This window comes from Tursiops truncatus, chromosome 1 (assembly GCF_011762595.2).
Source record: "Tursiops truncatus isolate mTurTru1 chromosome 1, mTurTru1.mat.Y, whole genome shotgun sequence".
NCBI lineage: Eukaryota > Metazoa > Chordata > Mammalia > Artiodactyla > Delphinidae > Tursiops > Tursiops truncatus.
Window position 1 is genome coordinate 86423333 of NC_047034.1, and position 144179 is coordinate 86567511.

Consider the following 144179-nt stretch of genomic DNA (forward strand, 5'->3'; position numbering starts at 1 on the left):
TTTCTGCAGGAGCCAAAGGGAAGGAAAGGAGAGCAGTCTCTGAGACCCAAGTGGGCAGCCTTGGTTTTTAGGGAGATGACAGTCCTGCCCCCGGCCTCTCTACCCAGCCACCTTTCTCTCTTCCCTCCAGGTCCCTGCCCTCTGTGACCTTCCCCCTTTCTTCACATACTTGTCTTTCAAAACCTTTCATCATTTCCTTAGCTTCCACTACAGGATGGCCATGGTCAAGGCTGTTCAGCACAGCTCCTTTCTGAACTGGGCAGGCGTAAGGGGAGAGGAAGAGACCCATGGGGGTGTGGGGCTCATATATTCTTAGGCTCTGTTGTTAGGGTGAATGTGGACAGCTGGGGGTCAGTGTCATTAATCAGTCAATGAACAAGTATTTACTGATCTCTGTGTTCTAGGGCTGTGCGGAGTGCTCACTGCTTTCTGTGGTATTTGCTCATTAAGGGAAAAAGGGGGGAAAAATGAAGACAGTTATCCATCAGATCCCTTCACTGGGCTGAAGATAAGGGCTTGGACACAGCCTGTCCTTAGACAGCCACTAAATAGCTGTATGATGACAAGGCTACACACACACACACACACACACACACACACACACACGCACGCATGCGCGCACACACATGGCCCGGGAGGCCATGGACTGGCAGACTCTAAGTTCTCAAGGCAGGGATTTTCCTATTGCTGAGACTGTGCCCGCAGAGGTAGCAGCCCTTGACAGGGCCAGCCTGGGGCATAGGAATGCCCCTGATGCGGTTCCTTCTAACTGGACATTTTACAAGTCTAGTTTCTTTCTGTCAATAAATGCCCAGAATATGGTTAATGAGACAAATGAGATGTAGAGAAACAAAGAAGGTATGGAACAAAGAGATTTCACTGCAGGCAATAAAGGCATTTCATTGAAAACTAGACAAGGAGAAAAGAAGTTCAAATTAGTCAATCAAAATTCACATGGAAGATATCTCAGTAAAAGTGTTATAAAAGGTTACTGTTCAAAATATCAAAAAGGTGTTAGAAGATGCACTATATTGTAAGAAAATGTATAGGATTGAAAAGACTTAAGAAGAGTTCAGCCTATTTATGGCTCATCTAGCATGATCTTAGAATTACTGTGTAAGCCTTGTTTAGTTATCCAGAGTCTCAGACCAAACTCTGATTCTGAAATGTCAGTTACTGTAGTCATGGGACTGAGGGTTTCTAAGTTTCCCTTGGTTGGCTGAGAAAAAAATGTAGTTCTGGGAAAATGTACAGATAAGCAAGGAGGCAATAAATAGATGACAGTGGGATCAGTACTTTTGGTAAATTGTGTTCATTCAGGTAAAGTGACTTTGGTTATCTTCTGTCTGCTTGCCACATTTAGCAGGTCGATATGTTCGATTTGCAAGACTCATTTACATGTTTAGAAGATTTGCTTGTTGGATTAATATGTCTTCCCTGCCAGAAGTTTGAAGCGTTGGAGAACTCAGTCATTTAAAATTTCTAAATGCAGAATTTCTAAACTGCATTTAGAATTTCTAAATTGCATTTCTAAAATTTCTAAATGCAGAGAACTCAGTCATTTAAAATTTCTAAATGCATTTAAAATTTCTAAATGCAGAATTTCTAAATGCAGAAATTCCTCAATGAATTACAAAGCCATACATGATCTTCAGGGCCCCTTCTTTCCCCATACAATGGTGAATGGTGGGCTTATTTTCCTAGCATTTCACTAGAACTGTCTGCCTTATCTCTAGGGGATCATTCGCATCTCTGAGGACTTTTAGTAGCTGTGACACCGATAATGATGAGCCTCTGTCCCAAAAAAGAAAAAGCAACAACAACAACAATGAAACCCACATAGACTTTGGGGAATTCCTCAGTGTGGAAGGTAGGGCAGTTTAGGAGCACTGAGCAGACTGACCTGACTGTATTCACACAGGATATCTGTCTGAGGACATCAGGGAAGGCTTTGAGGGCCAGACCACTTGTCAGCTCCATAGAAGACTCCACAGCAACTGCTGGTGGACTCATTGGCAGTGGCTTAAGAACCTGGAGATAACGTTCTCATCTGAGTGTGAATGAAAGGTTCATTTTACCTTGCTGTGTGACCTTGCATCTCTGAACCTGTTTCTTCATCTATAAAGCAGAGATAGTAACACCTAGCTCAAAGGATTATTAGTAATGCTGATTTGAAATAATATTTGTAAAATGCTTAGCATCGTTCCTGGAACATATAAAGAGCTCAAACCATGAGAACTGTCTGTTCCTATTAAGTGAATGGCCAAGGAGAACCGGGAAGCTCCTAAGTTAAAATCACAGGTGTTAGGACTGTAGTTCCCCTCAACAGATATGTACTAACCATGTACTACTGTTGCAGTCATAGCACTGGGAACTTATTCATAGTTATTCAACAAATATTTATTAAGCAGATGCTTGTCGAGGACATTGGTTATGCCTATTGGTTGCTCAGAACCCTGAATAGTGATGAAAGATACTTTCAAATTCTTACTCTTCGTTCTTTTTCTTCTGAATGTATTCTGTATTCAGAGAGGTTTTTAAAATGTAAGTAGATATTGTTAAGTGAAAGAAGCCAATCTGAAAATGCTACTTGCTGTACGATTCCAATTCTATAACATTTTGGAAAAAGGCAAAACTATGGAGACAGTAAAAGGACCAGTGGTTGCCAGGGATTCCAGGGAAGGAAGGAGGCATGAATAGGTGGGAACACAGGGGATTTTAGGGCAGTGAAACTACTCCATATGATACTGTAACAGTGGAGACTTGTCATTATACCTTTGTCAAAATCCACAGAATTTACAAGACCTAGAGTGAACCCTAATATAAACTATGGAATTTAGTTAATAATAGTGTATCGATATTGGCTCATCGACTGTAACGAATGTACTACATATTGATAATAGGGAAAACTGTGTGTGAGGGTGGAAGTGAAGGATATATGTAGGAATTGTCCATACTTTCCATTCAATTTTTCTATAAACCTAAAATTGCTCTAAAAATTAGTCTTTTTTTTTTTTTTTTTTTGAGGTACGTGGGCCTCTCACTGTTGTGGCCTCTCCCGTTGCAGAGCACAGGCTCCAGACGCGCAGGCTCAGTGGCCCTGGCTCACGGGCCCAGCCACTCCATGGCACGTGGGATCTTCCCTGACCGGGGCACGAACCCAGGTCCCCTGCATTGGCAGGCGGACTCTCAACCACTGCGCCACCAGGGAAGCCCTATTTTTTTTTAAGTAAGTAGAATTTTCACAACTCATTTTATCTCCCAGTCCTACGTCCTGGAGATTAGATTCGATTCCACAGCTAGAATGCATGCTTCTCCTTCATGTTTCTGGACTGTTCTGTATTTCTCTTAATCTCAGCACCTCTACGTTATATCTTTCCCACAAGAATGTAAACTCCATGAGGACAGGGACTGTAGCTTATTCATCTTTGTGAGATCATGTCAGTCTTCTCTTCAGACCTCCCAATGCCTTCCCTTACCATGTGCTTTGGGGGTATTAACTCATTTATGCATCCTTAAAGCAACCCTATGAGGTAGGTCAGTCTTATCCCCATCAAATATGAGAAAATCGAATCACAGAGAGGTTAAGAAACTTGTCCAATGTAACAAAGCTAGTAATTGGCAGAGTTGGGATACCAACCCAGGTAGTCTGGCCCCAGAGTCTGGAGTTAAAAGCACCAGAAAACTCCAAAGTGTTTTGAACTGCAGGTTACACACATTTGGGGTGATGAAATCATTTTAGGGTGCCTTCAAAAAGCATATTTTTTAATGCAATAATAGAATGGAAGAAAAAAAAGCAGAAATACATTGCATATAGTAGGAGTGGAATTGTTTTGTGAAGCTTGTGTTTTTTGTATATTACCTGTGTGTGTATTGGGTCGGACGCCATGTAAAATGTACTTAGAAAGCTCACCACCTTAATCCGTAGGAAGAGTTGATACCTTGGGTAACAAGAATGCAGAGCTGAGGCAGCTCCAGGCTCCTGCCAGCCCGGCTGTAGCTGGCTCTGGTCCCCTTACTCTGAGAGCTGGTCTGCCCTGTTCTGCTGCATGTGCTGGCTCCGTCTCGGCAGTTCCTGTCATCATATCCAAACTCAGTGATGTCGAGAGGCAGAAAATACCATCCCTTCTAGAGAAACCTATACCAGAAGTCCCCAGCAGATTTCCCCTTGACTAGGACAGACACCTCCTTACCTTTTACTGGGCCAGAGCTGAGTCACCTGCCCACTACAAATCATTCTCAAGAAAGGAGACTGGGACCGCCATGATCAGATCCCACTGATCTGATACACGTCTGATCAAAGACTCATCCAGCAAAGAAAGAGTCAGAATGAGCGTTAAGCAATCTAAGTGTTAGTCCTGATAGAACTTGGAAGACCAAAAATGTTTCAAGTAATTTTCTGTCTCCTTAGAGGTGGACGCTAAGGGTAGACTACCCCCCTAGTCATTCACTTATTTATTCAATGGAGAAGTGTTTACTGATTATCTAATGTGTGCCCAGCACTGTGCTAGGCACTGGGGACACAGGGATGAGCCAAAGAGACACGATCCATGCCCCCTGGGGTGACTCTAGAAAGGCAGAGAATAGCTGAACAACTAATTTCAGAAATCCATGTTTAACTATAAATCATTAAGTGTTTTTAAGAAAACAAAGGAAAGAGTGTGATCTGAGGTTGCAACAGGAGGATCTAATTTAAATGGGGAGGAGGGGCGTCAAGGTTTGGTCAAAACTATCCAAATATAGAGCAGAGATCCTTGTCCAGGAGAGAGGTTTGAGAACTTTGGCTCCAGGATCTCTTTGTGGGAATGTAAAAGGTAGTCTTTGTGGGACTTCCCTGGTGGTCCAGTGGTTAAGACTGTGCGGTCCCAAGGCAGGGGGCCTGGTTCAATCCCTGGTCAGGGAACTAGATCCCGCATGCAAGCTGCAACTAAAGGAGGCACATGCCACAACTAAGACCCGGCACAGCCAAATAAATATTAAAAAAAAAAAAAAGGTAGTCTTTGTTCCTAGTACTCAGAGGTCCTTTGCTAATCCTGGCTATTGTTGATTATTCCTAGCAGAGGCGTGGGTTCCTGTTCAAGTTGTTGCTCACAGGAGATTAGAAACCAAGACTCCAAGGTGGCTTGAAGGACAGATAGTTGAGCTTCTGTGCACCTCAAGCTGTGAAGAAGAACTGTACAGGACTATGGACAGTGTTATTCTGTACTGAAGGACCCATTCTTTGGAGGTGTTTTGTGGAGTTTGTTGTTGTTGTTCTGATGCTTTGTGCCAAAGGACAGGATCGCGTTCAGGGGCAGGGCTCCCCGCAAATGTAATAAACCTTGACACCGTAGATCATTCTGGAATATGTGAATGCAGAGACAAGCCTAGACTCAAGGGCATTTCCACTGAGGTCAAGTCTGCTGGTCCCTGCAACATGGGGGCAGCCCTAAGGGCAGGCAGAGAAATGCCAGGACAGGACCCCTCTGTGGACCCCAAGAGCAGCGATACTTCGTTTTTAAGTTCTCTGTTTTGTAATATCCTTTCTTATCAAAGCCGTCAGCAAAATCCTGACAAATCTTATTTCCTGACCTCAGCTATCACCGTCCTGAGGTGGAGATAGGGCCAATGTCCAAATTGGGCAAAATGGCACAGGGGAGACAAACGCATAACTGAGGAAGGAGGAAGTAATAGCTTGGATCCCTACTATGGACTCTGATGACAAGCAACTACCAGAATTGGTTTGTGGAATGTGTAAACACTTCTTAAAGGTTGCCCAGAAATCCCGGGAAAGAGAAGCCTGGTAATAGACAGTACTTCTGCAATTAAAAGAGATGATTTGAGACTACAGTGTTTTGGGCATTAAAGAGATATGTGAAGTTTGGACATTTGGATTACAAATCTATTCTTTCTAGTTTTCACAAGCACCCTGAAAGTGATTTATTTATTTTAGGAGAGTAAGGTATAGGAAATGCCTAACCCAAGGCTGCTGGGCAAGTAAGCATCATCCTGGGGCTAAGTCCATGCACCCAAGGTCATTCTGTTGTGCCATGCTGCCTCCCTGAATAAAACTTACCTGTGGGCTTCCTTTCAAGACCTTCAAGAAAAGAAGGCTGGCTCATTTTCTCCCACTCCACAGTCAGACTCTGGGAGAACAGGCAGAGGGATAGAGAGGGAGGAAGCGCCAAATCTGACTACATGTTGGATCTGTTTCTTTTACTTTAACCTTTGCTTCCCGTTGCTTTTGTTCACTAAAAGGATACTGTCTATACATAATGGCCTGCCTTGGGGAACCCTGCCCCTCTGCCTGAATGTTAAACCAGAGTGCCTTTGTTCAGGGAAACATCCTGACCCTGTCCACCTGTGGATGGCTGCAAGAAAGAAGAAATGAACACATCCCCTTCCCGAGGTTGGCCATTCCGGGGGGACATTTGCAAATCTTATGGCCTTTTTACTTACTTCCTTATCTCCTCCCCATCTCTGTGCTATGAAAGAAACTGGAATCCAAAGCCAGATAAGACAGTTACTTTGAGACATTAGTCTGCCACCTTCTTGGTCTGCCGGCTTTCCGAATAAAGTCGTATTCCCTGCCTCAACACCTCGTCTCTGATTTATTGGCCTGTCGTGTGGCGAGCAGAGCGAGCTTGGACTCAGTAACACAGCTACAAGAAGAAAAGGAGGAAAAAACTTTTCTTCTAGTAGAAACTGAGGCCTCTTATTTTATCCTTTTAACTTCCCACTTCTTCATCTACAAATTAATCAACATCTATACCCATTTCCCACAAATAAAGCTCCTTTTCCCATTTAAAGCCAGTCTTCTGCCAAAGCCTCCAACTTCTACCTTCTCCCCGCTCTCAGATCTTGTTCAACCTGCCACTCTCTTGTACTCTTCATCTCCTCCCCGCTGGTTCCTGCCCCTACGCCCATAAATATGCTCTCATCTTTCCCATCTTAACCCACCACTTTAAAACCAAATCTCCCTCTAACTATGGACCAATTTTTCCTATTGTTATCCACACTTCTCAAAAATGTAGATTTATACTTGCTTACTTACATCCCAATAATTTCTCAATTCATTCTCAACTAGCTTATGCCTCCATTTATGTCATCCTAATGTCCTAATGGATACTTTTTTTAAAAAAAAGCTATTTAGTTTCACATACATAGAAAGAAGTACATGTAAGCATACAGTGCAAAGAATGACCACACCTATGTATCTGCCACCAGGTTAAGAAATAGGACATTGATGGCCCAATATTGTCCTTATATAAAAGGGTCATGGTGAGAGAGGAGAGACAATACTGATTATAAAAGTCCTATGAATTCCTAAGAGTCCTTACTACATCGTGGAGAACTCCTTTTTGACTTCCTCTTCTCTGGGAAATGTCTGTTGGCTACCATTTTGTTCTGAGGGCTCTAGTTACCAAAAAAGATAAACTAGAGAAATCAGTAACTTGACTGAACAGGACTCTACTCCCTGCCCCCAGATTCAGAAGTTAAGCTTTATTCACGAGAGAATTTCTCATAACACTACCTTGGTTGCCACAGACAGAAAAAGTTGGGTGGAGAAAAATTATTAAGCCCTTCGGCAGTGAAACAAATCGTGACGGGAGCAAGGTTTATATTTCCAACTGGCAAATAACTTCACTATCACAGTATCACCAACTGAAATGGTCGTGGTGAGGCAGAAAACATCAAATAAATGAAGAGAAGACAGGGATAAAAAGAAGCAAGGTAAGGCATGCGAAAGCCACAGCTTGTACCAACGTTGCCCAATTTTTCATTTTCATTGTAATAGTTCATAATCAAAGGTGGACAATAAGCCATCTAAAAGATGTATTGTATATATTTTTAAACACAAAGGCTCATTTTGATTCACACCTAAACTTTAGGAAACATACATCATCATGAAATCCTTTAAAAAAAAGTGACAGATAAATGAAAGTAAATGGCTTGATGTTAATTAAAGAAAAAAAAAAAAAAGAAATAGGACACTATTAGCACCCCAGAAGCCCTATGGTGTTCTCCCAATCACTACTTCCTCCCTCCTCCCTAACGTAGCATCATCCTGACTTCTCATTCCATATATTAGTTTTGCTTGTTTTTAACTTTACATAAATGGAAACTTACATTATGTCGTCTTTTGTGTCTGACTGTCTTGCTCAACATTATATTTGTATGGTGTAGCCATGCTATTGCATGCGGTCATGGTGTATTCATTCCTACTGCTGTATAGTACTCCATTGTAAGAATATGCTGCAACTCTTCCATGTCATTGTTTATGGACATTTGAGGTTATTACAGTTTGAGGCTATTTCAGATAAGATTCAACATGAACAGTCTTGTACATATCTTTTTGCTGTACCTATACACATATTTCTTCATCTGTTTTTACAGGAAGGAAGTAGATTGGTTAAGGCCGCCATAAAATAGGTTGGGAAAATTAAGGCACAATTATGTTCAACCAGTGGGACAAGTTTATCATGAACAACTACTATACTTACACGGAGATGCAGAAGACATGAATGCAGAGCCAAGAGAAGGTACTTGAGAAAGAGATGTGTCCTCGTGTGTGGAAATTCACAGAGAATAGGGAACAGAAACAGACTGTGTAATTAAGTACAAAATTGCATAGGCCCAGAGTAGAGGCAACTTTTAGAACCTCTGGGCTAAGACTAGACAGTTTAATACCAGGGCTAGATTCCTCACTGTTGCTCACCCATAGTCTGTGACACAAGAGTCACCTGGAGGCCATGCAGGGGAGAGGAAGGGGGTGTAGGTCCGGGGATCATTTCTATAGATCCTAGACATATTTCTGCCACAGTGTCTTCTTCCCTCTGCCACCCACATCTGAAACAGAGGCTAAAACCTCTGTGAATGGAGAAATTTCAGACAGGACTCTGCACTTCCTCTATCCTTTCCACCCTACAGGTCCTGGGAGGCAGAGGAGAGCCAGGGCGGATCCCCCAGGAGCAAGAGGGGCTTATCAAATGCAAATTTTCATTTCTGACAAAGGAAGCTTGAAATGTGGGAGTGTAAGGAAGCCATTGAAGGTGAGAAGGGCAGAAGAAAAGCTGAATGGCTCTATGGGGATTTGGGATTAGAAGAAGGGGAGTGTGGCTAGCTGCAACTGTCATCATCACTATTGTCATCATTATTATCATCATCCCTTACATTTATATCACATAAGAGTTTACAAAGAGCTTTCTAATCCTTGACTTCCATGTCTTTGCAGGGTGGCAGGGCAGGGATTACTCTCATTTTGCTGAACTGCCCAAGAGCCGGCTGGATGGAAGGCAGGATCAAGGCCCTCAACTGCATCTCCAGTCCCTCCTCAAGAGCTCACAGGGCCAGGTCCTTTCGTCGGGGGAGTGGAATAGGGAAAAGAGCAACGCAGGGGCACGGGCCCCACGGAGGAGAAGGACAAATATAGCAAGAGATCTGGAAATGGCCAGAGGCTAACGCAGTTGCAGGGGGCGAAGTGGAGAGGTTGGAAAGCTGTGCCGACTCTGAAAACTCTGTCTCCTTCTGGCATAAGTCCCTGAGCCACCTGGAAGGTGTAGGGATGCCCACCGGGAGGGCACAACCCGCGCTTGCCGCGGAGGCGGAGGGTGACTTCGTGGCGACCCCGAACATTTGCGGACCGCGGGGCTCGGAAAGTCAAACTTCCCGGGACGCCCCACAGAGTGTGGGAGCCAGGTGGCACCGCCCCTCCCGGACGCGCGTTGAGCGCCCTCTGTCACCCCACGCAGCCCTGCCCGGCGCCCAGGGAAGAGCGGGCCCGCCCAGGTGCGCCGGGGGTTGGGCCGGAGTCCGGAAGGTGTGCCGTCGCGTCCCGGCTCGTCCCCCTCTGCCTCTCCCCCGCGGAAAAGTGAAAGTGTCTGCCAGCCGAGGTCGCGCATTGGGGGGGCGGGGCCGGCGCGGACCTGGGAGCGGGCGCCGGGTGTTCCAGGGGCCATGGATGGGCTCGGCCGCCGCCTCCGAGCCAGCCTGAGACTGAAGCGCGGCCGTGGGGGTTAGTGCCGGGCCGGGGCGCGCCGGGACGAGGGCGCGGGCACAGCGGGGGGACCGCGGGCCAGGACAGGAGGTGACGGGGACAAGGGGCCAAGGCAGGGCGGTGCGGAGGGTCGCGACCGATCGAGGAGCAGTCTGAGGGGGCATTCCGGGGGTGCTGGGCAGGGGTCAGGTGAGCTGGAGAGAAAGGGCGCAGGTAGAGGTGGAAACGGGCTGGTGGGGAAGGGGTCGGAGGTCAGAGGAGAAGCCACGCCAGCAGGGGCAAAGGGGAGGTCGCCAGCCAAAGGAAACCGTTGTGGGGCCCCGGGGCCACGTGTCCTACCAGCCAGGAAGTTTGTGGGGCAACCGCAGGGTGCCTGCAACTCCCGGGCCGCGGCGCCCGCCCGGGAGACACAGCCTCAGCCCCCGGCCGCCCGCCTCCCCGCGCTGCCCCGCCTCCCCGCCCCCGGACTCCACTCGTGGGAGCCCGCGACTTTGCCCCGCACACAGCCGCCGGCCACAGCACTGCCCTTCCCCTGCGACGTCACCCCCCTCCCTCCCCTAGGGGCGGCGAGGAGCCCTGGAGAGTGTGGCCTCGAGCAGAGCTGGGATAGAGCCTGCTCAGCTGCTTCCTTAGAGTGTGCGAACCCGGCAAGGCAAGCCTCCCTTATCCCTTGGTCCCCCATTACAGAAGGAAGAATGATTCCTGCCATACAGGGTTGTACGGATTAAATTAGCCGTCAATATTCGCTTCCTTTCTTCTCAGCAGGGGCACTGGGCTTTGGAAGGGAGTTAGGAATTCATTCATTCTTTTTTTCATTCATTCAACACATATTTATTGCTGCTTACCACTGACCAGCCCGATGGCTAAGCAGCCACAACCCTTAGATACTTTGTCCAGAGGTCCCACCTTCTGAGAAGAAGGGAACCGATTGGAAAGTAAGCAGGGGTCATACCAAGACAGTCTACCCCTTCTAACATTGGTGGTCAAAAGATTGAATGAGACCCCCTCTTACTCCAAGCCCCAGAGCTGGGGAGACCTGGGAGGGGGGAATCAGTGCTCCTTCTGCCATTACCCCTGTCCCCCACCCCTAGCCCTTGCTGTTCTCCCTGAACACAGGTTTCCAGTATCTATCTGGTCATTCCACCTGTACTGAGGCGGAGAGGTCAGAGACCATGGGTTGGGACAGATGCCTGGGAGCGTGCCGTGGCAGGAGCAGATGCAGGGTGGGGCTGGTGGCCTCTTTTCTCTGGAGAGCACTGGCTTGGTCTTTCCTGGTCTCCCTCAACCCTCAGAAGCCTGTGTGAATGGCAGGGATCTGCTCCCTGCAGCCCAGAGGAAACATTCCAGTTGTTCCCAAAACAGGGCTGATGACTGTACCTGATGACAATGAGGGACTGTAAGATGTGCAGCCAGTATTACCTGTCCTGAGGTCTGGCACCTAGCGGGCAGGAGAGTGTGCCTTCTTCATCTTCCATACTATCCTCCACCTTTCCCGGAATTTCCCCCTCCCTCTTTTGCCCTTTTGGCCCCAAGGCAACTGTGTGGTAGGAGGGTGTGTGTGTGTGTGTGTGTGTGTGTGTGTGTGTGTGTGTGTATACACACACGCATGGGTGTAAATCATCCTGATGGGAGGGTTGGCAGTGGTGGTGGTCCTGGGTCGAGAGCAGCTGTGCTAGAAGAGGAAGGGCCAGCTTTCCAGATCAAGGTTCCAGAAAGTCCCTTCACCTATATTCCAGCTGGTTCTGGGACTTTTGTCAGAGGGCTGTGGGAGGCACTTCCTGGTGGAGGAACACGTGTAACCAGACTCCTGACTTCCCTAGAAAGGGCGTCTCCCTCCTAAACTGAAAATTCAGGATAATAATTCCTTTCTAGGGCACTGGGGATTAAATGAGAAGACCCATATTAAACGTGTGTGTGATGGAGGTTTTCCTTCTGTTGATAACCCCCTTTGAAAGGGGGAAGACTTTTTTCTGGATTTCTTGGTCCTCAGCCCCAAAGTCCAGTAACTTCTTTTGTTTGCGATTGTAAGTTTTGCTGTTCTCTTGGCTCTTCTGATAAAGCAGGAAGAAATGGGCTGAAAATGCAACCCGAAGGATTTAGGGAAAGAAATCATTTCCTGAGGTTCTGGAATGCCCAGGGAAAAGATTTTGCTTCTCAAGGTCTTTTGCAAACAGGAGGCATCCACATTTGTGGGATGTTCGGTGTGTACTGCACCCAGGAGGCAGGAGCGTGAACATGAAACGCTCATCATTCCCACCCCCGACAGATTCTGTTGTATTCCCCAAATAGTCCCTGAATTACTCTGTGCCTCGGTTTCCCCATCTGTGTCTGGAGATGATGCTTGTTTCTCAGATTGGTGGCGAGGATTGTGCAGCCAGTCTGTGCAGGTTGCAGATAAGGTGTGGTGACAGATCCGAGTGTTCCAGGTCACTGTTCTCACCACTGCAGTGAATGTAACGTTCCCTTTTTGTTTTTGGCTGCACTGGGTCTTTGTTGCTGCATGCAGGCTTTCTCTAGCTCCAGGCAAGCGAGTGGGGGCTACTCTTCATTGCGGAGCACAGGCTTCTTTCTCATTGCGGCGGCTTCGCTTGTTGTGGAGCATGGGCTGTAGGCGCACGGGCTTCAGTAGTTGTGGCGCACGGGCTTAGTTGCTCCGTGGCATGTGGGATCTTCCCAGACCAGGGCTTGAACCCATGTCCCCTGCATTGGCAAACGGATTCTTAACCACTGCACCACCAGGGAAGTCCCTACAGTGATTGAAACATTCTTATTTACTGTGATCCTTGATCTCCCCAGGAGTCATGGCTGGGCCACTGAGTACTGGCTTTTACTAGTCCACAGAAGCCAGGTCTGGAACTATTAAGAGCAAGCAGCTGTGTCCCCCATTTCAGCACCACACATTCTTCCAGAGGTCTATTAATTCTTTGCAGGAGTGGCAGACACTGGCACCAAACCCTTTTGCCTTCTAGCTCCTCTTAGGGGCAGCCTCCTGGCAAAAGTCTTTCTCTCTTACCACGTGCATTTACACACTCAAGGGTTTATGTGAGATTCCCAGGTGATTTACTGCTATTCTGTCTCTCTTCCCCAGCCTCCAGACACAGCACCACTGGAGCCCCAGGGCCCAGCTGCTCTGCTCTTAGCTTGTGCAGAACTGTTGACCTGGACAAACCAGGAAAAAAGACTGAGCAGGAGTGGGGGTGGGGTGGAGATCACCCAGATGCTTTCCACTCCACTGAGTGCCCCTCAGGCTACTGATGCAATCAGTCCCCTACTGTAGGCCAGGGAGACTGTCCTAAGTCAGTGCTTCCTATCTGGGAGGAGGGATTCTTTGCTGGAGCCCTGGAACAGGTCCCAGTGAGACAAGTTTGCCTTAGGACATATTGCAGGGGATGAAAGATGCACCATTGTAGACTGTGCTGAGATATCAGGAACTCTCCAACCCAGAGATGGACTTTGCTCTTTATTTCACCACCAGGAGAGGATTAGGTTCATTTTGATATCCAGGAATTCCTCTTGCTAGAACAATTTCTCCACTTAAATAATGAATGAGGTCAAGTCTATTGATTTTAATCAGGGGAGGCAGGGGCAACCTTGCTGTGAGGAGTTTTTGGTCCTGTGCTCTTGCTTGCAGCCTTGAAGTCCTGGAAGTCCCAGAGTGCAGCAGCAGGGGGCCATGCAGAGGTTATCTGCTGCCATTGACTGAGTTAGGAAGTGAAAGGTCGGGAATCAGTTATGGAGATATAAGATCCCTGTCCTGGGACTGGCAAGGCATTCTCCACTGTCAAGGGGTTGTAAATAAACCCATTGCTCAACCTTCAGCCCAGAATTAAAAGCCCTTAGCCCAGAAGCAGCTGGGCTCTGGAGGTGTTTGCCTATGACCTTTTCTCTCACCACACCCTGGGGCTCTTGGGAGGAGCTGAGGTCTGAGCTGCAGTGCCAGGATGCTGCCTCTGTCAGTGCAGGCGTTCTGCTGCCTTTCTGGGTCCTGTCACACGGGCTCCTTGCTCAACTATTGGGTGCATAGGATGGAAACTGCTCTCCCCTATTTGGAAGACAGCACGTGGCTTGGCTTCATAGAGTTGTGGCTGGAGACTGAAACGGCAGCCGCCTTCTCAGGTTTTCTGTAGCCAGTCTGTTAGAGGAAAGGCAAGCACTCCATGCCTTACAGGCCCAAGAAGATGGAAAGACAAGTGGTAGGCGGAATACTCAGGCGCTTCCGCAACTGGCTGCCTCGACACGGAGCAGGTCTGGACTGGATTAGCTACTTCTTTTTTCCAGGGTGACCCTCTTCGATGGGGCTGTTTCTTCCTTGAAATACTTCTTTTTCTTCTTCTTTTATATCTCATCCTTCCCCTGGTTCCCCATGTGACCTGGCCAGGAGGTTTCCCCTGTTGGTTTTTAGAGCCGGTCATGCCCTGTGGTCACAGTCACGTGGCCCTTGGCCTGTTCCGATTTCTTGAGTCCAAGTCAACTCGGGGTGTACTGTTTCACTTAGGCAGAGTTTCTGCTACCCTGGGGCCTCGGGCCTCCCAGGTGACCTCCCCAGTATATTTCCTTGGCTTCCGAATCAGTGACTTCTTTCCTCCTCTTGCCCCCCCACCCCCGGTGGTTCCAAATCTCCCAGGCAGGCACGGAAACTGCCCAGTTGGCTCTGATCCCGTGCCTGGACCTGAGGTGCTGGGCAGGCTCCAGGGACCTCGGTGTCGGTATGACGGCCTAGAAGTGCCAAAGATACTGGAGCCTCACATCCTCCACTCGGGGCCTGGATCAATGAGATACCAGTGGGCCCTGGTGTCTTGGTTTCAGGACCTCCCCAGGATAATCTGGGGGAAGTTGTAAAGGAACCAGAAAGGGCCCAGGAGCACTGTCTACCCAACTTTGCCGGAGGGCAGCACTTCTTTGAATACCTCCTCGTGGTTTCTCTCAAAAAAAAGCCTTCGGGGGATGATTATGAGCCCACAATCACCTACCAGTTCCCCAAGGTAAGGATTGAAGGAAGGGGCAATGGGGGACAGAGGGTTCGGGTGTTTGAGAGGCGATGGGTGTGGGGGGGTGCCGTCTCCCCATCCCCAGCCCCCCACCCTGCAGGGGGCTCGTCTAGAGCTGCCCTGAGCTCACTGCTCCTGTTTCCTTCAGGTCCAGCCCTGTTTTCTCTTATCACCCGCAGAATCTAGGTCTGTAACGAACTGACCTAGGCTCCCTAGCTGGGAAACTAGGCTAGTTCTTCTGCTGTTTGGGGGACCTCCTAATTCTTCCAAATTCTATGCTCAGCCACCCTTCTCTGTAGAGAATCTTACCTTCTGCCAGAGGTCCTCGCAGGAATCCCCTCCCTGGGGTGGGTGGGAGGGAAAGGGTGGGGCAGGCACGTAGCTGGTGGCCACAGCCCAAGCATCAGACTCCTTCTTGTCTGGTCCCGCAGCGGGTGAAGGGGTGGGGTTAGGGCATCTTTCTCATTAACCCTGACAGTGAGGCTACTGAGCTGGCCGCTTCTCTTCTCAGATGCGGTATCTCTCTGATGTGGTCCTCCCAGGAAGCCAGGAGGTCTCTGGGCCTTTCTGCACTCAGCATGGTCCTGGCCCCCTTCCTGACTATGTAGATCCTTAGGATACTGAAGTCCAACTCAGGTTCATGTAGACTTGGCCCGGGAGGGACTGTTTCAGCGTTGGGGTTCTTCCAGCCAGACCCAGGACGCAGTCTCTATGCAGTGATGGGCACAGAGTAGCCCGCCAGCCCCCAAGCCCTCTCCACCTGCTCCTACCTCCACACCCACCTGTCTCTTTTCCCATTCCTTGTAGCGAGAGAACTTGCTTCGGGGACAACAGGAGGAGGAGGAACGGCTGCTCGGAGCCATCCCCTTGTTTTGCTTCCCAGATGGGAATGAGTGGGCCCCACTCACTGAGTATCCCAGGTAATCGCTCGGCCCTGGGACGGGGGAATCTGGGATTGGAGGAGAAGGGCGAACCACGGGGTTCCTGCATCCCCCGTCAACTGGATTTCTCACCAGCTTCCTTCCTGATGGGGAGGGGCTGGAGTTGATTCATTTCTAAACATCTTGCCTGGGACACCTCGAGGCAAGAGAGCTCGGGTAACCAGGTTAAGCAGTCCCTTCTAACAGAAGGGCGAGGCTCTTTCACTTGTCCTAGGAGCTAGTCACTGTGTATTGACGGCCTCTGGCAGAAGATGGACTTAGAAGAAGTCCTTTGGCCTCTAAGGAGTCCCTTGTATGCCAGAGCCTTTTGCCGTGAGTCCTGGAATTTGACTGCCTGAGCTCAAGTTTTGGCTTTAGCACTTATGAGTTGAATGACCTTGGATGAGAAACACTCCCCCAGAGTCTCAGTTCCTTTATTTGTAAAGTGGGCATAGTGATTGAACCTACTTCAAAGGGTTGTTCTGAGAACTAAATGTGATGATACATTTAGAGCTTGACACCAATAAGCACTTTAAATAAATTACTGATGTTACGGTTACTCTCAGGATTAATCAGCAGCTCCCCTTTACCCTCCTCACCCCCCTCAGCCCTGCTCTGATGCTGACTGCCTTCCTGCTTTAGAATGTAGTGAGCAGGGACTTCCCTGGTGGTCCAGTGGTAAAGAATCCGCCTCACAATGAAGGGGACACGGGTTCGATCCCAGGGAACTAAGATCCCACATGTCGCAGGGCAGCTAAGCCCAAGACACAACTACTGAGCTCGCATGCCTGAACTAGAGCCCACGTGCTCTGGAACCTTCGCACCACAACTACGGAGAGCACTCACCCTGGAGCTTGCGTGCCACAGCTAGAGAGAGAAAACCCACATGCCACAACTAGAGAGAAGCCCTCTCGCCACAACGAAGAGGCTGCACGCAGCAACAAAGACCCGATGCAGCCAAAAATAAATAAATAAATCATAAATAAATCTTAAGGAATAAAAAGAACCCAGTGAGCAAATGTAAACCAGGTCTTGTCTGCTCTTCCTCAGGGAGACCTTCTCGTTTGTCCTGACCAACGTGGATGGCAGCAGGAAGATTGGATACTGCAGGCGCCTCTTGGTTTGTAGAGCTCAGAACGGGCCCCTCCTCTCTGCAGCCTGTTCTGCTCCACAGCTGGGTTTGCTCAAGCCTCAGCTGCAAAAGCCAAGGCTCCCTGGCAGAGGTGGTTGTAGAGAGAGCACAGCCCAGTACCTGCTGCCATGTTAGTGCCCTGTGCCACCTCACAAGAATGGGGACACACACCCCTCCTCACCCACCCAGGGCACCTTTGCTGCCATGCTTTGGTCTCTACTGTCCCCAGCTCGGGGGGAAGCTTCCTTCTAACCTGCTCCCCGCCCTCTCTATCCAGGCCTCATTGACTTGGCCCCTGCCTCCCACAGCCTGGCCTGGGATTTGGACAACGAAGCTCAGTCCTTGGGCTCTCAAGTCACTTTCATAGCGCTCTCCTGCCTAGCTGTTTCCTCGTCTCTACAACACACTTGCTCCCTCTTTGCTCACCCCTGATAGTGTTGGTGCCGATGCAGGCAGTGTTCGCCCTTGAGCCAACCAGCCCCCTCAAGGCCACTTTCTTTGGATTTCGGTGGCCGTTCTGGCCTCCCTGCTGCCTCTCCCATGAGTGGGACCTCTGCACAGCCAGGTCTCTCTCCCTCCAGCCCACCATTCACCATGGATCCCCCAGCCCCAGCCACCAGCCCTGTGCCCCATCAGCCCCAGTTGCATAGAGGCCCTGGGGAGGCTGCAGCACTGAAGGAGCCTGTCCGTCCCTCCCTAGCCCGCCGGCCGTGGTCCTCGCCTCCCCAGGGTGTACTGCATCATCAGCTGCATTGGCTGCTTCGGCTTGTTCTCCAAGGTAGGGGTGGAACGGGATTCCTCAGGGCCTGCTGGGCCTGTTGAGCCTCCAGGTCCACCTGGCTGCCTGCCCTGCCTGAGCCCCCTGTGCTCCTCCCCCACAGCCGGGGTCAGGCGAGGCACCCTGGGGAGATTCAGGCAGACAGGTGATTGGGCTGGACTTGGCTTTAGGGAAAAGTAGGAACTGAAGCTAGAGGACTGTCTCCCCTGCAGAAAGCCCACTGCTCCCCGTCTAGTCAGGTAAGAATGCAGCTGGAGAGGGACACGGGTAGAGCTCCAGGTTAGGAGTGGGGAGTTCCAGTTCCTCATCTGTCAAATGCATGGAATGATCCCTCCCCTTCCTATCTCATGGGTTGGTGTGAGGCTCAGATGACATGATACATGAAGAAGACAGAATACTAAACAGATATAAAGACAATTATACAGCGGGGCTTGGGGGACTCCCTCTGACTCCTTCCAGGGTAGAGGGGGAAGTTGAGGTCTCCAGGACTTCTGCTGGAGCTAATTTGAGTGCTAGTACACCTGAGTTGGGATCAGAGAGGAGTCCTTCCGAATGGACGCGGCATGTCTTAGTGGCCAGAAAAGGGCATCAGTGTGCTCTGCCCCAGGCAGGCCCCTTGAAGGGTGAAGGTAATATACTCCATCAGCCTTGGCTTGGGTGGATGGTTCATCTGTGCAGGGTTCTGTGGATGAAGGCCATCCCTCGACCTGGGGAGCCTCTGGTGGAAGTTGGAGGGCAGAGTGGCACCCAAGAGGCCCAGCTTCTAGTCTCCCACTCCATCTAGCACAAATGAACATGGTACCATCAGGGATGACGAGTTTACTCTAGAATGACTTCCTGGGGAAGGTAGCTCGTGCTGATGTCAGGAGAAGGAAGGAATACGGGTCGGTAGAGAGAAGATGAAAAGAAGAAGGCTAGGAGCAAAAGCAGGTCTTGCGCAGGAGGTAAACAGCAGACTGGTTTCTGCCAGGGAGGAAAGAATCAGTTAAGGATCGGCGGGACCAGCCTCACACATGAGATCTCAGCTACCAGCCTGGGAGCGTCCCTTTGAGTCACGTTTCCTGTGGTCCTCTTCCGTACAGATCCTGGATGAAGTGGAAAAGAGGCATCAGATCTCCATGGCAGTCATCTACCCATTCATGCAGGGCCTCCGAGAGGCAGCCTTCCCTGCTCCTGGGAAGACCGTCACCCTCAAGAGCTTCATCCCCGACTCAGGCACTGAGGTGGGTGAGCAAAATGGACAAGACCCTCCCTGACTGCAGGGGGCGTGTTCCTGGGGCACCTCTCGTCACAGTGCTCCCATTCACCAGAAACTGAGCCAGGCAGGCACTGGGGCTTGGCTCGAATTATTGGCGGCAGAGCTGAAAGTCAAACCCCAATGTTCTGATCCTCCCAACCTGATGCTCACAAGGACCTACTTACTGTTTAAGCCACCAAGACTTTTATTTATAATAAATAAATCAGGTAAGCTGAGGCTCCTGGTCCTAGAATGGCCTTTGCCCCCAGCCGCCAAACTGCCACTTTTCCCCATTACCTCACTTATCTTCCGGTGTCTGTCCTATATCTCTACCTTATGGCCTCCACCTGTCTTTTTCTTATCACACATCCCCACCCCTGAGTCCCCACCCATGCCACAGTGGGGATGCTATTGTTTTAAGACACTAAGCAGACAAAGCAGCAAGTAGAACGTTGTTTTAAGAATTCCAGTCCTGACCCCTGGTACTCTGGATAATCTGCTGTGTCCTCTGCTTCCCCAGATCGGAATAAGGGGAGGGGCTAGGCTTGTTCACTTATTCAAAAAATAAGTGTGGCAGGCTAGCTATGCACCAAGTTAGACTATTTTCTGGCTACGAAGCGGTAAATAAAATGAATGTGGTCCCTGACTTCATGGAGCTAAAAGCAAGACTTAAATAAGTAAACACACAAATAAATAATTAAAAATTGTATGATTGTGATGAAAAGAAAACAGGATGCTACATGGGAAAATGATGAGAAACACAGGTTGACACCTTGCATTAGGTGGCCAATGAAGGCCTCTGAGACATAAAGGAGGATAAGAATGAAGAGAGAAAATATTGTAAACCAACTATACTTCAATGAAAAACTAATAAGTTAGTTTTTTTGAAAAAGAGTGAAAGGTAACCCAGGGGAGGGAGGGAAGAACCTCCGGCAAGAAAGAGTGTGACATGCTCAAGGAACGGAAAGGCGTTGATGCGGGGAAGCGAGGTGAGGCAGGTGGTGAGAGAGGCGGGCCTTGTGGGCCACGTAGGGGATTACATCAGTGTCATCCTCAGAGCGTAGGGAAACCATGGGTGGGTTTTTAGCAGTGGGGAGGCACGGTCAGATGTACTCCTTTGGGGAAGATAGGGTGGAGGCTGGTAGAGACCCAGCTTTCGGGGGTTTGTGTGATTTTTTTCAGTGTGGTGACTCCCCCCCTCTCTCTGGTTTCCCCACAGTTCATTTCGCTGACGCGGCCCCTTGACTCCCACCTAGAGCACGTGGATTTTAGTTCTCTGTTGCGCTGTCTCAGTTTTGAGCAGATTCTTCAGATCTTTGCCTCTGCAGTGCTGGAGAGAAGAATCATCTTCCTGGCAGAAGGTCTCAGGTTGGTCCAGCCACCGAGTGGGGTCACCTGAACTGACTGGCATCCCTGGGTTCCAAGGAATAGACCGGAGGGTTCTCGAAGGAAATCAGGCTGTAGGACCTGTGTGCTCCCCACCCTCCTGCCACCCTGCCTTGATCTGCACTAAGCCTAGAAAATAGCTGTTATAATTCCCTGTTTCTGCCTCCAAACTTGATCACTGCCTAAGCCTGAAGGAGGTTTGTGATTTAGCACTGAGAAGTACAAGAAGTATTCCCGTGACAGCCCTGGAGGAGACCAGTTAGGGTGGATGCAGACATGATTCTGCTCTCGAGAAGCTGAGGGAGGACAGGGCAGGAAGTCATATAGTGGTAGGGAGGTCAAGCGCACTATCCTTAGTGGCAAACACATGTCATTTGTCCATTTATTCACTCATTCAACAAACACTTATTGTGTGTCAACTGTTTACCAGATGCCAAGCATCAGGAAAATACAGACAAATAAGACATGGTCCTAGACCTTAAGGGAATGTCGAATTATCCCCATTTGAAAAGAAAGCACAGGTATTGAAATCAGCAGAACAAAGTTCAAGTTCTTTTCCTCTACCTTTAGCTACATGGTGTTCCTTAGGTTAGGTTCTTAACTTCTTGAAGTCATGATCTCCTTATCTGTAAAATGGAGATCTGTAGCTACTTCATAAGAGTGTGGTAAGGATTAAATGAAGTAATGCACATTAGGTAACTAGCACTCTGCCAGGCACACACTGGTAAGTGCTAGCTGTTTTTCTTAATAATAAGTTCATAGTTGACTATATCCCTGTGTATAGTTGAAGCAGAATAATATCACGTCTTGGTCTCTACCTCTTAGGGGCTTCAAGTCTGAGAAAGACATGGGGAGATGTGTGACAGAATAGAGAAGGGAGAAAAATCGTAAGACAGTAGAAGGTTGACCTATTTATGTCTTGGGATGGAGAAAGCTGCTTATATTGGGCTGACAACCCTGGTTTTATCTTTTAGGGAAGAAGAAGAAAAGGATATTAGGGACCCAAATATTAGGCCAGAGGGCCAGGTGAATGTCATGGGTTTTAGAGGAAAGGAAGCTTGGGCAGGCAATGGGGGTCTGTGGGTTGAAAATTCTGTAAAAATCAGTGATAACCGAAAAGGCACCAGTCGTAGGCCAATCCTTGTGGAAAGTGGTGTAATCTTTTGCTTTGGAAGTAGCTCTTCTACTCTCCGCCCTGTAGGGGACTGAGAAGTTTCTGTCACAGCTGGAGCTGGGATTCTGGCCTTTTCCTCCTAAGATCAGTGTTTAGGAAGTGAAGGGGACTCTGGCCTGGACATGGGCAAAGGCCGGCAAGACTCATCTCTCAGGCGTTAACTTTCTTCAGGGAGACTCCACCACTCCCCACTTCCTTCCTACACTGAGTGTTTCAGATCTCTGCAACTCAGGCAGGAAGGGGACTTCCAGTCAGCCTAAGCCTTGGCGAGACTCTCAGAGACTCCATCTTTCTAACTCAGGAAGTGCTAGCTCCATACCAAGAGCTGAAACAAGGTTTCTGCATCTGTGTTTTGATTGGCTTTGGCTTTGGGGTAATTTGGAGAAATGAAGAGCCGTGAAAGCCAGTGGAGAATAGAGAAGACAGAAAGGGGGGTTGTGTGTGTGTGTTGGAGGGGCAAAGGGGGGAGGGATTGGGGGGAGCTGGGCCCGAGTTGTGACTTAGGCAATAATTACACAGGGAATGCTTCGTTGGGAAGGGTGGAGGAGCCACTTCTGTGGGACTTTCCAGGTAGGAATTGCTGGTCAGAGGTTCCTGGAATCCAGGAATTTCCCAAGCAAACTCAGGCACCAACCCGGTAACTTGAAATAACCACGAGTGGCCAGAGGGAGCTGTGAGAGTTAAAGACTCAGGATGAGACATAAGGAGGAAACAGGCTTGACCTCTCTGCTGCACCCCAATGTTTACACGTTTGTCTCCTTAACTACACTGAGTTCCTTAAAAGCAGAGCCAGTCTTATGCTTCCTGGTATCCACATCCTTAGCACAGTGGTAAGCACAGAGAAGGGACTCGAACAATGAAGACATTTCTTCTTCCCTCCCCTCTTTAGAGTCACTCCCCCGCCCCCTCCCCACCCCCGGAAGTGAGTTGAGAAGACTTAACTGGGAAAAGGATCAAATGGAGGCCCCATCCTTGATGAGAGGAGCCTCAGCCTCCCAGTTTCTGTACCTTTCCTCCCAGCTACAAGTAGTCACAAGCTCTGTGACTGGCATGGCTCCCAGACTTGCTTTTACAGGCAGCATGAGCAGCTGCTGTCAGTGGTGGGCTGTAGGGGTGGGTCCCTGGGGGTGGAGGCGCAGGGAGGCCCCTCTGACTCTCACTCTCTGTGCCCTGTCCCCAGCACACTGTCTCAGTGCATCCATGCTGCTGCGGCGCTGCTCTACCCCTTCAGCTGGGCCCACACCTACATCCCTGTTGTCCCCGAGAGCCTTCTGGCCACTGTCTGCTGCCCCACTCCCTTCATGGTTGGAGTCCAAATGCGCTTTCGGCAGGAGGTTATGGAGAGCCCCATGGAAGAGGTATGATGCCGCAAGAAGAGGGCATGACTTGGAGCCAGGCAGACCTGGATCCCGATCCCAGCTCTGCTACTAACAGCTGGGTGATTTTGCCGCAGGTTGTTTAACCTCTTTAAGCCTGAGCTCCCTCATCTGTAATATCGGAATGACAATGTTCAGTTCCTAGGGATCCTAGGGGGAAAAATTCTGCATAAAGCACCTAGCCTGGTGCCTGACATATAGCTGATACTCAATAAGGGTCTGCTCCCTCCTCCTGAATGATTTCCCTGGGCTTAAGGGGCAGCACGTGGCTTATTCAGGGCTCACCCGACTGTCCTAGGCCAGCTAGTCCTAATGAGCAGGCCCCAGGTGTCCCGTTTTTCTTCTGAACGGACGAGCACAGCTGGTCTGTACAACAGCTGGTCTATACAACACACACCCCACTGGGGGCTGTTCACGGTGCGGTGCTTAGAAGTGAACTGACATAGCCTTCCTGCAAACAACAAGCCTTGAAAATGCAGATTTTTTTTTTTGTAGCAAGGGTCATCTTTCTGATTAGCTCAGAGCTCAGTTGGCTAATGAGGATAGAGGTCCAAATTCCCTTTGATCTCTGTCAGCTTCTTATTTCTTGGCAGTGCCTCCAGATACACCAGAAAGATCAGTGGTGAAAATAGGCATTAATAACATAAATCTATCTCCAGTGTTGGAAGAACAACTCAAAACATGTGCTTTGCTTGAGTTGTCAATAGGAACTTTCAAGAGATAGCACATGATGATAATTTCAAGCCAGAAGAGCTACTTCGGTTTGTCTGCACGGGCTAACCACTGACTCCCTCTGTGTAGACAAAGGGCCTACCAAGGGGAGAGGCAGGGCCTAGAAGTAAGCTATTGAAGGCTTGCAACCCACCCTAGTGGGAGGACTTCCTCCATTTACATAAGAAGTATCTGCGGTCCAGATAACTCATTTGAGTTATCTGAAGCCAATAGGCAAGGATGGAATCCAGCAGATAGAACCAAAGCCTTTCTTCCACAGAGTGCTGCTGGGAGGTAAAGAAGCAGGCTCTGTTTCCCTTCCTTGCTTTGCTGGCCCGCTCAACCCTCCTCAGGACTGCTGAGTACACATGCCCTTTGAGCCAGTATTTGCCTTGTGACTAACTGGGACAGAGTATCAGCCCCATGTTTAGCAATGACTTAAAATGCCCCATACCCAGAAGTTATGAAACTTCCTGATGCTACAGCTCTATCTCCTCAGCTGTGGCTCTTCCTCCACTGGCCTGGCGGGAAGACACCGGAAGGCTACACAGACTCCAGCTCCTGCTCGCTAAGAGCCTTGGCCTATTTTATTCCTCTGCAGCTGCTCCGTGAAATGGGCAGGGGGTGAGGAAGGGAGAGGGCTAGGGGCCAGGGAAGGGGAGGGGGATTCCCTGACTCCCCACGTCCACTCTCTGGAAGGGAACGCTTGACAGACAGTCTTTCCAAGTACTGGAAAGACTTCTGGGAACAACTTCACAAAAAATTTCTTCACACACTCTTACCTCCCAGCCCCTGAAGTAAACAGCCTGCCCTGAGTGAAGGCATCTGAGCCTATGTATACAAGTGGTTTCAGGCCTGAACTAGTTCAACTTTTCTCCCTTGACGATGGATAATTACAGTGCTTGCTCTGTCTCTTGGCACACTTCCTAGTTCCTCTCTTTCTTTTTATTTGGGAGAAGGGTGCATGCAGGGATCACTCACCCACCTGTCGAGACCAAGGGTCACAAACTGAAAAGAGGGAGCCAGCAGGCATTTAAATGGCCAACACAGGCTTCGGGGGATTATGACAAACTGCTGAGCACAGGCCTTGACTAAAGGGGGCAGCTGTAACTCAGTTCCATCTGTATGTGGATCAGTGTTAGAGCTCCTGACTTTTCAGGAGAAGCCCCAAATCCAAATTTTATGTGAAATTTTCCAATTTAAATATTGGAAACTAAATTCAATTATTTAAAAATTCTCTGAGGCAAAAAGAAACAGATCTGTAGGTTGGAATCCAACCAGCAGGATGCCTATTTGTCATCTCTAGTCTGGACTGAAGGCCTCTCAGGCAATGATGGAGCTGATACTAGAGCTCAGGTCTCCCAAGTTCCAGCCCTGTGCTTGTCCTACCTGCAGCCTATAGACACAGGTTACTGCCTTTCCTTCCCTCTTCCTGCTGACCCTGGGCTCATTTCCTCCTCTCGCTGTTTCCTGCTGGAAGGCCCAGAGCTCTGTGGGAGTTTTATAAATGGAAATCCAGGCAATTGTACATAAAGTTGTTGTGAGCGTTAAAAAAATCAAAAGATGTCCATCCCTGTCCTAAAGCTGACCAGAAGGAAGGAAGTTGAAGGAGAGTTGTCGGGAGAAAGACGTAGTCCCAGGGACAGCACAACCTCGGCTTGGAAACTGTCCTATTTGTTAGCAGTATCACCTCAGGCAGCTTAGCTTCTTTGGGTCTGTTTCCTCATCATAGAGGCAGTACCTGCCTCTACGGGAGCACTGGGAAGATTAAATGAGATAAAATGTGCAAAGCACCATGTGTGCCATGTACTAAATGTTGCATATGTAGAAGCCATTACCATGATCAATGTTTTATTAAGGGAGTGACTGGCTACGGTTTACCCATATTGTCTGTCCCATTTTCCTCAGCTCCCTCCTGTTTCCTGCTTCCTACACCCTCACACCGTTTTCCCAGGAAAGAGGGGGTGGTGAGAAAAGAGACTATCAGACAGGAAATGAGAACTTAAGGTGCTGATTTTATTGCTACTTGGGCTGAAAGTTACAACCACAGGCAGAAATGGAGAAAGGGGAAGAGATCAAGCTGTTCTGTGTTTTTTTCAGGTCCTGTTGGTGAATCTTTGTGAAGGGACCTTCTTAATGTCAGTAAGTGTCTCGGTTCAGATCCCCAGCAGACCCACCACCAATTCAATTGCTCTAGTCTCACTGATGTTCCACTTACTTTAACAAACTTTAAGTACTTTTGTTGAGTGAGAATCCATGCTAACAAGATCTCTCCTCTCTCAAGGAGCCCATGACAAAGACAGATGACTTCACAAGGCAGTCGGTGTTAGTGCCTTTAGGGCAAGGATATAAACCAAGTACCAGAGGGATAGAGAAACTTACTAGTGTTTAGAGTCAAAGCTTCTGTTGCTTCTCTTCTATGTGGCCAATTATCTGGGGGTGGGGGGAAGAGTGGGGTGTAGAATTCATCCCCACCTCACACTCTCTGCCAACACTTCACTTCACACCTCCCCCCTGACTGCTTAACCTCTGAGCTGCCTCTGTCGTCTCCTAGGTTGGTGATGAAAAAGACATCCTACCACCCAAGCTTCAGGAGGACATCTTAGAATCTCTTGGTCAGGGGATCAAGGGGTCACAGAGTAAGTCCTAGGCTCCTCTTATTTTGGCTTTCTCCTAAGAGCTTGAGGGCATGATTCCCAATAATTCCCTTCCAGAACTAAAACAAATTCACTCAGCAGTCCTGGGCTAGTCCCAGAGGCCTTGATTCTAGGGCGAGTATGAGATTTTATTCTTCCTAAGCAATGGTGAACCCACATCTAGTCTCCCATTTTAATCAGTCAATCAGTAGTTATGAAGCCTACCTCACTCCTTCTCCGAGAGCTTTCAGCTTGCAAAGAAAGCCACTGGAGGTAAGAGTGGGTAGTTTCATCCTTCCACTATCCTGAGATGGTCTCTGTTCCCTGCAGCTTCTGAACAAATCAATGAGCATGTTTCAGGCCCTTTTGTGCAGTTCTTTGTCAAGACTGTGGGCCACTACGCTTCCTACATCAAGCGGGAAGCAAATGGGCAAGGCCACTTCCAAGAACGGGGCTTCTATAAGGCTCTGACCTCCAAGGCCAACCGCCGATTTGTGAAGAAGTTTGTGAAGACACAGCTCTTTTCCCTTTTCATCCAGGAAGCTGAGAAGAGCAAGAACCCTCCTGCAGGTATAGTGACAGGCCCCTATCAATCCAAGCCCAGAGGGTCACTGCCTCCAAGTCAGGTGTGGCCCTACGATGAAGAGGAGGGGAGGAAAGAGCATTTCTCTCTAGAGGCCCACAAAAATAGCTGTAATCTTACCAAGCGGGGCTGGAAGGAAAGAACCTGAAGCCTAAGAAAATGCCTCCTGAGCTGATACTTTGCAGAAGTTGCTCTGTTCATCAGCCAGCAGGAGGCCGTATGCTCTTTGTTTTAGTCTGGAGCTAATTCCTACTAATTATTATTTGTTTTAGGCCCCCTCTGGGGCCAAATCAAATACCTGTATCTCCAAAGACCTGTGAGGGCTTGGGCATCCTGGCAGGAATGTGGGTGTAGTCTGGGAGCGTGGGCAGCAGAGAGGATATTCCTGACCCTCACTCCTGAGCTTATCTTAAGTCTGCCTGGCCAGATTAGATGTCTCTTAACACATGTATCTGAACCCACAGGCTATTTCCAACAGAAAATACTTGAATACGAGGAACGGAAGAAACAGAAGAAACCAAAGGAAAAGACTTTGAAATAAGAGCTGTGGTGAACAGCAGTGACTAGACCTATAGGCCAGTTGTGGACTTTGGCCCCTGCCAGCATGGTAGGATGTGAAGCTCTCAGCCCTCAGAATCCACAGCTTTCTTCCGAGTCCTGGTAACCAGGTCTTGCTTCAAGTTGGTGTCCTGAGTTTGGGATCCCTGGAATCAGCTTTCTCAAGACTGTGGAAGGCTCTGACCTCTGTGCTCACAGAGCTGGGCACAAAGCTGCCTTTCCTGCAGAGGTGACACCGGGCAGGAGACAGTAGTAGAGGTGTTGTAGAGTCTTACAAGTTGCTGTAACTGCCCTCTTCCAGGAACCTCTTACAAAATCCTCAACAGGGAAAGCAGTTGTGGCCCAAAGGCTCAGTTTCTCCCCATAGAAGAAGAGGTCTGTGGACATGTGAGAATAAGAATAAAGATGAAAATCTTCTTGTTCTTTAAATGTGTATCTCTGGCTTCCACTATGGAGAGAAAACCAGGAAAACAAGGCAATAGATGTGAGAATAAACTGCGCTAGAAGTAGAGGACCTGGCAATAGTGCCCAGAACTCTGGGACTGTGTTTGGAGTGGTGGGATTACAGGGGTCGGCAGAGCCTTCTAATAGGAAGGGTGAGGGATACTGGTAAAAGCAGCAACCGCACTGGGGACACGGCAGCAGTTCTTGGTTCTAGTTCGGTGTGTTTTCCAGAATCTTGGGAGGAAAGGCTGCTGGCCAGAGTGAGGCATTTGCAGTCGAGTAACTTGAGGGTAGGAATTTCAGTTGACAGAAGCCAGTGAAGAACACTACATTGTTTCCATCAATAGGTCTGTCTGCCCATCACTTCCAGTTTGGAACTTTCCATTTTAGACATCCTACTTCCAACTTCAATATGTTGAGAAGCCCAGTTCAACTCTTTAGCTAAAGGTAGAGGGATCCCCCGCATTGACGTTTTTTCTCTTTGAGAAAAGAGAATCAAAATCTTAGAAGTTCAAACGAGTTTAGTAGTCACCTGGTCCATCTTCCCTCTGTATCTCTATGGACGGTTTCTGTTTAAACACTGTAAGGGATGGGAAACTTTTAGAAGCATCTTGTTTTTCAAAAATTCCATCTTTTTAATGTGTGTATGTGAGTGTGGCCCTCAGAGGCCCCTGCATTCTGTACAAAGAACACAAATGTTGTTGGAGGGTGGGATGGGGACTAGGGTTACCAAATTGAAGTTAAAGCCAATATAATTTTATTTTAGGGTCACAGAGACCTACTGCAGGTGGCACATGTTCTTCCGTCCACATGCCACCCCTAACTATGCTGCTACTCTTCACAGCTTCCAAGAGTCATTGCACCTTTTTAGGTAGTTTATGACAGTGGTTCCTAAGCCTAGTTGTAACTCAAAAGGTTTAACAAGGACTGGAATCCTGGGGAGCTTATGAAAATATGAGGCCCCATCTCAAACCTACCAAATATCTCTAGCAATAGGACCTGGGAACCTGTATTTTTTAAAATTCTTCAGATAATTTTGATACCTAACCAGGTATCAAAATCATATATAATATGATCACAAGAAGAATTAGGACCAGCTGAGGTTTACTATAAACATACCCTTGATATGATGCGGATGGTTATCTAGAGCTGAAGGAAGAGCACACCAAATACCTGAACGTCTTCCAGATTTCGTTTACACTGAAAAAGATTCTAGAATCTCAGTTTGTAGCTTCAGCCCACTAAAACCTAGTGTGGTGTAGGAGAGAACAATGGATTAGGATTCAGAAGATCTGGATTCTAGTCCCCATTTGGAAAAGGAGTAACTGTTGTGACACTGGTATGCCATTGAGCTTCTCCAGACCTCAATTTCCACTGTAGGTAATTAACATTTGCTCTGTCTATCTAATATAATAAGACAATGAGGTAACTTTAGTTAATTATCCCTCCTTCTTTTTCCTTTGTCCTAGCTTGCAACATTTGATCTGCCCTAGCATTTTCCTGTATGTACTTCTCTACCCCAGATGCTGGAGAAGTTGCTAGCAAGCAAAGGCAGTGAGAAACTTCCCCTTCCTGCTACATTCTAGCAAAGAAATGAAAGGTTTCACAGTCATTGCTAATCAAGATTACATGGAATTGATGAAATCATTAAAAGTGCAAGGAAGAGTTCTGGTTGCCAGGCAAGGCAGCACAGCTATTGTGTATCCATGATTATGGAAACAGGGTATAAATAAAAATCAATAGTAAGATACCTCATTTTAGTCAATAGCTTAAACCTTTTCCGCTTGTCTCCCTCTTCATTCAAGCAACTGAACTATATACAATGGAAACAGATCTGGTTTATAGTTACTGAGGACACCTGGTTTTCAATTCAAACTGTTGTACAGATACTGAGTAGCCAGAAAAGGAGAGTGCAAATTTTCAATAATTGCCTAGAGAGGCCCAAGCCTCTCTCATTAAAAATCTGGGGGAAGGGTTTGAGATTCCTAGACCAGGTGACTATTAAACCCCTCTGGACTTTTAAGATTATGATTCTGTTTTCTCAAAGGGAAAAAAAGATTTATAATATCAAGGGTGACACAACCACAACCAAAAAAATCTACCAAGAGGGAAAATGAACATAGCACTCCTGTGTTTTGTTTTGTTTTGTTTTCCTTTGCGGTACGCGGGCCTCTCACTGTTGTGGCCTCTCCCGTTGCAGAGCACAGGCTCCGGATGCGCAGGCTCAGCGGCCATGGCTCACGGGCCTAGCCGTTCCACGGCATGTGGGATCCTCCCGGACCGGGGCACGAACCCGTGTCCCCTGCATCGGCAGGCGGACTCTCAACCACTGCACCACCAGGGAGGCCCAGCACTCCTGTGTTTTAAGTTAAACAGTTTTATACAAAATAGAAAGGTCACAGGACACATAATGATGATGTAGCTGACTGAATTTCCTCATTTATTAAAGAACAGAAATAAATTTTGCTTAAAAATTTTAAAAACGACATTAAAACTTAGTTTATCTTTCCACTGAATAAAACTGAGAAGACTGGCTTTCAGATCATATATTTATTTAAAAAAATAAATGGATCGACAAAGTTACCACATTATTATGCATGCTAACAGGATTTCCCAAGCCCATGAGATACCATTTCTTGAGCAATAAAAAAAAATGACTTCCTCAATAATGTAAAGATAGGAAACCTTTCAATCCAAATTCAAGATCTTTATCACTAGGTTCCACCTCACAAGATATATCTGTGCCACAAGCTGAGCTCCTCAGTAAAGAAAGCTTGAGAAGATACTAAACAAGGACGTCACTAAAAGATGATGATTTGTTAAAATTATAAAGCAACCATCTTTTGGCCTGCAAATATTCTACATTAGAAATCTCCACCACTGGGGATCTGCTCCCCATGATAATTTTACTATGAATCCAGGATAATTACAAACACATGGCATTTTTTTCTTGCATGCTTTCTTGGGCCAACCCTGTTTGACAACATGTACAATTTACGGGATGGAACTTGAAACTCCCATTCTCACACAGGGATAGTTAAGGAGTGTTACCAATAACAAAGAATAAAAGTTATATATAACGTTGGTTACTATAAATTATATTTGTTCTTAACCACCCCATTCTCCTTAATATGTTCAGATTCTTTCGGGCAGAAAACATGAGTTTCCTATAACATCAATTACATCATTAATGATGATTAGAATGAGCTGTAGAGACCTTGATTCTGAAGACATGTATGTGCAGGTGAGACGCAATCTGATTGCAAACACTGACACAGTAGCGAATCAAATCAAAGAAAGAGAAGACCTAAAAAAAAAAAAAAAGATACTATTAGATTCTCAGGAATCTGCTTAGGCCATCCCTAAGATTCCTGAAAGCCAAGAGGAGAGGCTTCTTTCTTATTTTGAAATTTACCTTCAATTCCATAAAATTTAATAACTCAATTTCCTCAAAGATTCTTCCTTTACACCAAGGAGCAACAAACTTAGTGAATATTTTAGGCTTTGTGGACCATACTCTCTTTGTCACAACTGCTCAACTCTGCCACTGTAGCATGAAAGCAGCCACAGACAATACATAAATGAATGGCCATGACTGTGTTCCAATAAAACTATTTACAAAAACTGGCCATTGGCCCACAAGCTGTAGTCTGCCAACTCCTGCTTTACAGTTAGAAATATGGAATTTATGAGCCAGGATGTAGGCAGGACTAATAAGAATAATACAAAAAATGACTCAAAGATGAAGCCATGAGGAACTCCCACGAAGTCCCATAAATGTGGTTTTCTAGTATTCTAAATCATTACAATTATACGATCTGTCTCTCAGGACTGGCCCACTGAAACAGAAAACAAGTACCCTTCAAATCATGAAATAGAACACAGTACAAAACTTACCAGGGCTATCCAAAGTACAATATATTCATCAATAAAGCTGTTAAAATATTGGTCCAGAAACAAAAGTGCTGGACCTATGAATGCTGTGTCATGCAAATGCATTTCACTTTTAGTCATGTGTGCCACCTATGAATAAAGAGAATCGGTGATGTAGGCAGGCATTTCCATATTAAAGCAATTGTGAGCTACACAGTAAATCAGTATTGTGATCAAATATCAAGTTTCAAGAATTCTTTAGCAATATCTGTTGAACTTTCAAAACTAAAACAACAACAAAAAGTGGGTGTGAGAGCTATACACCGAAGGTATATACCATGCCAACTAAGTCCCCCTAAATATGCTTTTCACAAGGAGCCTTGAGTGTACAGAATGAGAATGAAGAATGAGAATGAAGAATGTGGATAGAAAGAAGAGTTGTAGAGGTTTAAGGAGCTTCTGGTAATCTCAAATTGTAGCTTCATGTAAGAGTAAAAATGGCTCCCATATTGACATCAAGAGATTTTGATTAGAGGACAGCAAACTCTAGAACTGCTTAGGAAATTATGAAATGAAAACTATGGCCATAAAACCAAAATAAGATGAAAGTTAAAAAGAAAACAGACAAAAACTCTGGTGCTTACCACAAGCTTATTGGTGATTTTGGCAGATACAAAACCAAATGTCAATATATAAAGACAGGGATGCTTTTCAAAAAGCTGAACTGCTGATTTCTTGTAGATCATTGCAGCTAATGTAATTACTGATCCAATATGGAGAAAAGGAGAAAGGACACTTGTTCCCTGTACAGAGTAAAGAGAAGTGAGGAGTTAGTGGTATTCTATACCGATTTGCTTGATGGAAGACAGATCAACTTGAACTTCTAAGAACCTCACGGTGTCTGAGAGCCAGCAGCTTTTATAACTGAATACCAGAACAGCTGAGGAAAAGCAGCAGCATGGATTAGTTAGGCACAAACTGAGGATTTTACCTAAGAGGGCAGACATTTTACAAAGCAGATAGCACTTAAAAAAAAAAAATATATATATATATATATATGTGTATAAAAGTGTGTGTCTGCATGCACAAAAAATATGCAAATAAAAGCATATAAATGTATACATGTGTAAATAAAACTGAGAAGTTTCAGGGGTTTTTTTAAGACTAAGTGGAAACTCTCAATTAACAATGATTTTAATTAATTCAAATAACAATTCAAATGAAAAACAAAGTGACTACAAAACTAAGTCCTAGCACAATCACTGGAAATCTTAAGAAATACTTACTGCTATCGTTGATCCATTTTTTCCAACACCACCTGTGAAGATTACACGGAAGTAATTTGTACAGGAAAATATGGTCCCTGCTACAGTACAAAGCGCAGGAAAAATTTTCATTTGAATATTCAGCACTGGAATCTTTAATGGGTAGAGAGAGAAAACAATTAATATATATATATAAATCAAAATAAGAAAACAAAGCAAACATTTGATTCATATTCTGATATATTCTCCATTCCTTCTAGTTTAGTAAATACTTAAATTGATGGAAGTTTCCCTAACCTTTCCATTATAAACAATATAAAGTCTCAAGAAATGAGAGACTACATAAAAATTAATCTGACTTCTGATACCAACTTAAAAAAAAATAACTGATCCAACTTTATTAGCTCGTGTCATAGCTAAATAAGATTCACCTAATGCATCCCAGAAATCTCGCAATGATGAACCAGGCTATCTTCTGGCCTTTTAATAAAAGAAGTGTACTTTTCCTTTATCTTTGTGCATTTTTTGAACTCTACTGCTAAATCTGTAATTCGTTACTAATTGTTATGAGAGAAAGCATGGAGCATAAAGGACTAGAAATATTTGCAACTAGATTTAAAAAATCTGCAAACTAGAGAATTCCCAATTCCAAACTGTTAGAATACAGCCAGCTAGTAAAAGTAGAAAGCAACTAAGAAGGCATTCATATTCAAGGAGCTTCTGTAATCTCAAATTGTAGCTTCACATAAGAGTAAAAACAGCTCCCATGTTGATGTCAAGAGATTCTGATTGGAGCAGAGCAAACTCAGGGACAGGACGAAAAATATGTGAAGCACACCCAAGCAGGTACAGCTCTATAATTGTGAATCCGAAACTTTAACATATGTTTACTTTTCAGAAGAAGTAAATAATAAATTTTTACAGTATATGAAAATATGAATTGATTTACCTAAAGTAAGGGGGGCTGAATGGTTTGAGATCATGTATCTAACCTTGTGAACACAATATACCTCATTTAAAATTAAATACACTTGTATAATACTAAATCCTAAAAATCATTTAAGATTTTCTTTCTTTCTGCACATCTCTTTTTAGCTTTTCTGAAGTCTCCAATTTTGTCCAATATGGACTGAAAAGAAAGGAATAGTAAAATGATAGATTCTATTAAGTGAAACAAATGACCCTAGGAATAAGATTCCAAAAGCCCACAGTAGTTTAATAGGCAATGAGTTCTTACAATGAAGACATTTTAATCAGGGCTGTCTACACTTTTTAGGGATGCCATCTGCTTACACTTTTAAAATCAAATAAGAATGTGACACTTCTTATTTTTTGTATGTATAAAACCCTGGTAAAATTGATAGATATAAAATTTAATGTTTAGCTACTCTATTTCTTTAAAACTCTCAAGAACTCAGTTTATTTACACAACTCTACGACCTCTTGCAAAACTGCAGTCTAAAAAAACAGGGAAATCAACAATTCAAATTTCAAGTTGTACTGTGGCAGTGTTTAATTTTCTAAAATGAAATAGGTCAACTTAAAAATTAAGCCCAGAACTTCACGGAGCATCTTAAATTGTCTCCTTCCTTCTCTAACTGATCTCCAAACCCTACAGTCCAAGCTCAGAGCTTGTTTTCAATAAAGGAGAAAATCAACACCATGGTTGCTTTGAACTCCAAGAGACTTTTTTGCTCCAGTTCAGAAAACTAAGGATATTACAATCTAAGTCTGATGCACCTGGCTGAAATTCAATATTCTGTCTAGTTTCCTTTTCCCTCCAAAGACAAAGGACCTGTCTGGCAAAGGAGGAAATACTACACTCACTTAGATTTCAAAAGAAGTGAAGCATTAATCCATTACAGGGGCATGCCTGTATTAAGGCCAGGGCACTAAACAAGTGCCAACTCTAGTGTAGCAGTAATCTGTGCCACAACTGAACTGCATTGCATCACAAATGTGTTTAAAATTTGGTGAAAATGCTTTAGGATCACGGAAATTTTTGCTCTCTGAAAGAACAAAGGATAAACAGCAACATTACGAAAGCCAGGCAAATTAGTAAATGGCTTGGACCACAAACCAAGTAAGCAAGCTATAGACGTAGGGGCAAAGAATCATAAACATTCTTAGGGCCCTCTTCACTTCTGTCATATATGATAGCTACATACACCAAAACATAAGCTCCTGAATGTAGGTTTATGTTTGAATTGATTTTTAGAACCCTGGATATTGTAGGTGCTCAGTATAAACTTATCAAATAGATTAAGATGTTCTCCCTTTCTCTCTCTACGTAGAATGTCTTTTTTTGAAATACTACCGTATTTCAAAATACGTGACACACCTTGCCATCACGTTAAGAAGAAAAAAGGAAGTTAGCTACAACAAAATGAGGCAACATGAAGGGAAAGCGGAAGTCAGAGGAACCCCAAGTCTCACCAGGTGATCACTTAAAAATCAGCACTGATCAATCACTTTTAAAAAGTATTAAAATTATTGCCATTTTTACCTCACACTGAAGATCAAGGAGGGTGGACACATTGTCCTTCCCAATCTTTCTTTCTGTCCTCAGCCTCCTGGAACATATCCAGGGTGATCAAAGTGCATCCACTCTATAGAAACAGCCAGAAAGCTGTACTAAAAACACTTTTATCTCAGGCCTACCCAGAATGTCAATGGTCTTTGAGACTGGGAAGAATAAGAACTCCCTTGGGTCATGGTGTCTGCTCTACAGCTAGGGTAAAATCCTCTGGATTCATGCCATAAAATTATGTAGCCAAATAATATCAGTTTAATGTAGTTCATTTTTCAGAGATTAAAAAAAATCTTAAATTCTCAGGTGTACCAGATTAAATGGACACAGATTTTGGTTTAATCGTTTGGATTAATGCAGAGTATCAGTTACTAAGCTGTTAGACAAGTTTTCTTATGAGCATAATAAAATATTCTTACAGGCTTTGTAAATTTCAGCAGAAACAGAAAGTATCATTTTGAGATTAGATACTTCCTTCCAAAGAATGTGGGAATGCCTGTTTATAATGTCTGATTTAGTTAAGTATAAAGCCACTACTTAAGTCTTTTAGTTTAAGAATGAGATACAAATAAATTACACTATATAGCACGTCTTCAGTTCTACCTAATGAATTCTGAAACTTCACCTGTAGTAACACCCACCATTTGCCTTAACTGGATTCCAGAAGGTGTCTCCTGGTTTATTACACGTTTAATCTACTACTACTTTTTTTTTTTTTTAATTTTTATCTTTGGCTGCATTGGGTCTTTGTTGCTGCACATGGTCTTTCTCTAGTTGTGGCGAGCGGGGGCTACTTTGTTGTGGTGCGTGGGCTTCTCATTGCGGTGGCTTCTCTTGTTGTGGAGCATAAGCTCTAGGCACGCTGGCTTCAGTAGTTGCAGCACATGGGCCCTAGAACACGTGGGCTTCAGTAGCTGCAGCACACGGGCTCAGTAGTTGTGGCTTGCGGGCTCTAGAGCACAAGCTCAGTAGTTACGGCGCACGGGCTTAGTTGCTCTGTGGCATGTGGGATCTTCCCGGACCAGGGATCAAACCTGTGTCCCCTGCATTGGCAGGTGGATTCTTAACCACTGCGCCATCAGGGAAGTCCTCAGCTACTACTTTTAAAAGAATCAAATGTCAGTGAAAGTAACTGTGAGGGGATTTTATGGGTCCCTTCCAAAGTGATGACATTCTTTTCTTAAAGAGTTATATATATGATAGAAGATAGTTCCAAGACATCCCAAAAGGATATATTCTTTTAGGGAAGCAATACACAAAAAAAGTCTTGTTTTTTGCAATGTGTAAACCATATACTAACTTTTGTGCATGAAAATAATTTCTTTCCGTAAAAAAGGGCGGGGGAACCAAAACACAAACCATGCACACACAAAAAACCCAACCAACCAAAACCAACAAAAACTAACTACAACCTTTGGTAAAAAAACATCTCTGGGCTTCCCTGGTGGCACAGTGGTTGAGAGTCCGCCTGCTGATGCAGGGGACACGGGTTCGTGCCCCGGTCCGGGAAGATCCCGCATGCCGCGGAGCGGCTGGGCCCGTGAGCCATGGCTGCTGAGCCTGCGCATCCGGAGCCTGTGCTCTGCAACTGGAGAGGCCACAACAGTGAGAGGCCCGCGTACCGCAAAAACAAAACACAAAAAACAAAACTCTTTGAATTAAAAAAAAAGGCAAGAAATGGGTAATCAGTAAGCAGTAGATAGAAATCACTTACCTTTGCAAAACAGCTGATTTTCTAAAATCAGCTTTAAGAAGACATTTGCACTGTTTTTGTTTGTTTTTACTATAAAGTTGCTTTCTTAAGTATCAGTAAAAGTCTTCTAATAAGGATTTGGAAGGCAATTTCCATTTCATGGCCTCAACCTCAAAAGAGATAAAAATTTCACAGCTAGGCCCTAAATATCTTCTCTCCATTTTGGCACACAAATAAATCAGAGCACTGCATGTAGTAGTCTTTCCTGAATGAACACAATGCAATTCAAAACAGCATATTCAGCAATGAGCCCACAGGGCCAAGGATAAAGAAAAAAAGAAATACAGTGGTTTGAAGTCAATTATGGGAATCTGTACTGAAATCTGCTCAAAGAACCCAGAGTATTTCTCTAAGCCTCCGAATATCACCAGAAAAGTCCAGTCCTTTCCTTTTATTTTAATGATGGTAACAGTAGAACCAACGATGCTAATAATAAGACAGTGGCCCGTGAATCTCTTTCCCTACTGCAACCTCCATTTCAGTCTTGGATCTGAGAGTTCCTCAGATTACTTTTTAAAAACATATAATAAAAAAGAATGATTATATTATCTTAATTGCCAATAAAGATAGGATAAAATATTTGATCCTTTTAAAAGAAAAAAAAATTACATGTTATGTACATGTATAGATTGTGTATATAAATTCTAATAAAGAAAGGTGACAAGTTTACCTGAAGCAAATTTGCTACCAGGCACCACCTAAAAATTATGGATATGTGTATAGCCTGCATGAATACATAACTGCACTGAAAACAATGCTTTCTGTACCTCCATGCTGATACAGATAATTAGGGGTATATACCTGATGCTGACTTGATTTTGGATGATTAAGCCAGAAATCCCATTTTTTTTGTTACTGATATGCTGAAACATTAAAGGTAATTTATATGTGTGTAAGATATGCAAAATAATTTTGGAGGGGGAGAGATCTTGGTATAAAACACAAAGCCTATGAAAATAATAATCAATATAGTGAAGAAATTAAAAAAAAATTAAGTGGGAGGTAGGCTTTAGGCTTTATTACCTAGTTTCAGGAAAAGAAAATCTTTTCTTTCCTTCTTCTACAGCCAAATTGTTTAAAACTATTAACTATTTAATAGTTTTATAGCTATTTATAACTGCTAACTATTTAACCTACACAAGAGCAAAAGTAGTAACATTCTAGTGAAATCCAAGATCTATAGATATAGATCTATATGTATACAGTGTGTATGTATCTATAGACCTCAGATGTCACTAGAGACAGTATTGACTTTTGAGACTAATGTGTAAAAAAAGATGTGATTTTGAATGATATTATGTACATGAATGAACAGTTTCAGAATTTTCCTGGTTGACTATGGATTTTCTTTATTCCTTCATCTTCTCTCTCCTCACAACACTATCCTCCCAACAAAAGGCATTAAACAATTTCTGGTAATAGATACTTAGGGAAGCATGTTAATTACACTTCCTTAAGTATCTAATTTACCATCATAAAGTGAGTTAGGTAAGGGAAAAATCTTGCTCAGTAAATTTCCCTTATACTTTAAAATTAATCTGATTTTTATGAACTGTGTTTGTTTAGGAGTAGCAAACATGCCAACTGTAAGAGCAGCAACAACTTCTATTGAGGGCTCATTATTTGATAGGCACTGGTCTGAGTGCTTTACACATACCCATTTAATACACAAAATAACCTTATAAGACAGGTACTATTATTGTCTTCATTTTACAGAGAAGAAAACTAAGCCACAAGAGTTGAATAACAGATCAAGTTCATACAGTAGGCAGTGAAGCCAGGATCAAACTCAGGCAGTCTGGTTCCTGAGACTGTGTTCTTGGCCCCCGTATTATATATATTATATTCGCTCTTTCAGAAGTTTGTGGAAAAGAACTTGTGTTTGTAGGGGTGACTGTATTTCAAGTCAAGTTGAAAATCAAGGTCCTGGCTTGTGAAAACAATCCTAAGGCACTGATTTCAATAAGCACTTATTCTGTTCTGGGGCCAGAGTTAATTTACTACCAAGATTTGTTACTCAGCTTTAAGCATATAACGGAGAAATTAGTAGACTCATGTAGCTCAGAAAGAGAATAAAATATTTGGTTTAATCTTGTCATTGGTTAACTTGATACACTACCTGCTGTTTCCTCAGCTGTAAAATAGGACGACAAATAATAATTCTGATAGCCTTCAAAAATAACCCTGAAATGGACCTACTGTACAACATAACCCCAAGTAGTAAAATTCACTATGCCCTAAAGAGAAGTTTGTGTCCTATCATTGCTGTGACTTTTTGTTTCCAGAAAGAATAAAATAATTTTACATATCATCCTTTAACTGGATTATACTATATTAGAAAAACACAAGCAAAAGACAACATGCATTATATGGGATACACAATGTGCAGAGTTACCATAGATTGCCAAAAAGGTGGTCCTCCAATCACTGCCAGCAAATGCATGATTATTATGAAGATTTGCACTTCAGTCACATCAATTCTGATTAGGTACAAAAAATCCAAAAAAGCAGAATTACTCAAAACAATTTCAGGTTAATTACTTGCAAGCTTAGCAGCATTCCTCTATCATGCACAATAGAAAAAAATCTCAAATATTGAGGAAAGGGGAGAAGGAGGTGTCAAAAATTTGTTATGAGCAAAATCAAATAAAATCCAGAGCGTTTTAATTTCATTTGATGAATTTCACAGAGCAATAAAAACCCCTCCTTTCTAAAGAAAATTTCTGACTCATTGAAGTTGGGCTGAAACTACAGCTTAACCTTTCTCACCAAAAAAAAAAAAAAAAAAAAAAAAGAAAAGAAAAAAGTGTGTGTGTATTAAATTTTGAATGTCAAGCAGAGGATTGCATTGTACTGCTATATAATATGAGATCTTCAAATAAGTGCTTTGTAGTATCAAATGGAAGAAATGGCGAGCTTTTACTAAAGTAACATAAATCTCTGATACCTTGGCAAAACTTACTGCCCTTTAGATATATTCATTTAATGCCTTCCATGATGTGGGTGTGAAAAAAAAAATTCACCCAATTCTCAATCAAATTCTTACGCTTATTAGGTCAACTACTCTAAGACGTCTAGAAAGAAGATACTGAAAGCAGCCAAGAATTAGCTTTGAGGTTGCTGAAAATGATCTTATAGTCAAGAAGAGACAAACCTGGTACAAAAACAGGGCAGTAGAAATTAGAAGCCTGAAAGTCTGAAAAAAGAATATGGGCATATTCTGAAGACTGAGGAGCAAAGCAAAAACTGGTGTTCCTTTCCCTCTGTAAACTAGCACTTTTTATAATCTTGAGATTGTCATTCTCAGATTACTGGATCCAAATGCCTTTTAATTTTTTTACTGATTTACGCTACAGATATGCTTGCACAAAATGTCTGTACAAGGTTATTTATTACAGCATTATTAATAGTTGCAAAACTTTAAAAATATCTCTCAATGAGGGAGTAGTTATAGAAATTATGGTACTTCCATACAGTGAACTATTGGGTAGCTTTTAAAAAAAGAGTGGGGTAGCTCTCTAGTGGTGACATGGAAAAATATCAAAGTTATATTGGGTGAAGAAAAATGCTGCAGAATGTGTATATGAACTTTTTGCATAAAAAAAGAAGAAAAATAATATTACATTTTAATTTTTGCTGATAATTACATAACAAATTTCTGGAAAGATACATTACAAACTAAGAACAGTGGGTACCTATTGGAGAGGACAGTGTGGGAACTGGACAGCTGGAGATGAGGATGAGAAGGAGACTATTCACTGCACACCTTTTTTATAATGTTAGTTTTTAAACAAAGTGAATAATTTATCTATTAAGAAGGTAAACTTAAAAAAAAATTCAGTCTAAGAAAACTGATAGCAACAACAGCAAGGGGGTTCAAATCCCAGAGCAGAATAGAGCCCCCATTTCTAAAATTGATACTTCAAGCAGACAATCTATCATGTGAGCTTAAGACATGTAAGTTTTATGCTCATAATAAATAACCAGATTGAGACCAATCTCTCACAACTAAAAAAAATTATCTTTGATTGCTCAAGAATGTTTTTTAAATAGAAGCATATTAAGCTGCAAACATATAGTGATGTAGTTATCTTGATATACACATTTATTGAAAAAAAAATGGACTGAATTAGGCTCAAAAGAATCTGTAGAGCTGACCTGGTGAGTGATGTTGCCAATAAGGGGAATTACACTCAGTAGCAGACTCAGGAGACTAAGCAGGTGTCAAAGATGATCGACTCTGTCTTGGGTGGAGGAGGGTAGACATCTTACAACATTTTGCTGGATATGTGAAGTAGCCTTTTGGGAGGGGAAGGGCCAGAAGTATAGAATTACAAAATAAAAATGGAGGGAACCTCATGCAATTAATCTTTGTACCTTGGATGAATGTAAGTAAAAGAGATTAGGAAACATGAAAGATCTTTACAAAGCCCAAACTGGGATTCCTGGGAAATTTTTATGGATTAGCCTGTTTGGAAATTTTGGAAGACAGAATTCTGTAAACCGTTCAGATATTATCACTGAATTTAGATCAACAATGCCTTAATGTTAGGAGGGAGAGTCAGGGAAAACTTACTTACCAGTTGGTAGTTAGTTAAGAACATTTTTTCCTGTGTGATTATCTGATTTAGCGGAATACTCTGTACTCCAGGATAAAACCCTCCTGCTCTGAATCATGAGAATTGCCTATCACCACTTCTAGATGTGTGGCTCTAATCTTGACTGTCAATGAAAAAACGCGCAGTGCGAGGCCATCCCGAAAGAGAGAAACTAAGCAAGCTAAGTGGGACAGGTGGCAGAAATGATTAACAGTGAACAAGAGTTAATGATTCTGTTTAGAAGAGAAGTGGTTACCTGACAGTCCATTTTTCCACCCTTCCACTAAGAAGTCTCTCAATATGGGTTGAATTTACTGTAACACATATTAGGAGGGGGCTCATTTTATGCTTTTTGGCTATGCAGGAAAGACATAATTATCTAGAGAATATTATATAAGGCAGGAATTTGGCATTTATGTAGTCACTTGTTATTTCCAAAATAATAACATGGGTGATAATATTTCCAAGTGTTGGAACTATTTCTCTAAAACAAAAACAAACAAAAAAAACAACCTCCACAACTACACCAAAAATAAGCCCTTCAAGGGACAAGGGCTATGTGGTAGAAAACCACCTAAAACACCAGAGTGACTTTTTAAAAAAGACATGGGAAAACAAATCTTTTAACTATAGCATTAGATTTTCACAGCCTAAAAGTTTCAGAGGGGGGAAATTAGACGATAATAAACATAATTTACTATAACCATGAAAGTATTTAAATATCTTGACTTGTATTGCTTAAATAATTTCTTATTTCTACTTTATTTTAGTATAGGTTTTGTCAAAGGACAAAAAGAACTTTCCCAACTGCTGTGGATAATCCATGAGTACTCTGGTCAGAACACACTTAAATTACTACAACAAGCCAGCAACAAACAACCCATTCTAATGGTTGTCACAGAAGAAAGGTGGAGAAAAGCAAACCAGTTGTGGAGATTGAGCTCTCCCATCTTTCTGACAGGGGAGCTGTAAGTGTGGCAGTCCACAGTGAAAATAACCTTCAACACTCATAACAAATCCCTTGGGCCCATCACTCCTTACAACATCCTAATGGTCAACTAAATAAGAGGTAAAGATATCAAGGCGTCCTAAATAAATATGAGTAATTTTAACTTCAACTTGTTTAACTAAAAAGAAATAGAAGCTTTCTAGTTGGAGTGCGGATCCTAGGGAGGCTTCATCACCAGAGAAAGCTTAAAAAGTTCCCTGATCAGGACAGCTATTTCATGAGAAGTACAGCTTTTAAAAGTGATTAAGGGGTGCAACAACTCCAAACCATCTAAGTTAGCTAACTATAAAGAAAATTTCTATTTTGAATGTCTCATTTTTATTTCTTAGTGTTCAGAGAGATTCCTAACAAATGCATTTGGTTTGAATTCCAACAAGACTCAGCATTAACTGAGGAATGTGAAGGGATTTAACTGACATTCTGTGAGCGTTGATAAGCATGTTAATCGTCATTTCCTAGCATTTTCAATATCAGAAATAAGACAATTTAATCTAGTTTTCATCTACATATGGCATATGCATTTCAAAGATATACTTGCAGTTAATTTGGAAACATAATTTTTTAAATTAAACTATACTTGCAGTTAATTTGGAAACATAATTTTTTAAATTAAACTATACATAATAAATATAATTTCGTTGTAACTGGGTTGGCTACCAGCTTGGTTTTAATAGAGAATACGCACTAGGGCTAGATTCGCAATGTCATAGAAATTCTGATTTGTACAATTTGACTTGTTAGCTACTATTTTAAAAGAAGCATTTTGCTTAGAAAGTCATTGAAGGGGGCTGGAGTCTTAGTCAAGGATTAGATTGCTGTTAACTACAGATTTGCAATTATTTGTAAATGGATCTGATGTTCTAGGGAACTTATACATAAGCAGAATATGGTACTCATTATATATTTTACCAGGGTGGGTGAAGTACTAGTAGACCGGAATGAAGATTGACCTAGAAATTAAACATACTGCCTTCCAATATTTTACTTTCTACCCTTCATAAGGGGCAAACTGCGCATGACAAGCTTAATGTTACTAACATTAACTATACAGCTGAGTGACAACTACGAGTATTTTAAAGTCAAGTGTTATATATAGAGAAAGTCTAAGCATCTATTTTTGAGATAAGCTGAATTATTTAAAACAGTATTATCTACCACATGAGTGACTATACAGATCTTTAGACTATCTGAGAAGACTAAAATAAAACAACAACCCACCCAGTGACTTTGAATAAGAGAAAAACAGGCAAAAGCTAGAATAGAACAAGTCCTCTAAGAGGAACTAAAGTTTAGGTCTCAAATTTAAGGGGGCAGCCTATCCTTATCACCTTTGGCAACAGAAAAATTAGAAGACAGTCCTCTCACCTCATTTAGTAGTAATCTCAGAGTTAAATAAAGGGATCATGGACATATTCTTCCTCTCAAAATAGCACAATCAATTTTGAAAGAAATCTGGAAATTATTGGGAATTACTAACACAGGTCTTAAATTGCAACAATAATGATAATAAACACTATGACAAGCACTGTAGTCAGCACATAACATGTTTTACTCTTTTAATCTTTACAACTATCCTAGGAGGTAGGAAATATTACCACCATTTTATAGATGAGGAAATCTGGTCAGATAGGGTAAGTGACTTTTCAAAGGTTACAGAAATGATAAGTGGCAGAGCCTTGAAAGGAATTAGTGTTGTTCCTACACAGTGCTAAAACTCTTCTAATTTTTAGTCTGCTAATCAGCTGGGACAAACATTTGTCATACGTTTTTAACTTGTTATCACTAAGATGTCTGTATGTTTCAGGATGAAGGTTCTTGCATTCTAACACAGTTTTCCCTAAAATGGCAGAATACCACAGGCAATAGCTAACACAGGAAGTTTAGATGCTAATAAATTAAAATAATTTGGAGACAAATTACAAAGAACAACCCTTTCTGAAGCTTATATTTTCCTCTGACTTTGTAAAGAAAAAAGAAAGTACATCTGACAATTTCATTTCAATGACCAAATCAGTTAAAGCAACACACATTAAAAGCAAAGGAAAATCTCTGCAAGTTAGCAACTGATAAAAGTGAAGACAATATATCTGAAGAAAAAATGTATTTCCAAAACATTTTTCAAGATGTTAAAATGCTTTAGTTCTAGAAACATTTTAATAGGAAGGGTTCTATAAACAGAGGGTACTTTGTTATCATAGACAGACAAGGTGAAGGTAAATAATAGTATCCTGACTATTAATTTCTTTAAGAACATTGGTGGAAAAAAACCTTTTGTAAGTTTAATTAATATTAATAAATGAGCTATCAAAAATTATAAATCTAGACAACTGCAGTGAGCATAAAGCTTCAGGTCTTTGGAGAAAGTACCAGAAACAGGTTAAGTGTAAAGGAGTGCTAAAGAATGACACATCCTGAGCTATGCATATTATTCTACTCTAGGTGGGAATCCCACAAATAATTATGCCAATACATTGTAAATTCAATTGAAAATGGCTTTAGTTTTGCTCCTAAAACATGCCTATAGTACTTTTTAGTATACTCCATATTCCAAGTTTATTTGAAAACATGATGTAGGATATCCCTCACTATTGATTTGTCCCCAAAGCCATCATTACTACCACTGAATAACTGGATTTATAATGCAACAAGATACCTTTCAGAAAGAACTGCTATCAGAGACTCACTATTTCTATCATATTATTGAAGCATGTTTGGGTATGGGGACTCAATGCACAAAACCTAATGCTGCCTTGTATTGATAGAATGATCTGTAATATGAACAGTTCCCCAATACTCCCTAAACTGCAAAATTTTTAAAAAAATCTATTTTTCTTGTAAATAAACCTTACCATACTAAAGTGTGAAGGATTCTGGAAAATTCCACTGGGAAACCATTTCTTAATAAATCTTTTTAAACTTTCAAAAGTCATAAGGCCAAAATTACAATTCTAATATGAAAGAAAAAAGATATTATTACTTCCTCTCTTAGCATTAATTAAGGAAATAGGTATTTACCAAAACAAAACAGAAAAAGGAGGGTATTCAAAGAATAACTACAGTAACATGAAAAGCTAAGAATACTTAGTTTTTAAAGCACAACTAAGAGAGGAAAACAGTAAACAAAACAAATAGAAGTGAGAATAGCTTCTAACATTAAATTTTTTATTTTTTTAAAACCAAGATCATTTAATAGAAGCAGAAAAACTAGTACCAGGTTTCTTAAAGAATATTAAGAGAATAAACAGAATTTTTCCTACATTACTATAAAGAGTCCTCTCAACTAACCTATCTAAGGAAAACTCTGCTTGCTTTATTTTGTTAAAAATGTAAATACCAAAAAGTTCTGTTTAATGGTGGAAAGGTATTTGTTTCAAAAATATTTCAGAGCAAAAATGTTACCAGGTACAGTAGGTAAATGGGAGAGAGAATTGTTTTTAGCATCAAATCACCAGAAATATTATATTTCAAAAAATTTTGTTTAATAGGGTGGATTTTTATTGCCCTATATCTTAAAATTATTTGTTTTCTAATAACCTGTTTGTCTGTGAAATACCACAAGAAAACTTGAATTTTTGTTTTTAAATTACTCTGTGCATGACAAAGGTGCTGTCTTTATTGAGTTCACGCCATTGTTCACTGGACAGCATGAATATTCTAGCAGTTACCGTGAAGTTCCAGAACCAAGGACCCAGGGTTCCTGTGAGAAGCTGGCATATTATAATTATGATCTGGGACTCTGTAACATCGAATCTATGCATAAGGAAACAAACATTTCAAAATAACTTTACTCAGAGCTTTTGCTAAAGAGCCCTACTAAAACAAGGTAGCAAAAATAGATTTAAAATGTAGCATTCTCCTTATAAAGACATCTAAAGATTCAATGAAACAATTTATACAGTACAATTACTATCCTTATGCATACAGGTATACTTCTTACCCAAATCAAAACAGTATAAAAGTTTAAAATTTAAAACTGTAATACACCGAATAAATGACTCATAAATAGGCAGCTGGAAACACTGTAACTAAAAATGCAGTCAATTCTTAATTACCTAGGAATGGTGAATACTACTCGCTAAATAATCACACTGTCTGTGACATAGGTCCCCTCAGTGCCAGAACCTATCCAGACTTCCCTGTGGATAGAAATGCTTCCCAGAAGCCCCAGTGGACAGTCATCTATCTATGTGCTTGAAAAACCGCTAATCATCTTATACCCTTCACTTCTCCACACCTCATCCTGCTCCTACCTCTGCTATTTCAGTAAAATTACCACATGGATGTGGAAGGGGCAAGAGGGAAAGTGAAAGTATGACTTCTTTTGATATGGCCACAGCAAAAATCAAATTGGCCATTTCCTTATCCTGTTTCCTGTTTCTAGTCTAAGAATCTTATCATTTTTCCTTTCTCTTCCCTTAATTCCCCATCAGCATTATAACTCTCTACTATATTGGATTAGTTTATTAGTCGTAAAAATAGCTAAAACATCCAATTCAATGGTGACAGAAATAGAGTAGCAGTATAGAACAGGCTTCAAATAAAAACTACATAATCAAAATTAAGAACTGAGGAATGCTAATGAGATAGAAAGAGGTCCATGATTTTACCTGATGATCTGAGAGTTCAAACTACAATCTAGGTTTTACATTAATACAAATGCTGTAGTTGTTTTAGGATATTATCTATAATAATTTGATAAAATTTAAATGGGCAGAGTCCAAATGAATGAATCATTGCTGAGGAAAAAAACAAAACAAAACAGGTAAACTAGAAACTAAAAGGAAAATCTCTGGTATTTAATAATTCATGTGATAAATCTTAAACATTTAAAGATAGGCAGATCCTATACAGCAATTTAGTAGGAAGCTTCCTAATTCTTTTATTTTTTATTGAAGTATAGTTGATTTACAATGTTGTGTTAGTTTCTGGTGTGTAGCAAAGTGATTCAGTTAATAAAATATAATATGTATATATAAAATAACAATATGTATATATAGTATGTATATGTTATATAACATACTTTATAAATAGATAAGTTATATAACATATATTTTTTTCATATTATTTTCCATTATGGTTTATTATAGGATATTGAATATAGTTTCCTGTGCTATACAGTAGGACCTTATTGTTTATCTATTTTATATATAGGAAATTTCCTAATTCTTAATCCACAGAAAGTGGATTACGTATTGGGTTGGCCAAAATGTTCATTCGGGGTCTTCTATAATATCTTACGGAAAAACTCGAAGAAACTTTTTGGCCAACCCAATATAACAGACAACAGTTTTTAATTACTTGGAAGTAGGAGGTCTTTGAATACTTATTCTTTAGAGGTTATTTGGATATGAAGATGAACTGGATTTGTCACACTACTAGTAAATACACAGCCTATTAACTTTTTTCAATTAACTACAGAAAAGAAAAAGCCAGAAGTTATTTACTTACATAGGAATAAATGTTGGTGGCAGGCTTTTTAGCTAATGTAAATGTGAAACCCTAGATGCATGAATTGAAAAATGTCATAAAGTGAAGATACTCTGCCTGCTATAACTATAAATAATAAGCACAGTAGAAATAATATCTATAAAAGTAATAGACTCTCAGAAGGAACCTTAGATATCATGTAATCCAAAACTCTTACGTTACAAATTGGGAAATGAGGCCCACAAAAGTCATGGGCCTTGCCCAAACTGATATACAGATAATTTGGAGATAACACTTGAGGCAAGACACACCGGCCTGAGTTCAATCTATTATAATTCCTTTCTTTTATTCTCTCCCAAAAAGATAACAAGAGTATTTTTTTTCTGAAACGATAACTTAAGAGTTTTACCTTTCACAGTGTGTAAGATTTTTTAAGACCTATGTTTTACAGAAATATAGTCTTATTGTAGATTGTTTAGGGTTTCTAAGCATTTAATTTATAAAAATGATTCTATACATACATCTACAAGTTATATATTTAAAAGTATCTGGATATAGAGGGTTTAGGTCTTAAGAAATGTGAACTCTTCCATTTAATATAATCCATAAACATTAAAAGAATATTTTACAAACGTTTACAAATGAGCTTCAACTCGTAATTCTTCTCTTCTTCCACTAACCCAATCCTTCTATGCAGTTCTAGCCTCTAAGCCCATATCCCTCCCTCAGTTTTTCACATCCAGGCTAGTAAGAATCCTAAAGGTCTAAGCTGTGTCTGGAAGGTCCCCATGAGCAGTACCCATCTCCATCAGCTCTCTACTTACTCAGTCCAGAAGCACTGTCAGGACAGAGGTCTGTCTAGCTGTGACAGGTACTGATATTCTCTGTGCAAGGCAGCTTTTAGCAAATCAGATTTTAGTAATCAGAACAAAGATATAGCTCATACTTTCAGGGAAGAAGTATCCAAATCACATTGGTTTTTTCACAATACTTGACTGTGAATGAAAATTATTTAGTTATGGATAAATTATTATGCCAATTTCTGTGCAAGCACACTTAAAAACTAAAAATAGGGACACTAGGAGACTAAGAAAAACAAACAAAATTTCTTCTTTGGTAAATATACTATTTTATAAGGTTATTAAACATATAACAACCTGGATTTATTGTATATATATTAAGAAACCTCATGATTTTTTTGTCACTCGTGTATAAATATCAAAATAAAACAATTAAAATAAAAATGTTTTAAAATAAAATTCCCAAGATGCCTAAGGCTGCTTTCCCCTAAGGAGGAACAAAACGCAAGTGATTTTTAAAAATTTCTTTTCTCAAATTATATTTGAGAATTGACCTTTCCTAATTAAATAAATAAAATTTGGACTTTCTCTTCCACACGTATAAACTTTACTCCGATATTTAAGCTACTATACATCTGCCTATTATATCTGCTCTTAAAAAAAAATATGTGAAATCTGGGGCTTCCTGGTGGCACAGTGGTTGAGAGTCCGCCTGCCGATGCAGGGGACACGGGTTCATGCCCCGGTCCGGGAAGATCCCACATGCCGCAGAGCGGCTGGGCCTGAGCCATGGCCGCTGAGCCTGCGCGTCCGGAGCCTGTGCTCCGCAACGGGAGAGGCCACAACAGTGAGAGGCCCGCGTACCGCAAAAAAAAAAAAAAAAAAAAAAAAAAAAAAGTGAAATCTAAAATGGCATTTTTAAAACTACTTTAGAAATATCTATATTATTCCATATGCTTCCATTACATTGGTATTCTGATAAATATTTCCTTAAATGTAAAGCACTTGCAGTATATTTCTATGAAGGTTGTAGCTTGCTTTTAATTTTAAAAATAACTAAATTCGGTGTTGCTTTAATGTGGATGCAAGATTTCAGAAAACTGTATACAGTTTTCCCAAATCAAAACCAATCCCTTAGGGAATTCCTTGGCGGTCCAGTGGTTAAGACTCCATGCTTTCACTGCCAAGGGCGCATGTTCGATCCCTTGTCGGGGGAACTAAGATTCCACAAACTGCGGCCAATTTAAATAAATAAATAAAGTCGATTAAAAAAAATCCTTCACAATACAAATATTTAATTTAAACTGAGAAATTAAGTCCAGCTGGTCTCGATATTTCTAGATATTTTTCCACACCATTATAAGGAAGCACTACAGTTTCAGAGGGAGAGTGTGCTCCTAATCTAGTCCCAACTGCCTGATACTCTACTCCTTTGGGTCCTGCATTTTTAGCAGTCTAAGCTCGATAAATCACCCCTCTTTCTTCAGGTGTCTTCAATCTCTTTTCTAAGTCAGTTTCTTCTGTATGTTCAAAATTTTCCCATTAAAAATACAAACCCCTTCTTCCTTTGAGCCCATGTTTGCTCCTCTGATACCTTGCTCCTTGCCATCCCAGCTACACATTTTATAAGTAACCTGTATTAACTGTGTGCTTATTTATTTTGTTCACTTCTGTTCCCTACAGTCTGGCCTCATTTTGAGTCTTGGCAGCACTTAGCATTGTTCTCTTTTGAAATTCATCCCTCTACTGGCTTTTCATTCTGGTATGCCTCCTCCTACTCTGGCTGTTCAATAATTTTCATGGGCTTCTTTCTAGGCTTGCTCTCTCTGTTTTCTGCTATTCTCATTCTATTTGGATGTCTAAAATCCCTCACATACGTGTTCTAGATAAAACTATTCCTTTGAATAGGTTCCTCTCCCTGCAGGGCCTTTCTCCACCTTCCATCCAACCACCCAAGGAGGGGAACTGGGAGTCATTCCAGTCTCTGCTCTCTCATTCATTCTCCATAACCAAATACAGACTATGTCCTACAGTTTCTACCTCTTAAGTCTCTCTCCAACCTATCCCTTTCTCTTCGATAGCACTGTCATTGTGCTAGTTCAGATTTCATTGTTCCTCACATTTAATTATGCTGATGGCTCCTAAGGGATCTTCTTACTTCTGTCACAGCTCACTCCAATTCACCCTCCAAATTGTTGCTAGACTGGTATTTCCAAAAGGTACTTTTGTCATTTCCCTGCTTTAGGTCCTGCAAAGGTTCTCAATAGATTCAGGATAAAAAGCCCTCAGCAGGACATAGAAGGCCCTCAATTTTCTGGATCTTCTCCAGCCTTATCTCCTGCCACACTCCTATAAGCATCTTATGATTTAACAATATAGAACTGCTTTCAGTTCTTCAAGTATATATTTCATCAAAGGAATACACTGCAAGGGAAATTTTAAGACCGGCAAAAAGAAAGTTGTGATAGCAAATCACTGCTAAAAACACTGTCTATTTAACTCTTCCCTTGCTTCCACAGTTCATTTTCTTTCCTTCCTTCAGTTCCTACACCATGTAGCTGGTGCTGCTTTACTTGAAAGGGAAAGAAAATAAGTTAGGGCTAGATAAGCTTCCAAAATAAGGGTTTGAAAGTTAACTGTGAGATAATAACCAATGAAACATAAACTATGCGAAAAACAGATACTACAAATTCTGCTATTTTTGAAAACAGTAACATCACAAACAATTAAAACTGAATTAGGACAAACCAAGTGATCCTAGAAGTCTATCATAATTTGTGGTTTTTACCTAAAGCAGAAAAAAACTATGAAAACATTACTGAGATAATGTAAAGGCTATGAAAATATTGAGGAAAAACATCTGCATATAATATTTTCGATTACTGCTCTTTTCTAATATCAGATATCTTCAATATTTTCTGAGCATAGATCATTTTATAAACTGCTGATGAATGCACAGGCATACAGTTTTCAACTGGACACTCATGTCCACTATTGTCACTTGAGATGTGCCTTAAACATGTTCTCTAAATCCTTTTATCTTTAAACTCTTCCAAGACATGTCTTTTAGTTAACATCCAAAGTATTAATAATTATTCATTTACTGTCATAAGAACATCTTAAATTCTATTTAAATAAGGTTAGCAAAAATCACCTGAAGTGAACTTGTAGGGAACAGCTAAAAATTTCTATGCATTCTGGCTTTTTCAAGGCCTAGAAAACTAAGTTTATCAGTGATCTAAAATTTTAAAATTCATAAATTATTTGCCTTAATGAGAAATTAGGTTAAGATATTCTCCTATCATTTGACATCAAGATTTTTATTTTGATATTCCATGAAGTTTTCAGAGTCTTTTCTCAAGTTATCTTTTAATCCTACACCGTGAAAAAAATAAAAGACTAACTTAAGCAGTGTAAATAGGATCTGTGATACTTAACTAAACACCAGTTGGTGAATTCCATCCTTAACATTGTTCCAAGACTGGTTTACTCATTAATATTTACGGAAAAGTACTAATCACCACGTAGGAACTATTCACTTCGGAGTTTGAAGAATGTTTCTATTTCATTTTTTAAATTGTTAGCCATTTTGTTGGCAGTAGTAATCTATATGGTGTGCTCATATCCACTAAATTATTAAGAGCTTAGATATTTATAGATTCATAAATAAAACGATGTGAAAAGAATAAAATCTAATTAAGCTATGATATTTGGAGATAAGAGTTGCTCTTTGCTTTCATAAACTATCTTTTCTTTCCTGAAAATACATTTTCATGTGTCAAAGTAAAACATAGTGTTAAGGTGAATAACAGTGGGGAGAAAGAAGAATGAATTTGTCTGAGGGAAATACAGTGGATATGAGTGAAGGGCCTACTGTTTTTCATGTTACTTTAAAAATATTGGTTGGGAGGTTCTAATATTTCCTTTTAAAAAGTGTGACAGAAGGACACATGATTGAGACCGTTACATAGTAGCTAAATAACGAGAGTTTTAAACGTCTTTTATTTACTGAACTAGTGATTTAATCAAGTCCTAATACTCAAATACCTATAAGCAACATTCTACATATCTGAAAGAGAAAACAAAATCACCATTAAGTGCTACTTACATTCCAAATCGCAATGTTCCAGAAACATATGTTTGCCAATGTGCACAATAGAACATGAATGTCCCAGCAAAACAACAAAAAAACATCCAGTCAGGGTTTGTCCCCAGTTGCACTGCAATACAAGTTCCAAGAACCACGAAAACTGAAAAAGAAAGATCATAATGAAAACTGAAAAATCTGAATAACAAACATTAACTGAGCTGGAAATGATTTTACATGAGGCAAAAAGAAAACATGCTGTGAACGTACAATCTTCTCTCAGTTATCTATGCAAACAGGAAAGTAGGATATCATCTTTTACATTATCATTTACCCTGTAATTTCGATCTCTTCTTTCACTACACCACTTAGTGGAACCAAACTTCTTGAAAGCAACTAAAATACTTTAGCATTTTTTGGAGTACAGGCATATCTCATTTTATTACACTTTGCAGATACTATGCTTCCAGATACTGTCCTTTTTTTTTTTTTTTTTTGACCAGGTAAAGGTTTATGGCAACCCTGCATTGAGCAAGTCTATCAGTGCCTTTTTTTTTCCAACAGCATTTGTTCACTTAGTTATCTCTGTGTCACATTTCGGTAATTCTTAAAATATTTCAAACTTTTTTCATTATTATTATATTTGTCATGATGATTTCTGATCAGTGATCTTTGATGTTACTACTGCAAAAAGATTACAACTTGCTGAAGGCTCAGATGATAGCATTCTTTTAGCAATGAAGTATTTTTTAATTAAGGTATGTACATTGTTTTTTCAGACATAATGCTACTGGCACAGTTAATAGACTAAAGTGTAGTGTAAAAATATCATTTATATACATTGGAAACCAAAAAAATTTGTGTGTCTCGCTTTATTGCAATATTTATTGCAGTGGTCTGGAACCGAACCCACAATATCTCTGAGGTATGTCTGTATTCCCCCAACTCTATAATACCAGTTAGCAGTGAAAAATTACAAGGCAGAAGGTCAAAAAGAAAGAAAAACAAAAGGCCTAGATAATTCACAAAGGGACCTACTAGCTTTAGATAGATAGTTGTCTTTTCTTATTTAGCAGATTTCATTATGGGTAATATACATGAAAAAAAGAGGACTTCCTATAAAAGTCTGGAACTCAAACTACTAATGCAAAAATGACTATCACTTAAAAAACAGGACACCTATCATTTTGCTGCCAACTAATTAAATTATAATAGCCTTTCAAGATGCCCAACTAGCCTTTATAAGAGCTTAGCTGTTCCTTCCCCTCTACTAAGCAAGCTGCTGTCAGGATACACTGAAACAATGATTTTAACATACACCTACGTATGTGAATCTGAGTTCACAAGGTAAAACCATCAAGGGTTTTTGTTTGCTTCTTTTAAAATATTTTAAATGCTATGACAAATGACAAGCAACCAACTGAGCTGCTAAATAAAAAATAAGTGTGTGTGTGTCGGGGGTGGGGGGGAAGTCAGGGTGAGGGGATTTCTTCAAAGGAAGACTAGTTAGAAACTGTCACTTAATTTCTAAATTTCTTTTTTCCCTCTAAAAAACTACCGAAATATTATTTTTTAAATGGTACAAATAAAGACATAACACATATAATCTAATTATAGTAACTTATCTATTGCTAGCACCTTAGTGTATTTTTTTCTAGTCTTTTCATCCAAGCCCATTATCACGGTTATACTCCAAGTCTACAACGTAATTTTACATGTCTACATAACGTCCATTTAAATATAAAGACTACAAATTCCTAGTCTCGCATTATTGAACTCTCATCTATAATTTATGAGATTTTTCCACGATAACAATTATGCCCTTAGAATTTCAAAACAACAGGTGTCAAAACAATAATATATAGGGTTAAAAATAACTTAAGTAGAAATTAATTTCTAAATTTCCCAATACCACCAAATAATGAACAAATATTAACCAGATTTATATTTTTGAAAATATTAAAACTTGTAATACAAAAAACCACTTACTCTGATAACTATTATAACACCAGGAACCTCTTATTTATCTTATTATCACTGTTTATCATATTCCTTTTAACTCTGCTAATCATTAATATTAAAAAATCAACAATACCTGTTGATAGTGAATCACACCCATGATCAAAAAGTTCTCCCAAAGGAGAACTGCTATTGGTTCTTCTTGCCTGTTTCCCATCTATAGCATCCAAAGACTGGTAAATGAAAAGGCCACATGCACAAGCAATATACGCCCACAGAGGTGCCTGTGAAATAAAATAAGAAAAGCAAGAGTAATAAGACATATTAATTACTGTATCTGGCTAATATATTTTTACTTGCAGATATTTTATCTTCATTTTTCAGAGACGTTGGAGGCTATGGGAGAGAAGATCCAGGTGCTACATAATGAAAAACTTCTGTAAACAATCAGAATTATAAGAGAATTAAAATTCCTTGCTTTGTAGGAGTACTCAAACAGATGCTGGATAACTACTTCACAGGGATAATACAGAAATCCCATGAGAGATTAGGCTAGGTAACTTCTATAAGATCTCTCCTAACATTTAGATTCTACGAATCAATTAATGAATAACCCAGTACAGTTTTTCCCAAATTGTATCTTTCAAGACGCTTATAGGTATTACACGAAAATAAAATTTCCATGCTAAACTCACTTGGGAAACATTGGATTAAACAATGTTAAACAGATTTCTTAATTGCTGGACTTCTTCCAGCCCTTCAGATTGCTAATGCATATTGTGATTATTCACTAATGCCTATTGTGCATATTCAAGGGGGATACAACATGCTGCCATTTCCCAAACTTATTTGAGCATGTAACTTATTTATTATTTTTTATAAATTTATTTATTTTATTTATTTTTTTAATTTTTGGCTGTGTTGGGTCTTTGTTGCTGTGCGCGGGCTTTCCCTAGTTGCGGCGAGCGGGGACTACTCTTTGTTGTGGTGTGCAGGCTTCTCATTGCGGTGGCTTTCCTTGTTACGGAGCATGGGCTCTAGGCATCTCTTCAATGTTCCATGAAACAACACTAGGAAAATAATGATCTACTTACTAGACAGAGTGCTTATATTATTTTTCAAATATTTATGGTCACATTTTCAAGGAATGGTTTATCTTTTCCCAGACAGAAACTGAACCACTAATATTGAATTTAAATGTAGTGAACTAAAAGAAGAGAGCTTTGGGACTTCCCTGGTGGTGCAGTGGTAAAGAATCTGCCTGCCAATGCAGGGGACACGGATTCGAGCCCTGGTCTGGGAAGATCCAACATGCTGCGGAGCAACAACTAAGCCCATGCACCACAACTACTGAGTCTGTGCTCTAGAGCCCACAAGCCACAACTACTGAGCCCACCTGCCACAACTACTGAAGCCCGTGCACCTAGAACCTGTACTGAACAACAAGAGAAGCCACCACAACGAGAAGCCCGCGCACCACAATGAAGAGTAGCCCCCACTCGCTGCAACTAGAGAAAGCCTGTGTGCAGCAAGAGACCCAATGCAGCCAAAAACAAATAAAATAAATAAATAAAAAAGGAGAGCTTCTATTTGGTCTGTTCTCCGTAAGAATGTGTCAGAGTGTTTTGCATCACTTTTTACTATTTTCCCATGTCCAGGCCACGAAAAAAATTTTATAACCACAAGATATTTCTCAGATATTGGTTATCAAGTTAACCATATTAAATGCTCAGGGCTGCAAATTAAAACTACTCAGAGCTGCAAAAAATATTCAGTATATTCTGCACTGCAAAGAGGTATCTCTCTGACAGAGGTCTATTTAGATCTCAGTTATTAAAGGTAAAGATCTTCTCTTAAATGTTTTCTTGGAATCTCATATTTTAAAACACTGAGGTTGCTAAAAGGATCATCGTACATACCTCCCCCAGGCTCGAGTTACCAACCTGGAAAACAATAACTGTGGTTATGTAACCATAGTTTACATGCCAGCACACTGGACTAAGTGATTTATCTTATGAGACTAAGAACTCTACCTTTCTAGACTTTGGGTCTACTGCTTCTTACTCTTAGAGGAATCCAGTAACTCTCTAGAGCTGTCCTATAATGTCCTATAATGGCCATTAGCCAGCCATCTGTGATTATTTTAGTTTAAATTTATTAAAATTAAATAAAACCAAAAATTCAGTTCCTCAGTTGCTAGGTACATTTCAAGTGTTCAACAGCCAGAAGTATCTATGGTCTCCGTATCAGACAACACAGACACAGAACACTACCATCATCACAGAAATTTCTATTGAACAGTACTGCTTTAGGGGACAAGGAACTTCTTGGCGGTTTTAGGATTTTAATGGGGAAAAGTGTTACTCTGGAACAGAGACAACTTCAAGTATTAGTATATACATAATCCTAGAAAACAGCAAGATGGTTATTACATATATAAGAGAGAGCAAAGCCTTCTTATCTTTGGACTTTTCTTTCTTCCGGTGAATCTGTAGAACACTAAACTAATATTTATATATTTCTTCCTTGTTTCCATTATTTCACAACTCTCATAGGTGTTTTAAGAAGAAAGCCTTCTCATTCAGGAGCCAGTCTGGTCTCAGCTGGGTTAAGAGCCTGATACACTGAATATATCAATCAGGGAATTATTACTGTACAGTCATATTCCACCTTGAGTCCTCCCAGCAGCATTCTGAAAAGTTCTCTGTGATTAGTGTAGTTCCTATTCTGGAAGTTTCCCCAAAGATGTAACTAATTCTAAGGTTACTCTAATAATTCCAAATCACTTAAGAAGAGAGGATGAGGAAAAGTATTATAGGGAACACGGTGCCTGGTATACTCTGGGTGTTGAATAAATGACTATTCGTGGCCAAGCTACCCTCCACCCTGCTCTCACTCCCTGATCCCCATCCTGGAACTAGTTTAGGACTTAGAAGGCTTCAACTGGAACCAACCCAGTTCCCTGTTCTTCTATACCTCTAAAGATGTGCGAGATCTGGACCAGATTCCTCTGGAAGTATATGTCAGGTCCTCAAGTAAGCCAAGAGTAAAACAGCTCGAAGAATGTGATAAAGAATCCCAGCACATATTTAAACAATTGTACTGGTGTTTATTTTTAAGTTTATTGATTGATGTAAAGCAAGACAGTTAAGAAAATGAGGGGAAACCAGAAATTTATCCATACAATCTGTATAAACTGTACCTGTATAGTAAAAGAGGAATTAAGATAAAGGTATTCAATTGTGAGGGGAAAATAAACATCTGGCAAAAGACAAAAAATAAAGTATGTTTTATAGGTAACTGTGACCCTCAACAGCTACTTTAAGAGCAATATGTGGTAACAAATGAATTAATGAAAACAGAAAGGTATAAAGGATTGAACGGTGATAATTTTATCTCAAAAAATCATCTGAAAAGACTACATTAAAAAAATTACTTCAAGCTTAAAACAAGACAAGGAATGTTGTGGCCATTATGATTTACATGGTTCAGTCACTTTTAACAGCTTTAGTTGAGGATCACCTTCTATCCCCTTGGTTTACCTGTGGCTGATCATTCTGATTAATACAGGAACAATAAATGTTTTTGATTCTCCTTCATCTACCTAACTACCTTAGTTCGCTTTTTGACAAGAATATTTTAAAATCAATTAAACATCAATTTACCCAGTTCACTTTTTGACAAGAACATTTTAAAATCAATTAAACATCAATTTACCCATTCAGATGAAGGGCTCTAGTTTCAGTTTTGGTTTTAGGAAGTGAGTAGAGAAAGTAAAAGAGGGAATAGCAGTGGAGAGACTTATATTTGAGAAGGCCCAGGGAGAGTCTTTGTAAGCAGTACCATGCTTCCCTTTTTTTAATCACAGCCATAGCAGGATACCACAGCAGGAAATACATTATACTGTTTCTTTCTTATACTTCTTTTGCCTTCTTAGAATAAGAGAGATACTCCTGAGGTTATCAGCCACATATGTTTACAGGAAGGTAAAAGGGATATTCAATAACTCTTACTGGAATCAAGAGAATACTTTTGATAAGACTGATTTATAGCTGTGCCATCTTACTACCACAGACTTTCCTCTCTGATCATTTTAAACTTTGCTAAGACTTTACTAGCCATTTTAAAAAAAATGGGATAAAACTCTTTTTTAAAGAATTGAGACTTAATGATTTTAAAGGAATATTTTACATGTTAGTCTCAACTAACATTAATTTATCTACTGGGATCAGAGTCCACACTTTGCTTCTGGTTTCTCATAAGCATAGTGTATATAAAGTAGGTTGTAGCTATGAGCTTTATTAATGATATATATGATAGGATACTTTAAAACAGTTGACAAATAGCTGTCAGATTATCTTACCTTTAGTTAAATGACCTAAAAATCCCAATTATAGGGTTTCTGGCATGCAATAAATGTTTATATCTGTTATTAAAGAAATTCCTCTTACCTGCTCTGTAGCTGTAGGACAGTAGAAGACTAATAAAACAGTTGTACAGATGTTTATTGACAATCCAATGATCGTGATGAGATTTGGGGCAATCCAGGAGGGAACTCTTCCAACTAGCCATTCCCAATACCCTTGCATTAAGGGCTCAAGCAGGGACCGTCCAGCACTCTGATACCTGTGTTCTTCTAGCCGCTTAAGTTGGTGTCTTGACAATGGTGGTGTAGGTAACTGAAACAATTTATTTAATACACACCCTGGAGTACTCATATGCCCGAAGCCCAAAGGGGACTCCGGGTGAGAATCTCCACATCGTCTCCTTGTTGACCGATGCCCACTCATGGATCTTGCCTTTTTTTAATTTAGGGAGTATAATTTATCTTGTTTTATAGCTTTTTGTGGATAGTCTTTGCCTGGGGGAAAAAAAAGATATATTCATCAGCCACTATTTATATCAATGTTAGTAAATTAAACAAAAAATCAAACTGGTAACAGAATATTACATATTAAACAGGGATCAGAACACCAGGGATCTGTTTTTAGCTCTAATTCTTATTGATGATGTAAGCCAAAAGAAGTCATATAACCTCACCTTTAAGTGAAAAATATTAAGAATTTTAATAGTAATATGCTTCCTGTTACCTTATAGTTTACCTGACTTCGAAGCTCATGATCTTCTTGTTTCTATCTCACACTTTCAGTAGTATAAATCGAAAAAAAATCCTAGAAATGACCTAATCATTTCACATATATGGAAACTGAGGTCCAAGGCATACCCAAAGACAGCTAGTAAATTAGTCTTAATAGTGGAGGAATGACTTGAATCAAATGGGTCTTAAACTAGATATTTATTTAGAATAGCTAATATTTATTGAGCACTTACTATGTACTAAACACTTTAAGCAAGTTTTATATATTAACTCATCTAATCCTCTCAACAACCAAAGAAGGTAAAGACTATTAATTATCCCTATTTTTACAGAAAGTGACACTAAGGCACAGACAGGCTAATTAACTTGTCCAAACTCACACAGCTGGTAAGTAAGGTTCAAACAAACACAAGGTTTCTGTTTAAATTAAAAGATAAAACTTATTAGTGGAAAGGGATATAAATGATATTCCAGGAGGGGATAAACAACAATGAAAAAAATTAACTTTAAGAGGACACCATTTATGTGTTAGCAGTGACCTGATAAATTGAAGTAGTAAGAAAAAACTATAACTGCATTAAGTGATGACTGTTCATAAAAAACCTTAAATCCCTGAAGTACTTGCACTTGACTTCGAAAAGATCAGAAATAACATAATTATCATAAGTTATTAAGCAATGTAAGAAAACAATGACAAGTTTAACACTTAAAAATCAGTATGGTGATATCAAAGGTATGAAGTGGTGAGGGCCTAGAGTAGGGTGGTAAAAATGGAAATATGAAAGACAGTCAAATCTATAAGTAATTTCTACTTAGAAGGAAGAATCAAGAGGAGGTACTTAGGAATTAGATATGAGGGGTAAATAAGTAGAAGAAAAAAGAAATCAACAGTTAAAGACTAGTGGTACTACTGTCAAAAAGGAGAGTTTGGAAGGAAAATCAGTTTGTTATTTTGGCTTTTGGCGGGTGTGGGTGAGAGGGGATCTCGGGATGAGAGTAGGAAAGACATACATGCAACTTTTAAGTAGAGATGTTTTAGACAAAATCAAATGACTGGAGTTTGGGTAAGAGATAGAAATTTCAAGTTTTCAACTTGGAAGCTGAAGTCTAGTTAAAGACTAGAAAGTAGAAAATTTCTTGAAGGCATTAAGTATGAAGAGAAAAGGAAAAGAATAAAGAACCTTGTGGGAAACTCATGATTAGCGAGCAGGAAGAGAAGCCATAAAAGGATTAAAAAAGGAAAAAAAAAAAAAGAAAATCTTAATGGAACTAAAAGGGTAGTGGCATTGAACCAACACAGGTGTACTCTGATCTCCTGGCAGAAAGCTATCCAGAATGCAATATGAAATTCCCGGAAATGCTGCACTGTGGGAACACAGAATGTGATACAGGGTCTAGGACATCTCAACAATGGACCTGGTAGCAAAACATGCCCATGACTTCTCTCTATTCCCAAAAACAAGAAATTCCAAAATTTCAATGTCACGAATGATCTAAAGTGGCATCCCAAACCTCAGTCAATCATGTATCTCAATAATTGGTTTAGAGAATAGTTATTGTAGTCATTAACTGACTTAAATAAATTTTCAAAAATCTATAAAGAATCATCAGTACCCCAATTTAACTGAAGTGCTCTGAAATAAAAATATTGTAATAATTTTCAAGCCAAGTCAAATGAAAGCTAATTTCCTACTATTTCAAAGAATTCTTCCACACACCCAACTGTACCAAAAGCAACTGATTAAAACTGTTTTAAAGTAATATTTATACAATGTCAAACAACTGGTTACAAAATCATTTTAGATGAAATGACAGACTGATAACCACCAAAATACTGTACTATAAAGCAGCCAAATTTTCAAAAGTCAAATTGAATGATGTATTTTCATATTTGGTGAGCTATAATCAATCAGCTCTTATGGATTTCCACTTAAAATGGTAATAAAAAGTTTAGCCAACTCAATTTATATTTTATTATTGCAGTGTTCCATTCTCCTATAGTTAAAAAGTGACATATTGAGGATGCTGGCCTGCTTTTGGCACTAAACAGCTACCAGCAACTGATCCTAATGGTTTTAAGTTTGAGCATTTGGCAGGACTATTTGATAAACTGATACCTTCCTTCTAAGTGTTTTCCCCTTCTGACCTAGATTTTTTTTTCCCTTCTATTTCTCTTTTAGAAAAATCTACATTTTGACAAACCTTTCTAGATCTAGTCATTATATAATTCATACATTAAAAAAAAAGAATATTTCAATTTGGAACACTGTCTCCATGAAGCTTATTAGTAACAAGATTTCAAATAAAAATTCAGATACATGTTGCCACTGACATATATAGTTAGCTACTTTGCTTTCAACAGGTAGCCACAGAGGTTGCTGTCACTACCACAGATCCATCTCCACTGTTCCTTCCTCCCATCACCTGAGACCAGGAGGCTATTGCCACGAAAACCGAAAACCGTATCAGGAGAAAAGAGGCATTTCTGAATTTCAGGAAGTGAAAAGCAAGCATACCAAGGGAGCAGGACAGTGTAGGTTGCTACAATAGAAAAGCAGACTCTATGGAGAGAAAGAGGAAAAGGATGTGAGATGGGAATATGGAAAGGAGGTACAAACATTACAAAAATTACTTTAGCCACTTGAGATTTTTATCTAACGTCAAGCTTATGCCCAAAAGGTTGGGGAGAAAATGTCATTTTTCTACCCACACTATAAGGAACTAAAAAATTAATGCAAGAAATTAAAATTATTGCTGGTTAGCCTAGAAACCTAGACACCAGTCCTAAGTTTTTATGAGAAAATGGATTCCAAGTTTCAAACACATTCAACAAATATCTGAGTGCAGTAAACAAGATAGACATGGTCCCAGCTCCCATGTCCAATGGGAAAATAACTAAAAGAAGGTAAACAAGCAAATAACATTACACACTGTGATGGGCGCTATGGAGAAAACAAGGTATGGAGCCAGGAAATAGTTGAGGTGCACATTTTATTAGATAAGGTGGTTGAAGACGATGAAGACGAAGCATTTATACCAAATTCAGAGGAAGAGAAGGAGCTAGCCATTCCAAGAGCAAGGGGAAACAGTCCAAGAAAGGGAGAACAGGCCCTGACCCAAGAGTGAGCTTATCTTTCTTATTCATACCTCTGGGATCACTATGGCGGGGCAGTAGTAAACCATATGAAAGAGTGGGATAAAATAAAGTTTGAAAAGCCAGACAATGCAGAGGTTTATAGACTTTGGCAAGGAATTAAGATTTTATTCTGATGTTATAGAAAGCCATCAATTAACTTGAAAAGATTCCTATAATTTTGTAGCACAGCCTATTTGTTAACTGAGGAAATGTTCTGATAAATTGTAACAGTAAAAGTGAGTATTTTAAACGTTTAAAAATTCTCATCACCTGGAATTCAGTTTATGTTAATACTGATCCTATACCTATTGTACTGTCCTATACCTATTGTAACCTTTCCACTTGTAGTCAGCAAATTCCCCTCCTCTGCTATAACCTGGCTCAAATGTGATACTCCTTTCATAGCACTTACCACATTTTGAACTTTTTTGCTAGATGTTGTTGTTTTTTGGTCTTTTCCCCACACTGGTATGTAAGACACAGGAGTGCAGGGGCCTTGCATGTCTTAATATTCTTTCCCCAGAATCCCAGACCATACCTAACATTAGGTAGGTAATCAGTACTTATTTGTGGAACAATGAACAAATATGGTTCATCTAGTATTTAATGAACACCTAGTTGCTCTAGACCCTTGAGGAAACAGAAGGATTGAAATATGCCATCCATGCTCTCAAGCTCAAAGTAGTGGTGGGGAGTCTTGTAAACAGCTAAGTTATACTGCGAACAAACTGTTGTGGGAGTCCAGAGGAGGGGGCACATATGGTCTACCCAAATTCTTCTTTGTGCAGGCACGAATATTTATATGAAAAGTCCAACAAAGGTACAAAAAATAAAATCAGAGATATTTAATGAATACCTTTACTAAAATTATACAAAATTCGTGGACCTTAAATCTATGATGTAGAACATCTGTGCTTATAGCAGCTGAGGATAATAGCATGCTGCCTACATTATTCCTGTGTTCAGCACTGGGGAACACCTGACAAGTATCACACTAAAAAAGGAATCTCCAACTGCTCAGCAGAGCATAAGGTAAGCTTACACAATATCCAACCTGTAGTGTGAAATTCCAAATTCCCATCCTCCCATGTCTAAGGGTTCCAAGTTTTGAGCTGTGCTGATTCAGCAGTATGTTTATAGTCCTCTCACAGGAACTGGTGACTACACAGCTCTTTCCACTTTTATGGCACGACTAGAGGAAAATACTAATGGTGAACAATATTTGGGAGGCAGAGCAAATTATAAAAAGCAAGTTAAAAAAAAACTAATAGGATCACAGGATTACATTCAGCATTATCTAACAAGTGATACACAGAACAAGTTAGCAAAAACAAAAGCCTTTTCAGCAGACTTGGAAGCTAAAACAGTACTGTGTAACACAATTTAGATCTACTGTTTTGCTGAAGTGAAATCTTGCATTCCTTAAAAAAAAAGGAAGCAACTTCCTCCAGAAACAAACAAACAAAGCCAAAGCCTAACATTTTGTGGATTATTTTCCTATTCCCTTGAAAGAGACAGCACAGCGTGACCCTCAAAAAGAACATCACCGGCACTTTAGCCAGCTTAAAGAAGTCTACTGCTGCCTAGAAAACACACTGACTATGCAATAAAATATAACTGCGGTTATAAAACAAGTTTACAGTTAAATATCAAATATATAATAGTGTTTATAACGTAAATTTTAAGAGACTGGGTGTGGGAGAGGAAGAAGAATGAAGTTATGAAACCACAATTGTAAATATTCAATAATAATCTATTAACTGGACAACAAATAAAGACACCTCTGTCAGAACAGGTTAATACAAGAGGCATATTTATCTAGCTTATTTCTTAAATGGCAGGGTTGTAAAGACAGGTTGTACAAGGGGCTTCTGACTAGCTTTTGCTCAGCACAAAACAAATATGTAGCAAACTGCTTTTAGAACTTCGATTTCTGGAATTTTACATGAACGCCAATGGTTCTAAAGTCTTTACGCCCTAAATGCCTTCACCAGTCTTACTTGGGTTGTTACTCAATTCAACACCTCCACTGAACACATGCCTACTAGTATGAGAGTAGAAACCGAATCTTTATTCTTTGTTCACATACAAGACACTAACATTTGTTTAAAGATAATTATGAATTTGCCTACTACCGTAACAAGGATTCATCAATGAACTGAGACTTCAAGCAAAATTATATATTAATACCAATGATGCAAAACGTCAAAAATGACACAAAAACGCCAAGCACCGAATTGGAGAAAAAACAAGTTAAACGTAAAGATCCCATTCATCCAGTATTCTTGGAATACCGGCAAAGACTAGCAAACCCTCCTGTCCTTTCTCCTTCCAAGAATACTGCTGAAATAAGCCCTAGCTGGCAACCTCAGAGCTTGTCAATATATCCTGAAATTTCTAGAAAAGTTGCTGACCAAGAAGTGCGGCCCTAGCCACGAATCACCAGCACCGTATTCCAAAGGGAAGGCAAATCCGGCACAGGATGTAATACGTTTGTGGACCTGGCAGCACCTGAGCAGGAGGGTGTGGACCTGAGAGCCAAGGTCGGTTCCGCGCGGGCAGCGCCCTCGGCCCGCCCAGTCCGGGCCGTCGAGGTTTTCCCCACCCCGACTCCCAGCACAGCAGCCCCCGGACTCTACCGCTGGCAATGCCCCATATCAATCTCTCCATCCGGGGCCATAGGAGCAGTCGCCCCTCGCCCTCCCCACAAGCGAGCGCGAGGCAGGACTGCGTTTGCCTCGCGCGAGTCCATACAGAGCTATATTCCAATGCCCCACCCCAGAGCTTGCAGCCATCTCTCCAGCCCTCTTGAGAGTCGTGTCCCCGGACATACCCTTCACACCCTGGCCATTTTCCAAAGACCGAGCCCCGCAGCCTTACCCCGGCCCCCAAAAGCACACCCCTGGAAACAGACCTCCGCCTCCAGCCGACTGAGTGACTCTGATCCGCGGCAGCACATTCACGACACTTTCGCGATTGCCGTAAAGGGATATAGGGTCGGAACAGGAGGCGGTGCGAGCGCGCACCCCCAGTGGTGAGCGCGCCCCAGGGCCGGCTTAGCTGCTCGGGTGCGCGCTTCTGGGCCTCTGTCCTGCCGGCAGCCTCCGGAGCCGGCAGTCCGTACAGGCAGGGACATCCAAGCAAGGTAGGCCAAAAAGGGGATGAGGACCGGCCCTAGTTCCCACTAAGGGGTGTGTATCAGAGAATGGAATCGGGCGAGTAGGGAAGCGGACGCTGCCGGGAGCTCTCCACCCCCGCGGTGGACGCGCGAGTCGCGTGCCAGCTCGCCCTGCCTCCAAAGACTACGCTGTGCGACGCGCGGGAGAGGGACCAGGTGCTGGCCAGAGCCGCAGGCGGGCTGCGAGGGGGCCTTGGGGAGGGGGGGGCGGGAGGGGGTGCAGGCTGGGCTCAGGTCTCCGCTACTCACCTTTACGTCCGGGTTCTTGCTCTCTCCCCCCAGCTCCCCTCCTCTCCGCGACCCGTTTGCCCCAAACCCGACCGAGCTCTGTCTGCCTCTCGCATCTTTTCCCGGCACCAAACAACGCGTTAATCCAGCTCTTCGTCCGAGTGCTTCGCGCTTCCGGAAGAAGGCAGCGGTGAGTGTAAATAATTCTTTGGTTTTATTTGTTTTAAGCGGTTACCGAGAACCTTAGCCCCAGTCCCACGAAACACAGTGGTTGAGTATGCATTCCCTTTGTCACTCCTGGGCTCAGATTCCTTTTTGCGGGGTTGGGGGGAGAAGGGGGAGAAAGGTTTGCAATTGAGGTACGTGGTGACCTTGTGTTTACTCGAAGCTCAAGTCTACGCGGAGTTTTGTCGCGGGAAGCCCAATACAGAAAGGTAAATGGCTGGTCCTTTGTATCCTCACAACCGTGCTTACATTAGGATACATTTACAAAACACCACATTTTCCTAGTTCTCCCAATTTAAATTTGTAAATCAGTACCCAAATGCAGCTCTAATTTGCCGTGCATCCTCAGATTCTCCCCGACTTCTCTCCCTGTAACATTTGATCCAACTTGTAAAACAGTTACTTAATTTTCTAGACTATTTAATTTTTAACCGTTACGAGAATATTACATTTGTTAGAAGGCCAAATTAGAGTTTAGAAAAATAACCATTTACTATTATGCTTTGCATTGGGCATGATTCTGTGTACCTAGGGCTTTATTTCTTCACTTGGAATATCCAGAATTTACTTTTTTATTGTTCCTAAGCAGTCACCACTTAGAGGAGACAGCGTAAGGAATTCATCTTTTCACTGGTGGCATTTAAATATTGGTGAAATTCAAAAATTGCAACTGCAGTTCTGATTCACGGATCTTCAAGGAAAGCAGAGATAGGTGAGAGATGCAAGAACATTTTGTTAAACACTTTCACTACTATATGAAGGTTATTCCTGCATATTTTCAAGTATCTTGAAAAGTTTCTTAAATTGTTAACCATTAAAATTCTAATTTTGCTTGGCTGGCAGTTAGCCAGCCAAGCTTCCAGCTTTCCAGTGTGATGATACATAGGCAATAGTAGTCTTCCTCACCTAGTCGGTGCACTTAAATTTCTCAGTAGTCCTTAGCAAACTGGTAAACTATTTCAAGCCCTGCTTTTCCTCTAAATTGTCAGTTTAGATAACTAGAACCCTCAAAGCCTAAGGAGATAGGAATCCAAGATGATTCACATATACAAAGAATGAAGTGTTGTCATTCCCCATCCCTGTGGCTAATTGTGGTTGTACAAATCACCTTTCATTATTATATTGTATGCTTACTCTGTACTACTCTAAGGAACAGAGCTACCTTACAAATCAGAATACTGAAACTCAGAGAAGCTAAGTAACTTGCCAGAAATCATACAGCTGGGATGTGATAAAGCTAGGATTTGCACTTAGATAAATCTGATCTTACAGCTGTGTTCTTTCCATTGCATCACAGGGACTAGTCAGTGCTTTATTTGGCTTAATAATAAGCTATCATTCTTTCCTCATTATTGTCTTTCCTTCTGTGGGAAGGAACTCAGTGTTTTTCATTTTATTTTATCCTTTTTGAGATCAGCGAAAGATGTCTAATGTGAGAAAGGATGAGAAATTGATATCCCAAATTTAAAATATTATTTAATTCCAGATGGTACATCATTATAAAATACACAAGTGTCAACTCTTTAAAGAAAAAGAGAAAACGTTAATAATACTATAGCATAGTGTTCTATCCATGAACAATATTGGTGCATTGACTTGAAATTTTACATGTTTTAAAAGCCTGTGGGTCGAAACAACCTCTATTTTCTTTGTGTGTGGATTTCAGGATTTACAAAAGGTGCAGTTTTGGGCAGATTTGAAGACTGGTATTTTGAGAACTTGTAAAACAGGTAATTTGTCTTTTACATTCTAAAAGAGGAACAAACATTTATTGACCACCTATGAGGGCATCTTTATATATATTATCTTATTTAGTTCTTGAATAAACCTCTCTGAAGCGGGTATTATTTTAGACCATTTACTGAAAGTTACCGGTATCAGCAATGTGTTTAGGTTCTTTACTTGTGCTATGTCAGTGTAATTCCTGCAATAATTATCCAGCTTAGTCCAATAGAACTTTTCCACGATGATGGAAATGTACCATATTTTCACCATCCTATATGGTAGCCACTAGACACCTGTGGCTTTTGAGCACTTGAAATGTGTCTCGTACAACTGAGGAACTGAAATTTTAAATTTTATTTTATTTTAATCAATTGAAATTTTAATTTAAATAGCCACATGTGGCTAGTGGTGACTATATTAGACAGTGCAGCTTTTACCAATAATATTATTGCCATTTTTCAAAGGAGAAACTGGTTCAGAGAAATTAATGAAGTTTGCCCAAGTTTGCACAATTTTATTTAAAAAAACGTTTTTGAGCAGAAAAATGTTTTAGGACTGTTAATTTGGCAGTGCACATAGAATGGGTGGATGGGAAGAAAAAAATAGGCCAAGAGAATTGAGAATCTGATTTGAGTGTTTACACTGGCAACTAGGAAGAAGAATGGTTGCCAATGACTGAAGGTAGAAATGCCATTTAGTGACAACATGTGAGGGCTTTGGATGAGAAAACCTAAGGTTACTCTGAGGCCTTAGAATCTGGATAGCCTGGAAAAACGGTAGTACGAACAGATCTTCCTCCACTTACAATGGGATTATGTCTCAATAAACCCATTGTACGCTGAAAACATCATAAGTTGAAAATGCATTTAATACATATAACCTACAGGAACCTGGTAGCTTAGCCTAGCCCACCTTAAACTTGCTCAAAACACATTAGTCTACAATTGGGCAAAATCATCTAATACAAAGCCCATTTTATAATAAGGTGCTGAATATCTCATGTAATTTATTGAATTCTGTACTGAAAGTGAAAAGCAGAATGGTTGTCTGGGTACAGAATGGTGGTAAGTGTATCGGTTGTTTACCCTTGTGATTTTTGTGTCTGCCTGGGAGCTGCATCTCGCTGTCACAAGAATATTGTACTGCATATCATTAGCCTGGGAAAAGGTCAAAATTCAAAGTAAGGTTTCGATTGAATGTTTATTGCTTTTGCATCATCATAAAGTGGAAAAATTCTAAGTTGAACTGTCGTTAAGTCGGGGATCTCCTGTACTGTTAACTGAAATGGAAAAATAATGAACCTTTTTGGGGTTTACGAGAATTTGGTTTGGGTTATTGAGTAATTTTTATGAGCAAGGCCCTCTTCTCTGCTTGGGCAGAGAAGTGAAATCCCTCACCAAGGATTTTATCCACTTCAGACACCCTCCCAAACTTTTATACTCTAGAAGATAATGAGCTGTAAGAGATGTGCAAATCAAATGTTCTCAGAGGAAGGGGTGTTTATTTCCAGATGCAAAGGGATTAGGGAAGGTTGTGTGTGGAAGATGGTATTTCAGCTTGATTTTGAAGAATAGGAAGGATTTGGACATGAAAAAACAATTAAAGGAAGAGGTCATGTGGGAATTCCCTGGTTGCCTCATGGTTAGAATACCCGGCTTTCACTGCAGTGGCCAGGTTCAATCCCTGGTCGGGGAACTGAGATCCCCGTGAGCTGTGTGGGGTGGCCAAAAAAAGTAAAATAAAATAAAATAGGCTCTCCCATTCTCCCTAGAGGAAGACAGTGCTTTCCCCCAACTTTGAAATGAACCATCGCCTACTTGTCCCTCCAGTGAAATCCTCCGACATCTATCTCTACCACTCCTACTGTCTTCTCTGACATTATCTACTACTCTGGAACCTGGCTGGGACCATTCCTTCCAACATACCTGAGACTAATGCTACCCACAGAATTCTGGGAGTTGTAGTGTTTGTTTGTTTGTTTGTTTTAAAAAAAAGAGGTCATACTTCTAGCAATGGGGTGGACAAAATGTTTTGAAAATCCCTTTTGCCAAAACACCGAAATGCTGAATATATTAGCCTTGTAAATGCATAGCAGTTCACGTAGGAAAGAAACATTCTCAGGACTAAAAAGTCGAAGAGAGCTGACACCAGAGTAGTAAACCAGTAGTGTGTCTCTTTTGGGGCCTTTGAAATAAAGTACAATCAAAGGTAAATGATAAGCTCCCCCTGCTCACCACCCAAGGTAGAGAGATAGAATTCATACCCCTTTGACCTCCCAGGTGTACAACTTCCAGAGACACTATTCACATGATACAGTTTGTGTAGATGATGCCTGTGTGTCAGGGGATGACTTTTTCGTAAAAAGTAAAATGTAAATATTTCTACTTGAAATTGTACAACTCATGGCCTTGGAGAACCACCTCCCCCCAAATCAGCCAGGACGCTCAAAAATCTATACACTCAACGAAAGGTGGGCTAGGAAAAATACCTCCTTCCTGGCAAAGGGGGATCACTAAGAAATTTGTTCATTTTCACCACAGCTCCAGGTGGGGGAATAAAGATACCACATAAGAACTTGAAACTACAGGGCCTGTCATCACTCAGATTCATGGTTCAAATTTACTTATCTACATGGTCTAAAAAACCTGGAAGCCAAGAAATTAAAAGTCGGCCCAGGTTCGTAATGTGCCAGAGTGCTTGGCAAAAGTAAATACAGACCCTCCCTGGAATGATTCACCCTTAATCTAAGCCTCTTAGAATACTCCCAGTTAAGATCATCCAAACAGGAGCTCATAGTCAAAAACAGAAAAACACATGTACAAGGGCTGGCAGAACCAACAAATACGGAACTAGACTCCTAAAGATTTTAGAATCGAATTTATCAGAAACAGGGCTTCCCTGGTGGCACAGTGGTTGAGAGTCCACCTGCCGATGCAGGGGACACGGGTTCGTGCCCCGGTCCGGGAAGATCCCACATGCTGCGGAACGGCTGGGCCCGTGAGCCATGACCGCTGAGCCTGCGCATCTGCGCAGCCTGTGCTCCGCAACAGGAGAGGCCACAACAGTGAGAGGCCCGCATACCGCAAAAACAAAAACAACAACAACAAAAAACAAAATAACATTTAAAGAGATGAAAGGAGAAACATGAAAGATTTTAGAAGTTAATCAAAATTTATTGAAATTGAGAATTATTGTCCCAGAAACTTATGTTGGGGAAAGTCCTATAGGAACTTGGCAAGGAACTCATGATTAGCTAAACAGAAGAGTAAAATTGATGGAATGTTAAGGGCTGACAGGAAAAAAAAAAACAGAAAAGAGGAGATTATGACAATTCAGACAGGAAATTACTCAAATCAAGTTTATAATGGTGACTTTAGGGATAAAGGAAAAGAAACTTATTTGGCAAGATTTAAATGTACATATTTTAGCAGCAAGTCAGATGATCAGAGTAAATGACAAGTACAAGTCAAAAATGGCTGAGGTTTTATTATCTGGAAGGTCAGTCTGAGATGAGGAAGCTGAGCATATTGGAGGATTGTGGAGATTAGAATTGTAAGTTTTTACAGAGTCCTTGGGAAATACTAAATTTCAGTCCATCACACTATGAAAAAATACTCCTCCAAATACGAAATTATTTTCACATGCGTAGGAGTAATTTCTTATAATTTGAAAATATTTCTGTATTTATTCTTTTTAATTAAGTGCATGCAAATACATTAATATTTTCTAATTCATATTATTGACCTCTTATTACTTACTAACATCGTCAGTCTGGAATTTAAGGGAGAAAATGGTGATAAGTGGTATGTGTATATGTAGGCCCTTTCAAGTTTATTGAGGAAGATAGAACCAAACAAGCGAGTAACAGTTAAGTGTGATGAATGACCTGGTTGGGAAAGTGAGCCTGCTGTTGGGAGCAAAGCAGGTACACTCAGCTGAAGCTAGAAGAGCTGAGGCTTGAAAATGTATAGCAGTTAACTGGTGGTAGTGGGGCAGGAGGGGTGACACCATAGTAGTCTAGTCATCCAGGCAAAACAACGTGCACCAAGTTTCAAAGGTGCGCAAGAGGGCATGACACACTTGACGATCTGAAAGAAGTTTGCTGCGGCAGTATAGCATGGTGATTGGTGTTAGACTGGAACTGCCTGAGTTTGAGTCCTGTCTCTACTGCAGCCCTATGACCTTGGGCAGTTCTCTTAACCTCTGTAATTCTGTTGTGAGGAGTAAACGAGATCATGTATTTAAGGTGTTTAGTAGCCTTGCTGACACAGTAAACACTGTGTTTGCTTTTGTAATGATGATGAAGATGATGATAGCTAGGGCAAAGAACTAGGAGCAGACAGAACTGGTGGGAGAGGAATACAGAAAGGTTAAGTAGAGATTGGACAACAAAAAGACCTTATAGACATGTTAAGGAGGAAGGACAATTTATAAGGGCATAGGGGAGGCACTAAAAGGTTCTTTGGAGGAGAATAAGGTGGTCAGGTTGGTATTTTAGAATTAGAAGGCTCATTCTGATTTTTAAAGTCAAGTCTAGGTGGTTATAATAATTATCTGGTCAAGAAATGATGGTGGTTTAAGTAGGGTAGTGGCAGTGAAGATGGGGAGAACGAGTAGATTTGAGGAAATTTAGGAGGTGGAATAAACAGTCCTTGGTACTTGGTTGTGTGTGGGAAGATGGGGGAGAAAGATAGTGTCTAGATATGGCAAGTGGGTGAATCTTGGTTCCATTAACTGAGAAGCTGAAGGAGAGCAGGTGTCAGTAGATGGTGTGGGGGCTGATGAGAAGTGAAACAGCTGAGGATGATAAGTACAAGGTTGTGGGATGGGATGGCTAAAGCAGAATAGATGAAATACGTGTGAATAATCTTTTCTAATTTGTTTTTCTCTGCTTCAGGAGACGTGTTTGAGATGTGGTGGTTTCAGCAAGGCCTCAGTTTCCTTCCTTCAGCCCTTGTAATTTGGACGGCTGCTGCTTTCATATTTTCATATATCACTGCTATAACACTTCACCATGTTGACCCTGTTTTGCCTTATATCAGGTCAGTGAAATGTATTCTTTTATGGAGAATGGTATGTCTCATTCATATTTGAACATTGAACCCAACATTCAATTTTAACATTTTAAAATTCAACTTTTATGTTTGATATTACAACAGTGAAAGGGACATAAAAAGGAAGTTGTATTTGGCTCTTTCTATGTGATAGAGAAATGTGGAGACAGAGGGCTAAGGTTCATTTAGTGAATTATGACACCTCAGTGCCTTGTCTTCCAAATAACTATTGGAGGTCTCAGAAGACAGAATTGGAATTATTCTCCCCTTACCATTAAAAAATGCTAGAGCAACGATAATAATATTAAAAAATAATGATAATGACAAACATTAATTGATCCACTTACTGTGTACAAGGTAATGTTCTAAGCATTCTTCAGGTCTTAAATAATTGAATCCTTACAGCCACCCTTTGAGGCAGGGACTATTACCCCCAGTTGGTAGAGGAGGAAATAAGGTCCAGGGAGATTAAGTTGTTTGTCCAAGGGCACATGACTCAGTAATTAATGGAACCAAGATTCAGTTTGACTGGGCCATTTGATTCTAGAGACTGTGCTCTTACTCTTTTTTTTTTTTTTAACATCTTTATTGGAGTATAATTGCTTTACAATGGTGTGTTAGTTTCTGCTTTATAACAAAGTGAATCAGTTATACATATACATATGTTCCCATATCTCTTCCCTTTTGCATCTCCCTCCCTCCCACCCTCCCTATCCCACCCCTCCAGGCGGTCACAAAGCACCGAGCTGATCTATGACATGTTGCCTAGATCTTTCTGACACATTAAGTATCTAAATTTATTGATAATAGTTTTGAAATTTCAAAACTACTCATGATGTAAGTATGGGTACTCAATTGCATGTGCTATGTCCATAACCCTCTTTCCCCCCCCAATTATAAAGGCAATATGTGCTTATTATAACAAATTTTAAACACTATTAGAGTGATTATAAAAATAAAAAATGAAAGACTCTTCCAGCCTCCCTCTAGTTCCTGCCCTTCCAGAGGCGATTAATGGTTTGGTTGATTTCCTTCCAGAGTTTGGTTTGTTTTGTTGTAGTTGTTTCATTTATTTATTTGTTTACCTTCTGAAAAATAACCTTTCCAACCCAGAAAATAGTGAACTTTTAAAGGATGATAAACCAAAAGGCTAAATTTATCTTTTTTAAATGTCAAGAAGAGGTCAGGGCATTGCCATTACATTTGTTGTTACCACTACGGTATGGCGTAGCACAAAGGACACCAACAAATTGAGTCCACTTTGGGAAGATTTACAAAATCCAAAGGTATTTTAGAATTTAAGTTTCCAGTTCTAGGAATAATTTTGATAAGTAGTTACCTCTGTTTGCCACTCTGCTAGAGGGACATGCAGCTTAAGGAGCCAGTTCATTCTTTAGTAACTCCAGGAGAGCATACATATTCCTGAGCGTCCTTCAGCATTTTTATTTCCCCTTAGAGAACTTGTCTGTTTGAGTTCTTTTTCACTTTCAGTTCTCTAATGGTACTGCATGTGATTCTCTGATCGATATGACCCCAGGCACTTCCTTTTCTGTCTCTGTCCTTCTACCTTTTAACTTTTTTGCAAATGAACTTAGTATTGTTGCTCGGGGAACTTTCTCCAACATTCTAATATATTTAAATTCAGTGGTTGAGTTAGACTAGATACTCTGCAGAATTCCTTTCAGTTCATAGACCCTACCTAAAAGGCTTAATTATTAAAGTCCCCAAAAGACATAACCAAATATAAATTTCACTTCAAAGACAATTCACAATTCAAAGACAATTCCACTGCAAGTGTGCTTCAGGTGTTCTCTTAGTTCAAGTAGTGAATGCTCAAGTAGGGTGCATGAGACTAGCCACTGGGGTATAAGAAGAATTTTTTAGAACTTCTATGTATTTTTGATTTCAAAATATTTAAACTTACATTTGGGAATTCCCTGACAGTCTAGTGGTTAGGACTCCACACTCTCACTGCTGAGGGCCTGAGTTCAATTCCTGGTCAGGGAACTAAAATCCCACAAGCCACTCGGTGCGGCCAAAAAAAAAAAAAACTATTGAAACTTATATTTAGTATATGTATAATAATATGATAAATAACATATAATGATGATCAGACAATTTTTTTTTGGACGGTGTGTGATCAAAATAGTTTGATGACTCCTGGGTTGAAGTGCGATGCTGATGGGTGTTTTCACTTATAGGCCAGTTTGTCATTCCGATCCAGAGCACACTTAGCCAGCCATCTTGGAAGTGCGTGCTGTTATTTACTTATGGGGTAATCCAAAACAGGAGCATCATTTGGAATATGACTGTTAAAATTATGGATTTTTTTCTGATTATAAGAATAATACATATGCATTATTCTTGAAAACTTGAAAGGTAGAAGGAACGACAACAACGAAACGTAATCCGCACTCCCTGAAAGTGATCAAAGAGTAACAAAATCTTTTGTGTCTGAAGAAACATTTTAGAGTGGGAAGGAGCAATCCTTAGAATTCATATTTGATGCTTTACTTTTCCTAAACCTAATCCAAATGTTCGCCAAATCTTATTGATTCCTTAGCGGATATGACTTTCCATTTCTTTTTTATTCCCATTACATTGTCTGAATTGAGATCCTTCTTACCTCTTTCCTATAGTACTTCAATTTGAGGCTAAAGAGTTTGTCTTGTTAATCTTTTCAGTAGTTTGAGAGAAGGGGAAGGAACTAACATTTACTGGGTGTCTCTTGTGTGTCTGCTGCTGTGCTAGACACTTCACATGCACGACCACAGTTTTGTTTCCTCATGTTGATCTGATGAGGCTGGGAGGGAATTGATAGCCCCATTTCACAGATAGGGAACCATCTTAGGTATATAAAAGGATGTTCTCAAGGTTCCCCAGTTAGTAGTAAATGGTGGACTATTAATCAGGATCTATGCATTTCACCCTGCGCTGAAAGACAGGCATGTAACAGACATATTGCAGCAGAGCGTCATCTGTGATTTTAATAGAAGTCTGGACTGAGAGCTGTGTGAGTCAGCAAGGCTGTCTTGAGTGGAATCTCTAGAAGGGTAAGGGCTTGGTCTCTTGTACTTACCACTGTGTTCCTGTCCCTAAAATGCTGTCTGACAATGCTGGTAGGTGCTTGATAAATATTTTTTAAAATTAATCAGGAAACCATTAGGTGTTAATTGAATTATAGGCGAGAATAACAGATGCCAAAAGAATCATGAAAGGTCCTTTGGTGTTTAGAGAATATTCAGATGAGACAGGTAAACGTGCCACCTGACTGATGTAAGTTAATAATGCAGCCTTAACATAAATAAGGATAGCTTTTTTATCAATTCATAGTGATTTCTATTATATGAAAAAGAAATAACCTTAAGTGATATAAGAAAAAGGTGAACAAGGCAATTATTGCGAGCTCAAATTATCATGTTCTTATTATAACATTATGTAAGAGTTGAGCTCATAGATTTATAAAAAGATAAAGGATTTGAAATAACCCCTTTTGTTTCTTATCCCTTAGAAGAAATACATGTGTATACTAAATCTAATATGAGAAATCCTCATACCTTTTTTTTTTTTTTCTTTCAGTGACACTGGTACAGTAGCTCCAGAAAAATGCTTGTTTGGGGCAATGTTAAATATTGCTGCAGTTTTATGTAAGTAGTGAGAGTGGTTTTAACAATCAAAATTAATAGCTGAATTGCCCTTTTCTTCTTTCAACACTGTTGGGTTATTTATTTTACTTTCTGGTTACAATTGAAGGAATGTTATCACTAAATCATTGATCACAGATATGTTTCTTTTAAAGTAAAAATAATTTCTAGAAATGCTAAATTATGGAAATCTTTTAAAAATACCTATAAGGCTATTTGACTACTATAGAAATAGAACTTGTAAAGTATAACCAAATATACTTGCTTATAGAAGTTGTAAAGTATAACCAAATATTCCTTGAGGCCCTAAGTGGATTTCTTAAGCAACCAATAAAGGACAAAGAGCTGTAAACACACTGACCACAGCTGACCCCAACAAAATTCCTTTATGATAAACACTTCAGAAGTTTGAGAATAGCTGTGGAACCGTGTTTTGATTTTTGAGTGATATTCTAATGCCAAAGAAATTGAGTTCTACTACAGTATTTTACATTCCTGTTCATTATTTTTTTGAAATTAATTAATTAATTAATTTATTTTTGGCTGTGTTAGATCTTCGTTGCTGCATGTGGGCTTTCTCTAGTTGCGGCTAGTGGGGGCTACTCTTTGTTGCGGTGCACGGGCTTCTCACTGCTGTGGCTGCTCTTGTTGCAGAGCCTGGGCTTGAGGCACATGGGCTTCAGTAGCTGTGGCACTCAGGCTCCATATTTGTGGCACACAGGCTTAGTTGCTCCACGGAATGTGAGATCTTCCCGGACCAGGGATGGAACCCGTGTCCCCTGCATTGGCAGGTGCATTCTTAACCACTGCGCCACCAGGGAAGTCCCTGAACCAATTTTTTTATTAATGGTTTACTAAAATAATACTTCTTCCATCAGTCGTGATTGTTTAAAATATTTGCATGTTTCCATATGATGTTTATTATTTGGTCAGGTAAAACATTGAAGTTAAAAAAATGATTCTTAAACAATAAGGACAGTCAAGTGGGTTTTATTTTTCTGTGTAACTGACTGCTATATCTGATTGAGCCAAGTTGTAGTAATTTGAAATAAAATGAAATGGGAGCAAGGCAAATAATCCTTCGGTGTTTTTTGCCTTTCATTTTATATGTGTTCTAGAACTAATTACTTTATATTTTAATGCTAATCATATAGAATATTTTGTGTTTTATGTAAAATTTATTTCTAGAGATTTTCAGAAAACATCAAACTTAATTTCTTAAATTTTTGGTAATTTTTTTAAAAATAAATAAATAAATTTATTTATTTATTTTTGGCTGCATTGGGTCTTCGTTGCTGTGCGTGGGCTTTCTCTAGTTGCGGCGAGCGGAGGCTACTCTTCGTTTTGGTACGCGGGCTTCTCATTGCGGTGGCTTCTCTTGCTGAGGAGCATGGGCTCTAGGTGCACGGGCTTCAGTAGTTGTGGCATGCTGGCTCAGTAGTTGTGGCTCGTGGGTTCTAGAGCACAGGCTTGGTAGTTGTGGCGCACAGGCTTAGTTGCTCCGTGGCATGTGGGATCTTCCCAGACCAGGGCTCCAACCTGTGTCCCCTGCATTGGCAGGCAGATTCTTAACCACTGTGCCGCCAGGGAAGCCCTTTCCTAAATATTTTTAATATGAGGGCTATGGGAGGCAAACGACTTGCTCAGTCACACAGAGGTAGCAGTAGTTTCACAGTGCAACTTTAAAAGTTCTTTAAAATCTACAGCCGTTTTTTTGTTTGTTTGTTTTTTTATTGTTTTTTCTTCTATCAGATTAGCTTTAAAAGGAAACTCTATGTTTCTGGATAGCAGTGACCTTTGTGAGCTCTTTATTGGCAACTTTATTCCTTAGTTATTTATTACTTTGTTGTTTTTCCGATTATCTCTTCCCAGGCATTGCGACCATTTATGTTCGTTATAAGCAAGTTCATGCTCTGAATCCTGAAGAGAGTCGTATCATCAAATTAAACAAGGCTGGGCTTGTACTTGGATTACTGAGTTGTTTAGGACTTTCTATTGTGGCAAACTTCCAGGTTTGTGTTTTAGCTCAGCACAGGTATTTTCCTGAAGTACATAAAAATACATGCTAAGAAAGAAAACCTGAAAGATTCAGTTACATGTAGTTATTGTTTTTTGCCTTAACAAAATGGAATCCACTGCCTTTAAATTACTTGACCCTCTTAGAAATTAGAAAAATTCATTCTCAGTAATCTTCTGAACAAATACAAATTATTATAACTTTTTAAAGATCCTCAGGACTCTTTACTTACTAGATTCTTTATTACTACTTAGTTGGAAATTACTCCAAGACCAGAGAGAATTGACATAAATTATAAGTGACACAATTACAGACTTAAACTCTTTTTTTATTATGCCTAACAAGTCACACTCATTTACCTCTTTTATATTCTTGTTTAGATGTTCCTGTTTATTGCCTGCATCCCTAGGTGCCCAGCCACTTAAATGAGGAAGTCAAGGGAGGAGCTATAGCTTTTCCAGTTTTTTTCTCAGGGAATTCTTTATGTTAAGGTAGCAGTCAGCCTTCAGCAAATATTTGTAAAGTCTCCACGTTCCTTTCTACTGACATTCTTTCAGAGGAGTCTTTGGTAATACCAGCTGCATCCTAAGCATATGGTGCTTTTTTTATTAATCCCTGCAGTCTTTAGAGTTTCAATCTATACATTTGGTAACCTGTTTCGACATCTAGTAGCTATTCAGACATACAAACACACCCTCATCATACAAATACATGTATAAAGGCATATTCCATCTCTCTTTTTTATTCAAAGTTCTCCATTCCTATAATGCTTCTGATTGAGTACTCCTATTTTTCAGTTTTTTAGTAATGGTTAATACTAGTAAACTCTATAAGTATAATCCAAGTGGATATTAGGGTAATGCTTGCCGCTATAACGAAGTCCAAAATTTCAGTGGCTTAACACAATTGAAGTTTGTTTAATTTTTATTGGAGTATGGTTGCTTTATAATGTTGTGTTAGCCACCACTGCACAACAAAATGAATCAGCCATACACATACAGCACAATTGAAGTTTATTTCTTACATACATGCATCCAGTGCAGGTATTTTTGGTTGATAGATGGCCTTCCTCCCACAGTGATTTAAGGCCCAGACACTGTCCATCTTTGGGCCCTGCAATTCCCTAAAACTCTGTGGTCTTCTGCATCTAGCTGCCTGAAACAAAGAGAACATGCACAATTCACCCCTACTTCTTAGAAACTTGGACCTGGCAGTGACTCGCATCATTCCACTGGCATTCCTTTTTGCTAGATGTAAGAGGGGCTGGGAAAGGTAATCTTGCTGGGCATCAGTTCCCAGGGCAACTCTATACTGTGGAAGGGACACAAAAACTTTTGTGGACAGCTAGCTAGCTGTCTACCACAAATAGGGTCCTGCCTTCCCTAATCAGTTTGTATAGCTCAGTGTTTAAAAAATGCATTTGGAGGTTTTTAGTATATGGATAGTGATTCTTTGCTCCAGTTATCCCTTGATCAGTTTAACAATATCTCTCATGACTGTATGGTAAAAATGGATTCCAAAGTGACCTCCACATATAGCATACTACTCCTGTTAGTAACTGATACTTTTTTACACAGTCCAGTAAATTCCAATGGCAGTTCCTAATAGCACCCATTGCAAATTATTGCTGGACCCTATTTATAAGCAGACCCTGTAGCATTACCTACATATCAAACAGTTCTCCTTCCTTCCTTTCTAATGTAAACTTTCACTGCTTATTTAAAGTGGTGAATGCATTGTCTCTTTCTCCTGTCCCCACTTCTCTCTTGCAGAGACAAACTCTAGTTGATTCATATATGGAAAAATTGTACACAAACCAGGTCTATAAATGGTTTACAGTTAGAGAGCTTAACTTGGAAGAGAGGCAAGAACTTTGTTTTAAAGTAGGGACTTGTTGGTTTTATCTCTGAAATATTTCTTGAAAACATCTGCTTCTCTCCATTTTCATTTCTATTGTCTCTGCCATCTCCTTCTCAACCAGTTTAGATTTCATCACCTCTCCTCTGGATTACTGCCCTAGCCTCCCTAATAGTTCCTCTGCATTCACTGTTACATCCCTTTAATTTGATGCCTCAGCCAAAGTAATCTTTTGGAAATATATGTACACCTCATTCTGTTTCCTTGTACCGCTGTTTAAAGCTCACAGGTCCAAGGTCACATGAAAAGAGATAGAATCAAGAGAGCAAAAAATAATTTGTTAAACTGCCAAACTGCTTAATTAACTCAAAGGTCTTTTGTGATCTGGCTACTTTCTACCTGTCTGGCCTCATTCTACATCATTCCCCTCCTAATATTGTACATAACACGGGGTCTTTCTGTGTTCCTTAAATAAGACCGGTTTACTCTGTTTCATACATTGTTTCTTCTGTTGCACATTCCACAGCCGCAAGCCTAAATAGATGTAGGCAGACTATATTTCCTCAGGGAAGTCTTTTTTTGTCAATAGATTTCCTCCTATATATTTCAGGTTTTCTTTCTTTATGTTCTCCAGGCCTCTGGAAACTAATTCTGTGCAGCACTTTCTTATAGTCTAATTCTTTATCTATATTTTTTAGATTTATTTAAAAAATTTTTAGTTGATATATTTCCACTAATTATAGCTCAGTGGTTTTGTTCACCATTGTATATCCAGCACCTAACATAGTACTTAGCACAAAAACTCTGACTTAAAAAAATACGTATTTAATTTCTTTGAAAACAAGTGTGTATAAAAACACGCAGCAAGGGACTTCCCTGGTGACCCAGTGGTTAGGACTCCGCACTTTCACTACTGAGGGCCCGGGTTCAGTCCCTGGTCGGGGAACTAAGATCCTGCAAGCCTCACAGCCACAAGAAAAAAAACATGCAGCAAAACAAATATGTGTCCTCAGTGCCTAGGAATATTTCCCTTCCTAATGTCTACTGAAATAAAAACGTACAACGTGAGGGATGTGAGTTGCAGTTTTATCTGGGGACTTACTGAGGATGATAGCCCGGAGGCAGCCTCTGAGATAGCTCTGAGAGACTGCTCCAAAGAGGTTAAGGGGGGAGGTCAGCATATATGTGTTATTGGAGAAAAGGTACGTGCTATCAAACACACATCTCAGTAGAAGGTCTCTGCTAGTCACAAGGCACAGATATCTTAGTTAATGATCTTAGTGCTTTTCTAAGTATGGGAAGAAGCAAGAAATTGGGTTCATAAAATTGTCTCCTGAAAACATCTAACTGTCTCTGAAGGCCTGTTCTGCCAGTTTCCACAGAGCAGAGTGCCTCATTCCTGATCTCTGCCCTGAGCTCCTTCCAGAGTATGTTGAAGGTCAGTGACTACCGTGGCTAATGACTCAATCCTTGTAGGGCCAGATGGCGAGCGACATTCTTTAGTTGGCACTAGGATATTCATCCTCAAGGAAACTTGAAAGGGATAACTAGGCAGAAATCGATGTTAATTTTCTAGGGCTGTCATAACAAAATACTACAATTTGGGTGGCTTAAAAATAACAGAAATCTATTCTCTCAGAGTTCAGGAGGCCAGAAATCTGATATCAAGGTGTTGGTAGGGTTGGTTCCCTTTTGGGGGCTCAGAGGGAGAATCTATTCCATTTCTCTCTCCCAGCTTCTAATAATTCTTGGCATTTCTTGGCTTGTGGTAACATAACTCTATAATTTATGCCTCTGTTGTCACATGGCATTCTCCCTTCCTAGAAAATTTATCCTCATGGAGACTTTGGAAGGAATAAAGATTAGTTCTTAAATTTCGTTAACTGCTTTTAGGTGAAGATTACAGGCCACTCAATACATAGTTTTTAAGTTCTATAGCAAACATTTGCCCCTGACCACACATATCTCTGTAATTTCTCTGTCTTTGTCAAAGAATACATTTTTGTCTTTGTTAAATGATATATTTTTAAAGAAGATAAAATCGTGACTTTTGTACATGTCAAAGATTGGATTTAATTTACTAATGAGAGGAATAGTAGGTAATACAAACCACTTCAAAAGAGAAATCAAAGTACCACACATTTATAGTCAGATAAGGAATGCTCAAATGAATTTACAGATAGATGCAAAGCTAGCAAAACTGGTCATTATTCACAGAGTGATAGTCAATTTCATTCAATAGGACACAATATGCATTTCTATTCATACGGATTATTTGTGTTATTATGCATTTTCAATAAGTTAACTTTTGTCTATACACATAATATCCATCATTGCACAAGTTCTCTCTGCAAAATAGCCTAATCAAAGACAAGTGAAATTCACACTTCTGTAGAACCATTCCCAGAGGCTCTAGTATTCCATTGAAAGAATAATCTCTTGCCCGTTTCAAGATCTTTTGCTGTTTTCCTAGTCTCTAAAATGACAAAATTGAGTGGATTAAGCAGAAGTGCTGGCCAGTTAAAACCAGTTTTATATACCTCTCTTTTGATTATAAAAATACAGTAGTAAATGCTCTCCATTCTTTATTTTTCTTTTTAACTACAGGATTTTGTTGATGGAACTGTGTACTGATCACATGTGGGCATTGGTCAGGCTGTATCTGTATTTAGCTTCATCAATATATGAATGAAAAACATTGCCTGCCATTTCCGTAAACAAAGGGTATTGCAGCCATCAAGCCACTACAGCCACCCGGGCAGCGAGCCCTGAGGAAACTCAGGATGGAGACAGATGGGTGGCGTGCAGCCACCCACCAACGGTACACCCTGAGGGGACTCAGGATGGGGCTGGATACTGGCCCTAGACAGCTAAGGTGCTTATCAATGGAATGATTTCAGTGAGCCCCGACTCTTGCATCTTCCCAAACAGAAAAGCACAAAATTAATTTGAGATACCTGGTTTTCTTCAATTAACAGTAATTTTCTTTGTTGTAAAACTCCTATATGTCCTGGCTCCTCCCTTTTGTCTTGAAGCAGTCCCTTAGAGCCGTGTGAGAGGCTGCCTCTTGGGCTTGAAGTCTTCAGAAAGTCTGCCAAATAAAATATAATTCTCAACTTTTAGGTTGTGTTTTTTTTTTCTCTTCAGTCGACAAATATATGCGAGAATATTTTTATGGAGAAAAATTCACCCATATTCTTGCTCTTAGCCCTAAAATAGTCAGTTTCATTTTTGCAGCCTTTATCCATATATCTACATATATAGGTAAATTCACATGAACCAAGAAGATATTACCATTTTGTATTATGTTTTATGGGTGCTGAATGTTTTTTTTTTCTTTGTTACCCAGAGTGGTAGTAACAATGACTTTTTTTCCCTTCCCAATTTTCATAACTTATTGCCAGTTAAAACACCTTATTGAAGACCTTATTGAAGTAGCACTTTCTCTCTCCAAAAGGAAACCAATGCCATTGGCAAATAAATTGTTACCTTTTCTTTCTTTTTTTTTTTTTTAACATCTTTATTGGGGAATAATTGCTTTACAATGGTGTGTTAGTTTCTGCTTTATAACCTTTTATTTCTTTATACTAGAAACTTCTTGTACCTTCAACTAAAAAAGTGGACTCTATGTGAATTAGCACAGTTGATTGTAGAAGGAGGGAACCAACCCCTAACCTAACCTCTCTTCTCCTGTTACCTTCGTCATACCCTCTTTACCAAGTGCTGCATAGTACCTTCTCAAGCAAATGACATACAGACAGCATCAGTTTAGAAAAATACAGTTCAACCAAAGGCCTTTGATAGTAGAATTTTTGGTGAACTACTGTCATCACTTTTAAACAGGGACATATAGAGTAAAATGTAAATGGATACTGATAAGAGTAAGGCAAAGGAAAAAAATTAATTAAAAAGTGAAAACAAAGAGTAAGGTAAAGGAGAAGATAACTACAATTTATGGTAATCCCTCATTGTATAATTTATCAAAACCAATCAAACTAGAGACAAGGGGGGATGTTTTAATTTGTTGAGCCTTTAAATTGCATTTAGATTTTAATTAGGTTTAAGTTGAGACTCCCTACCCCCTGCATTCCCAAGCATCCTAGTCTTCTTTAACTTGTTCTACTCTTTCTATAACCCATATCACCATTTAGTATACTATGGAATTTACTTATTTCTAAAGTTTATTATTTAATGTGTAAATGAATAAATACTATCATGTTTTCAGTAGTAGCATATGAAGTAATATGGATTACTGTAATTCTCAGGTTTATGCTGAGTACTGAGGGAAAATTACTTCAGGAAATAATTTGTAGAATCTGCAGAGCTTTTCCACTCAGTGAATGTCCTATTGAAATCGCTGGGCTTGTGCTTTTAAATATTGTGTTGTCGATGCGTTTGGGGTTTCTTTTATTTACTTATTTCTTCCTTTTACTTCTCAGAAAACCACCTTTTTTGCTGTACATGTATGTGGAGCTGTGCTCACCTTTGGCATGGGCTCATTATACATGTTTGTTCAGACTATCCTTTCCTACCAAATGCAGCCCAAAATTCACGGCAAACAAGTCTTCTGGATCAGACTACTGTTGGTTATCTGGTGTGGAGTAAGTGCATTTAGCAGTATCCTTTGCTGTAGAATGTGGCTACACTTGGAATTGAATAACAAAACTTAAGTGAACATTGTTGGCATATTGTAAGTAGGCCTTTTGTGGGTGATATTCTTGGGTTTAGTAAACCCTAAATCAAAGAATTTGAAACGTGAAATTCAAATATTTACATGGGACCTAGTGACTGAGCTAGAAACAAAGATAATGTCTAGCCTAATCATACTTACTTCAAAGACAGGAAGGATTAGTTAGTACCCTCCTTGAGAACAATTATGTAGCAAAAGCTTATGATAGAACTAATGAATTATTGAGCAAAGAGGGATTGACTATGCATCATAGTAATCTTCTGGGCACATTTTAAATTTTACTACTGCCATGTAACATGATGTCTTCAAGAAATGGGTTTGGACCTTGGAAACAAATGTATGTGTAATCCTTTTATATCTTTAAAGAGATTTTTGTTTTGTTTTAAATTAAACTTACAGGTCTTCCCTGAGATTCTTCCTTGACTTACTTTTTTTTACAGTGCTGACTTGTTCATCACTTTTGTACAGTGGCAGTTTTGGTGCTGATATAGTACAGAAACTCCATTGGAATCCTGAGGACAAAGTAAGAACTGAGAGTCTATAAAACTTAGTTTTATAGTAAAGATGACTGTTTTGGTTGATTTTGATGTATTTGTCATTTCACTACTAACAATAAAAGTTTTTCAGTAGAAGAATCAGTGATGTCTTAGGATTATTTTCTATAAATGACAGAGTTTATGTAGAACCATCCACATTCTCCTGTCACTTTGTGGTCTGTGAACATTTTCAAAATCTGAAGAGAATTGTGATGGCAAAGAGTTTTCTCAGAAATTGACTCCTCTAAAGGTGGATATAGTATGCAGTATACCTGACTGAAACCTTTTATTAGTAGAATACTTGTTTTCTGAATTGAAAAAAATTTCTTTTCCTACTTTTTGTTATCTGGAAGTTTATTATTATGCACTCTGCATTTGGGTTCCAATATAGTGGATATCTGAATGGACATAGCATCTCTGATACTGAGAAAAAGCGAGGTGGGACATATACTTGAATAGGTAATAAAATGAGTCCATCTGTTTTCACAAACCACTCAGGTGGCATTTTATTTTAAATTATTTTTAAAGAATCAGCCCTAGATAGGACATGTTTGTGAGAATGACTAAATGAAATAATTTACTAGGCTCTCCTAATTAGAATCCATATATTATTTAATGCTCAAAAAATAGCACTAAGTTTATCATGAGCATCGTTTACTTAAACTTTTTTTAGTGGCATTTAATGACTCGTGGCTTTGGGAAAGGTAGTAACTTCTTGTTTGTAGAGTAGAAGTTCTCCTGTCTTAGTTATTCAAATGAAAATTTTACTTGCTGTGGATGAAACTATGATAGATCATTTAGGACTATTTCTAATGTCTGCCTTTAATTCTAGAGATATGTTAAATAAATCAGGGGTTGATATTCAGAACGCAGATTGGTTTATAAATATTACAGGTTTTTTATTTGAGAAAAATTATAGATCATTTGAATGAAATTTCATAGAATTATTCTTTTTTTGTTGTCACTTAAGGGTTATGTGCTTCACATGATCACTACTGCAGCAGAATGGTCTATGTCACTTTCCTTCTTCGGTTTTTTCCTGACTTACATTCGTGATTTTCAGGTAAGGAAATGTAGAATTAGATTTATGCAGTCAAACCTCCTTCAGGTGGAATAAGAAAGCTTTCTATAGCAACTCTTGCCTTTTCGAAAATTAACTTCTTAAGCAGTGATGCTGGAAGAGGAACTTCTCAGGTGAATTGTTTCTGTGTTTCGAGAAATAGTGTTTTGTTAGCAAGGTCCAGTCTTGAAAATAGGGTTGTAAAACAACTGAATTTGCAGAAATTCAGAGAACTTTTATCAGCTCTGCCTACATTTACATAGGCCATCCTCAACATTTAGTTTTACCGATTCCTCATAGAAACCAAAGAACACCAAGGAACTTCTGAGGAAAGAAGCTTATTTTTCCCATTTCTGTTGGTACTACAGCAGTACAACAGCTGTCTCTCTCTTGTTACTCATTAGAATTGATTTACATTCCTAATCCCAAAAGGTATTCCTCAGAAAATATTGAACGTGTGATCTGTCTTTAAGGAGCAAACTTCTGTATGTAATGTTCTTTTCTGTTCCAGAAAATTTCTTTACGGGTAGAAGCCACTTTACATGGATTAACCCTCTATGACACTGCTCCTTGCCCTATTAACAATGAACGAACACGGCTACTTTCCAGAGATGTATGATGAAAGGACAAAATATACCTATGGTGATTATGATTCTCAGGGATTGGGGAAATATTCATGAAAGTTACTTATTCTGCTCTGATATTTTCAACCAGTTAATCAAGGCTGACAGTGATATCAAAGAATCCTGATAATCAAGAGACATGAATTAAGCCATTTGGTGTTGTTTTAAAGGATATCTTCAAGAGGACCGTGAAAAAACATTTATGCCTATACTTTTTTATCCCAGAAAATAAAACCAAAGGACTACAAAATTGTAGATTTTTTTCTACTTTTTTAAGAGAAACAACCAGAAGTGCACCAAGCAGTCTGCAAAATCCAGCTTTTCACATTTTAAAAAACATTACAAATCATATTTTGTTTGGAGCACTTATGTGATTTATGTTTCAGGACCCCAAATAATCAGCAGTGCTCAACAGCTCCTTTAAAATTGGGTTTTGAAGTAATAGTTTTACCATATTAATACATTTCTTATAGCCTTTATAAAATTTATTTCGTCTGGAATCCAACTTTAAAGGGAAGCAGACCTGAATTCATGTGAGCACTTTTATTGCTTAAGCTTTGCACAAGAGATTCTGTAGATATTGATTTGATTCCTGCCACAAGGCCAGATAGTATGCTAACTGGTGTATACACATGCTTGTGATAGTTTTATGAAGCTTAGTCTCTGATATGAGATTTTAATTACTAATGAATGAGAAAAGTAGCTATAGGTAAATTTACTCCAGTTGTGTTTTGCATAAGACAATGGTTAGTGTTCCTACACAAGTCTGAGAAGTTTGTGAATAACAGTAAGTATAATTAAAATAAAAGTCACCTCAAACTGCACTCAAGAGTGAAGATTTTCATTTATAGCAAATTATAATTACTTGAAAAAGCAGCCTTGAACAGGCAAATGCTGAGCCTTTTTTAATGGGATGTGATCTTTCTATTATACAACCCAAATTCTAAAGGACAATATCAGCAATCCAGAAAAACTAGGTACAGAATAATTGTGATACATGCATCTACCAAAATAATTTTCTTTCTCTCTGGTCATGCAAGTGATTGGATAGCTTCGACTTGGATCCTTATCTGTGCAGATAGAGAATGGTTTACAGATGCCAGATAAAATTCAAAAGAAGAAAATGCTCATCTGGAAGTGCCCAGTGACAAACTGGTTTGCAAAAGAATCTCTGACGAAGATTAACAAGTTTTATCTTTTTAGAAGAATTGGGTCCATAGCCAGAATAAAAGATAGTAAGAAAAAGTTTAAAGTGTAAGAGGGAGCAATTTTAGGAAACATGGTTATATGGTGGAAACGTAGATCTCAATTATGAAAAGGTTGCTAGTTATAGGACTCTAAATAGTATTTCTGAAGACTTCTGGACTCATAAGAGAGAAAATGGAATAAAATACTGTTTAGCTATTTCAAGCATCAGTGAACATGGGAGACATTTCAATAAACATTGATTGAAATCTGGCATCACTAGAAAAAAATTGTCAATACAAACCATAAAACATTTTTATCATGCCTCTGAAAATCATGGTGCAACCACATCTGGGAAACAGCATCTAGTCCTGATTGCTGTCCCTCAAGGAAATGTAATTCCAAGTTGTGAAGGACCATGGTATGGTAAGAGGGAAATTGATAGAATCAAAGTTTATAAGATTATAAATTATGTGTGGGGGAGATGGCACAGGGAAGCACATGGACTTGTACATCCATACTAGAATATTAGACTTAGAGGTATACTAACAACATTAAATTATTTTAAAACAAAAAATATTACTTGGATAGTATTTTAATTCCATTATTTAACTTTTACCTTTAGAAATAACATGGGCTGAAAATATGAATAAGTTCAAAAAGGGATTATAAATAAAGAGATTTTTGAATGTGCCTTCATCCCTCATCTTAAGGCTGAATTAGTGGAAGACAACCATATCCTACCTCAAAATATGCCTTGCCACCACTGTCAGATATAGTAGCTTGGATGAACGGTTAAGGTAGTTAAATTCAATCAATTTTGTTTTGAATGTTTGGCCTTTAGAATAGGAGGTTTTAAGCTGACAAAATTAGCAGATATTTCCTATGTCCTTGGAGACACAGCAAGACTGCATTTCCCTTTTAATTAAGTATAGGCATAAAACCAAATTTTAGCCAGTGAAATGTAAATGAAATGGATGCATTTGCTATTTTCGTATTAAGGTTTTGAAAAACAGGAATGCTCTTTCCCAGTTTTTTCTCTTTACACCATTTGTATATTGATGACAACAAGATTTTTAGGAAATGGCAGAATCACACGTAGGAGCTTGAACTAGTCCACTTTTTTTTTGCGGTACGCGGACCTCTGACTGTTATGGCCTCTCCCGTTGCGGAGCACAGGCTCCAGACGCGCAGGCACAGCGACCATGGCTCACAGGCCTAGCTGCTCTGCAGCATGTGGGATCTTCCCGGACTGGGGCATGAACCCGTGTCCCCTGTATCGGCAGGCGGACTCTCAACCACTGCGCCACCAGGGAAGTCCGAACTAGTCCACTTTTGATCAGATTTTAGAATACCAAACTAAAGATCTAACATAATTTAAGAACTCTGTTTTTGTTTATCCTAATTCCTAAGATTATATTGTATATTTCTAGAATAGTGTCATATTGTAAATGCGCGATGGATTTATGAATGAGAAAGACAACTTCTCTTGTCTCTTGTGCAGTGTTCTGTACAGATTCACTGTGAAATGAAGTTGAGTAAATGTTGGATTACTGTCCTTAATCTTGCCTTTTTTCAACCAGCCAGAGTGCTGGTTTTAGAAACAGTGTGCTCATTTATTAAGAAGACAAGAATGTAGAATAGACCTAAAACAAAGGAAAACTCTTTCTGAGGCATTATGGGTCTTAACAATGTAAACAGTTGTATCCTCCAAAAGGCATGGTAATCTGAAATAGAGTTCACCTGAGAGTTCACCTACTCAGAAGGCCTGATCGGAGTATAAAGAGAATGCCTCAGAAATTCTAAAATATGCAGTTGGAATGTAGTGCAGAGGGAAATTCCCCATGTTTGGATAGCTGGCAGCTCAAATGAAAAGCACAAAGGTTCCAGTAGAATCTCACAATGACCAGATCCCAATCCCTGCTGAAAGGAAATCCTGTTCACTTCAAATGTTTGAAGCAAGTAATAAAGTGAATCAAACTAGAACAACAACAAAGCTCATCTCCACCTCAGCTGCAAATCATATTAACTCAGCCTCCCATTCTATAAACGTGACAAAAAAACAGGCATGACCCTTTTGAGAGGCAACTATTATTTTTACACCTACTGTTCTTTTATAGAAAATATGCAGCATACAGTAAGAAATTATAAAGACATGCAAAGGAGCAGAAAAGTTTGATCCAGACAGGAAATAGTCAATAGAAGCAAACTCAGATTGCCCAGGTGTTGAAGTTATCAGAGGTGGATAACTATGATAAAAATGCTGAAGGAGCTAATAAAAAGAGTGGAAAACATTCATGAAAAGGAGAATTTCAGCAGACATGTAGATTTTGAAAAACAAAAAAGAAAATTCTAGAATTGAATATAATATGACTACACAGAGGAAAGGATTGATAAACTTGAAGACAGGGCAATTGAAAGTATAAAAACTGGAAATCAGAAAAAAATAAAAAGAATTGACTATCTGAGTTTTGAAGACAAAATTGAATGGTCTTAGTCTTATAATTGTGTTTCAGAAGAAGAGGATAGAATGGTATTGAAGAAATGTTTGAAAGATATTGACTGAGATCTTGTGCAGAATTGATGGAAATTAACAGAAAATCAACAAAATCAAAAGTGAGGTGTTGGAAATTATAAAATTGATAAACACCTAGCAAGACTAATACATTGTGTTGAATAGTATTCCCCCAAAAGTCATGTCCATCCAGAAATTCAGAATGTGACCTTATTTGGAAATAGGACATTTGCAGATGTAATTAGTTGTGATGAGATCATGCTAGATTAGAATGAGCCCCTAAATCCAGTGACTTGTGTTTTTATAAGAAGACTGCATAGAAACAAAGAAACAGAAAAGAAGGCCAAATGAAGACAGAGGCAGAGATTAGAGTTATGCAGCCTCAAACAAAGAATGCCGAAGATTGCCAGTAACCAGAAACTAGGAAGAGGCAAGGAAGGATCCTTCGCTACGGCCTCTAGAGGGAGCCTTGATTTTGGATTTCTATCCTCCAGAAATATGAGAGAATAAATTTCTTTTGTTTCAAGCCACCCTCTTCATGGTGACTTGTCATGACATCCTAGGAGGCTTTAAAAAAAATAAAAAACAGAAAACACATGACTAATATTGGGAATGAAAAGGACATCACTACATAGCCTATTGACATTAAAGATAGGAAGAGCATGTTATGGACAAGTTTATGCCAATAAATTCAACAACTTATGAAATGGACAAAAGCCTCTTGAACCGTAACTTGTCAAAAGTGATGCAAGTAGAAAAAGAAAATCTAAAAAAAGCTCCACATTTATTAAAATTTTGAATTTATAATTACATATCTTTCCCAAAAGAAACTCTAGGCCTTGATTATTTCACTGTTGAATTCTGTCAAATATTTAAGTTAAAAATAATATTAAGTTCACAAATTCTTTCAAGAAATAGAGAGTTTTTCAACTTGTTTTATGAAGCCAGCATAACCCTGATAAAAAAACTTGACAAATATGAGAAAAGAAAAAGATTACTATCTCTCATGAATACAGATGTTAAGAATACTTAATGAAATAGTAGGAAATAGAACTTAGCAATGAAAAAAAAAGATAGCATGACTAAGTGGGGTTTATTCCAGCAATATAATTTGCCACATTAACATAAAGGAGAAAAACAGACACAAAAAATGGACAAAATTGAACATTCTTATTAAAATTTTCCAGCAAACTAGAAATAGAATTCCACCACTTGATAAAGTACATCTATGAAAATCTAACAGCTGATAACATAATTAATGGTTTAATATTAAATCCTTTTCACTTAGGATTGGAAAGAAGGCAATCTTCTTTTTTTTTTTTTCTTTTGCGGTATGCGGGCCTCTCACTGTTGTGGCCTCTCCCGTTGCGGAGCACAGGCTCCGGACTCGCAGGCTCAGCAGCCATGGCTCACAGACCCAGCTTCTCCACGGCATGTGGGATCTTCCCGGACCAGGGCGCAAACCCGTGTCCCCTGCATCGGCAGGTGGACTCTCAACCACTGCACCACCAGGGAAGCCCAAGAAGGCAATCTTGGCATTGCAATAGAAGCCCTAGTTAATACAAAAAGGCAAGAAAATGATTAAGAGACAAGGAAAAATGGTTGTATGTTTACAAAATCCTATGTAATTTTCAAAACTAATTTTGGACTAATAGGTGAATTTAGAAAGGTCACAGGTTAGAAGTTCAATAATAATGATAAACTGCAGTTCTATATTAACAATGAACACTTGAAAATTAAAAGAATGCTATCTACAATAGCATAAAAGTCACATACCTCAGAATAAATCTAATGATCAATGTATAAGACCTTTACACTGAATACTACAAAAGTTGCTGTGAAGAATTTTAAAATCCCGAAACATTTTTGCCATGTTCATATATCAGAAGACTCAATATAGTTAAGATGCCCACTCTCTATTTGTTGATCTGTGGGTTTAATGTAACCCCTAACAAACTTCCAGGAGGATATGTTGAAGAAATTGACAAGCTGATTGTAAAATTTAGAAATTCACAGCATCTAGAATAGTCAAAGCAGTCTTGAAAAGATTGCACACTATCTGATTTGAAGATGTATCATAATATTAAGACAATGTAGTTATTGACATAAAGATAGATAAATACACCAGTGGAATGGGATTGAGTCCTAAAATAGGCCGCACATACATAGTCAATTTATTTTCAGCCAGGGTCCAAGAAAATTCAATGAGAAAAAGTCTTCAACAGCTGATGCTCTTACACCAGAATATCCAAACGATGAGCTGCAACATTTATCTCAGTCCTGTACAGACATGCTGAGGTTCATCACAGCCCTACAAGAAAGATCCCAAACCATATAGCTTCTAGATGAAAACCTGGGAGGATATCTTTGTGACATCAGGGGAGACAAAACTTTCTTAGAAACACCAAAGAAAATGATATTAAGGACTTTTTCAAAATTTCAGATTTCTGTTTATCAAAAGATATCCCTAAGAATCTGAATAGGCAAACCACAGACTGGGTGAATATATTCACAGTATGTATATTTTTTAAAGAAGTTGTATGCAGAATATATAAAGAACATCAACAAATCAAAAATAAAAAGTCCATGTTCAATTAAGTGTGCAAAGGACAGGTATTTCACAAAATAAAATACATGAATAGACTTGAAAAGGATGTACAACATCAGAGTAATGAAAATAAATGCCACAACCACTACATATCCACTAGTATGGTTATAATAAAAGACTGACAACACCAAATGTTGATAAGACTGAGAAACTGGACCTTTTGTCTTGCTGATAAACCAGTTTGGAGGATGGTTTGGTAGTTTCTTCTAAAGTTAAACTTACATTTACCCAGTGACCCTGAAAAATCCATTCATAGGAATTTACTTAAGAGAAATAAAAACATGTTCACAAAAAGACTAATAAGAAGGCTTCCATGGTGGCGCAGTGCTTGAAAGTCTGCCTGCCGATGCAGGGGACGCGGGTTCGTGCCCTGGTCCAGGAAGATCCCACGTGCCACGGAGCGGCTGGGCCCATGAGCCATGGCCGCTGAGGCTGCGCATCCGGAGCCTGTGCTCTGCGATGGGAGAGGCCACAACAGTGAGAGGCCTACGTACCGCCAAAAAAAAAAAAAAAAAATCTTTCCAGCAATCTTAATAATAGTTTGAGTGTGGCAATAACCTTAGTGACTATCAATATGAAAATGGATAAACAAGTTGAGGTGTATTTATGCAATGGCTTACTGCGTGGCAGTAAAAAGAAAGAAGCTACAGATATGCACAACAACGTGGATGAATCAGAAAAGCATTGTATTGAGAAAAAGAAGTCACACACACACACACAAATATATAAATATAATTCTATTTATTTGAAGCACGAGAGCAGGCAAAAACTATGGTGATAGAAGTCAGAAAGTGATCCTTATGGGAAAGATTTACTGGAAGGGGGCATAAGAGATTGTCATGGGCAGAGTTACATCCCTCCAAAATTTATATGTTGGAAGTTCTAAGTCCTAGCACCCCAGAATATGAATATGTGGAGGATGTCTTTAAGTAGGTGATTAAGTTAAAATAAGGTCATTAGGGTGTGCCTAATCCAATATGACTGGTGTTCTATAAGAAGAAATTGGAACATAGACATATACAGAGGGAAGGCCATAGGATGGCAAAGGAGGAAGACGGCCATCCACAAGCCAAGGAGAGGTCTTAGGAGAAACCAACCCTACCAACACCTTGATCTCATATTTCTCACGTCCAAGACTATGAAAAAATAAATTTGTTTAAGCCACCTAGTCTGTGGTACTTTGTTATGGCAGTCCTAGCAAACTAATATGATAATTTTACTGGGGATGATGCAGACATTCTCCATCTTGAAGTAGATGTGTGTGATAGGTGTATACAGTTTTCAGTTCATTATACTGAACACTTAAGATCTACATGCCTTTATTTTATTTTAATTAAGAAAAGATAAAAGAAGAAAATAGAAAAACAAATAAGACAATTAGCTGATGCTTTGGGGAGAAGTCAGTAAAATAGATAAAATTTTAGCTAACCTTCTTTAAAATAAAGCACAAATGTACAAAATGAGAACTATTAAGGAGAAATAGTTGAAAAAGCAAAAATTTTAAGTAATGAGAATACATAATATAGAAATAAATTTTATATTTTCAACAGTTCTCAAAAATATATAATTTATCAAAATTGATCTATTTTGAAATAGAAAATTTAAACCAACCAATTTCCGTATAATAGAGAACCTCAACATTATGTGTAATTTTTTTGGTAGAAAAATAAAATAACCAAAATTTTGTATGAGGTATAACATAGAGACATACACTCCTGTATTAGTTTGCTAGGGCTTCCATAACAAAATACCACAGATTAGGTGGCTTGAACAGCGAATTATTTTCCTAACGATTCTGGAGGCTAGAAGTCCATGATCAAAGTGTCAGCAGGTTTGGTTTCTTCTGAGTTCTGTCCTTGGCTTCCAGTTAGTTGCCTTCTTGCTGTGTCTTCACACACGTTCTCTATGCATTCACATCAGTGGTGTCTCTTAGTGTGTCCAAATTTCCTTATAAGGAAACCAGTCAGATAGATTAGGGCCCAAACTAACAGCCTCATTTTAATTAAATCACCTCTTGGAAGGACCTATATCCCCAAACAGTCATGTTCTGAGGAGCTGGGGATTAGGATTTCATATGAATTTTGAGGATACAGAATTCAGCTCATAACACATGATTCTTTGGACCCCTGAAAATCATGTTCTCATAGGCAAAATACATTCATCCCCATCACAACTGCCGAAAGTCTTAACCATTCCATCATCAACTCTAAGTCCCAAGTCTTATCTAAATATCATCTAAATCAGGTGGGCAAGAGTCAAAGTATGATTCATCCTGAGGCAAAATTCTTATCCAGCTGTGAACCTGTGAAATCAGATAAGATCTGCTTCCAAAATGCAGTGCTGAAACAGACATAGGATAGACATTTCTATTCCAAAAGGGAGAAATCAGAAGACAGGAGTCATTGGTTCCAAGGGAGTTGAAAACCTAGCAGGGAACATTCCATTAGATTTTTAAGACTAGAGAATAATTTTTTTGTCTCAATGCTCTGTCTTCCAGGCCCACTGGGAAGGTAGTCCAGCCTGAGGCCTTAGGTGTCAGCCCTGCCCTTACAACCCTGGGCAGCAGTCTGACCTACTGAAACCCTGGAGGTGGCTCTGCCATTTGTAATCAAAGAGGAAGCAGCCTTGGCACCTGGACCTGTACCCTATGATCCTGTGGTGGCAGTGGCAGCCCTGTACTGATCTCTGAGTTACCTTCAGAGCCATTCTTCCCTTTACTTGAAGGATAAAACATGTTCCAATTCTGTAGTATCCCAGAAGTCTGATAGCCTGCCTTCATTTTGTCTCATCTCTGTCCCCCTTAGTCCAAGCTAGCAGTGTTTCTGGGTGTAACCCCATCTCTATTCCTGACTTCTGCTGAGACAGCTAATTGGATCCATGAATAACACTGGTGCTGTTAGTCCATTTAGGCTGCTACAGAAATACCACAGGGTGGTTTATAAATAACACACATTATTTCTCACAGTTCTGGAGGCTGGGACATACAAAATCAAAGTGCCAGCAGTTTGGGTGTCTGGTGAGGACCATTTTCCTGATTAATAATTGACTGTCTTTTTGCTGTGTCCTCACGTGGCAGAAGGGGGAAGGGAGCTCTCTGGGTTTTCTTTTTTACGACACCAATCCCATTATGAAGGCTCCACCCTCATCACCTAATCACCTCCCAAAGGCCCTAACTCCAAATACCATCATGTTGGGGATTCAGCATATAAATTTTGGGTGACACAAACACTCTATAGCACACCTGTAATCTCTTTCTCAAATGACTGTTCAGCCATACCCTTAATGTTCTCTCAAAACATGCTTGGTTTTTTTTTTTTTGTTTTTGCAATATGGATGAGCTGAGGATATTCAAAATGATCAAGTTCTGGTTACTTTTTGCTTATCATCTTCAATTTATCTCTCTCCTCTCACATTTTACCATAAGCCGTAAGGAGGAACCAGCCCATTTCAATACTCTGAGTGGAAATCTCCTCAGTTAAATATCCAAGTTCATCCCTTACGAATTCTACTGTCCACAAACACTAGAAAACAGTTTAGCCAAGATATTTGTCACTTTATAACAAGAAACATCTTTCCTCTTCAGTATAATAACATTCCTTATTTCCATTAGAGGTCTCCTCAGAAATACCTTATATATATATATATATATATATATATGTATACACATACATACATTTAATTTTGGCTGCATTGGGTCTTCGTTGCTGCGTGCGGGCTTTTTCTAGCTGCAGCGAGCGGGGGCTACTCTTCATTGCAGTGCACTGTCTTCTCATTGCAGTGGCTTCTCTTGTTATGGAGCACAGGCTCTAGGCTCACGGGCTTCAGTAGTTGTGGCATGCGGGCTCAGTAGTTGTGGTGCATGGGCTTAGTTGCTCCATGGCATGTGGGATCTTCCCAGCCAGGGCTCGAACCCATGTCCCCCACATTGGCAGGCGGATTCTTAACCACTGCACCACCAGGGAAGTCCTTAGAAATACCTTTAATGTCCATATTTCTATCAGTAGTCCTTTCAAAGCAATCTAGGCATTTTCTAACAAGAATCTCAAACCTCGTCAAGCTTCCACTCATTAATTAGTTCTGAAGCCACTTTTTGTTTAGATATTTGTTGTAGAAATACTCCACTTCTTGGTACTAAAATCTGTATTAGTTTGTTAGGGCTGACATAACAAATACCACAGACTGAGATCATCCAAAGTATCTTTGACCACAATGGGGTGATATTAGAAATTAATAGCAGATGGAAAATGAAAATTTGCAAACTGGTGGAAATTAAGCAGCATAATTCTAAAAAAAAATGGGTCTACAAAGAAGTCAACAGGGGAAATTAGAAAACACATAGAGATACATTTTTTTAAAAATTATGGGGCCCAGAAAAAGAAGTGCTAACAGAAATTTATACCTGTGTTTATATTATAAAATGTAATAAAGTACTCTATTAAAACAAGTCAACAATCTAACTTTACAATGTAAAGACTAGAAAAAAACTAAATCCAAAAGTAGCAAAATAAAGGAAATAAGATTTAAGCAGAGCTTAACAAAATAGAGACTAGAAAACCAATAGAGAAAATCAATAAAACAGTTCTTTGGAAAGATCAAAACAAAATTGACAGATCTTTGTCCTGATGGACTGAGAAAAAAACGGAAAAGATTAAAATTACTAAAAGCAGAAATGGGGATATTACTATTGATTCAGAAACAAAAAGGATTATAAGAGAGTACTATGGGCAATTGTATGCCAACAAATTGGATAACCTAAATGAAATGGACAAATGAACTTATCCATAAAACAGAAATAGAGTCACAGATGTAGAAAACAAACTTATGGTTACAAGAAAGTAAGGAGGTGTAGGGATAAATTGGAAGATTGGGATTGACATATACACACCACTATATATAAAATAGATAACTAATAAGGACCTATTTTATAGCACAGGGAACTCTACTCAATAATCTGTAATGGCCTATATGGGAAAAGAATCTAAAAAAGAGTGGATATATGTATATGTATAACTGATTCAGTTTTTTGTACACCTGAAGTTAACACAGAATTGTAAATCAACTATGTTCCAATAATTTTTTTTTAAAAAAAGAAATGGACAAATTCATAGAAACAAAAAACCTACCGAGACTAAATTATGAAGAAACAGAAAATCTGGATAGACCTAAAAGTAATAAGTAGATTGAATCAGTAATCAAAAATCTCCCAACAAGGGGCTTCCCTGGTGGCACAGTGGTTGAGAGTCTGCCTGCCGATGCAGGGGACGCGGGTTAGTGCCCCGGTCCGGGAGGATCCCACATGCCGCGGAACAGCTAGGCCTGTGAGCCATGGCAGCTGAGCCTGCGAGTCCGGAGCCTGTGCTCCGCAACGGGAGAGGCCACAGCGGTGAGAGGCCCGCGTACCGCAAAAAAAAAAAAAAAAAAAAAAAATCTCCCAACAAAGGAAAAGCCCTGGACCTGATGGCTTCACTGGTGAATTCATCAAACACTTACAGAACTAACAGCAATTCTTCTCAGTCTTATTTAAAAAATTAAATAGAAGACTATACTTCCTAACTTATTCTATGAGGCCAGCATTCCCCTTATATCAAAGAAAGACAGACACTACAAGAAAACTATGGGCCAATATCCCTTATGAACATTGATACAGAAATCCTCAACAAAATACCAGGAAACAGAATTTGGCAGCATATTTAAAGGATTAGACACCATGACCAAATGGAATTTATTACTGGAAAGCAAGGATGTTCAACATATGAAAACTGATCAGTGTAATATACAATATCAACAGGCTGAAAGGGAAAAAGCCCGCATGAATATCTCATTTGATTCAGGAAAATCATTTGACAAAATTCAACCCCCCCTTTTTTTTTAAAGATTTTTTTGATATGGACCATTTTTAAAGTCTTTATTGAATTTGTTACAATATTGCTTCTGTTTTATATTTTGGGTTTTTTGTTTTGTTTCTTTGGCCTCAAGGCATGTGGGATCTTAGATCCCCAACCAGGGATCAAACCCACACCCACTGCATTGGAAAGAGAAATATTAACCACTGGACTGCCAGGGAAGTCCCTCAACACCCTTTCGTGATAAAACCACTCAGCAAACTAGGAGTAGACGGAATCTACCTTAACATAATAAAAGCCGTTTATGAAAAACTCACAGTGAACATTATACTCATTGGTGAAAGACTACAAGCATTTCCTCTAAGGTCAGGAACAAGGCAAGGATGCCCTCTTAACACATCTATTCAAAATAGTACTGGAAGTTCTAGCAGAGTAATTAGGCAAGATAAAAAATAAAAGGTATCCAAATTGGAAAGGAGAAAGTAAAATTATTGCTTTGAATATTACGTGATCTAATGTATAGAAAACCCTAAACATTCCACAAAAACTCAGAACTAATAATTTAGCAAAGGAACAGAGCGCAAACCAACACCTAAGAACCAGTTGCATTTCTAAACACTAACAATGAACAATCTGTAAAGGATACTACAAAAGCAATTCCATTTGAAATTGCATTAAAGAAATACTTAGTAAATAACGTAGTCAAAAAGATGAAAGAGTTGTACACTGAAAACTACAAAACATTGCTGAAAGAAATAAAGGAGACATCAATAAATGGAAACACATCCTATATCCATGGATTGGAAGACTTACTATGCTAAATTGTTGATACCACCCAAAGTGTTCTACAGATTCAGTGTAATCCCTAGCAAAACACCAATGACTTTTTTCTTTTTCTTTCTTTTTTTTTTTTTTAGAAATAGAAAACCCGATCCTAAAACTTATATGAAATCTCAAGGGACCCTGAAGAGCCAAAACAATCCTTAAAAATAAGAACAAAGTCGAAGTCAGAGATTTCAAAGCTTACAAAGTGACAATAATCCAAAACAGTGCTGTGTTGGCATAAGGACAGACTTACAGACCAATAGAACAGAAGAGAGAGCCCAGAAATAAATCCTTATATATATGGTCAAATGATTTTTGACAGGGTGCTAAGACCATTCAATGGGGAAATGTCAGTCTTTTCAATGAATGGTGCTGGGAATACTGGATATCCCTATATTAAAGAAAAACGTTGGACCCTTAACTAACACCATATCAAAAAATTACAATGTATCAAGAACCTAAATGTAAGACCTAAAACATAAAATTCTTAGAAGAAAACAGGACAAAACCTTCACAGCATTGGATTTGGCAATGATTTCTGGAATGTGACAGCAAAGGCACAGCTATCAAAAGAAAAAACAGACCAGTTGGGTTTCTTAAATTTTTTTTCAAAAAAATGATGCATTATAAGACACTACCAACAGAGTAAAAAGACAGCACACATAATATTAGAAAATACTTGCAGGTCATATATCTGATAAGGCGTTAATATCCAGAATATGTAGAGAACTCCTAAAACTCAACAACAAAAACCAATAACTCAATTCAAAAATGGGTAAAGGACGTGAATAAACATTTCTCAAAAGAAGAAATATGATATTTTCAATAAACAATGAAAAAATGCTCAACACCACTAATCATTAGGGAAATTTAAGTGAGATACCACCTCAGACCTATTACAATGGCTACTAACAAAAAACAGAAAACGTGCTGGGACTTCCCTGGCAGTCCAGTGGTTAAGACTCCACACTGCACGACCAAAAAAAAAAAAAAAAGAAAGAAAGAAAACAAAAAGTGCTGATAAGGCTGTGGAGAATTTGGGACCCGTGTCATAGCATGACCCATTACTTCATCTCTTTCCTTTATTTTTTGGCCAAATAATATTGCATTGTATAGATATAACACATTTGTTTATCCATTTATCACTTGATGGAAATCTATGTTTCCATGTTGGAACTATTATAAATAATGCTGCTATGAACATTTGAATACAACTTTTTTGTGGATGTATGTTTTCTTTGTTCGGGTGTACAACTAAGGTATGCTGGTTTATGTGGTAAGCATGTTTAATATATTTAAGGCCTTCCAAAAATTTTTTTCAAAGTAGCTACATTATTTTACAATCCTACTAACAATAAACTAGGATCTTAATTTTTCCACATCCTCCTCAACACTTGTATTATCTACCTTTTTAAAAAAGTCATTCTAGTGAATGTGAAGTGGTATCCTATTTGCATTTCCCTAATAAGTAGTGATGTATTATATCTTATCATTAGGTTATTGTCCATCTGTATATCCTTTTGGAGAAATGTCTATTTCAATTCTTTGGCCATTTATAGACTGAGTTGTCCTTATTATTGTTGAGCAGTAGAAATCCTTCATATAGTCTAGATACAAGTCCTTTATTAGTTATGTGATTTTTAAATATCTTCACCATTCAGTGTATTATTTTCATTTTCTTAATGGTATTCTTCAATGCACAAAGTCTTTAATTTTTATGAAGTCCATTTTATCTATTTTTTATCTTTTGTCACTTATGCTTTTGGTATCATTTGTAAGGAATCAATGCCTTACCCAGTTACAGAGATTGATTTCTAAATTTTCTTCCAAGAATTTTGTAATTTTAGCTCTTAAATTTTATCATGCAAAATTAATAATTGTTTTGTATATGATGTGAAGTACAGGTTCAAATTCATTCCTTTGCATGTGAATATCCAGTTGTCTAAGCACCATTTGTTGAAAAGACTACTCTTTCCTAATCGGGTGGTCATGGCTTCCCCATTGAAAATAAGTTTATGATACATGTATGGGTTTATTTCTCTACTTTTAATTCTATTCCCAGTGAGATAGATAGATGACAGATAGATAGATAGATAGATAGATGATAGATAGATAGATAGATAGATAGATAGATAGATAGATAGATAGATAATCCCCATATGGTACAAGAAAGTACCATACTTTCTTGAATACTGTAGCTTTGTAGTAAGCTTTAAAATTCAGAAGTGTGAGTCTTCCAACTATGTTCTTTATTTTAAAGATTGTTTTGACTATTCTGAGTCCCTTGCATTTACTTATGAATTTTAGAATCAGATTGTGAATTTATGCTAACAAACAGTTGGGATTTTGATAAGGACTCTGTTGAATCTGTGTATCAATTTCAGGAGCACTGCCGCATTAACAATCCATGAGCATAAGATACATTTCCATTTATTTAGGTTTTGTTTCATTCCCTTGAGCAATGTTTTGTAGTTTTCTGTGCACAAGTCTTGCACTTGTTTTGTTAAATTTATTCTTAAGTATTTTTGATGCAATTATAAATGGAACTGGTTTTTTAAATTTCATGTTATGCTATTTATTGCTACAGTATAAAAATACAATTGTTTTTATAAATTTATCCTGTAAAGTTGCTGAACTTATTTATTACTTCTGACAGTTTGTGTGCATTCCTTAAGATTTTTTAAAATTGAAGTATAGTTGATTTACAGTACTGTGTGAGTTTCAGTTGTACAGCAAGGTGATTCAATTATATATATAGTTTACAGATTATTTTTCATTATAGGTTATTACAAGATACTGAATATAATTCCCTGTGTTACACAGTAAATCCTTGTTGTTTATCTATTTTATATATAGTTGTTGGTATCTGTTAATCCCATACTCCAAATTAATCCCTCCCTCGCTTTTCTTTCCCCTTTTGTAACATTTCTATGTTTATTTTCTATGTCTGTGAGCCTGCTTCTGTTTTGTATATAGATTCATTTGTATTATATTTTAGATTCCACATGTAAGTGATATAATATTTGTCTTTGTCTGGCTTACTTCACTTGTTATGACACTTTCTAAGTCCATCAGTGTTGCTGCAAATGGCAATGTTTCATTCTTTATTATGCCTGAGTAATAGTCCATTGTAAATAGATAGATACCACATTTTCTTTCTTTCTTTTTTTTTTTTTTTACCGGTATGCGGGACTCTCACTATTGTGGCCTCTCCTGCTGCGGAGCACAGGCTCCGGACGCACAGGCTCAGCAGCCATGGCTCACGGGCCCAGCCGCTCTGCGGCACGTGGGATCTTCCCGGACTGGGGCACGAACCCGTGTCCCCTGCATGCGCAGGCGGACTCTCAACCACTGCGCCACCAGGGAAGCCCACCACATTTTCTTAAGGCACTTATCTGTTGATGGGCACATGGGTTGTTTCCATGTCTTGGCTACTGTAAATAGTGCTGCTATGAACATTGGGGTGCATGTATCTTTTTGAGTTAGAGCTTTTGACTTTTCTGAATACATACCCAAGGGTGGGATTGTTGGGTCATATGGTAGCTCTATTTTTAGTTTTTAATGGAACCTCCATATTGTTTTCCATGGTGGCTGCACCAATTTACTTCCCCACCAACAGTGTAGGAGGGTTACCTTTTCTCCACACCCTCTCCAGCATTTATTATTTGTAAGCATTTTGATTATAGCCATTCTGACAGTTGTGAGGTGATACCTCATTGTGGTTTTTATTTGCATTTCTCTAATAATTAGTGATGTTGAGCATCTTTTCATGTGCCTGTTGGCCATCTGTATATCTTCTTTGGGAAATGTCTATCTGGGTCTTCTGCCTATTTTTAGATTGGGTTGTTTGTTTTTTCAGTATTGAGTTACCTGACCTGTTTGTATATTTTCGATATTAATCCCTTATTGGTCACATCATTTGCAGATATTTTCTCCCATTCTGTAGGTTGTCTTTTCATTTTGTTGATGAGTTTCTTTTCTGTGCAAAAGTTTTTAAGTTTAATTAGGTCCCATTTGTTTATTTTTGTTCTTATTTCTTTTGCCTTGGGAAACTGATCTAGGAAAATATTGCCACAATTTATGTCAGAGAATGTTTTGCCTATGTTCTCTTCTAGGAGTTTTATGCAGTCACGTCCTGTATTTAGGCTTTTAAACAATTTTGTTTATTTTTGTATATGGTGTGAGGGAGTGTTCTAATTATGACTGATTTAAATGTAGCTGTCCAGCTTTCCCAACACCACTTGTTAAAGAGTCTGTTCTTTCTCTACTGTAGATAATTGCATCCTTTGTCATAGATTAATTGACTGTAAGTGTGTGGGTTTATATCTGGGATTTCTAATCTGTTCCATTGATCACTTGTCTGCTTTTGTGCCAATACAAAGCTGTTTTGATTACTGTAGCTTTGTCATATAGACTGAAGTCCAGAAGGGTTATGCCTCTAGCTTTGTTCTTTTCCCTCAGGATTGCTTTGGCAATGCTGGGTCTTTTGTGGTTCCATATAAATTATGATTATTTGTTCTATGGTCCAGCCAGTGTGGAAAATAGTAGGGAGGTTTCTCCAGAAACTAAAAATAGAACTACCATATGACCAAGCAATTCTACTCCTGGGTATGTAACCAAAAAATCCAAAAACAGTAATTCAAAAAACATACATGTACCCCAGTGTTCATAGAAGCATTATTTACAATTGCTAAGTCATGGAAACAACCTAAGTGTTCATCAACAGATGTATGGATGAAGAAGATGTAGCATATATATTCAATGGAATACTACTCAGCCATAGAAAAGAACAAAATTTTGCCCTTTGCAGCAACATGGATGAACTTGGAGAGCCTCATGCTAAATGAAATGTCAGACACAGAAACATAAATACTCTATGATATTGCTTATATGTGGAATCTAAAAAATACAACAAACTAGTAAATATAACATAAAAGAAGCAGACTCAGAGATACAGAGAACGAATAGTGGATACCAGTCATGGGGTAGGGGCAATATAGGGTTAGGGGAATGGGAGATACAAATTATTGGGTGTAAGATAGGCTCAAGGATGTATTGTACAACACAGGGACTATAGCCAGTATTTTGTAGTAACTGTAAATGAAAGTAACCTTTAAAAGTTGTGTTTAAAAAGATTATTTATTCTAGTTCTGTGAAAAATGTCATGGGTATTTTGATAGCGGCTGCATTAAATCTGTAGATTGCTTTGAGTAGTATGGTCATTTTTACCTATAGGATGTTGACAGCCACAGAGCAAAGAGAAGGTTCTATCCCTCATCCAGCACATGCTCAGAATACCACAACACAAATTCCGCCCTCTATCAAGGGGATAATGGGCAGAACACTCTGAGGAAAGATGCAGCTGGCACCCATACCAAAACAAGCCTTCACACAAAAAAGTATTGGACTCACACACTCCACACAGGCACACTCCCACATAAAAACACTCTGTCAAGACCACACTAGATAACCATTTTTCCTAATTCATAGAGAAAGAGAAACTTCTGTAAAATGAAAATGCAGAGGAACTACTCTCAATTAAAAGGACAAGACAAATTCCCTGAAAGAAGAAATGATTAAAGAAACCTCACCAGTGTACTAGACCCCAAGTTCAAAAAGGAGGTAATAAAGATGCTAAAGAAATTAAGAAAAATCGTCGATAGAAATACAGATCACAGTAACAAGGAACTAGAAACTATAAAGATGAACCAATCAAAATTACTCCATTCAATTGCTGAGAAAAAAACAATCTAGAAGCAATGAATAGCAGACTAAATGGTGAAAAGAATGAAAAAGTTATCTTGAAGATAAAATAATGGAAATCACCCAATCAGAATAGCAGCCAGAAAGACAAATTATAAAATAAAGAGAGCAACATACAATATCTATGGGATAATGTAATGTGTGCCAACCTATGAATAATAGCGGTTCCAGAAAGTGAAGAGAGAGAAAACGAGATCAAAAATGTATTTAAAGAAATTATGGCTGAAAACTTCCCAACCTAAAGGGTAAAACAGATATCCACAGATACTCATGTACAGGAAACACAGAGGGTCCCAACAAGATGAACCCAAGACATATCGTAATCAAAATGGCAAAATTTAAAGGTGAAGAAGGACAGATTGTTCAGGATGGCAGAGTAGAAGGATATGCTCTTACTCCCTCTTGCGAGAGCACCGGAGTCATAGCTAACTGCTGAACACTTATCGACAGGAGGACACTGGAACTCACCAAAAAGATACTCCACATCCAAAGACAAAGGAGAAGCCACAATGAGATGGTAGGAGGGGCGCAATCACAATAAAATCAAATCCCATAACTTCTGGGCGGGTGAGTCACAAACTGGAGAATACTTATACAACAGAAGTCCACCCACTGGAATGAAGGTTCTGAGCCCCACATCAGGCTTCCCAACCTGGGGGTGCGGCAACGGGAGGAGGAACTCCTAGGGAATCAGACTTTGAAGGCTAGCAGAATTTGATTACAGGACTTTGACAGGACTGGGGGAAACAGAGACACCACTATTGGAGGGAACACACAAAGTAGTGTGTGCATCAGGACCCAGGGGAAGGAGCAGTGACCCCATAGGAGACTGAACCAGACCTACCTGCTAGTGTTGCAGGATCTCCTGTGGAGGGGGGGGAGGGTGGCTGTGTCTCACCGTGAGGATGACACAGGTAGGAGAAGTTCTGGGAAGTACTCCTTGGTGTGATCCCTCCAAGAGTCCACCTTAGCCACACCAAAGAGCCCTGGTAGGCTCCAGTGTTGGGTCACCTTGGGCCAAACAACCAACAGGGAGGGAACTCAGCGACACCCAGCAACAGACAAGCAGATTAAAGTTTTACTGAGCTCCGCCTGCCAGAGCAACAGCGAGCTCTACCCACCTCCAGTCCCTCCCATAAGGAAACTTGTACAAGCCTCTTAGATAGCCTCATTCACCAGAGGGCAGAGAACAGAAGCAAGAAGAACTACAATCCTGCAGCCTATGGAAAAAAAACACATTCACAAAAAGACAAGATGAAAAGGCAGAGGGCTATGTATCAGATGAAGGAATAAGATAAACCCCCAGAGAAACAACTAAATGAAGTGGAGATAGGCAACCTTCCAGAAAAAGAATTCAGAATAATGATAGTGAAGATGATCCAGGACCTTGGAAAAAGAATGGAGGCAAAGATCAAGAAGATGCAAGAAATGTTTAACAAAGAACTAGAAGAATTGAAGAACAAACAGAGATGAACAATACAATAACTGAAATAAAAAATACACTAGAAGGAATCAATAGCAGAATAACTGAGGCAGAAGAACCGATAAGTGACCTGGAAGATGGAATGGTGGAATTCACTGCTGTAGAACAGAAAAAAGAATGAAAAGAAATGAAGACAGCCTAAGAGAAATTTAGGACAACATTAAGTGCAACAATATTCGCAACATAGGGATCCCAGAAGGAGAAGAGAGAGAGAAAGGACCCAAGAAAATATTTGAAGAGATTATAGTCAAAAATTTCCCTAATATGGAAAAGGAAATAGCCACCAAAGTCCAGAAAATGCAGAGAGTCCCATACAGGATAAACACAAGGAGAAACACACCAAGACACATAGTAATCAAATTGGCAAAAATTAAAGACAAAGAAAAATTATTGAAAGCAGCAAGGGAAAAATGACAAATAACATACAAGGGAACTCCCATAAGGTGAACAGTTGATTTCTCAGCAGAAACACTACAAGCCACAAGGGAATGGCATGATATATTTGAACTGATGAAAGAGAAGAACCTGCAACCAAGATTACTTTACCTCACAAGGATCTCATTCAGATTCGACGGAGAAATCAAAAGCTTTACAGACAAACAAAAGCTAAGAGAATTCAGCACCACAAAACCAGCTCTACAAAAAATGCTAAAGGGAATTCTGTAAGTGGGAAACACAAGAGAAGAAAAGGACCTACAAAAACAAATCCATAACAAGAGAATGGTAATAGAAACATACATATCGATAATTACCTTAAATGTGAATGGATTAAACCAACCAAAAGACACAGGCTTACTGAATGGATATAAAAACAAGACCCATATATATCCTGTCTATAAGAGACCCACTTCAGACCTAGGGACACATACAGTCTGAAAGTGAGGGGATGGAAAAAGATATTCCATGCAAATGTGAATCAAAAGAAAGCTGGAGTAGCAATAATCATATCAGATAAAATAGACTTTAAAATAAAGACTATTACAAGAGACAAAGAAGGACACTACATAATGATGAGGGGATCAATCCAAGAAGAAGAAAAAACAATTGTAAATGTTTATGCACCCAACATAGGAGCACCTCAATACATATGGCAACTGCTAACAGCTATAAAAGAGGAAATCGACAGTAACACAATAATACTGGGGAACTTCAACAACTCAGTTACACCATTGGGCAGATCATCCAAACAGAAAATTAATAAGGAAACACAAGCTTTAAATGACACAGTAAGATAGATTTAATTGATATTTATGGGACATTCCATCCAAAAACAGCAGATTACACTTTCTTCTCAAGTGCGCATGGAACATTCTCCAGGATATATCACATCTTGGGTCACAAATGAAGCCTCAGTAAATTTAAGAAAATTTAAATTATATCAGGTATCTTATTTGACCACAACTCTATCAGATTAGAAATAATTACAGGGGAAAACACGTAAAAAACACAAACACATGGAGGCTAAACAATACGTTACTAAATAACCAAGAGATCACTGAAGAAATCAAAGAGGTAATCAAAAAATACCTGGAGGCAAATGACAATGAAAACACGACAATCCAAAACCTAGGGGATGCAGCCAAAGCAGTTGTAAGAAGGAAATTTGTAGCAATAGAAGCCTACCTCAAGAAACAAGAAAAATCTCACATAAACGACCTAAACTTACACCTAAAGGAACTAGAGAAAGAAGAACAAACCAAACCCAAATTTCGCAGAAGGAAAGAAGTCATAAAGATCAAAGCAGAAATAAATGAATTAGAAACAAAAGAATAACAAAGATCAATAAAACTAAAAGCTGGTTCTCTGAGAAGATAAAGTTCATAAACCATCAGCCAGACTCATCAAGAAAAAGAGGGAGAAGACTCAAATCAATACAATTAGAAATGAAAAGAAGAAGTTACAAGAGACACCACAGAAATACAGAGCATCCTAAGAGACTACTACAAGGAACACTATACCAATAAAATGGACAACCTGGAAAAATGGACAAATTCTTAGAAAGGTATAACCTTCCAAGACTGAGCCAGGAGGAAATAGAAAATATGAACAGACCAATCACAAGTAATGAAATTGAAACTGTGATTAAAAATCTTCCAACAAACAAAAGTCCAGGACCAGATGGCTTCACAGGTGAATTCTGTCAAACATTTAGAGAAGAGCTAACACCCATCCTTCTCAAACTCTTCCAAAAAATTGCAGAAGAAAGAACACTCCCAAACTCATTCTACAAGGCCACCATCACCCTGATACCAAAACCAGACAAAGATACTGCAAAACAAGAAAATTACAGACCAATATCACTCATGAATATAGATGCGAAAATCCTCAACAAAATACTAGCAAACAGAATCCAACAACACATTAAAAGGATCATACACCATAATCAAGTGGAATTTATCCCAGGAATGCAAGGATTCTTCAAAATATGCAAATCAACCAATGTGATATACCATATTAACAAACTGAAGAATACAAATCATATGATCATCTCAATAGATGCAGAAAAATCTTTTGACAGAATTCAACACCATTTATGATAAAAAAAAAACTGTCCAGAAACAGGGCATAGAGGTAACCTATCTCAACATAGTAAAGGCCATATATGACAAACCCACAGCAAACATCATTCTCAATGGTGAAAACCTGAAAGCATTTCCTCTAAGATCAGGAAGACAAGGTTGCCCACTCTCACCACTATTATTCAACATAGTTTTGGAAGCCCTAGCCATGGCAATCAGAGAAGAAAAAGAAATAAAATACAGATTAGAAAAGAAGAGGTAAAACTATCGCTGTTTGCAGAGGTCATGATACTATACATAGAGAATCGTAAATATGCCACCAGAAAGCTAATCAATGAATCTGGTAAAGTTGCAGGATACAAAATTAATGCCCAGAAATCTCTTGCATTCCTATACACTAATGATGAAAAGTCTGAAAGAGAAATTAAGGAAACACTCCTTAATTTACCATTGCAACGTAAGAATAAAATACCTCGGAATAAACCTACCTAGGGTGACAACAGACCTGTATGCAGAAAAATATAAGACACTGATGAAAGAAATTAAAGTTGTTACAAACAGAGGGAGAGCTATACCATGTTCTTGGATTGGAAGAATCAATATTGTGAAAATGACTATACTACCCAAAGCAATCTACAAATTCAGTGCAATTCCTATCAAATTACCAATGGCATTTTTTACAGAATTAGAATAAAAAATCTTGAAATTTGTATGGAGACAAAATAGACCCTGAATATCAAAAGCAGTCTTCAGGGAAAAAATCGGAGGTGGAGGAATCAGACTCCCTGACTTCAGACTATACTAAAAAGCAATAGTAATCAAGACAATATGGTACTGGCACAAAAACAGAAATATAGATCAATGGAACAGGATAGAAAGCCCAGAGATAAACCCATGCACCTATGGTCAACTAATCTATGACAAAGGAGGCAAGGATATACAATGGAGAAAAGACAGTCTCTTCAATATGTGGTGCTGGGAAAACTAGACAGCTACATATAAAAGAATGAAATTAGAACACTCCCTAATACCATACACAAAAATAAACTCAAAATGGATTAGAGGTCTAAATGTAAGACCAGACACTATAAAACTCTTAGAGGAAAACAGGAAGAACACTGTTTGACATAAATCACAGAAAGATCTTTTTTGATCCACCTCCTACAGTAATGGAAATAAAAACAAAAATAAACAAGTGGGACCTAATGAAACTTAAAAGCTCTTGCAAAGCAAATGAAACTACAACCAAAACAAAAAGACAACCCTTAGAATGGGAGAAAATATTTGCAAACGAATCAATAGACAATGGATTAATCTCCAAAATATATAAACGGCTTATGCAGCTCAATATTAAACAAACAACCCAATCCAAAGATGGACAGAAGACCTAAATTAGACATTTCTCCAAAGAAGTCATACAAATGGCCAAGAAGTACGTGAAAACCTGCTCAACACCACTAATTATTAGAGAAATGCAAATCAAAACTACAATGAGGTATCACCTCACACCAGTTAGAATGGGGATCATCAGAAAATCTACAAACAACAGATGCTGGAGAGGTTGTGGAGAAACGGGAACCCTCCTGCACCATTGGTGGGAATGTAAATTGATACAGCTACTGTGGAGAACAATATGGAAATTCCTTAAAAACTAAAAATAGAATTACAGTATGACCCAGCAATCCCACTACTGGGTATATACCCAGAGAAAACCATAATTCAAAAAGACACATGCACCCCAGTGTTCATTGCAGCACTATTTACAATAGCCAGGTCATGGAGGCAACCTAAATGCCCATCAACAGATGAATAGATAAAGAAGATGTGGTACCTATATACAATGGAATATTACTCAGCCATAAAAAGGAACGAAATTGGTCCATTTGTAGAGACGTGGATGAATCTAGAGACTGTCATACAGAGTGAAGTAAGTCAGAAAGAGAAAAATATTGTATATTAACATGTCCCCTGCATTGGCAGGAAGACTCTCAACCACTGCACCACCAGGGAAGCCCCTGAATTCTTGTTTTTAATGTCACTGATTTCTGCACTGATTTTTATTTTTTCTTGTCTTCTGTTTACAATCAATTTAAATTCTTATTCTTTTTCTAGTTTCCTACAGAAGAACCTCACTTTATTGCTTTCAGATATTTCTTAATATATGCACTCAAAGCTCTCAATTTCCTTCTAAGAGTACTACTATAAACTTAACGCTTGCTCTCTCCCTCATCTCCAACAACTCATAGATTAAAAGTTATTCCCAATGTGAGGGTAACTAAGTGTGGAGCATTTGGGAGTTGATTAAGTTACAAGGGCAGGGCCCTCATAAATGAGCTTAGTGCCTTTGTTAAAGAGACCCCACAGAGCTCCCTTTCCCCTTCTGCCATGTGAGCCCACAGCAAAAAGACAGCCATCTGTGAGCTTAGGATTGGGCCCTCACAAGACAGTTAATCTGATGGTAACTTTATCTTGGACTTCCTAGTCTCCAGAACTGTGAGAAATAAATGTTTTTTGTTTATAAGACACTTAATCTGTGGTATTTTGTTATAGCAGCCCAAATGGACTAAGACAACAACTGATTTTTTTGTTTTTTTAAAACATCTTTATTGCACTATAATTGCTTTACAATGTTGTGTTAGTTCCTGCTGTTTAACAAAGTGAATCAGCTGTATGTATACATGTATCCCCATATCCCTTCCCTCTCGTGTCTCCCTCCCACCCTCCCTATCCCACCCCTCTAGGTGGTCACAAAGCACCGAGTTGATCTCCCTGTGCTATGCAGGTGCTTCCCACTAGCTTTCTATTTTACAGTTGGTAGTGTATATATGTCAATGCCACTCTCTCACTTCATCCCAGCTTACCTTCCGCCTCCCTGTGTCCTCAAGTCCATTCTCAACGTCTGCGTCTTCATTGCTGTCCTGCCCCTAGGTTCTTCAGAACCACTTTTTTTTTTAGATTGCATATATATGTGTTAGCATATGGTATTTATTTTTCTCCTTCTGACTTACTTCACTCTGTATGACAGACTGTAGGTCCATCCACCTCACTACAAATAACACTCTTTGACATAAATCACAGCAAGATCCCTTTTGACCCACCTCCTAGAAAACTGGAAATAAAAACAAAAATAAATGGGACCTAATGAAACTTAAAACCTTTCGCACAGCAAAGGAAACCATAAACAAGATGAAAAGACAACCCTCAGAATGGAAGAAAATATTTGCAAATGAAGCAACTGACAAAGGATTAATCTCCAAAATATACCAGCAGCTCATGCAGCACAATATCAGAAAAACAAACAACCCAATGCAAAAATGGGCAGAAGACCTAAATAGACATTTCTCTAAAGAAGATATACAGATTGCCAACAAACACATGAAAAGATACTCAACATCACTAATCATTAGAGAAATGCAAATCAAAATTACAATGAGGTATCACCTCACACCGGTCAGAATGGCTATCATCAAAAAATCTACAAATAGTAAATGCTGGAGAGGGTGTGGAGAAAAGAGAACCCTCTTGCACTGTTGGTGGGAATGTAAATTGTTACAGCCACTATGGAGAACAGTATGGAGGTTCCTTAAAAAACTACAAATAGAACTACCATATGACCCAGCAATCCCACTATTGGGCATATACCCTGAGAAAACCAAAATTCAAAAAGTGTCATGTACCAAAATGTTCACTGCAGCGCTATTTACAATAGCCAGGACATGGAAGCAATCTAAGTGTCCATTGACAGATGAATGGATAAAGATGTGTCACATATATACAATGGAATATTACTCAGCCATATAAAGAAATGAAATTAAGACAACTGCTGTTGCTGAATTCCACAAGTTTTGATAAATTATATTTTCACTTAGTTTAAAAAATTTTTAGACTTTTTTTTGAAATTTCTTCTTTGATCCATGTGTTATTTAGAAGTATGTTATCTAATCTCCATATATTTGGGGATTTTATAGCTATCTTCCTGCCAATTGATTTATAGTTTAATTTTATTGTGGTCTGAGAGCATACATTGTATAATTTCTATTCTTGTAAATTTCTCAAGGTTTATTTTATATCTAAGAATGTGGACTATCTTGGTGAATGTTCCATGTGAGCTTGAAAAGAATGAGTACTCTGCTTCTGTTGGTTTACTAGTCTATTGATGTCAATTATATCCAGTTGGTTGATGGTGCTGTTGAGTTCAATTATGTCCATAGTGATTTTCTGCCTGTTGGATCTGTCCATTTCTGATATTCAAGTGTTGATTGAATATATTAGTGGATTCATCCATTTCTCCTTGCTGTTCTGTTACTTTTTGCCTCACGTATTTTGTTGCCTTGTTGCTAGGTGTGTATATGTTTAGATTGTTGTATCTTCTTGGAAAATTGACTCCTCTATCATTATGTAATGCTGCAGTTTATAGCTGATGATTTTCCTTGTTTAGAAACCTGCTCTGTCTGAGGTTGATATAACTGTTACAGCTTTTTTTGATTAGTGTTATCATGATTTATCTTTCTCCTTCTCTTACTTTTCATCTACGTGTGTCCTTAGGTTTAAACTGGGTTTCTCATAGATAACATGTAGGTCTTGATTTTTGTATTTACTCTGATGCCCAAAATCCAGAAGCAGCAAAAGCAAAACTACTAAATCACTAAATTAGAAATTAGTAAGAGTTTATTGTGCATATAGAAACATTTAATGAACTGAGAACTATCAAATTGACAGTGGAGTGAGGCTTAGAGGAATATTGTTAGAAGAAAGCTTATATTGTGAAAATGCAGAAGATGTTTATTCTTAACAATAATTGGTTATAGCATTAAAGTTTTCCTCCTGATAAGGGATTGGTTATAAAGAGTTACTTCTTGCCAATTTTGGAGAACAGCTTAAACCTCATTTATTATTTTCTGAACTATTTACAAGAAGAGGCTCAAGTTAAGTTTCACTTGTTTCACAGAGTAAAATAAATTAAGTGTTGCTTATATAGCTTAATTGGGTTTGTCTACTCAGGAAACTTTCAAGCCTGGTCTTTATTTTATATTTGATTTTAACACCAACAATCTCTATCTTGTAACTGGTATACATAGACCATGGACATTTAAAGCGAATATTGATACAGTTGATTAATATCTACCATATTTGTTACTGTTTTCTATTCATTGCCCTTGACCTTTGTCCACATTTTTATCTTCCACTCTTTTTCTACCCTTTGCAATTTTAATTGAACATTTTATATTACTCCATTTGTCTCCTCTCTTATAATATCAATTATAGTCCTCTTTTTAATTTAATTTTATTTTATTATACATCAGGTTCTTAAATGTCATCCAGTTTATACAGATCAGTGTATACATGTCAATCACAATCACCCAATTCATCACAACACCACTCCCACCCCCTGCCGCTTTCCCCCCTTAGTGTCCATAAGATTGTTCTCTACATCTGTGTCTCAATTTCTGTCCTGCAAACTGGTTCATCGGTACCATGTTTCTAGGTTCCACATACATGCATTAATATATGATATTTGTTTTTCTTTTTCTGACTTACTTCACTCTGTATGACAGACTCCAGATCCATCCATATCTCTACAAATGACCCAATTTTGTTCCTTTTTTATGGCTGAGTAATATTCCATTGTATATATGTACCACATCTTCTTTATCCATTTGTCTGTCGATGGGCATTTAGGTTGCTTCCATGACCTGGCTATTGTAAATAGTGCAGCAATGAACATTGGGGTGCATGTGTCTTTTTGAATTATGGTTTTCTCTGGGTATATACCCAGTAGTGGGATTGCTAGGTCATACAGTAATTCTATTTTTAGTTTTTTTTAAGAAACCTCCATACTGTTCTCCACAGTGGCTGTATCAATTTACATTCCCACCAACCATGCAAGAGGGTTCCCTTTTCTCCACACCCTCTCCAGCATTTGTTGTTTGTAGATTTTCTGATGATCCCCATTCTAACTGGTGTGAGGTGATACCTCATTGTAGTTTTGATTTGCATTTCTCTAATAATTAGTGATGTTGAGCAGATTTTCATGTGCTTCTTGGCCATCTGTATGTCTTCTTTGGAGAAATGTCTATTTAGGTCTTCTGCCCGTTTTTGGATTGGGTTGTTCATTTCTTTAATATTGAGCTGCATGAGCTGTTTATATATTTTGGAGATTGATCCTTTATCCGTTGATTCATTTGCAAATATTTTCTCCCATTTTGAGGGTTGTCTTTTTGTCTTGTTTATGGATTCCTTTGCTGTGCAAAAGGTTTTAAGTTTCATTTCATCCCATTTGTTTACTTTTGTTTTTATATCCATTACTCTAGGAGGTGGATCAAAAAATATCTTTCTGTGATTTATGTCAAAGAGTGTTCCTACTATGTTTTCCTCTAAGAGTTTTATAGTATCCTGTCTTACATTTAGGTTTATAATCCATTTTGAATTTATTTTTGTTTATGGTATTAGGGAGTGTTCTAATTTCATTCTTTTACATGTAGCTGTCCAGTTTTTTCCCAGCAGCACTTATTCAAGAGACTGTCTTTTCTACATTGTATATCCTTGCCTGCTTTGTCATAGATTAGTTGACCATAGGTCCTTGGGTTTATCTCTGGGCTTTCTATCTTGTTCCATTGATCTATGTTTCTGTTTTTGTGCCAGTACCATATTGTCTTGATTACTGTAGCTTTTTAGTATAGTCTGAAGTCAGGGAGTCTGATTCCTTCAGCTCCGTTTTTGTCCCTCAAGACTGTTTTGGCTATTCGGGGTCTTTTGTATCTCCATACAAATTTTAAGATTTTTGTTTCTAGGTCCGTAAAAAAATGCCATTGGTAATTTGATAGGGATTGCATTGAATCTGTAGATTGCTTTGGGTAGTATAGTCATTTTCACAATATTGATTCTTCCAATCCAAGAACATGGTATATCTCCCCATCTGTTGGTATCATCATTAATTTCTTTCATCATTGTGTTATAGTTTTCTGCATACAGGTCTTTTGTCTCCCTAGGTAGGTTTATTCCTAGGTATTTTATTCTTTTTCTTGCAATGGTTAATGGGAGTGTTTCCTTAATTTCTCTTTCAGATTTTTCATCATTAGTGTATAGGAATGCAAGAGATTTCTGGGCATTAGTTTTGTCTCCTGTCAATTTACCAAATTCATTGATTAGCTCTAGTAGTTCCCTGGTGGCATCTTTAGGATTCTCTATGTATAATATCATGTCATCTGCAAGCAGTGACATTTTTATTTCTTCTTTTCCAATTTGTTTTCCTTTTATTTCTTTTTCTTCTCTGATAGCTATGGCTGGGACTTCAAAACTATGTTGAATAATAATGGTGAGAGTGGACATCCTTGCCTTGTTCCTGATCTTAGACGAAATGCTTTCAGTTTTTCACCATTAAGAATGTTGTTTGCTGCGTGTTTGTCATATATGTCCTTTATTATGTTGAGATCGGTTCCCTCTATTCCCACTTTCTGGAGAGTTTTTATCATAAATGTGTGTTGAATTTTGTCAAAAGCTTTTTCTGCATCTACTGAGATGATCATATGGTTTTTATACTTCAATTTGTTAATACAGGATGTCACATTGATTGATTTGTGTATACTGAAGATCCTTGCATTCTTGGGATAAATCCCACTTCATCGTGGTGTATGATCCTTTTCATGTGTTGTTGGATTCTGTTTGCTAGTATTTTGTTAAGGATTTTTGCATCTATATTCATCAATGATATTGGTCTGTAATTTTCTGTTTTTGTGGTATCTTTGTCTGGTTTTGCTGGTGGTTTTGATGGTGGCCTCATAGAATGAGTTGGGGAGTGTACCTTCCTCTGCAATTTTTTTGAAGAGTTTGAGAAGGATGGTTGTTAACTCTTCTCTAAATGTTTGATAGAATTCACCTGTGAAACCATCTGGTTCTGGACTTTTGTTTGTTGGAAGATTTTTAATCAGTTTAACTTACATTACTTGTGATTGGTCTGTTCATATTTTCTATTTCTTCCTGGTTCAGTCTTGGGAAGGTATACCTTTCTAAGATTTTGTCCATTTCTTCCAGGTTGTCCATTTTATTGGCATAGAGTTGCTTGTAGTAGTCTCTTAGGATGATTTGTTATTTCTGCGGTGTCTCTTGGTCTTCTTTTTCATTTCTAATTTTATTGATTTGAGTCCTCTCCCTCTTTTTCTTGATGAGTCTGGCTAATGATTTATCAATTTTGTTCATCTTCTCAAAGAACCAGCTTTTAGTTTTATTGATCTTTGCTATTGTTTTCTTTGTTTCTTTCCATTTATTTCTGCTCTGATCTTTATGATTTCTTTCCTTCTGCTAAATTTGGGTTTTGTTTGTTCTTCTTTCTCTAGTTCCTTTAGGTGTAAGGTTATATTGTTTATCTGAGGTTATTCTTCTTTCTTGAGGTAGGCTTGTATTGCTATAAACTTCCCTCTTAGACCTGCTTTTGCTGCATTCCCTAGGTTTTGGATTGTCGTGTTTTCATTGTCATTTTTCTCTAGGTATTTTTTGATTTCCTCTTTGATTTCTTCATTGATCGCTTGGTTATTTAGTAACGTACTGTTTAACTTCCATGAGTTTGTGTTTTTTACGTTTTTTTCCCTGTAATGTTTTCTACTCTCATAGCGTTGTGGTCAGAAAAGATGCTTGATATGATTTTAATTTTCTTAAATTTACTGAGGCTTGATTTGTGACCTAAGATGTCACCTACCCTGGAGAATATTCCGTGCGCATTTGAGAATGAAATTTAGTCTGCTGTTTTTGGAGGAATGGCGTATAAATATCAATTAAATCTATCTGTCTATTGTGTCATTTAAAGCTTACGTTTCCTTATTAATATTCTTTTTGGATGATCTATCCATTGTTGTATGTGAGGTGTTAAAGTCCCCCACTATTATTGTGTCACTGTTAATTTCCTCTTTTATAGTTGTTAACATTTGCCTTATGTATTGAGGTGTTCCTATGTTGGGTGCATATATATTTATAATTGTTATATCTTCTTCTTGAATTTCTCCATTGATCATTATGTAGTGTCCTTCCTTGTCTCTTGTAACATTCTTTATTTTAAAGCCTATTTTAGGGTTTCTCTGGTGGCACAGTGGTTGAGAGTCTGCCTGCTGATGCAGGGGACATGGGTTCGAGCCCTGGTCCGGGAGGGCCCCGCATGCCTCAGAGCGGCTGAGCCCGTGAGCTGTGGCTGCTGGGCCTATGCGTCCAGAGCCTATGCTCCACAATGGGAGGGGCCACAGTGTTGAGAGGCCTGCATGCTGCAAAAAAATAAAAAATAAAGTTAATTTTATCTGATATGAGTAATGCTACTGCACCTTTCTTTTGATTTCCATTTGCATGGAATATCTTTTTCCATCCCCTCACTTTCAGTCTGTATGTGTCCCTACGTCTGAAGTGGGTCTCTTGTAGACAGGATGTATATATATATATTTTTTTTTAATAAATTTATTTTTCGGTGTGTTGGGTCTTCGTTTCTTTGCAAGGGCATTCTCTAGTTGTGGCGAGTGGGGGCCACTCTTCATCGCAGTGCACGGGCCTCTCATTGTCGTGGCCTCTCTTGTTACAGAGCACAGTCTCCAGCCGCGCAGGCTCAGTATTTGTGGCTCATGGGCCTAGTTGCTCCGCGGCATGTGGTATTTTCCCAGACCAGGGCTCGAACCCGTGTCCCCTGCATTTGCAGGCAAATTCTCAACCACTGTGCCACCAGGGATGCCCCTATGGCTTCATTTTTGTATCCATTCAGCAAGCCTGTGTCTTTGGTTGGAGCATTTAATCCATTAACATTTAAGGTAATTATCAATATGTACGTTCCTATTACCATTTTCTGAATCGTTTTGGGTTTGTTTTTGTAGGTCCTTTTCTTCTCTTGTGTTTCCCACTTAGAGAAGTTCCTTTAGCATTTGTTGCACAGCTGTTTTGGTGGTGCTGAATTCTCTTAGCTTTTGCTTGTCTGTAAAGCTTTGATTTCTCCATCAAATCTTAATGAGATCCTTGCTGGATAGAGTAATCTTGGTTGTAGGTTTTTCCCTTTCATCACTTTAAGTATATCATGCCACTCCCTTCTGACTAGTAGAGTTTCTGCCAAGAAATCAGCTGTTAACGTTATGGGAGTTCCCTTGTATGTTATTTGTCATTTTTCCCTTGCTGCTTTCAATAAATTTTCTTTGTCTTTAATTTTTGCCAATTTGATTACTATGTGTCTTGGCGTGTTACTCCTTGGGTTTATCCTGTATGGGACTCTCTGTGCTTCCTGGACTTTGGTGGCTATTTCCTTTCCCATGTTAGGGAAGTTTTCAACTATAATCTCTTCAAATATATTCTTGGGTCCTTTCTCTCTCTCTTCTCCTCTGGGACCCCTATAATGTGAATGTTGTTCTGTTTAATGTTGTCCCCGAGGTCTCTTAGGCTGTCTTCATTTCTTTTCATTCTTTTTTCTTTATTCTGTTCTGCAGCAGTGAATTCCACCATTCAGTCTTCCAGGTCACTTATCCGTTTTTCTGCCTCAGTTATTCTGCTATTGATTCATTCTTGTGTATTTTTCATTTTACTTATTGTATTGTTCATCTCTGTTTGTTTGTTCATTAATTCTTCTAGGTCTTTGTTAAATATTTCTTGCATTCTCTCGATCTTTGCCTCCATTCTTTTTCCGAGGTCCTGGATCATCTTCACTATCATTATTCTGAATTCTTTTTCTGGGAGGTTGCCTATTTCCACATCATTTAGTTGTTTTTCTGGGGTTTTATCTTGTTCCTTCATCTGGTACATACCCTTCTGCCTTTCTTCTTGTCTATCTTTCTATGAATGTGGGTTTCGTTCCACAGGCTGCAGGATTGTAGTTCTTCTTGCTTCTGCTGTCTGCCCTCTGTATAGTTCTCTTTTTAACTTTTTCTTAGTGATTGCACTAAAGTTGGCAATGTACATTTACAACCAACGCAAATTCGTTTTTCTTTACCATCCTTATTGGAATATAATTGTTTTACAATGGTTTGTTAGTTTCTGCTTTATAACAAAATGAATCAGGTATACATATACATATATCCCCACAACTCCTCCCTCTTGCATCTCCCTCCCACCCTCCCAATGCCATCCCTTTTGGTGATCTCAAAGCACTGAGCTGATCTCCCTGTGTTATGCAGCTGCTTCCCACTACCTCTCCATTTTACATTTAGTAGTATTTATAAGTCCATTCCACTCTCTCACTTCGTCCCAGTTTACCCTTCCCCCTCCCGTGGTCTTCAAGTCCATTCTCTAGGTCAGCGTTTTTATTCCTGTCATTCCCCTAGGTTCTTCACAACCTTTTTTTTTTTTTTTTTACATTCCATATATATGTGTTAGCATACGGTATTTGTTTTTCTCTTTCTTACTTACTTCACTCTGTATGACAGACTAGGTCCATCCACCTCACTACAAATATTTAAATTTCATTTCTTTTTATGGTTGAGTAATATTCCATTGTATATAAGTGCCACAACTTCTTTATCCATTCAACTGTGGATGGACACTTAGGTTGCTTCCATGTCCTGGCTATTGTAAATAGAGCTGTAATGAACTTTGTGGTACATGAGTCTTTTAGAATTATGGTTTTCTCAGGGTACATGCCCAATAGTGGGATTGCTGGGTCATATGGTAGTTCTATTTTTAGTTTTTAAGGAACCTCCATACTGTTCTCCATAGTGGCTGTAACAATTTACATTCCCACCAACAGTGCAAGAGGGTTTCCTTTTCTCCACACCCTCTCCAGCATTTATTGTTTCTAGATTTTTTGATGATGGCCATTCTGACTGTTGTGAGATGATATCTCATTGTAGTTTTGATGATTAATGATGTTGAGCATTCTTTCATGTATTTGTTGGCAATCTGTATATCCTCTTTGGAGAAATGTCTGTTTAGGTCTTCTGCCCATTTTTGGAATGGATTGTTTGTTTTTTTATATTGAGTTGCATGAGCTGCTTGTAAATTTTGGAGGTGAATGCTTTGTCAGTTGTTTCATTTGCAAATATTTTCTCCCATTTTGAGGGTTGTCTTTTCATCTTTTTATGGTTTCTTTTGCAAAAGCTTTTAAGTTTCATTAGGTCCCATTTGTTTATATTTGGTTTTATTTCCATTTTTCTAAGAGGTAGGTCAAAAAGTATCTTGCTCTGATTCATGTAATAGAGTGTTCTGCCTATGTTTTCCTTTAAGAGTTTTATAGTGTCTAGCCTTACATTTAGGTCTTTAATCCATTTTGAGTTTATTTTTGTGTATGTTGTTAGGGAGTGTTCTAATTTCATTCTTTTACATGTAGCTGTCCAGTTTTACCAGCACCACTTATTGAAGAGGCTGTCTTCATTGTATTCTTACCTCCTTTATCAAACATTCATTGACCATATATGCGTGGGTTTATCTCTGGGTTTTCTCTCCTGTTCCATTCATTTATGTTTCTCTTTTTGTGCCAGTACCACACTGTCTTGATTACTGTAGCTTTGTAGTATAGTCTGAAGTCTGGGAGCCAGATTCCTCCAACTCCTTTTTTCTTTCTACAGATTGCTTTGGCTATTCTGGGTCTTTTGTGTTTCCATACAAATTGTGATATATTTTGTTCTAGTTATGTGGAAAATGCCATTGGTAATTTGACAGGGATTGCATTGAATCTGTAGACTGCTTTAGGTAGTATAGTTATTTTCACAATGTTGATTCTTCCAATCCAAGGACATGGTATATGTCTCCATCTCTTTGTATCATCTTTAATTTCTTTCATCAGTATCTTATAGTTTTCTGCATACAGGTCTTTTGTCTGCTAAGATAGGTTTATTCCTAGGTTTTTTATTCTTTTTTGTACAGTGGTAAATGGAAGTGTTTCCTTAATTTCACTTGCAGATTTTTCATCATTAATGTATAGGAATGCAAGTGATTTCTGTGCATTAATTTTGTATCCTGCTACTTTACCAAATTCATTGATAGCTCTAGTAGTTTTCTGGTAGCATCTTTAGGATTGTCTATGTATAGTATCATGTCATCCGCCAACAGTTACAGCTTTACTTCTTTTTTCCAGTTTGGATTCTTTTTATTTATTTTTCTTTTCTGATTGCTGTGGCTAAAACTTCCAAAACTATGTTGAATATTAGTGGTGAGAGTGTGCAACCTTGTCTTGTGCCTGATCTTATTGGAAATGGTTTCTGGTTTTCACCATTGAGAATGAGGTTGGCTGTGGGTTTGTCATTTATGGCCTTTATGATTTTGAGGTAAGTTCCTTCTATGCCTACTTTTTGGAGTTTTTTTAATTATAACTATGTGTTGAATTTTGTTGATAGCTTTTTCTGCATCTATTGAGATGGTCATATGGTTTTTCTCCTCAATTTGTTAGTATGTTGTATCACATTGATATGCATATACTGAAGAATGCTTGCATTCCTGTGATAAACCCCACTTGATCATAGTGTATGATTCTTTTAATGTGCTGTTGGATTCTCTTTGCTAATATTTTGTTAAGGATTTTTACATCTATGTTCATCAGTAGTATTGGCCTGTAGTTTTCTTTCTTTGTGACATCTTTGTCTGGTTTTGGTATCAGGGTGATTTTGGCCTTGTAGAATGAGTTTGGGAGTGTCCCTCCCTCTGCTATATTTTGGAAGAGTTTGAGAAGGAAAGCTTTCAGCCCTTTTCTAAATCTTTGATAGAATCTGCCTGTGAATCCATCTGGTTCTGGGCTTTTGTTTGTTGGAAGATTTTTAGTCACAGTCTCAATTTCAGTGCTTGTGATTGGTCTGTTTATATTTTCTATTTCTTCCTCGTTCAGTCTCGGATGTTTATGCTTTTTAAGAATTTGTCCATTTCTTCCAGGTTGTCCATTTTATTGGCATATAGTTGCTTATAGTAATCTCTCATGATCCTTTGTATTTCTGCAGTGTCAGTTGTTACTTCTCCATTTTCCTTTCTAATTCTACTGATCTGAGTCTTCTCCCTGTTTTTCTTGTTGAGTCTGGCTAATGGTTTATTTATTTTTTTCTTAACCATCTTTTAGTTTCATTGATCTTTGTTGTTGTTTTCTTCATTTATTTTTCATTTAGTTCTGATCTGATCTTTATGATTTCTTTCTTTCTGCTAACTTTGGGGATTTTTTGTTCTTTCTCTAATTGCTTTAGTTGTAAGTTTATAGGACTGTATTGCTATAAACTTCCCTCTTAGAACTGCTTTTGCTGCATCCCATAGGTTTTGGGTTGTCGTGTTTTCAAACCAGCTGAAAATTAATTAATTAAAAAAATCCTGCTTTTAAATCTTTGAGTACGTATCCAGAAGTGGAAGTACTCGTTTATATGGTAATTCTAATTTATATTTTTGAGAAATTTCAATTGCAGCTGTAATCCATTTTTTTAAAGGTGTCTTTAATAATTATTTGTTTATTTATTGCCTGTGTTGGGTCTTCATTGCTGTGTGCAGGCTTTCTCTAGTTGTGGTAAGTGCAGATACTCTTCGTTGCAGTATGTGCGCTTCTCATTTCTGTGGCTTGTCTTGTTGTGGAGCACGGGCTGTAGACACATAGGCCTCAGTAGTTGTGGCTCGCGGGCTCAGTAGTTGTGTGTCATGGGCTCTAGAGCACAGGCTCTATAGTTGTGGTTCACAGGGTTAGTTGCTCCGCAACATGTGGGATCTTCCTGTACCAGGGCTCAAACCCGTGTTCCCTGCATTGGCAGGTGGATTCTTAACCACTGTGCTACCAGGGAAGTCCCTGTATTCTATTTTGCATTTAATTTTGTATATGGTGTAAGAAAATGTTCTAATTTTATTCTTCTACATGTTAGCTGTCCACTTTTCTCAGAACCACTTATTTTAGAGGCTGTCTCTTCTCCATTGTATATTCTTGCCACCTTTGTCCTATATTAATTGCCAATAAGTGTGTGGCTTTATTTCTGAGGTCTCTAGTCTGTTCCATTAATCTTTGCATCATTGTTTATGTGTCAGTACTGTACTGTTTTACTGTAGCTTTGTAGTATAGTCTGAAGTCTGGGAGAATGATACCTCCAACTTTGTTCTTTTTCTCAAGATTGCTTTGGCAAATCGGGGTCTTTTGTGGTTCCATATACATTTTAGCATTATTTTTTCTAGTTCTGTGAAAAACTTCTTGGGTATTTTGATAGAGATTCCATTAAGTCTGTAGATTGCTTTAAGTAGTATGGCCATTTTAACAATATTAATTCTTCCAATCCAGAAGCATGGGATATTATTCCACTTCTTGTATCATTTTTAATTCCCTTCATAAATGTTTTATAGTTTTCAGAGTATAGGTCTTTCACCTCTTTTGTTAAGTTTGTTCCTAAGTATTTTATTCTTTATGATGAGATTTTAAATCATATTGTTTTCTTGCTTTCTCCTTCTTATAGTTCATTATTAGTGTATAGAAAAGCAACAGATTTCTGTATATTAATGTTGTATCCTGAAACTTTACTGAATTGATTTATTTGTTTTAATAGTTTTTTGGTGGAGACTTTAGGGTTTTCTATATATAATATCATGTCATCTGCACGTAGTGACAGTTTTACTTCTTCCCTTCCAATTTGGATACTTTTAATTTATTTTTTCTTTTCTGAATGCTGTGGCTAGGACTTCCAAACCTTTGTTGAATAGAAGTTGGGAGAGTGGGCATCCTTGTCTTATCTCTGATTTTTTTTTTTTTCTTTTCGGCCCTGCTGTGCAGTATGTGGGATCTTAGTTCCCCGATCATGAATAGAACCTGCGTCCCCTGCACTGGAAATGTGAAGTCTTAACCACTGGGCTGCCAGTGAAGTCCTTTGTCCCTGATTTTAGAGGAAAGGCTTCCAGCTTTTCACCTTTGAATATGATGTAAGTTGTGGGTTTCTCATAAATAGCCTTTATTATGTTGAGATATATTCTCTCTATACCCACTTTGATGAGAGTTTTTATTATGAAGGGATGTTGAATTTTTCTGTTTCTTTTGATACTTGTGGCTTTGGTGTCATATCCCAGAAATCACTGCTAAAGCCAATGCCGTGAAGTTGTTGTACAGTGTTTTCTTCTAAGAATTTTATGTTTTAGGTCTTTCACTTAGGTCAGTCTTGGATGCATTTTGAGTTAATTTTTATATATGGTGATAGGTAAGAGTCCAACCTCATTTGTTTGCATTGTGTATACTCAGTAGTATTTGATGAAAATATTGACTTTTCTTGATTGTATGGTCTTGGTACTGTTGTCAAAAATCACTTGACCATTCATATGAGGGTTCATTCCTGGACTCTCTTTTCTATTCTATTGGTCTATGTCTTCTTATGACAATACAACACTGTTTTTATTATTGTAGCTTTGCAGTAAGTTTTAAAATAAGGTAGTGTGAGTACTCCAAGTTTGTTCTTATTTTTCAGGATTCTTTTAACTATTCAGGATCCGTTGAGATTTCATATGAATTTTAGGATAGGTTTTTCTATTTCTGCAAAAACAAAAAACAAAAAACAAAAAGTCATTGGAGTTTTGATAAGGATTACACTGAGTCTGTGGATCATTTTGGATAGTATTGACATTTTAACAATAGTAGGTCTTCCAATATATGAACTTAAGATGTTTTTCCATTTATTGATGTTTCCCTTAATTTCTTTCAGCAATATTTTGTAGTTTTTATTGTACAAGTCTTTCACCTCCTTGGCTAATTATTGCTAAGTATTTCGTTACTTTTGATGCCATTTCAAATGAAATTGGTTTTGTAATTTCCTTTTCGGATTGTTCATTGTTACTGTATAGAAATGCAACTGATTTTTGTGTTTTGATCTTTATTGTGCTCCTTTGTTGAATTAATTTATTCTAAGGTTTTTTGTCATATCTTTATGATTGTCTATATTTTAGATTATATCATTTGCAGAGATAATTTTACTTTCTCCTTTCCAATGTGGATGATTTTATTTATTTTTCTTGCTTAATTGCTCTGGCTAGAACTTCCAGTACTGTGTTGAATGGAAGTGGCAGAAGTGGGTATCCTTGCTTTGTTTTGATCTTAAGTGAAAAGATTTTAGTCTTTCACCATTTAGTATGATATTTGTTGTGAATTTATTATTTATGGATTTATTACATTAAGGTAATTTTCTTCTATTCTTAGTTTGTTGAGCATTTTCAGCATGAATGTGTGTGTTCAATTCTGTCAAATTATTTTTATGCATCAGTGAGATGATCATGTGTTTTTTTCCCCTTCATTCTGTTAATGTGGTGTTTTACATTGATTGATATTCATATGTTGAACCATCGTTGCATTCCAGGAATAAATTTAATTTGCTTGTGGCATATAATCCTTTTAATATGTATCTGAATTTGGTTTGCTAGTATTATATTTAGTTGAGAATTTTTGTATAAGTGTTTACAATGGGCATTGGTGTGTAGTTTTCTTATAGTGCTTTTGTCTGGCCCTGGTATCAGGGTAATGCTGGTCTTGTAGAGTTAGGTAGTGTTCTGTCTTCAAGTTTTTGGAAAAACTTTACTATGACTGTTGTTAAGTCTTTAAATTATTAGTAGGTCTCACCAGTGAAGCCATGAAGTCCAGGGTTTTTTCTTGGTCAGTAGGTTTTTGATTACTGACTTAATCTCCTTAAAAGTTATCAATGTGTTTAGATTTTCTGTTTATTCATGACTCAGTTTGGGTAGGTTTTATGTTTCTAGAAATTTGTCCATTTCATCTAGGTTATTCTATTTGTTGTCATGCAATTGCCCATAGTATTCTATTATGATATGTCATATTTCTGTAGAATCAGTAGTAATGTTCCCACCTTCTTTTCTGAGTTTAGTAATTTGAATCGTTTTCTTCAGTCCATCTACCTAAACATTTGTCCTCTTTGGTTGATGTTATTTTCAAAGAACCAATTTTGGGTTTTGTTTATTATCTCGATTATTTTTCTATTCTCTCTTATGTTTATCTCTGATCTAGTTATTATTTTTTTCTTCTAGCTTTGAGTTTCATTTGTTCTTTTTCTAGTTCCTTAAGTTGTAAACTTAGATTGTTATTTTGAGACATTAGTTATTAATATAATTATTTATAGGTGTAAAATTTCCCCTTAGGGCTGCTTTTACTATGTCACATAAATTTGAGTAAGTTGTGTTTTTGTTTTCATTCATCTCTAATTATTTCTAATTACTCTTCTAATTATGTCTTTGATCCATTTTTAAAAAGAGTGTGTTGTTAAATTTCCACAAATTTGTGAATCAATTAAAACAATTTATGGCCTAATATTTGGTCTATACTTGCTTGGAATGTCCCATATACACTTGAGAATAATGTTTATTCCATTGTTGTTGCATAGTGGATGTTGTATATGTCTGTTAGATCTAGTTGGTTTGCTGTGTTGCTCAAGTCCTCTATTTTTTAAACTTATCTTCTGTTTGGATTTTCTATCTAATACCAACAGTGAGGTATTGAAATCTCCAAGTAATATTATACAGCTGTCTATTTTCCCTTCAGTTCTATCTGTTTTTGCTTCATACATTTTGATAGTAGGTTATTAGGTATGTAAATGTTTATAATTGACCTATCTTATTGCTGTATTGACCTTTTATTAATATGTAATATCCTTCTTTATCTCATGTTACCTCTTTTGATTTGAAGTCTATTTGTCTGATATTAGTATACCCACCCCAACAGCTTTGGTTACTCTTTGTATGGAATATCCTTCCTCCTTCAGGATTCTCCTTAGTATTTCTCATAGGGCAAGTCTAATTGTATTGAGCTCCGTAAGATTTTTTTTGAGAGTTTATTAATTTATTCCTTACTTTTGAAAGAGTTTTGCCAGAGCTATAATTCTTGCCTGTCAGGGATTTTTTTTTTCTTTTAGTGATTTGGATATATCAGGCTATAGTCTCCAAAGGTTTTGATGAGGTATCTGCTGTTATTTTATTGAAGATCTCTTATATGTAAAGAGTTGCTTTTCTCTTACTGCTTCCTAAGTTCTCTATGTCATTGGCTTTTGACAAAGAAGCAGGAACAGTTGATTATATTTTGTCTCACTGTCAATCTCATTGAGTTAATTCTATTTGGAACTTCTTGAGTTTATTTGATGTTTATAACCATATGTTTCTTCAAATTTGGGAAAATTGCAGCCATTAGTTCTTCAAACATTTCCCTTTCTCTTTCCTCTTCAGGGACTCCCACAATGCATATATTTGTCTTCTTCATAATGTTGCACAGGTACCTTTGGTTTTCTTTGCTTTTCTTCATTCTTCTTTTGCTGCCTCCTCATACTCAATATTTTCCATTGTTTTATCTTCACGTTCACTTATTCTTTCTTGTGACTGATTCAACTGGCCTTCAGATTCCACTGTGAGTTTTTTATGTTTATTGTACTTTTCAGCTCTTGAATTACTTTTGGGTTTCTGCTTAGGTTTTTTTTCTCGTTATTGACATTTTCATGCTCTTATATGATTCATTGACTTTCTTCACATCTTTTAGTTATTTTAGCATTTTTATGATACTTGTTTTTAAATCTTTGTCTAGTAGATCCACCATGAGGTTTTTTTATTTTTGCATTTTTACAATATGTATTTATTTATTTTTAAAAAATCTTTCTTTGAGTATAATTTCTTTACATGGTGTGTTAGTTTCTGCTTTAGAACAAAGTGAATCAGCTATACATACACATATATCCCCATATTTCTTCCCTCTTGTGTCTCCCTCTCTCCCACCCTCCCTATCCCACCCCTCTAGGTAGTCACAAAGCAACGAGCTGATCTCTCTGTGCTATGCAGCTGCTTCCAACTAGCAATCTATTTTACATTTGGTAGTATATATAAGTCCATGCCACTCTCTCACTTTGTCCCAGCTTACCCTTCCCCCTCCCCATGTCCTCAAGTGCAGTCTCTAGTAGGTCTGCGTCTTTATTCCCATCCTGCCCCTAGGTTCTTCAGAACCAATATTTTTTTTAAGATTCCATATATGTGTGTTAGCATACGGTATTTGTTTTTCTCTTTCTGACTTACTTCACTCTATATGACAGACTCTACATCCATCCATCTAACTACAAATAACTCAATTTTGTTATTTTTATGGCTGAGTAATATTCCATTGTATATATGTGACACATCTTCTTTATCCATTCATTTGTTGATGGGCACTTAGGTTGCTTCCATGTCCTGGCTATTGTAAATAGAGCTGCAATGAACATTGAGGTACATGACTATTTTTTAATTATAGTTTTCTCAGGGTATGTGCCCAGTAGTGGGATTCCTGGGTTGTATGGTAGTTCTATTTTCAGTTTTCAAAGGAACCTCCATACTGTTATCCATAGTGGCTATATTTATTTACATTCCCGCCAACAGTGCAAGAGGGTTCCCTTTTCTCCACACCCTCTCCAGCATTTGTTTGCAGATTTTTTGATGATGGCCATTCTGTCCAGTGTGAGGTGATACCTCATTGTAGTTTTGATTTGCATTTCTCTAATGATTAATGAAGTTGAGCATTCCTTCATGTGTTTGTTGGCAATATGTATATCTTCTTTGGAGAAATGTCTATTTAGGTCTTCTGCCCATTTTTGGAATGGGTTGTTTGTTTTTTTTTGATATTGAGCTGCATGAGCTGCATGTAAATTTTGGAGGTTAATCCATTGTCAGTTGCTTCATTTGGAAATACTTTCTCCCATTCTGAGGGCTGTCTTTTCATCTTGTTTATGGTTTCATTTGCTGTGCAAAAGCTTTTAGGTTTCATTAGGTTCTATTTGTTTATTTTTGTTTTTATTTCCAATTCTCTAGGAGCTGGGTCAAAAAGGATCTTGCTGAGATTTATTTCATAGAGTGTTCTGCCTATGTCTTCCTCAAAGAATTTGATAGTGTCTGGCCTTACATTTAGGACTTCAATCCATTTTGAGTTTATTTTGGTGTCTGGTGTTAGGGATTGTTCTAATTTCATTCTTTTACATGTAGCTGTACAGTTTTTCCAGCACAACTTATTGAAGAGGATGTCTTCTCTCCATTGTATACTTTTGCCTCATTTATGAAAAATAAGGTGACCATATGTGAGTGGAGTTATCTCTGGGCCTTTTTTTTTTAACATCTTTATTGGAGTATAATTGCTTTACAGTGGTGTGTTAGTTTCTGCTTTAAAACAAAGTGAATCTGTTATACATATACATATGTCCCCATATCTCTTCCCTCTTGCGTCTCCCTCCCTCCCACCCTCCTTATCCCACCCAACTAAGTGGTCACAAAGCACCGAGCCAATCTCCCTGTGCTATGCAGCTGCTTCCCACTAGCTATCTATTTTACATTTGGTATTGTACATATGTCCATGCCACTCTCTCAGTTTGTCCCAGTTTACTATTCCCCCTCCCTGTATCCTCAAGTCCATTCTCTAGTAGATCTGTGTTGTTATTCCCAGCTTGCCCCTAGGTTCTTCATTAACTTTTTTTTTTCTGGATTCCATATATATGGGTTAGCATACAGTATTTGTTTCTCTCTTTCTAACTTACTTTACTCTGTATGACAGACTCTATGTACATCCACCTCACTACAAATAATTCAATTTCGTTTCTTTTTATTGCTGAGTAATAATCCATGGTATATCTGTGCCACATCTTCTTTATCCATTCAACTGTCGATGGACACTTAGGTTGCTTCCATGTCCTGGCTATTGTAAAAAGAGCTGCAATGAATATTTTGGTACATGACTTTTTTTGAATTATGTTTTTTTCAGGGTTTACGCCCAGTAATGGGATTGCTGGGTCGTATGGTAGTTCTACTTTTAGTTTTTTAAGGAACCTCCATACTCTTCCCCATAGTGGCTGTATCGATTTACATTCCCACCAACAGTGCAAAACGGTTCCCTTTTCACCACACCCTCTCCAGCATTTACTGTTTGTAGATTTTCTGATGATGGCCATTCTGACCGGTGTGAGATGATATCTCATTGTAGTTTTGATTTGCATTTCTCTAATGATTAATGATGGTGAGCATCCTTTTATGTGTTTGTTGACAATCTGTATATCTCCTTTGGAAAAATGTATATTTAGGTTTTCTGCCCATTTTTGGATTGGGTTGTTTGTGTTTATTGTATTGAGCTGCATGAGTTGCTTGTAACTTTTGGAGATTAATCCTTTGTCAGTTGCTTCATTTGCAAATATTTTCTCCCATTCTGAGAGTTGTCTTTTAATCTTGCTTATGGTTTCCTTTGCTGTGCAAAAGCTTTTAGGTTTCATTAGGTCCCATTTGTTTGTTTGTTTTTTTCCATTTCTCTAGGAGGTGGATCAAAAAGCATCTTGCTGTGATTTATGTCATAGAGTATTCTCCTTATATTTTCCTCTAAGAGTTTGAAAGTGTCTGGCCTTACATTTAGGTCTTTAATCCATTTTGAGTTTATTTTTGTGTGTGGTTTTAGGGAGTGTTCTAATTTCATTCTTTTACATGTAGCTGTCCAGTTTTCCCAGTACCACTTATTGAAGAGGCTGTCTTTTCTCCACTGTATATTCTTGCCTCCTCTATCAAAGATAAGGTGAGCATATGTACTTGGGTTTATCTCTGGGCTGTCTATCCTGTTCCATTGATCTATATTTCTGTTTACATGCCAGTACCACACTGTCTTGATTACTGTAGCTTTGTAGTAAAGTCTGAAGTCTGGGAACCTGATTCCTCCAGCTCCGTTTTTCTTTCTCAAGATTGTGTGGGCTATTCAGTGTCTTTTGTGTTTCCATCCAGATTGTGAAATTTTTTGTTCTAGTTCTGTGAAAAATGCCAGTGGTAGTTTGATAGACATTGCATTGATTCTGTACATTGCCTTGGGTAATATAGTCATTTTCACAATGTTGATTCTTCCAATCCAAGAATATGGTGTGTCTCTCCATCTATTTGTATCATCTTTAATTTCTTTTGTCAGTGTCTTATAATTTTCTGCATACAGGTCTTTTGTCTCCTTAGGTAGGTTTATTCCTAGGTATTTAATTCTTTTTGTTGCAATGATAAATGGGAATGTTTTCTTAATTTCACTTTCAGATTTTTCATCATTAGTGTACAGGAATGCAAGTTATTTCTGTGCATTAATTTTGTATCCTGCTACTTTACCCAATCCCTTGGTTAGCTCTAGTAGTTTCCTGGTAACATCTTTAGGATTCTCTATGTATAGTATCATGTCATCTGCAAACAGTGACTGCTTTACTCCTTCTCTTCCAATTTGGATTCCTTTTATTTCTTTTTCCTCTCTGATTGCTGTGGCTAGAACTTCCAAAACTATGTTGAATAAGAGTGTTGAGAGTGGGCAACCTTGTCTTCTTGATCTTAGTTGAAGTGGTTTCAGTTTTCCACCATTGAGGACAATGTTGGCTGTGGGTTTGTCATATATAACCTTTATTATGTTGAGGAAAGTTCCCTCTATGCCTACTTTCTGCAGGGTTTTTATCATAAATGGGTCTTGAATTTTGTTGAAACCGTTCACTGTATGTATTGAGATGATCATATGGTTTTTCTCCTTCAATTTGTTAATATCGTGTATCATATTGATTGATTTGCATATATTGAAGAATGCTTGAATTCCTGAGATAGACACCACCTGATCATGGTCTATGATCCTTTTTATATGGTGATGGATTCTGTTTGCTAATATTTTGTTGAGGATTTTTGCATCTATATTCATCAGTGATATTGGCCTGTAGTTTTCTTTCTTTGTGACGTCTTTGTCTGGTTTTGGTATCAGGGTGATGGTGGCCTTGTAGAATAAGTTTGGGAGTGTTCCTCCCTCTGCTACATTTTGCAAGAGTTTGAGAAGGATAGGTGTTAGCTCTTCTCTAAATGTTTGATAGAATTCACCTGTGAAGCCACCTCATCTTGGGATTTTGTTTGTTAGAAGATTTTTAATCACAGTTTCACTTTTAGTGCTTGTGATTGGTTTGTTCATATTTTCCATTTCTTCCTGGTTCAGTCTTGAAAAGTTCTGCATTTCTAAGAATTTGTCCATTTCTTCCATGTTGTCCATTTTATTGGCATATACTTGCTTGTAGTAATCTCTCATAATCCTTTGTATATTTGCAGTGTCAGTTGTTACTTCTCCTTTTACATTTTTAATTCTATTGATTTGAGTCTTCTCTCTTTTTTTCTTGATGAGTCTGACTAATGCTTTATCAATTTTGTTTATCTTTTCAAAGAACCAACTTTTAGTTCTATTAATCTTTGCTGTCATTTCCTTCATTTCTTTTTCATTTATTTCTGATCTCATTGTTATGATTTTTTTCCTTCTGCTAACTTTGGGTTTTTTTTGTTCTTCTTTCTCTAATTGCTTTAGGTGTAAGGTTAGGTTGTTTATTTGAGATGTTTCTTGTTTCTTGAGGTAGGATTGTATTGCTATAATCTTCCCTCTTAGAACTGCTTTTGCTGCATCCCATAGGTTTTGGGTCATCTTGTGTTCATTGTCATTTGTTTCTAGGTATTTTTTTGATTTCTTCAGTGATCTCTTGGTTATTAAGTAGTGTATTGTTTAGCCTCCATATGTTTGTATTTTTTACAGATTTTTTCCTGTAATTTATATCTAGTCTCATAGCATTGTGTTCAGAAAAGATACTTGATACCATTTCAGTTTTCTTAAATTTACCAAGGCTTGATTTTTGACCCAGGATATGATCTATCCTGGATAATGTTCCATGAGCACTTGAGAAGAAGGTGTATTATTTTGTTTTTGGATAGAATGTCCTATAAATATCAATTAAGTCCATCTTTTTTAATGTATCATTTAAAGCTTGTGTTTCCTTATTTATTTTCGTTTTCGATAATCTGTCCATTGGTGAAAGTTGGGTGTTAAAGTCCCCTATGATGATTGTGTTACTGTTGATTTCTCCTTTTATGGCTGTTATTATGTCCCTTATGTATGGAGGTGCTCCTATGTTAGGTGTATAAATATTTACAATTGTTATATCTTCCTCTTGGATTGATCCCTTGATCATTATGTAGAGTCCTCCTTTGTCTTTTGTAATAGTCTTTGTTTTAAAGTCTATTTTGTCTAATATGTGAATTGCTGGGCTTCCCTGGTGGCACAGTGGTTGAGAGTCTTCCTGCTAGTGCAGGGGACATGGGTTTGAGCCCTGGTCTGAGAGGATCCCATATGCTGCAGAGCAACTGGGCCCGTGAGCCACAACTAGTGATCCTGTGCATCTGCAGCTTGTGCTCCACAGCAGGAGAGGCTGCGATAGTGAGGCGCCAGTTCACTGCGATGAGGAGTGGCCCCTGCTTGCCACGACTGGAGAGAGCCCTCATGCAGAAACGAAGACCCAACACAGCAAAAATAAATTAATTAATTAATAAACTCCTACCCCCAACATCTTCTTAAAAAAATAAAAAAGAGAGAGAATTGCTACTCCAGCTTTCTTTTGATTTCCATTTGCATGGAATATCTTTTTCCATTCCCTCACTTTCAGTCTGTATGTGTCCCTAGGTCTCAAGTGGGTCTCTTGTAGACAGCATATATATGGGTCTTGTTTTTGTGTCCATTCAAGCCGTCTATGTCTTCTGTTTGGAGCATTTAATCCATTTACATTTAAGGTAATTATCGATATGTATTTTCCTATTACCATTTTCTTAATTGTTTTGGGTTTGTTATTGTAGGTCTTTTCCTTCTCTTGTGTTTCCTGCTTAGAGAAGTTCCTTTAGCATTTGTTGTAGAGCTGGTTTGGTGGTGCTGAATTCTCTTAGCTTTTGCTTGTCTGTAAAGGTTTTAATTTCTCCATAAAATCTGAATGAGATCCTTGCTGGATAGAGTAATCTTGTTTGTAGGTTTTTTTCTTTATCACTTTAAATATATCCTCCCACTCCCTTCTGGCTTGCAGAGTTTCTGCTGAAAGATAAGCTGCTAACCTTATGGGGATTCCCTTTTGTGTCATTCGTTGTTTTTCCCTTGATGGTTTTAATATTTTTGCTTTGTATTTAATTTTTGATCATTTGGTTAATATGTGCCTTGTCGTGTTTCTCCTTGGATTTATACTGTATGGGACTCTCTGTGCTTCCTGAACTCGATTAACTATTTCCTTTCCCATATTAGGGAAGTTTTCAACTATAATCTCTTCAAATATTTTCTCAGTCCCTTTCTTTTTCTCTTCTTCTTCTGGGAACCTTATAATTCGAATCTTGGTGCATTTAATGTTGTCCCAGAGGTCTCTGAGACTGTCGTCAATTCTTTTAATTCTTTTTTCTTTATTCTGCTCTGCTGTAGTTATTTCCACTATTTTATCTTCCAGGTCACTTATCCGTTCTTCTGCCTCAGTTCTTCTATTGATTCCTTCTAGAAAAGTTTTAATTTCACTTATTGTGTTGTTCATCACTGTTTTTTTGCTCTTTAGTTCTTCTAGGTCCTTGTTAACTGTTTCTTATATATTCTCCATTCTATTTCCAAGATTTTGGATCATGTTTATCATTATTCTGAATTATTTTTCAGGTAGACTGCCTATTTCCTCTTCATGTGTTTGGTCTGGTGGGTTTTTGCCTTGCTCCTTCATCTGCTCTGTGTTTCTCTGTCTTCTCATTTTGCTTAACTTACTCTGTTTGGGGTCTCATTTTCGCAGGCTGCAGGTTTGTAGTTTCCATTGTTTTCGTTGTCTGTCCCCAGTGGCTAAGGTTGCTTTAGTGGGTTGTGTAGGCTTCCTGGTGGAAAAGATTAGTGCCTGTGTTCTGGTGGATGAGGCTGGATCTTGTCTTTCTGGTGGGCAGATCCATGTCTGATGGTATGTTTTGGGGTTTCTGTGGCCTTATTATGATTTTAGGCAGCCTCTCTGCTAATGGATGGGGTTGTGTTCCTGTCTTGCTGGTTGTTTGGCATAGGGTATCCAGCACTGTAGCTTGCTGGTCCTTGAGTGGAGCTGGGTCTTGGTGTTGAGATGCAGATCTCTGTGAGATATTTGCTATTTGATGTTATGTGGAGCTGGGAGGTCTCTTGTGGACCAGTGTCCTGAACTTGGCTTTCCCACCTTAGAGGCACAGCCCTGATGCCTGGCTGGAGCTCCAAGAGCATGTCATCCCCACAGCTCAGAATAAAAGGGTGAAAAAAAAGAAAGAAAGAAAGAAAGAAGAAGATAAAATAGTATAAAATAAAGTAAAATAAAATAATTTTTTTAAATTAAAAACAATTATTAAAAAAATTTTTTAAGTAAAAAAAATAAATAAAGAGAGAAAGAGGAGGGCTTCCCTGTTGGCGCAGTTGTTGAGAATCCACCTGCTGATGCAGGGAACACGGGTTTGTGCCCCGGTCCGGGAAAATCCCACATGTCGTGGAGCGGCGAGGCCCGTGAGCCATGGCCGCTGAGCCTGCGCGTCTGGAGCCTGTGCTCTACAACAGGAGAGGTCACAACAGTGAGAGGCCACGTACTGAAAAAAAAAAAAAAGGGGGGGGCAACCAAACCAAAAAACAAATCCACCAATGGTAACAATTGCTAAGAACTATACTAAAAAAAAAAAAAGAAAAAAGAAAAAGAAATCCAGATAGACAGATCCCTAGAACAAATGGTAAATCAAAGCTATATAGACAAAATCACCAAGAGAAGCATACACATACACACTCACAAAAAGAGAAAAAGTGAAAAACTATATATATCATTGCTCCCCAAGTCCACCCCTTCAATTTGGGATGATTTGTTGTATATTCAAATATTCCACAGATACTGGGTACATCAAGTTGACTGTGCAGATTTAATTCACTGCTCCTGAGGCTGCTGGGAGAAATTTCCCTTTCTCTTCTTTGTTCGCACGGCTCCTGGTGTTCATCTTTGGATTTGGACCTGCCTCTGCCTGTAGGTCGCCTGAGGGCATCAGTTCTTCACTCAGACAGGACCGGGTTAAAGGAGCAGCTGATTCAAGGGCTCTGGCTCACTCAGGCTGGGCAGAAGGAGTACGGAGTGCAGGGCGAGCCTGCGGCAGCAGAGGCCAGGATGACATTGCACTAGCCCGAGGCGTGCCGTGTGTTCTCCCGGGGAATTTGTCCCTGGATCACAGGACCCTGGCAGTGATGGGCTGCACAGGCTCCCGGGAGGGGAGGTGTGGATAGTGACCTTTGCTTGCACATGGGATTCTTGATGGCTGCAGCAGCAGCCTTAGCATCTCATGCCCGTCTCTGGGGTCCGCACTCATAGCCGCGGCTCATGCCTGTGCCCGTCTTTGAAGTTCCTTTAAGTGGCAGTCTTAATCCCCTCTCCTCACGCACCAGGAAACAAAGAGGCAAGTAAAAGTCTCTTGCCTCTTCAGTCGCTCTAGACTTTTTCCCGAAATCCCTCCTGGCTAGCTGTGGCACACTAGCCCCTTCAGGCTGTGTTCATGCAGCCAACCCCAGTCCTCTCCCTGGGATCCGACATCCAAAGCTGGAGTCTCAGCTCCCAGCCCCCACCCGTCCCAGCGGGTGAGCAGACAAGCTTCTCGGGTTGGTGAGTGCTGGTCGGCACCGGTCCTCTGTGCAGGAATCTCTCCACTTTGCCCTCCGCACCCCTGTTGCTGTGCTCTCCTCCGTGGCTTCGAAGCTTCCCCCCTCCGCCACCCACAGTCTCCGCCCGCGAAGGGGCTTCCTAGGGTGTGGAAACCTTTCTTCCTTCACAGCTCCCTCCCACTGGTGCAGGTCCTGTCCCGTCCATATTCTTTTGTCTCTGTTTATCCTTTTTTCTTTTGCCCTACCCAGGTACGTGGGGAGTTTCTTGCCCTTTGAGAGGTCTGAGGTCTTCTGCCAGTGTTCAGTAGGTGTTTTGTAGGAGTTGTTCCACATGTAGATGTATTTCTGATGTATTTGTGGGGAGGAAGGTGATCTCCGCGTCTTACTCTTCTGCCATCTTGAGGTTCTCCCCACCATGAGGTCTTTTCCAGGGACAGTTTCTGTTTGTTTATTTTTTTCCTTTGAATGGGCCATATTTTCCTGCTTCTTTGTATGACTTGTGATTTTTTTGTTGAAAAGCACACATTTGGATCTAATAATATGGTAACTCTAGAAATCAAATTTTCCCCTTTCCCCGTGGTGTTTTGGCTTTTGTTTTGCTTTGTTTTTGTTTTTTTTGTTGTAGTCTGTCTCTGTGCTGAGGATCAGACTGAGTTGCAAAGTTAAGGTCTTTTCTGAGCCTTTGCCTTCCCTTGGTCATGTATGGTGAATTTCTAATTTTGTCCATATATCTGCTTGATTTTGAATGTCATAGTTTTCAATGTCTTGCTCCAAAATGGGGGGGGGGGGGCAGAAATGAAAGGGATAGGAATGTGCCAACCTTTAATTCCCCTTTAGTTCAATTCAGCCAGAGGAGGGATTTGCAACAATGGGGGAAGTTGCAACAACAATGACTACCAACTTTTTCTTCACACTTCTGTAATCAGAAGCAGCAATCTGTGATCAGAGCACAGATCCCCGGTGTTTAGAGGACAGGGTTCTTTTTGCTCACCTTGGCTCCTGCAAGCTTTGTGCAAGTTCCTCCAGGAACACTTTCACAGCTGTCTGTCACAGGCTGCTAGTTGAATGATGGGTAACTTCGACTGTGTTAAAGATGAAATTAAGCATCCATGCAATTTACCATCCAAGACTTCTCTTGGAAATTGAGTCTTCAATAGACTTCAGAGTACCAAAATTGTTAAATCAGACAGATTCTGCCAAGCAGTTGTTGTCTAGGTGGAGACACAGATATATGGTTCTTTCTACTCTGCCATCTTCTTGGAAGGCCCTGAATTTCCTTCATGTTGAAGGATAATTTTTTGGGATACAGTATTCCAGGTCAATGGGGTTTTCCTCTCATGCTTTAAATATTTTACTCCAATCTCTTCTTGCTTGTAAGGTTTCTGAGGAAAAGTAGATTGTAGTTTTTTTTTCTGTGGTTTCTTTAGAGATTTTTTTCATTATCCTTTTTTCTGCAGTTTGAACATGATATGCCTAGGTGTAGGGTTTTTTTGGTTTTATTTTGGCATCAATTCTGTTTTGTGTTTTCTAATCTTACTGGACCTATGGTATGCTGTCTAACATTAATTTGGGGAAATTCTCGGTCATTACTGCTTCAAATATTTCTTCTGTTCCCGTCTCTCTTTCTTTTCCTTTTGGTAATCTTATTATGTGTACCTTTCAGTTTTTGTGTTTTCCCCAAAGTTCTTGGACATTCTGTTATTTTTCCCAGTCTTTTCTTTTGCTTTTTTAGTTTTTGGAAGTTTCTGTTGATATATTCTAAATATCAGATAGTCTTACTTCAGCCATATCTCATCTACTAATGAACTTATCAAAGGCATTTTTAATTTCTGTTACAGTGGTCTTGATTTCAAGCATTTCTTGTTGGTTATTTCTTTGTATGTTGATCTCTATGCTTACATTACCCACTTATTCTTGCATATTGTATATTTTTCCACTAGAGTCCCTAGCATCATTGTTTCTTTAAATTCTTGGTCTGATTATTCCAATATCTCTGCCATAGCTAAGTCTGCTTTGATGCTCTGTTGCTCCACCTGGTTTTTTTTCTTTTAATATGCTTTTTAGTTTTTGTCAAAAAACAGACATAATGTACTAGGTAAAAGAAACCCAACATAGGCCTTTAGTAATGTGGTGATAAGATGTGGTGAGAGGGGAAGCATTCTGTAGTACTATGATTTGGTCTCAGTCCTTTAGTGAGCCTGTGCAAACTTTACAAGTGCCTTTGTAAAGCTGTTAACTTTACAAGTGCCTCTTAGTTCTTCCCCCTCTTAAGTGGGACAGGACGGTTATAAAAGGCTGGAGTTGGTTATTTCTCTTCCACCATACTGGTTTGTGTATTAACCAGGGTTCTTCAGATAAACAGAACTAATAGGAGATACACACACATTTATATATAGTGAATTATTTTCAGGAATTGGCTCATATGATGTGATTATGGAGGCTGAGAAGTCCCACAATCTTCCATCTGCATGCTGTATATTCGGGAAATCCAGTAATGTGTTTCTGGTCCTAGGTTGAAGACCTGAAAACTAAGAACACTAATGGTGTAAGTGCTAGTCCTAAGACAGGAAGAAGCTGATATCCCAGCTCTTTCACTCAGGCTGAGATAGAGCAACGTCTTCCTTCCTCCATATTTTTTTTCTTTTCACCTCTCAAAGAAATGGATGAAGCCCACTTACATTAGGGATGGCAATCTGCTTTACTCTGTCTACTGATTCAAATGTTAATCTCAACCAGAAACACCCTCACAGAAAATTCCAGAAAAAAAAATATTTACGGAAATTTCTGGGCATCCTGGGATGTAGTCAAGTTGACACATAAAAGTAACCATTACAATTAGGCTCTGAAAATACCTGGTAGGTCAGGTTCTGGTAGGATTGTTTCTCTTGAGGACAGACCTTGTTAAGAAGAACAGAATTCTCTAGCATATTTCAAAATGTTACTTTTCCCCACCTCGTCCTGGAAACACAAGGGGATTCTTTCTCTACTACTTGCTATGTGAACCTCATAGAGCTCCTGGAGGTGACTGTCAAAAGTGTGGGAGACAACCTTATAACGACCCCCACACAGCCCAGGAGTTTTAACTCTCACACTTGTCCACACTAAGTATCTAGCAATTTGTCAAAGTTTAGGTTTTTCTATTCCTGTGCTGGTTCCCACAGAGATTCCTAATCATGGGTTTCTGCTCTGGTAAGTTGTGATTCTCTGTATCTGTGTATCTATCTCTCCAGTTTTAGAGGTGGTGGTTTGCCCTGTGAATCCACTTCTCTGATCGATCTAAGAAGAGTTGTTTAATTTTTAGTTTCAGCTTTCTACTTATCAAAATGTAGTAAAGCCTTCCAATCACCTTACATACCAGACTGAAATTTAACTAACTTTTAAATTCTAGCTATCCTTCTGAATGTGAAGTGGTATCTCATTACTTTTTTCATTGTAGTTTAGATTTGCATTTCCCTTGTGACTAACAGTGTCGGGTATCGCCTCATGTGTTTATTGGCCATAAGTATATCTCTCTTTCTTTTTTATAAATTTATTTTTGGCTGCGTTGGGTCTTCATTGCTGTGTGCGGGCTTTCTCTAGTTACAGCCCACGGGGGCTGCTCTTCGTTGTGGTGCATGGGCTTCTCATTGTGGTGGCTTCACTTGTTGCAGAGCACTGGCTCTAGGTGCTCAGGCTTTAGTAGTTGTGACACGTGGGCTCAGTAGTTGTGGCTCACGGGCTTAGTTGCACCACAGCATGTGGGATCTTCCCAGACCAGGGATCAAACCCGTGTGCCCTGCATTGGCAGGCAGATTCTTAATCACTGAGCCACCAGGGAAGTCCCAAGTATATCTTTCTTATGAGAGTTGTCTATTCAAATTATTTTTCCATTAAAAAAGTTAGGTTGTCATTTTATTACTGAGTTGGAAGAGTACTTTATATGCTCTAAATACAAATTTATCCTGAGATAAATTATTTGTAAATATTTTCACCATTTTATAAGTTGTCTGTTTTACATCCTTGATGGTATTCTTTTATGTACAAAGTTTTTATTTTTATTTATTTATTTATTTTTTGCGGTACGTGGGCCTCTCACTGTTGTGGCCTCTCCTATTGTGGAGCACAGGCTCCGGACGCGCAGGCTCAGCGGCCATGGCTCACGGGCCCAGCCGCTCCGTGGCATGTGGGATCTTCCCGGACCGGGGCACAAACCCACGTCCCTTGCATCAGCAGGCGGACTCTCAACCACTGCGCCACCAGGGAAGCCCAAAGTTTTTAATTTTAATGAAGCCCAATTTATCTACTTTTTTATTGTTGCTTGTGCTTTTGGTGTCGTATATAAGAATCCTTTGCCAAATCCAAGGTAACAAAGGTTTACTCCTATGTTTTCCTCTAAGAATTTTATAGCTTTTACTCATACATTTAGGTCTTTACCCATTTTGAGTTAATTTTTGTGTATGATACAAGGAAATAATCCAACTTTGTTCTTTTGCATGTGGCTGTCCTGTTGCCCAGTACAACTTATTTAAAAAGCATTATTTCCCCCATGAATGGTCTTGGTACCCTCATTAAAAATCTGTTGACTATAGATGTATGGGGTTATTTCAGGACTCTCACTTCTATTCCATTTTAATCTAGGTATATCCTTGTGCTACTGCTACACTTTTGATTACTATTGCTTTGTAGTAAGTTCTGAAATTAGCAAGAGTAAATTCTCCTACTTTATTCTTCTTTTTCATGATTGTTTCCACTATTCTTGGTCTCCTGAAATTCCTTATGAATTTTAGAATTGGCTTAGCAGTTAGCAAAAAAAGTCAGCTGGAATTCTATAGGAATTATGTTGAATCTGCCCATCTGTTCGAGG

The 144179-nt window shown here is 39.0% G+C and overlaps 3 protein-coding genes and 1 long non-coding RNA gene across 23 annotated transcripts; 2 read left to right on the top strand and 2 right to left on the bottom strand.

Annotated features, from left to right (window-relative positions):
• Window positions 1-2994: 2994 nt before the first annotated feature.
• Window positions 2995-9741, bottom strand: LOC109547359 (uncharacterized). Its single transcript, XR_002173111.3, has 2 exons — window positions 4194-9741; window positions 2995-4075 (listed from the first exon to the last, which is right to left on the bottom strand). It is a non-coding gene; the product is annotated as an uncharacterized lncRNA (long non-coding RNA).
• A 61-nt stretch (window positions 9742-9802) lies between these two features.
• Window positions 9803-27884, top strand: DENND2D (DENN domain containing 2D). 6 transcript variants are annotated; one of them, XM_004328753.4, is made up of 12 exons: window positions 9803-9994; window positions 14783-14958; window positions 15772-15884; window positions 16935-17004; window positions 17717-17794; window positions 18877-19017; window positions 20251-20399; window positions 22772-22949; window positions 25779-25820; window positions 26233-26317; window positions 26645-26884; window positions 27362-27884. In XM_004328753.4, exons 1-12 carry the CDS (start codon window positions 9937-9939, stop codon window positions 27436-27438), a joined length of 1407 nt encoding a protein of 468 aa, XP_004328801.1. In that variant the 5' UTR covers window positions 9803-9936; the 3' UTR covers window positions 27439-27884. The 6 variants fall into 6 exon arrangements, with proteins under 6 accessions (XP_004328801.1, XP_073665749.1, XP_073665748.1 ...); XM_019919630.3 differs by lacking the exon at window positions 9803-9994 and adding an exon at window positions 13320-14221; XM_073809647.1 differs by lacking the exons at window positions 9803-9994; window positions 26645-26884 and adding an exon at window positions 11542-14221.
• A 2546-nt stretch (window positions 27885-30430) lies between these two features.
• Window positions 30431-66881, bottom strand: CEPT1 (choline/ethanolamine phosphotransferase 1). 4 transcript variants are annotated; one of them, XM_019919704.3, is made up of 9 exons: window positions 66862-66881; window positions 59652-60061; window positions 55337-55484; window positions 53263-53404; window positions 39716-39800; window positions 33059-33190; window positions 32417-32575; window positions 31797-31922; window positions 30431-31206 (listed from the first exon to the last, which is right to left on the bottom strand). In XM_019919704.3, the coding sequence occupies exons 2-9, from the start codon at window positions 59988-59990 to the stop codon at window positions 31087-31089; spliced, it is 1251 nt and encodes a 416-aa protein (XP_019775263.1). In that variant the 5' UTR covers window positions 59991-60061; window positions 66862-66881; the 3' UTR covers window positions 30431-31086. The 4 variants fall into 4 exon arrangements, with proteins under 4 accessions (XP_019775263.1, XP_019775262.1, XP_004328800.1 ...); XM_019919703.3 differs by lacking the exon at window positions 66862-66881 and adding an exon at window positions 66349-66471; XM_004328752.4 differs by lacking the exon at window positions 66862-66881 and adding an exon at window positions 66315-66401.
• On the top strand, window positions 66445-89095 carry DRAM2 (DNA damage regulated autophagy modulator 2). 12 transcript variants are annotated; one of them, XM_019919708.3, is made up of 12 exons: window positions 66445-66579; window positions 66895-67030; window positions 67229-67274; window positions 67652-67777; window positions 68732-68795; window positions 73688-73832; window positions 77424-77491; window positions 79361-79500; window positions 85802-85979; window positions 86493-86575; window positions 87559-87651; window positions 88160-89095. In XM_019919708.3, exons 6-12 carry the CDS (start codon window positions 73702-73704, stop codon window positions 88265-88267), a joined length of 801 nt encoding a protein of 266 aa, XP_019775267.1. In that variant the 5' UTR covers window positions 66445-66579; window positions 66895-67030; window positions 67229-67274; window positions 67652-67777; window positions 68732-68795; window positions 73688-73701; the 3' UTR covers window positions 88268-89095. The 12 variants fall into 12 exon arrangements, with proteins under 12 accessions (XP_019775267.1, XP_019775268.1, XP_019775266.1 ...); XM_019919709.3 differs by having other exon boundaries at window positions 67655-67777; XM_019919707.3 differs by lacking the exon at window positions 67229-67274.
• Window positions 89096-144179: the final 55084 nt, after the last annotated feature.

Bases quoted from the DNA above. Each gene is read 5' to 3' on its own strand.
- DENND2D (XM_019919630.3), top strand. From the start codon at position 14,134: ATGCCTTACAGGCCCAAGAAGATGGAAAGACAAGTGGTAGGCGGAATA. The intron at 19,018-20,250 runs GTGGGTGAGCAA...GTTTCCCCACAG, and splicing joins TCCCCGACTCAGGCACTGAG to TTCATTTCGCTGACGCGGCC. The intron at 26,885-27,361 runs GTATAGTGACAG...CTGAACCCACAG, and splicing joins GAGCAAGAACCCTCCTGCAG to GCTATTTCCAACAGAAAATA.
- CEPT1 (XM_019919704.3), bottom strand. From the start codon at position 59,990: ATGAGTGGGCATCGGTCAACAAGGAGACGATGTGGAGATTCTCACCCG. The intron at 53,405-55,336 runs GTATTGTTGATT...TTTCTTTTTCAG, and splicing joins GTGTGATTCACTATCAACAG to TTTTCGTGGTTCTTGGAACT. The intron at 33,191-39,715 runs GTAACTCTGCAC...TACCCATTAAAG, and splicing joins CACCTTTTTGGCAATCTATG to ATTCCAGTGCTGAATATTCA.
- DRAM2 (XM_019919708.3), top strand. From the start codon at position 73,702: ATGTGGTGGTTTCAGCAAGGCCTCAGTTTCCTTCCTTCAGCCCTTGTA. The intron at 79,501-85,801 runs GTTTGTGTTTTA...TTTACTTCTCAG, and splicing joins CTATTGTGGCAAACTTCCAG to AAAACCACCTTTTTTGCTGT. The intron at 87,652-88,159 runs GTAAGGAAATGT...TTTCTGTTCCAG, and splicing joins CTTACATTCGTGATTTTCAG to AAAATTTCTTTACGGGTAGA.